Below are 142,195 nucleotides of genomic sequence, written 5' to 3'. Positions count from 1 at the left end.
CTCCTCCGTAACCTCTCAGCTCTGACAGCTCAGTACCTTTTAAACTGAGCAAATCCTAGTATTTTCAACCAGACTTGCCTAATACCTTTCAACTGTGGGCGTTTACCCTTTCCGTAGTGTCTTTTGACTGGGTACCCCCAGCCTCTTTTAACTAAGGGTGGTCCCTCCCAATATCTTTCCACTAGGGAACCAGGCACCTGTCAGATATCACCAATTAAATATTAGGATCATCAACAAACAAATGGGAGATCCAAGAGCCAGGAGAAAGTTTTACTCAAATTTGTCTGGACTCTTCATAAAAGGCAAATAAGAGCAAGAACGCTCTGCTGGTTCCAAGCTCCAGTTCCTCCTAGAGTTCAGGTGAAGGAGAGAAATCTGGTCTTAGTCCATTCGTGATCGGTCATCAAAACCGAAAAGAATGCACAACCTAAAAGTTGAGAATTATGTTTTATTTGACTGACTTCCTGAGGACTTCAAGCACAGGGGGCAGTCTCTCAGATAGATATGAGGGACTACTCGGAAGAGGTAAGGAAAGAGCCAGAATCTACAAGAGCTTTGCAACAAAAATCAGGTAGTTGAAACATCAAAAGATTACTGCCCAATCTGAAATAATTGAAAGATAGAAGAAGAAAAAAAAAAGATTACTGCCAGCTAAAAAGAACCAGATATCTCAAGCTAAAGAAGTTAGTGCTTTTCTATATATGGGAAGATGCGAGCGAGGGTCTGGGCTCGTTGATGTGATTCCTTTGCTACGCACCTTAGGTATCCACAGCCAGTATCCTGTTCTTTCCTATGCTGAGTCCCCTCAGGGACTGGGGGCGCCACTCAGGATGCTGTGGGCTTGGCTGTGGGGCAGACTGCTTGTCTCCATCCTGAGTTCCCTCAAGGCTCACCTTTGGTGGTGGCTGTGGTGGCTTGATTGCTACAACATTCTTTGTTTACTGATACGGCAGGCAACATTTTTCATTCACAGTATTAAACTTTCTCATTATCCCTCCCTGGTCCCGACTGTGCCTTTGGAAGATTCACAGATTAACAAAGTCTGAAGGAGGAGAGGATGGGCGGGCCGGGGGGGGGGGGGGACCCTAAATGCTGGAGGTCTGCACTAAGTCCTTATAACAGCTCAGTCCTAAGAGAAGACATTGACATTAATGAGCAAGAAATGGGACTTGGAGAGCGGAGAGCACTTGACTGTTTTTCTCTCTTTCTTTACAGAATATTTTTCCAAAAATTGAAATTTGTAATGTTTCAGGTATACAGCAAAGTGATTGAGTTGTATATATACACACACACACACACACACATAGTTGTTGCTGTTGTTGTTTCATTGTTAAGTTGTTTCCAACTCTTTGTGACCCCATGGACTGTAGCCCACCAGGCTCCTCTGTCCATGGAATTTCCCAAGCAAGAATACCAGAGTGGGTAGCCTGAACCCAGGTCTCCTGCATTGCAGGCTGATTCTTTACCATCTAAGACACCAGTGAAGCCCACAATGGAGTGTAGGGAGTGTTAATCCCTGCAAGATGTAATTCACAGCAAGTCAGGGAGTGTTAGAGGTTAGCTTTTGAAGAGCCCATCTAGTTCCAGACACTACAGATTAGTAACAGTTAAAACTCAGATAGATCAACTTTTTCAAGCCTGTGTATGCTGTTTCTCTAGACCAGTTAGCTGTTTCTCTAGACTATTTTCCTTGTTATCAGGAGAGGAAAAGCTTCATTTCTGATTTTGTTGCTACATTCTCATAACTATAACTTTATACAGCCTCTCACAGGGGCAGTCAGAGCTCCACTGAGGGAGGCTGTGTCCCTGAAGGAAGAGTTGTATGTCTAGATCTCTTGGGCATAAAATATGGGTTGTGAGGCCTTGGCCTGGACCTTCCATTTCTTGTTTGGTACTGTGGGGAAAAGCGTGTCTCCTCTCTGAGCCTCAGTTGCCCCATCTGTAAAATGGGTCCAGTGAGTTCTGTGGTCATCCTGGACCCAAGCTCTGGAGAGATTCTCTCAGACAACCCTCTCTGCCCTGCTTACCCACAGGTGCCCATTCCAAGATGCTGAAGGTCTCCAGCCTCTTCATTCTCCTCTGTGGCCTGCTTGCTTTATCCTCTGCTCAAGAGATCCTGTCTGAAGTTTCTTCCCAGATCAACGACGGTGAGACTGTCCAGCCTTGGGTCACATCTGGTTGTGTCAGGCCCAAAGGCCTCTTCTAGAGATCCAGGTCATTAACTAATATCAGTTATGTTCTGATTAGCCTAGTTCTTGGGACATATTTAACTCCAATAATCATTAACAGCTCTGATCATTGCATTCCTCTAGTTAACCCTCTTCTCACAAAGTTCCTCCCTTTCCTGTCTCCTTGCTTCATCTATTAAAACCTCTGCCCACCTCTCCTACCACTGCATGCTCATTCCCTCCTTTCTGCCACAGTAGCCTCCTCAGCACATTAAGCACACCCCAGGACCTTTGCACATGCTATTCCTTCTAACCCTTAACTATCAGCACAGTTCTCTCCCTTTCTTCAGGTCTCTGCTAAAATTTTGAATTTGCGAGAAGACCTTCCTCCATCTCTCTGCATATATTAGCACCCTCACCCAGGACTCTCAATTCCTCACTCTGCCTTTTATTTTCCCTCATAGACAGAAATAGCATTCAGAGGAACTGAGTATATTGAAAAAATGTTCTATCCTCCCTGGGAAATAATCCCTGTTCAGAGACTCCCAGCAGCTCTCGCTCATCACCTGAACCATCCCAGCTTCACACCTCCCCCGCCTCCAGAACTCCAGGCTCCTCACCAACCAAAAATCTGACAAGTTAAACACAGGAGCCCCAGGACCGTGCCTCAGCTCCAGCTGATGTTCTTTCTGACCAGCCGGTGCCATGCCAAACTGCTTGCTAAATATTTTGAAATCAACCCCCTTACAGCACTTATTTGCCCCCACCTCCTACATGTCTCTTCATTCATGGCTCTGCCGTCTCTCCCCTAACTTTCCCTGAAATGCCAGCTCCACTGGGGCAGAGAGTTCTGCCTATTCTCACTGTTGCAGCCCCATCCCTGACAGAGCCGTGGCTCCAATAAATGTTTGCTGAGTAACGGTGTCTGGAATTTGGCCCAGCACTGAGCAGACCAGAAAGACTAGTTGAACAAAGGGGAAGCACCTCATGTGGGACTTACTCAGAGGTCAAGGTTGCACCTGAGACACTTTGACCTCTAAATGTCTAATTGGGGTGGGACTGGGGGTGGGGGCATGTTTTTCAGTCTTGGTTCAAGAACTCCTCAGCGAGGGCTTTCTTCCAAGCCTGCAGAAAATCTACCTTAAAGAGTCACTGCAGAGTGTCTTCAGACAACCAGCAGACCTGCCAGACATCAACAGTGACAGCAATGTTGTGTGAGTGTGCTCCAATTACCACCCCCAGCTCCAGGCTCTCCTGGCTTCTCAGTTTGTTAGAGCTCACCCCACGTTCCTTGACTTCACAGAGGCCTTCCCTTCAGTTAGCAGCCCTTAAAGCACCTATGGCCTTAGATCCACTACAGTAAGTCCCCTACATAAAAGGAGCTCCTTTCAGAGAGCATGTTCATAAGTCCAATGTGTCTGTAAGTCCAACAAATTTAGCCTTGGTAACTAACACTATTGGCTTTATAGTACTGTACTATATCAGGTTTATAATATTTTCACACAAATAATGCATTAAAAATACAAAAAAAATAAAGAAAACATTTTAAGTCTTATAGCACAGTACCTTGAAAAGTACAGTCATACAGTACAACAGCTGGCACACCGGGGTTGGCACTGAGTGAACAGGGCAAGGAGAACTGCTGACTGGAGGAGGTGGGAGACGGTAGAGCTGAAGGGTGGTCAGCAACGGGTCAGCCTGCAGGGCAAGCTTGCAGGGCAAGCTGCCGTTTCCCTCACACCTTGTGTGATTGGACACGCAAACGCATGTTGCTTCCTTGAAAGTTCACAACTTAAAGATTCGTACATAGGGGATGTACTATAGTTGGAAGAAATTCCCACAGTGGGGTTTTCGAGGGGGCTGCAGGAGTTGAGGAGGTCCTGCAGACAGGGTTCAGTCTCTCCATCTGCCAGAAGGGCAACAGTTCTCTTCCCTTCTCCCTTCCTCTTCCCTTCCCTCTTCTTCTTCCCTTCCCTTCTCAACTCTTGTTCCCTGTTAAATAGGGAATGACAGCATTTATCCCTAGAGAACTTCTGTGAGTATTACATGAAATAATACATGTAAAATGCTTGCACAGTTCCCCATCCTTAGTAAGACCCTGATTGGCAGTAACAATAGCAACCTCTACAATAATGGGTTTCCCTTGTTGCTCAGATAGTAAAGAATCTGCCTGCAATGCAGGAGACCTCCATTCAATCCCTGGGTTGGGAAGATACCCTGGAGAAAAGGAATGGCAACCCACTCCAGTATTCCTACCTGGAAAATCCCATGGACAAAGGAAACTGGCAGGCTACAGCCCATGGGGTCGCAAAGAGTTGGACACGACTGAGCGACTAACACTTTCTCTTTCACTTTTTCTACAATAATAATGTGGTAACATGATAATCAATGTTATCTGACCACCAGAGTGAAAAAGACCCAGCTCCTTTTCCTAACACATCCAACATAACTGCTGATTCCCACCCACATTCATCCCACCTGACCTGGTCCTTCCGCGACCCAGCTCATCTTAGTTAATGACAACTCTACTCATGAAGTTTGCTCTGGCCAAAGCTCCTAATGTGGTCCTAGCCTCCTCTCTTTCCCTCAGAGCCACGTCCTGTCAGCAAATCTGGGCAGCCCTACCTTCAAAACACATCCAGGCATCTGCCCATTTTGCCTACCTCCTCTGATCTGAGAGACCCTCTTCTTCCACTTTAAGCCCCTCCCCTCCATTCTGTTCCACCAGTATCCAGAAAAATCTAAGGAGTAAGACAGACTCTGTAACTCCCTTACTGAGACCCTCCAGCGTCTTCTCTTTGCTCTCAAAACCAAACCCAAAGTCCTTATCACTGGCCCACAAGGCTCTATGATGCCTGGCCCTGACTCTCTCACTTCTCCTATAATTCTCCCCTCACCCACCGCCCACCAGCCACACTGGCTGTTGCTGTTCCTCAAATATGCCAGCCAAGTTTTAGCCTCAGGGCCTTTGCACTTACTCTGTCTTCAGCCTACCTGTTTCTTCCCCTGGTTATCCTTGTTTACTTGTTTATTCCCAGGCACGAATACTGGAGTGGGTAGCCATTTCCTTCTCCAGAGTATCTTTCAGACCCAGGGATCAAACCCAAGTCTCCTGCATTGGCAGGCGACTTTTTTACTCCCGAGCCACCAGGGAAACCTCCTCCTCATGACCTGTATCCTTACTGTATTCGTGATTCTGGCCAAATGTCACTGCCAATGAAATGGTTTCCCTGACTACCCTATCTAAAACTCCATTCTTCCCAATGTCATCCTTTTTTGCCTGGGTTTATTTACTGGGTGTATTGCTTTACACATACACACCCTCTCTAGGCATATGTGCTACATATGGCTTTCAGTCTTTTCCTTACGAGTTATCCACTCTTTTATTCCAGCCTGCTTGCATGTGTGTGTGCGGGCTAAGTTGCTCAGTCATGTCTGGCTCTTTGCGACTTAGCATGCACACACACACACTGTAGCCCACCAGGCTCCTCTGTCCATGGGATTCTCTTGGCAAGAATACTGGAGTGGGTTGCCATGCCCTCCTCCAGGGGATCTTCCCAACCCAGGGATCGAGCCCACGTCTTTTTACATCTCCTGCATTGGCAGGTAGGTTCTTTACCACTAGCGCCATCTGGGAAGCCCTCCAAACTGCTTAGTGCTGACCAAAGGACTGGACCGGATCATCCTGAGATGCATTAAGACAAGAGTTTCTTTCTGCTCAGGGCTATATTCCCAGTGCTCATAACTTGCAATAGCTATGCAATTCCGTGATTAATGAGTGAGCAACCATATTTGCATACCTTCAGCTTCTGCTCTACAGGGGACCTGCCTTCACACAAGGTGCGGCCCACCCACAGCTAAAGCCCACAACATTCCCCTGTTGTGCTATTTCTTCACCCAGGGTAGAACTAGAAGACCCCCTCCTCCTTCAGGTCTTCCTCCAGGACTCCGACAACAAGGAAGCCGAATTACTGATAGGATTGGCATTTTCTGTACATACAAAGTAAGTAACAGCTGCGAATCACATGTGCAGCTCTGTTCACTTTTGCACAGTGTGAAGCAGGGGGAGGTGGGAGGGCGTCCAGCACAGTCTCAGAAACTCATTGTGTGGTTGAGATAAAACACCCCTCCCCTCCAGGCCTCGGTCACCCTATGTGTAGAATCAGGAGCCTACAGAATACTCGAATGCTTCCATCCTGGGGCCCCTCTAAGGAAAGGAGGAAGGTTGAGTGAGTTTCTTTTTCCCTGCTTCATTCAAAGGCCCCCATTCATTGATTTGGACTTCATGAGCCAACTCAGTTCTGACTGAATAGGATTTAAGGTGAGAACTCAGGAATCTGCTCTAGACCCCTACACTCCTTGGCACTAACACTTACAGATGCCTAGGGATATGTTTTATTAGTCTGCATGGTATATTTTTAGAGAGGATGGGCGTTCTTCAGTTCATCACAGCCTTCACTCATCTCCCTACAAAGCCAAGCCCTGGTCTATTTCATTCATTTCCATTTCAAGCCTGACCCTCGAGGCAATAGATTTTGAGACCTCTAAAAGAGTACTTTTCAAGGTCACGGTTTCTTGGTTTGATAGGATGCCATACTCAGAATCAATGTTTTTCTTTCTAACTGTTCCCTGAGCCAGAGGTAGTATCAGTCATGTGTTCTGGATGCTGCTGGCTGGAAACATGACTTCAAGAAAGCCATTCTTGTTCTCCAGTCCTGAGTCACATCTTTTGAAAAATGAGGAAAGGGTTGTAATAAGGTGATTTTTAGGATCTTGTGCAAAAATGGGGACTCTCATTCTAGAAATAAATGGGAATGTAGAAAGCTCTGAAATTCTCACCCACCATCCTTAACTTTTCCCTCCCACAGGCTTCCAGGTCTTAATCCTCTCATATTTCAAGTGAGGACAAATATGAAAGTCCAGCTTCACTTGGAGAAGGATGTAAACGGCATATACCAGCTCACTTTTGGGCATTGCAGGCTCGTTCCTGAGAGTGTTCAGATCCAATCTGGAAGTCTGTGAGTTTTTCATCTTTTTCCAGCCAGATGTGACAAAGCCCACCATGAGGCTTCAACTGAAAGATGTCACCAGCAACTGTACCCTCCAAAATCAGCCTTTTGTGTAAATCAGTTCATTTCAGTCACTCAGTCGTGTCCGACTCTTTGTGACCCCATGGACTACATTTTATAAATAGAACTTCACAGTAATTTACAACTGTGTAGTTTGTAAAATTAGTAATTTTATTTACATGAAAATGGTTCCCTGAATAGTACTAAGGACAAAGAAAACAGAATCACTTGATCATTGTTTGACATTTAGGTTATTTCTGAATTTTTTACTATCATAAATAGTCCTGAGATTTTGGGGAAATTTTTTCCAAAAATAGAATTACAAATGGGATCATTTCCTTATTGTAAGTAGCTAAAAATATTGAAAAAGTATAAACATTTTTATGACTTTAAAATCTGAAGGCATATAATAAAGACATTCCAAATAACTTAGCAAATACTTCACCACTAGAACTAAATTAAGTGATTTGTTTCTATTCAAACAATACCAATTATTATATTCCGTTTTCACAACTTTTCTATTCAATAGCTAGAAAATACCATAGATGCAATTCTCTTCTTTTTTGTTTTCTTCCTTTCCTTTTTATTTGGAGATGGAGGGGGCAGGCTATCAGTAGGGCCAGGATTGCATCAATCTCTTATTAATCTGTGACATTTCCTCTTCTGAGTAACCATCTTCAGAGGTTTGCTCTTTTATTAACCAGAGTTTTAGTGTTTTCCTATACATTTATAATCTCTTTTTTACAATCTTCTTTAGTAAGATTTTTAAAAATTTAGGCCGACATCCACAATTAACTGAATCCAACGATCATCCCCAATCTATTTTATACCCTGTCTTTTTCACTCCTGTGTTCTTTATTTTGATTCATCTCCCAGTTTTCTCACTGTTTCCAGAGAGAACTGAGTGTGGAATCCTTTCTGAGCCCATACAGATCTGATAATGTTCTCTGGTCATGTTCAAACACAAATGAGAACCAAGCTAAACACAGCCTCCCTGGCTCTCAGTCACCTCCCCTTCATTTCAGTTCAGTTCAGTCGTTCAATTTTGTCCAACTCTTTGCAATCCCATGGACCGCAGCATGCCAGGCCTCCCTGTCCAACTCCCGGAATTGACTCAAACTCATGTCCATTGAGTTGGTGATGCCATCCAACCATCTCATCCTCTGTCATCCCCTTTCCTCCTGCCTTCAATCTTTCCCAGCATCAGGATCTTTTTAAATGAGTTAGTTCTTCGCATTAGGTGGCCAAAGTATTGGAGTTTCAGCTTCAGCATCAGTCCTTCCAATGAATATTCAGGACTGATTTCCTTTAGGACGGACTGGTTGGATCTCCTTGTAGTCCAAGGGACTCTCAAGAGTCTTTTCCAACACCGCAGTTCCAAAGCATCAATTCTTCAGTGCTCATCTTTCTTTATAGTCCAACTCTCACAAGCATACATGACTACTGGAAAAATCATAGCTTTTACTAGCCGGACCTTTGTTGGCAAAGTAATGTCTCTGCTTTTCTCTGAAGATGGCTCCCATGTCTTTTGATGTGTTGAAGAAAAGAAGTCCCTTCTCTTTGGGAAATCTAAGATGTCAGGCTGGCAGGGGTAGATCAATTGATTTATATGCAAGATTTATATAGAATAAAGACACAAGGAATTTATATTTACATGTAATTATATATGGGCTTCCCAAGTGGTTCAGTGGTAAAGAAACTGCCTGACAATGCAGGAAACACAGGAAACTTTGGTTCAATCCCTGGATCAGGAAGTTCCCCTGGAAAAGGAAATGGCAACCCACTCCAGTATTCTTGCCTGAAAAATCCCATGGACAGAGCAGCCTGGTGGGCTGCAGTCCATCAGGTTGAAAAGAGTCAGACTCGATTGAGCACGCAAGCGTGCCATCTCCCCTTGATTATATATGTTTACATATATATAAATTTATATATAATTTATAGAATACAGGCACAAACCTGTTGCCTGAGAATTAGACAGATTTTCCCTCACCTGTAAGGATTAAAGACTGAGTCAGAAACACAAAGATACCTTGTCACTGTTATTTCCTGTTTCTTTCTCATCTCTCCCAACTGAAGACTACTGGAGTGTTAGATAATCAGAGAAATAGGAAATACGAGTTTGTCAGAGCAAACTCAGAGTTGGCTGGAAAACTTCGGAAGGGCTTTCTGGAGGAAATGGCTGGACCTAAAAGGGTGATAGGAGTTGAAGAAGGCATCTCAGGAGAGAAAAATAAAATAATCACAGCGAGGGGGATGAAGGGCAGCAATGATGAGGTCAGGGTGATTTAAATGGGGAGATTCATTTTGAGGATCCCTAAGAAGTAGGTCAAGGCAGAAGGGCAAGGCTGCGTTATGAAGTTCTCTGTGTGTGTGTGTGTGTGTTAGCCACTCAGTCATGTCCAACTTTTTGCAACTCCATGGACTACAGCCCGCCAGGCTCCTCTGTCCGTGGAATTTTCCAGGCAAGGATACAGGAGTGGGTTGCCATTTCCTTCTCCAGGGGATCTTCCTGACCCAGGGATCAAACCTGGGTCTACTGCCTTGCAGGCAGATGCTTTACTATCTGAGCTACTAGGGAAGGCCCATAAAGTTCTGTGGAAACAAGCAATAGACTTGAAGCAATTTGGGGTCCATTGAGCAAAGAAGTGACATGAAAAAAGGAGAGTTTGGGAGAAATTAATCCATTCTACCCACTTTTTTCATTCTTCATTTAGAACCAGTCGGATACCAAATTTTTTTTGGGAATATGTGGAGATAACTATAAAAAACCTGATCATCAATAATTTGGGAGCAAAAGTAAGTCTACAAAATCCAATTGCTTCAGTACAGCATGTAGGATCTTCGTTCTCCAACCAGAAATTAAACTTTGCCTGTATTGGAAGTGCTTCCCAGGTGACGATAGTGGTAAAGAACCTGCCTGCCAATGCAGGAGACATAAAAGACACAGGTCGGATCCCTGGGTTGGGAAGATCCCCTGGAGAAGAGCACAGTGACCCACTCCAGTATTCTTGCCTGGAGAATCCCACGGACAGAAGAGACTGGCAGGCTGCGGTCCACAGGGTCGCAAAGAGTCGGACAGGACTGAAGCGACTTAGCGCGCACGCACGTATCGGAAGTGCAGTCTTAGCTGCTAGACACCAGGGAAGTCCAGGATTAGCTATTCTTAAACTGGAAGGAAATCTCCCAGGAAAGAAAGTTAGAGAAAGAGGAAATGGGAGAAAAAAGCCTCCATTCTGCATCCAGGCATGGAGAAGGTGCTTTACAAACATTTAATTCTTCAGGGTAGAACCAGCTTCTGTGTGACTCGAGGTGAATTGATAAGCCTCTCCAAGACTCAATTTCCTTATCAGTAAAATCAGTAGAAGGTAATTATAAAATTGAGAGCTAGTGTTCATTAAGGTCACAGAAACTGTGCTAAGTATCTTACGTGAATTTTCTTATCCCATCCTTCAAACAATCTCATACTTTAGGTAACAATATAATTTCCATTTTCCAAATTAAAAAAAAGTCCCAGAGAAGAATGACTTACCCAAGTCATAGGCTGCCAAATGGCTCAGCTGATATATGACGCCAGGGCAGTCTGTCCCCCAAAGCCCTTTACCTGATTTTTCCCTCGGATGGGCTGGCTTAGAAGATTACTTGCCTTGATTACTCCCATTCAAGCTCCAGTGGGTAGTGCCTTCCTTCTGACTCTTGCATATTTCCTTATCTTTCAGGTATGCCCCTTCATCAATTCATGGCTCTATAACCTGAACCCACAGGTGGCTAATGAGCTGATGAGTAAGTGATGGCGATGGGAAGGGACAGGAATATTCCAGAAGAAAGTTCCAACCCTCCTTCACACTTCATCTCCTCTGTCCTTACCTCACCTTATGCTTCTCTCAGATTGAAACTCCCTTCATCTTTTGAACCAGAATGGCCCCTAATAATAACAATTCTAATGACCTCAACTGCCATTAATTGAGGGAGTCCTGTGCACACCAAGCCCACGGGTAATCACCCTGCTTGCCCTAGCCATTAACTCTCCACCACTAGCTAAGTCATGCTGATTTCAATTCTATTCTGGTCCCAAAAGCCTAGAGAAGCTGACATATGAATGGAGGCTTCTGTGGGAGACAAAAGCTGTCCAATTCCTCCTAAATTTTAGATGTTGCTTTATAAGCAAAAAATAGTTTCAGCCCAGTCAAAACCTGCCTCCTTCCAACAGTCTCTATCTCTAAGCCGCCAAAGTTCTCACATCTGCAAGAACCCAAAGCAATAAATTCAAGATTGAATCTCAGCAGCTGAGGCCTCAGTGGGAATCTGAAAACCAATCGACTTGCTGGGTTGAAAAGACTCTTCCTTCCTTCACTGAATATTCACTAGTTCTACCAAGTGATAGATGCTGCAGTTTCTCTCCCAGTAAGCAATTTTCTGGCTGCTGCTCACATCCCTCTATTAACAGGGTACACCCAGATTATGCAATAGGAAGCTCAAGGCAGTTAAATCTGGTTGAGCTTTAAGGCAGAAGTCCCCAGCTTCTATCAGTCTGTAGCCTGTTAGGAACTGGCCCACAAAGCAGCTTCATCTTCCACTCACCATACCTCCCCATCACTCCCATGACTGCCTGAACCATCTTCTCCCAACCCCCATCTATGGAAAAATTGTCTTCCACAAAACCAGTCCCTAGTGCCAAGAAAGTTGGGGACCCCTGCTTTAAAGTTCCCAAAGCTTAGTCCCCAGTTTCTCAAGGTAAATGTGAGAGGAGGAGCTCAATCTCACCCTGATGATGCTGGGCCACCACAGTGGGGAGATGTCCAGGCAAATGGAGACTCTTGCTGCTATAATGCCGGCTTCCTCTACTGTCTCACTCTTCAGTGATTCGCTTGGGAAGGATCATTGTTCCCAATATATAGAGGAGGAAAAGAAGGCCCAGAACTGTCAGTGAAGTGGTCAGAGACAGCTAGTGACCAATAGTGACAGCTCCAGCCTCCTGTCTTCAAGCCTTTGGCTCACTCCCCAACCCTGCCCACCCCCAGTTAAAGCAGAGGGAATTCCCTGTGGTCTCTCTGATCTGCCTTCACTCCCACTGCTCTGAGCTATCTGTTTTGCATTCCAGATTGGCTGCTGCAGCAGAATGGGTACCAAGCCACCATTGAAATAACTTCAAAGTGAAGAAGCCATGTTTGTACCAGTCTGGTAAGATATCAGAGCATATTCCACTCCTTAGTGATGATGCTTGGCCTCTAGAGCCATTATGTCATTCATTCATAAAATTTCAATATAAGGTTCTACTATGTGCTAGATGGGGCTTTCCTAGTAGCTCAGATGGTAAAGCATCTGCCTGCAATGCAGGAGACCCAGGTTCAATCCCTAGGTCAGGAAGATCCTCTGGAGAAGGAAATGGCAACCCACTCCAGTATTCTTACCTGGAGAATTTCATAGACAGAGGATCCTGGTCGGCTGCCATTCATGGCGTTGCAGAGCTGGACATGACTGAGTGACTAACACACACGCACATGGACTAGATATGAGGGATACAGCCATGAACAACACAAGACTCTTCTCTCCTGACCTTGTATCTTAGTTGAGTGCACTAACAATGAACTAGGAAATAAATACACAGTCAACTGAATTCCAGAGAATGGTGAGTATGGTGAAGAAAACCAAATAGGAGGAGAGTGACTGGAGTGGATTCAGGGAGGAACACATCAAATTAAGAGAACATAAGCAGGCAGAAGCCCCTTTGAGGAGATCTTTCGGCTGAGCCCGGAATTATAAAGCAGGAGTTGTGCCAAACCCTGGGAAAGAACATCACTGGCAGGAGGATGAACATGTGCAAAAGTCCTGAGGCAGGAAGATTTCCTTTTTGAAGCCAAGAAAGAAGAGCAATGTGACTGCAGGGTGGAAAGGGCTCAGCTATTGGAAGCATCTTTATAAGGGGGATGTTTGATGGGGGAAAGAGGGAGGTTTCTGTAAAAGGAGATGCCATTATTCATGTGTCACGTACTTTTTGCAATTATTCTGTGCTGATACACTCTGCTCAAGTATCACAATCTCAGGTCTCTCAAAAAGAGACATATTTTCCACTCTCTTCCTTACTTTACTTTCCATCATAACATTCTTTACTATCTGATTTCCTACTGTACTACCTGTTTATTTTCTGTCTTCTCCACTAGAATGTAGACTTCTTGAAGACAAGGACTTTATCTTTTTCCCCATTTTATCCCAGGTGCCAGATTACATAGACTCACACATGGCTTATAACCTCAAGAGCCCCCAGCCTACTGAAGGATAAGACAAATAAATAGAAAATTCTATGTGCAGTAAAGTGTTCTGCGGAAGTAGAGAGGCAAGGTCATGGGAGACTTCACAGAGGAGGCAGGATTTAAACTGGGTGATGAAGGATGATTAAGAGTTTTCTTGTGGTAAAAGACATTAAAAGCAAAGGATAGGTACTTTCCTGGTGGTCCAGTGGTTAAGAATCCACCTGCCAATGCAGGGGACACAGATTCAATCCCTGGTCCAGGAAGATCCTACATGCCATGGGGCAACTAAACCTGTGTGCCCCAACTACTGAAGCCTGAGTGCTCTACAGCCCGTGCTCTGCAAAAAGAGAAGTCACCCCAATGAGAAGCCTGTGCACCACAACTAGAGAGCAGCCCCCACTTGCTGCGACTAAAGAAGGCCTTTGCACAGCCGTGAAGAGCCTGTGTGCTGCAATGAAGACCCAGCACAGCCAAAAATAGACAGATAAATAAATTAATAATAATAAAGCAAAGGATACACAGCAGGTGCAAACACACAGGGGTAGGAAAGCATCTGATGCTTTCCCCAGTGGGGAGAACTTTTGGGTGCATGGACATAGGACTCATGGGGGATGGAGGCATCCTTCTCTGAGGGGTAATCATAAGTTTGTAATGAACCGTACACATGTTTTCTGGAGATAAGGTGTATGTGGTGAATTGAGCCACCAAGTAGTAGATGCCGTCCATGACAGGAGACTTAAGAAACTAAATAGTGAACATCACAATTGGATCTATGTCCTTGGGTTGATTAGCTTAGTTACATAGTAGTCTATTAATAAACCAGTGTGGTTCAACAGAAATGTAACACACAAAGCACATGCATAATTTTGAGTGCCTTAGTAATGCCATTTTCAAAGGAAAAAGAAATAAATTATATTAATTTTAGTAATAAATTTTATTTAGCCAGTATATCTAAAATATTACCATGTCAACATACAATCAATATAAAATATTAATGAAATGTTTTACATTCTATATTTTGTACCAGATCTTTGATAACTATTGTGTATTTTATACTTACAGCACATTTCAATATTAAGTGCTTAATATGCACGTGTGGCTAGCGGCTGCCATATTAAACAGTGCAGCTCTAACGAAGCTAGTTTGCTGAGAGTTGCAAACTTTTGAAAGGCCTATAGCATGTCATTTTATCCCCATCAATATATCTAGGCATCCCATTCTGTTTGGGACAGGAGTCCCAAACTTTGTCCCCTATATTTTATTCAGTCCACTGACATAGAAAGCATTGGGTTAGCCAAAAAGTTCATTCAGGCTTCTCTATAACACTTGCAGAAAAACCCAAGCCAACTTTTTAGCCAACCCAGTGTTTTTAAAATGTGAGTGAGTTGCCAATATTAAAAGTAAGAAATATGTTTTTTGGTCAACCAAAACATCTGGCAATTCTTTACATCTTTCCGTCATGAAGTAGGCCAAGGTGAGGAGCAAGATTCACCTTAGTTGATGAGAGTCTAGAAAACAGCAAGAATTTGTTCTTCAGTGATAGGCAGAGCATGCGTGTCAGGATAGAAATATAGTTCAGCACCATGGATAGCGGACAGTCATACCAATGTGAAGGAAGGTGGGAGAAGGGGAAAGGCTCAGCACTGGCTTACGACCTCCTTAGAAAGCGTATGAAGTTAACTAATATCTTGATTATTTCATGCAGAGTCAGGTTCTGGCTGGTCTCCCTGGAATGTCCTCCAAGCTCCAGGCCAACACCTGTGTAGATGTTCATGTTGATTATTCAGCTGCTGCCTGGAATTTCATTACCTGCCCTGGACCCAAAGACTCACTACTACTCTTGGTATAGAGACTCTTTCCCTATAAATCTCACCAGAACCCATATATTGATTCACTATAATTTTCCCAGAATAAATTTTTTGCATCTCTGACCTGTGGTCTGTCCACCTTCCATAGTACCGTGTCAGCAGGGATAACAATAACCAGAGATGGCAGTGGGTCTGGGTATGACAACGAAAGTTCACAAGATAGAAGGTGCCTGGGTTGATTTAGCCTTTATCTCAGAAATATCAGAACACTTCGATACAGAGTTTCCCAAAAGCTAAGCACCAAGTCTTCCTGTCTGATCCGAAGTGTTTTCTAAACTGATTCTGTGACCTTGGGGAGCTCCCTGCTCTGGGCCATAGTCTCCTCACTGTGAAGTGAGAGGTTCGATCTCATCCTCTAAGTGCTCTCAGGCTAGAATAGTCTACAAGTTTTGTCCTTTATGGAAGAAAAATTGTCTGTTCCAGTATCCTCATTTTTATTCCATCCATCACCAGACTCAAAAGACATACAGCTATTCACTACCTCTACTTCTTCACCTTCTTCCACTCTTCAGTTCTGAATAACCTGGTTTCTTCCCCTAACTCCTCCAAATAACTTGCCCTAGGCCGTCTATGAACTTCTTTGTGTCCAGTGCCAAAGAACCCTTATCCAGTGTTCATGTTTCTCAATTCATCAGCAGTTAGCACCACGGATGACAACCCAACCTACCCCCTACCTGCTCTGCCCCCTTTTTTTCTTCCTCATCACTACCTTGATTCATGCCCGGCACTCTTCTGGGCATTTTACAATACTGCATCACTTACTCTTCTAAATAAACCATGTTGGTTATTAAGATTTTGCCTCTTGCTTCCAAATCTATCATTCTGTACTCTGCTTTGCCTTCTGGTCTGGGACCCTGCAAGTCACATGTTTTCCTTGCTGGTTTGCTCCTTGTTAGGGTCTGCTGACAGAGGCTACTGGAGAGAGATTGCAAAGCTGGAGGAAGAGAAAAGAAAACTCCTGTTTATTTCTATTCCTTTGAGCATCACCTGGCAATGGTTCTTCACTCAGCTAGGGGAAGTCAGAATGAGTTTACAGGTTTTATTTAATGTTCCTAAAACCAGCTTTATCAAAACCCTTTTCTGACTACTTCACCAGCCAATAGGAGTCCCTTCCTCAGAAGTTTGCTTCCAAGTTCTACAGGGTTACTCCTCAAAGATCCTCAAAATTCATCCTGCCACCTTCTACTGCCAGTAAACCCACAACTAGGTTCAGATCCCAGCATGCTCTAGGGGGACAAAAATGAAAGATAAAACAACTTTCACACTTAATTGCAATTTTTGACAATTTATTTAAGCAGATTTGGAGAATATTGTAGCAAGTAACTCTAAATACATTAGTCCAAGGAAGATAGAATATAGCAATGGGTTGTATTTAATTAATCAATGGGTACATTTATGATAAGTTATGAATTTAGTACTAGTACCAGACAATTGAAAATGGGTTTAATAGTTTATTATGTTGGTTACTGGAAATTGAACTCAATAATGGCCTTCATCCAATGTGGTTGAAATGCTAGAACTTCCCAGGCTTTAAAGTTTTACTTAATTAAGGCTTTACTTAAACTAAGTCTCCCAAAGGTTTGGGAGATAGGACTGTTGGAGTGGATTTGTCTTTTGCAAATACGTGAACCTCCCCCAACACCATTATCTCCTGAGGGGGCCCAAAGAGCATCTCTTCACTAAAAACTTGAGAAATAGTTGAGAAATAGTTTACATTAGGAGAAGAGCATCAGTATCCTTGAAGAGCTCTATGATGGCTTTCTGTTTCTTGGAAAATGTGGCCATTGAGAAGGCCTCCATAAAAAAATGGGTAATGGGACTTTGCTGGTGGTCCAGTGGTTAAGACTCCATGCTTCCACTGCAGGGGGCACAGATTTGATCCCTGGTTGGAGAATTAAAATCCCTTATGCCATGTGGTGCTGCCAAAAGAGAGAGAGAGAAGGACTCCTTTATTTCAATTGGGATGATAAGATATAAAAAAAACAGAGAGCAAGGGCAGAGCTTAATTGGCAGAAACAAGATGGCAAGCTCATTTTAATGAATAGCAAGAATAAATTGGTAATTCGACTACTTGGCAGTTGCTAATTGATCAGTCTCCCTAAAAAAGAACTAGTCCATCTACTAAATGTTAATTGATCAGGGGACTCTTCAAGTTTGGTATCCAGAAACCTGACTCAGGTTGCCAAAAGGGAGAATCAGAGACTCTCATCCAGTTTCCAGTAATAAGCTAGTTCAGAATCAGGAAGACACTGATGAAAGGAAGGCAAAGGATCCTGCAGTGTGGCCACAGTGTATACTGTAAATCTTCCTTCAAGTCTCTCCCAGATTGGCCCATTGATGTTTATCACAGTCATGGTGTACTATGAAAAAAATACCCCAAACTTTTGGGAATGTGAAATACTGGCTGCGAAATTATGTAATTTTCTGGGAACCCAATTTTCCAGTTAAAATGGGCTTCTGTTTTTCAAGTGATGAATGGGAGTTTGGTACAAGTTTGATTCAGAGTGGGCCTGATAATTATGGGGACCCATTCTGTGATTATTTCCCCAGTTCATTCATGTATAATTGGAAGAGATACAATTAGCAACTGACAGAATCCCCAGATGGCTCTCTGATCTATAGAGTGAGAATTGTTTTAGGAGACAATGGCAAGCAGAAACTCCTGGAGTTTTCTCTTGTCACAGGATAATAAACCAAAAGCAGTTGGAGGAGTTGAAGAGACAAAGGTTATAATTTAGATTTGAGAGACAAAAGGATGCTGATACTTGTAACATTTAGGATCAATTTACAGAAGAGGGAGGAGAGAGAGAGTGCAAGCTCGAGCTCTTGAGAAACTGGCTTATGTGATTATGGAGGTTGGTTAAGCAAGACCAAAACCAGTAGGTAAAGCTACCAGGAAGGGAAAAGCCAGAACTGAAGCTGCATCCCACAAGAAATCTTTCTTCTCTTTTTCCTTCTGTTCTTCTTATTCTCTGTCTCCTTCTCTCTCTCTCCCTCCCCCTCAGCATTGCTTTAAAGGTCTTCCAACTGATTGAATTTGTCCTACCTAAATCATCCAAGATAACCTCATTTACATAAAGTCATCTCATTATGGACTTTAATTACATCTGGAAGCTCCCTTCAAAGTAACACTTAGATTTATACCTGATTAAATAACTGTGGTGCTGGAGAAGACTCTTGAGAGTCCCTTGGACTGCAAGGAGATCCAACCAGTCCATTCTAAGGGAGATTGATCCTGGGTGTTCATTGGAAGGACTGATGCTAAAGCTGAAACTGCAATACTTTGGCCACCGATGCGACGAGTTGACTCACTGGAAAAGACTCTGATGCTGGGAAAGGTTGGGGGCGGGAGGAGAAGGGGACGACAGAGAATGAGATGGCTGGATGGCATCACCGACTCTGTGGACATGAGTTTGAGTGAACTCCGGGAGTTGGTGATGGACAGGGAGGCCTGGCGTGCTGTGATTCATGGGGTCGCGGAGAGTCAGACACGACTGAGCGACTGAACTGAACTGAACTGAACTGAAATAACTGGAGGCTGTAGCCTAGCCAAATTGACACACTGAAAAAGAAAATCATATTATTATCCCATCCCCACCTAACATGACTGCTCACTGCCCTCAGCCTCTGGCACCTGGGATCCACTATTGCCCTGGGAAACATTTTTTGACCATATACCAAGCTGTAGGAACCATCAGAATCAGCTTGCTTTTACTTGTCAATGCTATCAACACACCTTCACAGTTTTGCTTTGGGTCAGTGAGTATCTTGCCCTCTACCATAATATAGTTTGCAGGACTTCCCTGGTGGTCCAGTGGTTAAGAATCTGCCTGTCAATGGAGGGGACATGGGTTCAATCCCTGGTCCAGGAAGATTTCACATGCTACAGGGAAACTAATCCCATGCACCACAACTACTAAAGGCCACTTGCTCTAGAGTGTTTGCTCTGCAACAAGAGAAGCTAACACAATGAGAAGCCCATGCGCCATGGCTAAAGAACAGCCCCCGATCGATGCAATTAGAGAAAGGCCACACACAGCTACCAAGACCCAGCACAGCCAAAAATAAATAAATGATAAAAGTGTACAGTTTTAAAATAATAATAATATGGCTTGCAAAAATATTGATTATCTTGACATCAAAGAACATTTCATATGTCCGATACACTGTTAACATTATGCTTGTTAGATGTGGTGAGCAGAAATTAGCAAGAAATTTAAATGCATTATCAAAATACACGAGAGCAAAAAGATGAGACAAAATTTCATGAAAACCCAGGACCCTACCACTGTAATGAAACTTTTGAAAGGACAATGGTTTGGAGCATGTCAGGGTGTCCCTCCAAGGTAAATAAAAACTTGTTGTGCCCTTGCAATGCCTATTCTTACAAAAAGGCACAAAGCTTCATGAGCCATTTTGATTTTTAAGACAATATGTAATACAACTAAAGCTTCGTAGGTGGTGCCAGTGGTAAAGAACCTGCCAATGCAGGAGACACAAGAGACTCAGGTTCAATCCCTAGGTTGGGAAAATCCTCTGGAGAATGAAATGGCAACCCACTTCAGTATTCCTGCATGGAAAATCCTATTGACAGAGGAGCCTCGTGGACACAAAGAATTGGGGTCACAAAGAATTGGACATGACTGAGCACCTACACACATGCATACATACCACAGTTAAAAATGCTTTTCTGATTGCATGTACTAACTCTTAAGGTACCAAATTTGAGTAGGAATCAGAGCAAGAAAAGTCTCTCCACCAAGCAGTTCAAGCTTCTCTACCACTTTGTCCTTATGACCAAGGCAGAGCCAGTTATACTTTTAAAGTATCGTTAGCAAACAAGGATGTTGTATTGATGTTCTGGCAAATTTTAATAAGAGAAACATAGCACAGAATTTTGGAGAAGAGGACGATCCTATTGTGCAGATAACTGTTTTGATTTTGAAGGACAGCTCCTGTCTTGAAACTGAGTCCTGGTAGAGATGACCATCTAACTGCTGCTGCTGAGTCACTTCAGTCGTGTCCGACTCTGTGTGACCCCTTAGACGGAAGCCCAACAGGCTCCCCCGTCCCTGGGATTCTCCAGGCAAGAACACAGGAGTGGGTTGCCATTTCCTTCTCCAATGTGTGAAAGTGAAAAGTGAAAGTGAAGTCGCTCAGTCGCGTCCGACCCCTAGCGATCCCACGGACTGCAGCCTACCAGGCTCCCCCATCCATGGGACCCTCCAGGCAAGAGCACTGGAGTGGCCTGCCATCGCCCCCTCCGAATTTAGGTGGTTAGGGTGAGCCTAATCTGTTATCCTTATAAGAGGAAACTAAACAAAGAAACACCAAGGCTGCACATGAACAGAAGAAAGGGCATTTGAGGACAAAGAAAGAGATGGCAACCTGCAAGCCAAGCCGAGAGGCTTCAGGAGAAAGCACACCTGCTAACTAATGCCTCCATCCTGGACTTCAGCCACAACTGTGAGAGTAAATTTCTGCGTTTAAACCACCAGATCTGTGACAGCCCTAGAAAACTAATACACCTGTGTAACTACCACCAGAATCAAGATACAGGATATATCCATGACCCCATGGAGTTCCCTTGTATTCCTTTGCAATAATTCTCCACTCCACTTCGGGTCCCAGGCAACACAACCTGCTTTCAGTTACTATAATTTTACTTTTTCAAGAATTCTATATAATATACAAAGCTAATATACTTATGTCGGGATTCTTTTACTCAACATAATTTTGAGATAGACCCATATTGCTGAAGTAACACTAACTGGTTCCTTTTTAATGCTGAATAATATTCCATTATATGGATATGTCACATTTGTTCACTCATCCATTGATGAACATTTGAACTGCAGTTTTGGACTATCAATAAAGCTACAAAGAAGAGTTGCATCAGGGATTTATGTGGACCAAAGCTTTCATTTCTCTTAAGTATATATTGAGGGTAGTACTGTTGACCATCTAACTATGAGATATCAAATGACCGTGCAACCTGAGATGCCCTTCCTAGAGTACGTGTAGTCTTATCTACCAGGTTTTAATATTGGGCATGCACAGCAACAATCCTTGTCCAATTGGAAGCAGTGTATAAGAGACTGAGCCTGAGCAGGTCCTAAAGTCACAAGTTAGCTTATATGTTTGACTCCTTGCAAAGAGAAAAACATGCTATTATTCTCACTTGCATTATGCCCAATACTCTCTGAATATTAAACACTAATTCTGATAAACCCTTAAGGTACCACCATTCCAGGGGGAAAGAAGAACACCATCCAGCCAGGTTATGGCAGGTTGAGAAGAATCAGTCGTTTTTACTCACTGTAATAAGCACATCTTCTTGAAATGGGTTTGCCTTTCTGTCCCTAGTGATTCAGCCATCATCACTATCTGTGGTCTGACAGAATGCCTATTTACCCCTATGGTATCCCAAACAACATTGGTTCTTTTTTTTTTTTTTAATGTTACAGAAAAAGCTTTCCACTTTGGTTAGGACAGAGAAGTGAAAGACCGTTGTTCCAACAATAAAACAACAGTTGCGTGAAATCCACACTTTTTCTTAAAGTCATTGAAATGAACTAAATTCAAAATGGACAAACCCTACATAGATGATCAAAGAACAGTGGCCTCCATAATATCTGGGGTCAATTGTCTAGTTTAGATAAATATTTGGGTTGAGTGAAGCGCAAGTGTGCCCTAGGTGGAGATACGTTGCTAAGAAGACAGACCAGCACTCAGTGGCCGAGGACAGAGGCTGGCTGGCATCTACCCTCCGAGTCATCTCAGCCAGTTGGTTGGTTGTGACTCTTGTGCAATGAATGCTCTCTGGTGGGCACTGGTGCAACACAAAGATTCACACCTGTTAGTGATCCTCCTACATTGTTGGAGGGACTGTAAATTAGTGCAACCTCTATAGAAAATAGCATGGAGCTTCCTTTAAAAAAGAATTGCCATATGATCCAGCAATCCCACACTTGGGTGTATATCCAGAGAAAATTCTAATTCAGAAAGATACAAGCACAACAATGTTCATAGCCGCACTATTAACAATAGCCAAAACATGGAAGCAATCTCTGTCCATCAACAGATGAACATCTAAAGAAGATGTGGTATATATATATATACACACACAATGGAAGAGTAGTCAGCTGTATAAAGAAAAATGAAGTAATGCCATTTGCAGTAACATGGACAGAAGTGGAGATTATCATACTAAGTGAAATAAGTCAAACAGACAAATATCATATGACATCACTTATATGTGGAATCTAAAATACCATACAAATGAACTTGTTTACAAAACAGAAACAGACTCACAACACAGAAAACAAATGTTTGTTTACCAAAGGGGAAAGGGGCGTGGGGAGAAATAAATTAGGAGTTTGGGATTAGCATATACAAACTACTATATATAAAATAGATGAACAACATGGTCCTGCTATAGAGCACAGGGAACTATATTCAACATCCTGTAATAAACAATAATGGAAAAAATATGAAAAAGAATATAAGACTTCCTCAGCGGTCAAGTGGTTAAGAGTCAGCCTGCAAATGCAGGGGACACAGGTTATATCTCTGGTCCTGGAAGGTTATGCATGCCACGGAGCAGCTAAGCCCGTGCTCCACAGCAAGAGAAGCCACCATCTGAGAAGCCCACGCACCACAACTAGAGAAAGACCATGTGCAGCAATAAAGATCCAGCACAGCAAAAAATCATAAATAAATGTTTATCAAAAAGAAAACATACGTGTTAACGATCTATATATGTATAACTGAATCACTTTGCTATCTACCAGAAACTAACACAACATTGTAAATCAACTCTACTTCAATTTTTAAAAATAATAAAAGGGGAACTGATCACACACACGCACACGCGCACACACACACATAGTCACACTCTTTGTATTGCCTCAGTCCATTCGGGCTACTATAACAAGACACTTTAGCCTGAATGGCTTATAAATAACAAATTTATTTCTATAGTTCTGCCTGGGAAGCCTAAGATTAAAGAAATGACAGATTCTGTGTCTGGTGAACCTTCACTTCCTGGTTCATAGATGGCCAACTTTTGCTGTCAGAAGGGGCAAGGGAGCTCTTTGGGGCCTCTTTATTAGGACACTCATCCTGAAAACTTCATGATCTAATCACCTGCCAATGACCCCCATCTCTAAATACAATCACACTGGGTGTTAGGTTTCAACATATGAATTTCAGGGGGACAAAAACTTTCATTTATAGTGATATTCATTTCCATTGTCCATACATGTGCCTCTTCCCCAGACCTGTCCAATATCCTCGATCATCCAGTATTGTTCCTTCCAGTCCTTTGACCAATGAGCTCTTCATCACAGACCACAAGTCCATGTCTAGCCTTAGCTCAGGCCACTCTCTCTGCACGGAGTAGGTGACAGGCCTACCTACTCAGTAGGTACGCAGCCTAAAGCTCTGTCCAAAGATATGGTCTGGGCTCCTCGTGAGAGAAGCTGTAGTGCTAAACGGATCTTTTTCATGTCATATCAGCATACCAAGCTGATCCATTCATGAATCAAATTTCAAAAATTTTTCTCCTCTGTCAGTTGGTTGTAGAAAACTTCTATAAGGTCATAGATATCAAGGAAAAGATGCCAGTGCAACAGTGAGAGGTGACATGGGATCTGGGTCACCTGCTTATGTACTTTATTTGTACCCTCTGAACTGCTCAGGACTAATCCTGGATAGGACACTTCCAATGTATGATGGACTGATCCTGGGCCAACCTGACTTTTTGGCTTATTGCTGGTTCGGGCTGTACCAAGCTCATGAGGAGTAGTTCTGGCCACATGGTTATTTGAGAGCTCACGGTCAGACACAGTTGTCTACTAGGGGCTGGTATCAAGCTAGGTGCTATTTTCCAAATGATATATAGTTCTCTGCAGCAGATGGTGTGGCCTTCTTCTAGAACTCCAAGGGGTATGCACTATGATTTTCTATTGGCACTTGACAGTCTCCACCTGGTATTATTTCCTATCACAAAAGCTTCTTGTACCTAGTTTGCTCTTGCTTTGTTTCAGTTATTTTAGCTATTCTAACTCCTTAACATCTCCATGTGAATTTTAAGAATAAATTTATCAATTTTCTACACAATCTTGCAGGGATTTTTAATGGAATTTCATTGAGTCTGAAATCAAACCGGAGGAGAAAACTTAACAATATTGAGTCTTCCAACAGAACATCTCTCTCCATTCATTTAGATCTTTTAAAATGTTTCTTATATTTTGTAGTTTTCAGTGAACAGATCTTACATACCTTTTGCCATATTATTCCAAAGTATTTAATATTTTTAATGTTAACAAAATAGTACTGTTTTAATGTCAGTTTCCAATCGTTCGCGGCTAGTATGTAGAAATGTAGTTGGTTTTGTTTCTTGATCTTATATTCTATAACTCTGCTAAGCTCATACATTAGTTCTAGTGACTTTTCTGTAGAGTCCATCAAATTTTGTGCTGATGGTCATTAAAGCTAGTTGATGTCTCTCTTTCTGATCCAGATGTTTAGTTTCCTTTCCTGTCTAGGTAGAATATCCAGAACAACATTGAACGGAAGTGGTGAGAGCAGACATCCTTGTCTGGTTCCTGCAATTAGTGGGGAAGCATTTAGTCTTTCACCATTAACTGTAATGTTAGTTACAGGTTTCGTGTAGATGCCCTTTATCAGACTGAGAAAGTGCCCTTCAATTCCTAGCAAGATGAAAGCTTTGATCAAATCTGGATGTTGGAGATCTGTGAAATGCTTTTTCAGTATCTACTGAGTGGTGTGTGTGATTTTTCTTCTTTAGTTTGTTAATGTGGTGATTTTCAAATGCCAAAAGAATATTTCATTCTTGAGATAAGCCCCTACATAGTCAAGATATGTTACCCTTTTTGTACATTGCCATATTTAAATCACTGAAATTTGGGGGTGTCTGTCTCTGTGTTCACAATGGACACTGGCCTGTATTCGTCTGGCTTTGGTATTAGGGTAAGGCTGGCCTCATAGAAGAACTTGGTAAGTCTTCCTCCCTCTTCAGTTTTCTGGAATAGCCTGGATATAATGTCGTGTTTGGTGATGACATGATCTTAGCCTAGTGCTTTCTGTGTGCTAAGGCTTTTTCTACAAATTCAATTTCTGTGATAGATATAGAGCTTTTCAGGTCATCTATTTCCTCTAGAGAAGTTTTGGTAGTTTGTGTCTTTCAAGGACTATTTTTGTCTAAGTTGTAGATTTTATTGTCACAGAATTCTTCATAATATTTCTTTATTAACCTTTTAATACCTGTGAAGTCTGTAATACTGCCACCCCTTTCATTCCCAATATTGGTCACTTATGTCCTCTCTCTTTCCTAATCTCTCTGCCGAGATTTTTTCCAATTTTATTCATCTTCTAAGGGAAAAGCTTTTGATTTTATTGATTTCTTCTACTATTTTTCTGTATTTATTTCATTAGTTTCTACTTTGATTTTTATTACTTCCTTGTTTCTGCTCCCTTTGGGTTTCAGTTCAATTCAGTTCAGTCGCTCAGTCGTGACTGACTCTTTGCGATCCCATGAATCACAGCATGCCAGGCCTCCCTGCTGGGTTTAGCTGACTCTTTTTCCAACTTCTTACAATGGATGCTGAGGTCTGAGGTGGGAAGGGCTCAAGCACATTCCCTCCCCACCGGCTGACATTTAAGGCCAACATTGTGGCCCTGAATGGCTGGTGCTCCTGGATGACCCGCCTTCCCCCGTCCTCCTGAGAACACCCCCGCTGTGCAGGCCCCTGGGCTGGATGGAGTCAGCTTCCGCCCCCTTGTGGTCCAGAGTGTGCACGGTTGTGGTAAGACCTGCAGTCTTCACTCCCCTGGTGCACCAGCAACTCCGGCTCATTGAAAATCTTTGATATTAGCCATGCAGGTCCCACGGACTCTTTAGTGGTCTCTGTAGAATACGAGAGGAAATGCCACTGGACAAGGTAGGCTCATAGAGCCCAGAATGAAGGGTGAGGACTGTGAGTGAATTTATCCAGAGACAAACTAGCGCCTACTATAATCAGACAGCTTCACACTCATGGGTGCATGTCCCTGGGCAAGTGCCCCCATTTCTCTATGTCTCAGGCTTTGCATCTGTGAAATGGGGCACCAACAAAGCAAGCCTCAAGAGTTATTGGGAGGAGTCAGCAAACTAATCTACAAAGAATTAGAGCAGAGCCTAGCCCTGATTCGGGGTTCAGTGAGTCTGCTCTTGTTACTTTTCCTGCTCTCCTTGTACTGCCTGTGGGGGCCACAGATGGTGTTGGGGGGCATAGAGGAGTGTAGGGTGGGGAGCTTGGTGGGAAATGAGTGACAGCTCCCCTGATCTCCCTCCTGTGGGTCTGGCTGCCTGGTTCCTGCCCCAACCCCACCTCCCACAGCTGGGTGACTTTGGGAATTTTACTTAACCTCTCTGTGCCTCTGCAAAGGGAGGCCAATAACAACAGTATCCACCTCAGGGGGTGGCGTGGAGGACTAACTAAGCAACTACAAGTAAAGCACTTAGATGGCCCCTCATGCACAGTCAGCACTCAACAGATCTTGACTAGTATCACTCTTATTTCAGCTAAATGGACCTCCTGCACCCTGTACAGCAGGCTGGCCCAGAAGCTCGTTCCCAGGTCCCACTTGCAAGGAGACTGACTCCATTGCTCAGGGATGGCCTAGAAATCTGCATTTTCACAAGGACCACCTATCCCTCCAAAAGTACTGCAATGCCCCCAGAAACCCCAGCTCTTCTGTTTTCTCTTCCCCTTCTCCAGGCCATGGTAGAACCCACCATCATCACTTTTTGTTAAATTCCAATATGCCATTCAGAAAGGCCCCCACCTCCATTTTTAGGGAAATCTATATATGGGTTAAAGTTCTAATCTTGTATGATAAATAGCATATCAATGAATAATGGATCCCATTCCTTAGACAAGTGATTCTCAATGAGGGGACCAAGCCAGCCTGTCCCAGACCCTGCTGATTCAGGTGCAGGAGGCTGCCTGTTATCCACTTGCTCTGCTGCTCTCTGAAGTTTGAAGACCTCTGCCCTGGGGGACCTTAAGCTGTCTTACAGCACAAGGAGATGGGAGAAGCCACTCCCAATGGCCACAGGAGGGCACTCATACATAGCACTTGCGCAGCCATCATTCTGCCAGGGGTGCCTGTCCCCTTTCATGGCTGGATGCCCCTCCCTGGAGCCATGGATGTGAGCCGGGGCCTTTTCTGGGCACATGGCCGCTAACTTCTTACCTGAAGGTCCCAGCCACACCCAGTTCTTTTGTTCCTCTGACCTACTGAGCCTTTTCCCCTCCACAGGGCCTTTAGCCTATGGTTCCACCTGCTGGTACCTCTTACATAAGTACCCAACGCCAGCTCCATCTCCTTCTCCTGGATCCAGTTCAGAGGCCTCTTTCTCCAGAGAACCTCCCTAAACCCTTGTCTAAAGTGACCTCCCTGCAATTCCCAGTCTCACCTCACTTTACCCCCTCAATACAATTTGTAATTATTTCATGTATTGTTCATCTTTTGTCCTGATTCTCTCACCAGACTATAAGCTGCAAGAGAAGCAGGGATCCTGTTATTGCCCAAGACAAGTGCAGTACCTGGCACACAGTGGGCCCACAGGAAATAGTGGTTGAGTGGACAAATCAATGTTCCTCCAAGTCAAACTCTTGGAAAGCCAACTGTTGTTGTTCAGTCGCTCAGGTGTGTCTGACTCTTTGCGACCCCATGGGCTGCAGCATGACAGTCTTCCCTGTCCATCACCATTTCCCCGAATTTGCTCAAACTCATGTCCATTGAGTCAGTGATGCCATCCAACCATCTCATTCTCTGTCGCCCCTTCTTCTCCTGCCTTCAATCTTTCCCAGCATCAGGGTCTTTTCCAATGAGTCAGCTCTTCGCATCAGGTGGCCAAAGGATTGGAGTTTCAGCTTCAGCATCAGTCCTTCTAATGAATATTCAGGATTGATTTCCTTTAGGATTGACTGGTTTGATCTCCTTGCAGTCCAAGGGACTCTCAAGAGTCTTCTCCAACACCATAATTTGAAAGCCAATTGCCTACATGCCTTAGGAAGACCACAGAAATTCTGCTACTGTGAGCAACATTTTTAAACCAGGTACATATATGCTTTTCATCACAAACCCAAGTTTTCATCACATTTCCAAATGTCTCCCCAAAACTTAAAGAAGCCTGTTCTAAGGAAAGTTATTTGAAATAGTATTGTGGATGGCTAATGGGTGAAGTTTGGGGTGTCCAGCAGCTCCATCTTTCAAAGGGAAACAGCGTCTCACTGCTCTGGGAAGGCAGGCTGCTGGGTTTCTCTGGGTCCCCGTCCCCTCATGTATGGCAGGAGGGTAGAATGAGATCGCGCATGGAGCAGGCTTAGCACAGTGAATGAGGCCATCAGATAAATATCATCACCATCCTCATAAGTAGCTGCTTACAGAGGAGCTGAGCATTCCTCCAGCACCCCCTTCTATGCGAGCACCAGCAGGGGCAGAGGTGGGACAGCACTCAGCTAGCTGTAGTCTTTCCCTTATATGTCAACTCTACCTTCTCGGGCAGGTCTTTTCTCTGAATACCCGCTCCCCACCAGCCAGGTCTCCCCTCACTGTGCCCTGGCTTAGCTCCTCCCACCTCCACTCCACAGCAGAGCCAAGCTTCATAACCACACGCTCACTGAAGGCTGTCTGTCTCCCCATGGGTATGTGAGCACCAAGAGAATGAGGAACCTGCCTGGATGCTCGGAGCCATGGTGCCTGACACATAGCATTCAACACTTCGGTGCTTTGTCTGTTGAATGAATGAGAGCGAAGCCCACCATCTGATTGGACATCTGCAAACTCCCTCCAGGCACTGGAGGCACACAGCCCTGCCTTGTAATTGCTGGTAGAATTGCCCAAACAGCCACGTGCTCATTTGCAGACGCGCTCAGGAAAGGTGGCTCCCTAACATGTTGCGCATTTTCAGTGTCCTGGGCACCATCTCCAGGCTAGTCGTACGTGGTGTCACTCACTCCACCAGCTTCTCCAGTTTACAGGTGAGGAAACTGAGACTCAGAGAGGCGAGGGTGAGGGTGATCGCAATCATAGCTACAAGCATTTTGAGCGTCGCCCTGAGCATGATTCCCCTTCATCCTCACTATAGCCCTGTGCGCTGCTCCTCCTCCTTTTACAGGTCTGGAAACTGAGTCTGCCAGGAGGGAAAGCCAGGATTTGCATCCTGGTCCATGCGACTGAGAAGCCCATGCTCTTAACCACATGTGATTATGCATTAAGCTGACTCCAAACCCAGGGCTCACCCCTGAGCAGTGCTTCCCGTTCCCAAATCATGCCCCAGACCTGGAAAGTCTACACCTTCCATGTCATCATTTCTTTGCACCCAGTGGCCCTGAGAACCACAGCCCGTGATGAGGTGGGACTGACAGTCCCTACCCTCACCCCCAGTTCACACCTCCAAAGAGCCAAGGACAACAATGCCCGCTCTTCTCCAATTTTCTTAACAAAATAATAACAAAATCCCTGCTGGTTACACAAGACCAGGAAGACTAGAAAAGTACATTTCAAAGTAATTGATATTCTACAAACATCCTCAAGGGGATCATGAACCCTGAGAGAGAACCTCAAATCGGGAAAGTTTTCACCCTGAACTGATGCTTTTGATTTACGAAACCAGAAGTGAAGTGTCCAAGAATCGCCCAGGGCTTCAGAGAAATTCACACAGGACCTACACTTCCCCCCTTGCGGGGGGATCATGGGAAGGGAAAAGTGCCTTTGTCTCAGAGCTCACGGCAGCTGATTGTTGGGGCCCAGACCCCCAAGGTCTTTGCAGCTGCAGGGGAGTAGAGGAGAGACAGAGTGGTAGGGGTTGCAGTCAGAGAGGCCACAGGGCCCCTGCAGGCTCTGGGAGGCTTTGCATAGAGTTCAGCTTTTTCTGTGGGAAACTTTGGAGGGTTTTGAGCAGAGGAGTGCATGGTCTGATTTAGGTCTAAAAACAATTACTCAGGCAGCTGTATGCAAAAGAGATTGTAAATGGGCCATGAAGGAAGCTGAGACACCAGGTAGGACACACCTGTAATAACTCAGGCCAAGATGATGGCGACTGAGGAAGAGCTGTTAAATGTGGTCAGATTTGGGAGTGTTGACAGGACTTCTGGACAGATAGGTTGTGGGAGATGAGGAAAGAGAAGTCAAGGGGGACTCCAAGGGCTGCAGCTGGAGCCACTGGATAGATTGGGATGCCATTTCTTAAGAAGGTGAGGACAGGGGATTTGAGCTGAATTCTCTATGACCCTCAAACCCAGAGCAACAAGGTAAACTTATACTTTGCAGTGCTTTGACTTCAAGGCTCTCTCTCCCCTCCCTGTAAATCTTAACCAGAAACCACCCATCCAATGATCCAGTCATTCATGTCAATTAACAAACATTGCTAGTAACTGCCACATGGTAAACAGGGGAAGCACTAGACACATGAGGATGGATTAAACTCACACCCCGCCCTCAGAAACACTTACTTTAGTGGGGGATTTAGAGACCAACCAAAGATGCAGCCAAAGATGGAGAAGCTCTGTACAGTCAGCAAAAACAAGACCGGGAGTTGACTGTGGCTCAGATCATAAACTCCTTATAGCCAAATTCAGACTTAAACTGAAGAAAGTAGGGAAAACCACTAGACCATTCAGATATGACCTAAATCAAATAACTTATGATTATACAGTGGAAGTGAGAAATAGATTCACAGGATTGGATCTGATAGACAGAGTACCTGAAGAACTATGGATGGAGGTTCGTGACTTTGTACAGGAGGCAGTGATAAAGACCATCCCCAAGAAAAAGAAATGTAAAAAGGCAAAATGGTTGTCTGAGGAGGCCTTACAAATAGCTTTGAAAAAAAGAGAAGTGAAAGGCAAAGGAGAAAAGGAAAGACATACCCACTTGAATGCAGCGTTCCAAAGAATACCAAGGAGAGATAAGAAAGCCTTCCTCAGTGATCAGTGCAAAGAAATAGAGAAAAACAACAGAATGGGAAAGACTAGAGATCTCTTCAAGAAAATTAGAGATCCCAAGGGAACATTTCATGCAAAGATGGGCTCAATAAAGGACAGAAATGGTATGGACTGACGGAGCAGAAGTTATTAAGAAGAGGGCGAAAGAATACACAGAAGAACTATACAAAAAAGATCATCATGAGAGAAGGTGCTGCCTTCAGTTCGGAGTAGGTTGCTTGGACTAGGCCTGCTGGAGGATTTCGATTCCGGTTTAGGCGTCTGCGCAGGCGCAGACTTGGCACAGGCGGTCTCAAGCTGATCGCCGACCCAGCACCGCCTCCGGATAACTTTTCCCAGGATCAGTTGTATCTCATTTAAAAAAAAAAAAAAAAAGATCATCATGACCCAGATAATCACAGTGGTGTGATCACTCACATAGAGCCAGACATCCTGGAGTGTGAAGTCAAGTGGGACTTAGGAAACATCGCTATGAACAAAGCTAGTGGAGGTGATGGAATACCAGTTGAGCTGTTTCAAATCCTAAAAGATGATGCTGTGAAAGTGCTACACTCAATATGCCAGCAAATTTGGAAGACTCAGCAGTGGCCACAGGACTGGAAAAAGTCAGTTTTCATTCCAATCCCAAAGAAAGGCAATGCCAAAGAATGCTCATACTACCTCAAAATTGCATTCATCTCACATGCTAGCAAAGTAATGCTCAAAATTTTCCAAGCTAGGCTTTAACAGTACATGAACTGTGAACTTCCAGATGTTCAAGCTAGATTTAGAAAAGGCAAAAGAACCAGAGATCAAATTGCCAACATCTGTTGGACCATTGAAAAAGCAAGAGAGTTCCAGAAAAACATCTACTTCTTTATTGATTATGTCAAAGCCTTTGGCTGTGTGTATCACAACAAACTCTGGAAAATTCTTCAAGAAATGGGAATACCAGACCACCTGACCTGCCTCCTGAGAAATCTGTATGCAGGTCAAGAAGCAACAGTTAGAACTGGACATGCAACAACAGACTGGTTCTAAATTAGGAAAGGAGTACATCAAGGCTGCATATTGTCACCCTTTTCATTTAACTTATATGCAGAGTACATCATGCAAAATGCTGGACTGGATGAAGCACAAGCTGGAATCAAGATTGCCAGGAGAAATATCAATAACCTCAGATATGCAGATGACACCACCCATATGGCAGAAAGTGAAGAGGAACTAAAAAGCCTCTTGAAAGTGAAAGAGGAGAGTGAAAAAGTTGGCTTAAAGCTCAACATTCAGAAAACTAAGATCATGGCATCTGGTCCCATCACTTCATAGCAAATAAATGGGGAAACAATGGAAACAGTGAGAAACTTTATTTGGGGATCTTCAAAATCACTGCAGATGATGACTGCAGCCATGAAATTAAAAGACACTCACTCCTTGGAAGAAAAGCTATGACCAACCTAGACAGCATATTAAAAAGTAGACATTACTTTAGCAATAAACGTCCGTCTAGTCAAAGCTGTGGTTTTTAGAATAGTCATGTATGGATATGAGAGTTGGACTATAAAGAGAGCTGAGAGCTGAAGAATTGGTGCTTTTGAAGACTCTTGAGAGTCCCTTGGACTGCAAGGAGATCCAACCAGTCCATCCTAAAGGAAATCAGTCCTGAATATTCATTGGAAGGATTGATGCTGAAGCTGAAATTCCAATACTTTGGCCACCTGATGCGAAGATCTAACTCACTGGAAAAGGCCCTGATGCTGGGAAAGATTGAAGGCAGGAGGAGAAGGGGATGACAGAGGATGAGATGGTTGGATGGCATCACCGACTCAATAGACATGAGTTTGATTAAGCTCCGGGAGTTGGTGATGAACAGGGAATCTTGGCTTGCTGCAGTCCCTGGGGTTGCAAAGAGTCATATACAACTGAGTGATTGAACTGAGCTGAACAGAGACCAACCATTCTCACTATTTCACGTATTCAGTCATTCAGTCATCGATAAACAATCACCAGCACTTAATTTCTAGCAAGCAAGCATGGTGGTAGACATTACAGATGATCCTGCCCTTAGGAAAATCCTAGTCCAATCGGGAAGCCTGAGATTAGCATCCTCACCCACTCATTCATTCATTTATTCACTGAAGAGTCACCAACACCCAGCCTGTGCAGAGTCTGGGAGAGGACCCCTGCTGGATGACCCAACAGTGGCTCTACTGCGTGTCTCCAAGCAACCATGCTTCCCTCTGGATCCCTGGCCTCACCCCAGTGTTCCACCTGCTGCCCTCACCATATGAGCAAGCCCCAGTGGCAGCTGCCAGAGCCCATCGCAACACCTCCCCACAGCACGCTGGGGGGCTAACTCTGGTGTCATCTTCCTACCAAAAACCATGAGTCCATTCATCCTGGTGGCCACCCTTGCAGGCATCCATCTGTGTATCAACTGATCTTTCTTGATACCCACAGGTCCCAGAACCCAGGATGCATTCTGTCTGGAGGCTCCTGGTCCTCCTCGGCTTGCTGGCCTTGCCCTCAGCCCTACACAAGCCACACCAGCCTGGCCTGGCCAAGACTCACAAAGACAGAAAATCGGCTCTGGCAAGAAGTAAGCTAACCTCATGCTCTGCCCGCTATCACAGGGAGGGTGGGAAAGCGTTACCCAGCTAGATGAGCTGGGATCAGTGACTTACCCTCTTTTCTTTCTCTTTTTCATAGACCCGAAGTACAAAAAAATGAGGTTGAGTTGATCATATTCATAGCACATCGTCATTATCAGGCACCATGGCAAGGCCCCTCTTGTGTTTTATTTTATATTTTCCCTTTCAACCTCTTATTATTCCCCTCTTCCTTGGCAGGTAATGCAGTGTGTTTAATATATGTGTTTTAAAATGCCCATATCCTTGTAAAACATAGGTTGGCCATAATGGTTGCTCAGGTTCTTCCATGACATCTTAATGATGTCAATAAATAAGTTGATGCCAACCCAATAAATAAGATTTCATATACAAGACTTCATTTTTTTTTTACTGTTTTTTCTGGACATTATGCTGTTGACATCTGTTGCTTCATATTAGTGCAGAAAAGTCCATGAAATTCGTCCACTTCACCACCACTTGTCCCTAGGGATGAATACTTGAGTTGTCTCTAACTCCCTGCTATTATAAACTGCACGGTGATGAACATTCATTCTCACGTGTTCCTTTTAGAACCTGTGGGAGAATTTCTCTGGGGTATATCCTAAAGGGAGATGGCTGGGCTCTAAGGCAGATGCAAACTGAATTTAACTAAAGACTGCTAGGTTGCACTCTAGAATGATTACACCCATTCCAGTAACAAACAAGCATGCCTCTGTCCCCATGTTTCCCAACACTGGAGAGAACCCACCTGTATCCGTCTCCTTGGGCTGCCATAGCAAGATACTACAGACCAGGGTGCTTGAACAAAAGACATTTATTGTCTCACACCTCTGGAGGCTGGAAGTTCAAGTTGCCAGGGTTGGTTTCTGGTGAAACCTCTCTTCCTGGCTTGCAGACAGCCACCTTCTCACTGTATCCTCACGGAGCCTTTCCTCTGGGTGCAGACAGAGAGTGAGTGAGTGAGTGTACTCTGCTGTCTCTTCTTCTTATAAGGACACCAATCCCATTGGATTAAGGCCCCACCCTTATGACCTGGTTTAAGCTTAACTCCTCCCTCAAGGCTTCATCTCCAAATACAGTCAAATTGGAGTCTGAGGCTTTAATATGTTCATTTGGGGAGGGATAGCACAATTCAGTACATAATGTCATCTTTCTAAATGTCTGCTAGTCTGTTTTGTTGTGAGCAATATCTAGTTGTTTTAGCTTGACTATCTGATTAGTGGGAACTTTGAGCATCATGTCTTTTTTTTCCATTTTATTTATTTATTTATGACTGCACTGGGTCTTTGTCGCTGTGTGTGGGCTTTCTCTAGTTTCCACAAGTAGGGGCTACTCTTCATTGCAGTGCACAGGCTTCTCATTGCCTTGGCTTCTCCTGTTGCGGAGCACAGGCTCTAGGCACACAGGCTTCAGGAGCTGCAGCACGTCAGCTCACTGGGTGCAGCTCATGGGCTCTAGAGCATGGACTCGGTAGTTGCGGTGCACGGGCTTAGTTGCCCTGCAGTATATGGGTCCTCAGGCAATGAATTCTTAACCGCCGGACCACCAGGGAGGTCCTGAGCATCACATCTTAAATATTTAGCCATTTTGACTTCCTTGAATTCCCTGTTCTCACCCTTTGCCCATTTTTCTATTTGCTTTCCATTTTTTAAATAAGGACTTGTTAATTTATTTGATGTTAGTCCCTTGTCAGTCTAAGCACTGCTAACATTTCCCCCAAACTATCTGTTAACTTTGTTTGTAGATGCTTCATTGAACAGGAATATTTTCAAACCTACATGTAAGATTTTAATCCATTTGGAAGCCGTCTTTATGTATATTTATATACGTAAGTTAGAGATTCAACTTCACTTCTCTCCGTATGAGTCCATTTTCTCAACTCATCTACTAAATGATTAAGTTTCCAAACATGTGGATTCCCTTTTGAGTTCTGTGTTCTGTTTCTGTGTAACTGTTTCTGTACCAAGAACATAGTATTATAAATACTACATCTTTGTAAAATGCCATTTCATCTGATAGAACTTTCTTCTTCAAATGAATTTTAGACTGGGTTTAGTTCATTGAAAAAGAAAAAGTAATCTTCTGGAAGTTTGATTAGGATTTCATTGAATTTGTTTATTAATTTAATGATATTTTTGCAGTATTACATTATCTAATTGCAAACTTAGTATACCTTTTCATTTATTCAGATTTTATTTTATAACCCTTAAGAAAATTTTAAAGTTCAGTAAATGCCTTGAGCATGCTTTGTAAAATTGATTCCTAGAGATTTTGTGAGTTTTGTTGCCTCAGTAAATACTGCCTGATTCTATGTTTTCTAGTTGGTATTGCTGGTACATATGAGAGGAAAGTTGTTGATTTTTGAAAATTAATCTGCTACCCCAAAATCGTATGGTTTATTAGTTCTAATAATTTGTCTTATTTATTCTGTTCAATCTTCCGTCTAGAGTATTACATCATCTGCAAATAGTGACAGTCTTTTCTATTTTCTTCTAAACCTTATCGCTCTTGTGCCTTTTTCTTATTTTGCAGTATAGCCAAGGTCTCCTAGAGGGATGGGAATATATCTAGAATTCTTCACTAAGTACATTTTCTGTAGGTTTTTGGAATATAGTTTTCATTTTGTTAAAGAACTCCCCTTATATTCCTAGTTTTCTAAATTTTCTTAATCATAAATCCATATTAGCCTTTAACAAGTGCTTTTCTGCATCTAAAAATTACCATTTTTACATCTGTTAATATGATAAATTATATTAGCAGATTTTCTTATGTTAAACCCATCCTAGCATTTCTGAAATAAATATTATATTTTATAATGTCCTATAATTATATCTTTACAAGCTATATTTTATAATATATTTTTGTAGTCTACTATAATGTATCTATAATGTATCAAACCAAAATTTATAGTTTGTAATGTCATGTGATATTTTTATAATGCACTATTCAGTTGGTTAGCTAGTCGTTTATTTAGGATCTTAGCAAATTTTTCACATATAAAATTGATACATAACTTTCCTTGTACTGTTTTTTCTAATTTTTGTTTTTAATTGGAGGATAATTGCTTTGCAGTGTCGTGTTGGTCTCTGCTGTACGACAACATGAATCAGCCATAAGCATATGTGTGTTCCTTCTCTCTTGAGCCTCCTTCACACCACTCCATCCACCCCTCTAGGTCATCAGTCTTGTACTGTTCTTGAAGCAAATTGTACTAGCCTCATAAAATGAATTTTGCATCTTTTTTTTTCCATTTACTTTCATAATTACCTTTTTATAAAGTTGGGTAAGAGTCTTGCATGAAACCAGGGACTCTTTACAACCCATGGACTGTAGCCCACCAGGCTCCTCTGTCCATGGAATTCTCAGGGCAAGAGTACTGGATACTGGAATGGGTTGCATTTCCTACTCCAGGGGATCTTCCTCCAGGAATCAAACCTGGGTCTCCTGCATTGCAGGTAGATTTCTTTACCATCTGGGCCATCAGGGGAGCCCCCCAGTAGATCACTCGGCAAGAAGTCGGTACTGCCGCCTGCAACTTGGGCCTCCAGGCTCCAACACCCGCCCCCCTACCTTTGCCAGGACCTCGTGCAATGTCACTAGTCCCATGTCCATTTCCAGTTATTGCCCAGGGCCTCATGAAGCACGATACAGAGGGCCGAATCCAGAACATTCACCTCCTGGACAGTCTGAATGCCTCTGGGCAGATGGCCCCGGGGATGGTGGGCTGGCTAATCGGCAGCATGAGCCTTCATCACCATCAAGAAAGCAGGTGAGATCCTGAACACCATCCCTGGCCCTGGGATTCCTTAAAAGGCTCTGGGTCAGAGGGCAGAGTTGAGGCCTGCAAACCCTGTGAAGAAGGAAGGAGGGAAGATGAGTTGGGGGGTCACTGGGGAAGGCAGCACAGCATAGTCATTAAAGGCAGAGGTTTCAGGAGCAAAAGTGTCCTCATTTACATCCTGGCACTGCCACCAACTTTGGGGAAATTGTTGGACCACTCTGGTCTCATCTATGCATAGGTACCCAGAGCACAGCCCAGATAACATATGGGATGCCATAGGAACCCAGGGCTAGAGTCAGACATTTGACCCCACTTTATTGCTTGAAAAGCTATGTGACCCTGGGCAAGGCATTTGAGCTCCCCGAGGTTCAGCCTTGAGTCGCATCAGTGAAATGGGCATAATGACCCTCACATCCTGGAGTTGTTAGGGGCTTTCCCCATTGCACTCAGCCACTGCATAGCCACTAATTATACAACTGCATAGCCCTTGGTACAATTAGTCTCGCAGAACTGGGCCTGTCCTCCACCATCACTTTCCCTCCTTCCTCTCAGTGGATGCAGGTCTCAAAGCTACTCAACTGTAACACCTGCCCTTGACCTGCCTTCTCTGTGCTCTGAATCCCTCATTCCTCCATTTTAATGAGCGCCAGTGCTCATCACCTTGATGTATGAGGCCACACTCACTTCCCTTCATTCATTCCTTTAACAGTCATCCTCTGAGAGTATTAGGCTGGTTCTGAAAACAAGCCCAGTGGCTGGGTCTGCAGTTGGCTGTGGGTTTCACGAGACAGCTGTATGGAGCTATTAGGGGCGCTTGGGGTCAGCTTGCAGCCCAGGACTCCTACCAGGAGCTATTGCCCGCAGAACATCTGTAAAAGGATCTGACTCCAAACCCAACTGCCAGCCTTGTCTGTCAACCCAAGGTCTTGAGGTCTAAGGTCCTTCAGCATTGGTGGGGACCTTTTTCTCCTTCCTTGTGTAGTGCCAACATTACCAAGGCTCAGCTGGACTATGGTGGGATCCAGATGTCTTTCCATAAGGAGTGGTTCACAGCAAACATCTCACTTGGATTTGACATTGACTTGAGACTGTGAGTCATACAGAAGCAGGGCCTAAAGGGCACTGTTCCTCTTCATTGGGAAGCTGGGAGTGGGGGCAGGCAGATTTTGGCCATTTGGGGAACCCAGATCTTTCTGCCCCAACTTGGTTTCAAATCCTGGTTTCCAAACTCACTTGCTGTGTAACCTCAGGCAAGTCACTTCACCTCTCTGAGCCTTGGTTTTTTCAGCTGAAATGTGGATGGTGATCACTGAAAAGTGGAGACAGGTCGTTTGCTCATTTAAACATATGTGAGTTCCCTACAACGATCTTTAAAAAGAGAAACACTTTAATGATCTCATCACCCTTCCCTCTGCCTGTTTAAGCTATCCTTTCATTTTTGCTGTTCCCAAGGAAATGGAGGGCTCCACTAAATGGTAAAGATTTCCAGAATAAAATTTAATCTCCATTTTTTAATTTCCAGAGGCCCCCTCCCAGAAAGTGTTAGTTACTCAGTCGTGTCTGACTCTTTGCGACCCCATAGACTGTAGCCTGCCAGGTTCCTCTGTCCATGGGATTTCCCAGGCAAGAATACTGAAGTGGGTTGCCATTCCTTTCTCCGGGGAATCTTCCCAATGCAGGAACTGAACCCGGGTCTCTTGGTTTGCAGGCAGATTATTTTACCATCTGAGCAACCAGGGAAGCCCAAAGGCCCCCTAATCTAGTCTATTTAAAGGATTTTTGGAAGCCACTCAGGCTAATAACATTTTTCTCTTTAATCACTGACAACAGAATTTAACATCCAGTCACCGTGGAGCCCCACTGGACTGATTTGGCAAAAGAGCCACTCTCTATGTTGGCTGCTTTCTCCTCCTTCTACTCTTTGTCTCCTGCCCTTCCCCCTCCTCCTCTCTCTCATCCCCAGGCCTTTCGATAACCATATCATAAAGACACACGAACGCATGAACCTCTCTGTGGAGTTCTGGCTGGAGAAAGATGAGTTTGGCCGGAGGGATCTGGTGATAGGCAAATGCCACGTGGAACCCAGGAGTGTCCACACGACCTTCCTCACTGAGTAAGATCCCAGCCACCCCTTCCCAGGGCTGGGCCCCTTCTCGACCGGCACTGGCTTTGGTCACATGTCTATACCACCTCCTGGAAAAGCCCTAGACCAATCTCACCCTTTCCCCCAGATCTCTTCCTCCTCCTGCATTCCCATCCCAGGGATGGCCCTGCCACCCTCCCAGAAGCCAGACTCTTCCTCCGCCTCCCCACAGGCCATCTTCACGAGGTCCCATCAGTGACCTCCTGGCAACCCTCACCTGCTCCTTGTCTCTCCATCCCCACACCCACTGACCGGGCTCATAGTCCACTTTCTGAACCTCCTCCGGCTTTCCCTGACTCAGACCTCACTGCCTTCACTCCGTTCTCCCCCTGCAGCAGGGACATTTTCTGGTCTTCCTTCTCCCCCAGCCCAAAAATCTGGTCTTGTCCCCATCCCGCCCCCCACCTCTGCTTCAAACCATCCAGTGGTTCTCCAACACCCTCTGGTTAGAGAGCAAACTCCTGGATGTCACTCAAGGCCCTACTTGTCCTGTCCCATGCCCCTCTCTGCAGCCCTTTGCCCTCTAGCCTCTCTGAGGACTCCCTCCCTCTGTATGAGATATTTTCATGCCACTGTGCCTTTGCACATGCTGGTCCTCAGGTCTACATGCCCCTCCCTTCTCCTTTAAAGCTCCTCCCCATCACTCAGCCAGTCGACAGATACTTGATGAGAACCTACTGTGTGCTAGGCATGGTGGGCTTAATGCTAGGGATACAGTAGTGAACAAGAAGAAAAAAAACATATCTAAATGAAGATCTGTAGGCTGGCTGACCAAGTGAGTGAATCCCAACAGACTAGTGAGTCCCTCAAGGGCCAGATCTGTGTCTGATTTCTCTCCATAATTCCAGATGGCTGAAAGCAACTAGGTCCTCAGTGTATGTCCATTCATTTATTCATCAGATATTCACTGAATGCCTAGATCATGCCAGACATCCAGGAAGAGGACTGTGGGGTGTGGCTACTGACCTGCTTCTAATCTAATCAGCGCTTAACTAGCTGTGTGACCTTGGGCCCTTTGATTATTGCTTACAGTAACACCTCTCATGCAGAGCTGGCTGAGGAGTCAATTACTGTGTGAGATGCTGTCCACACACAGCCCCTGACTTAGTGTTTCCTGTATTTATCTGTCTTGTGCAATACACCCACCTCTCTTTCTAGAGCTATCCCACCAAAGGTGAATCCTTTTCTCCGCAACTTCAGAGACAACCTGGAAAAAGTTATCCCACATCTGATAGAAAGTCAGGTAAGTTTGAGAAAAAGGGTCTTCACCTTGGGCATCCTTGAGTCTGTGGGTCAGGGCATTTCATTGAAGAAATGGGTCTTTAGAACCTGGGAAACCTCCATTAAAATGCCCAGTTTTGCCATCTACTGGCTGTATCCTTAGGCAAGTGACTTAGCCTCCCTGAACTTCAGTTTCCCCATCTGTAGCATGGGAACCATCACATTCTCTATTTCACAGAGAGTCACAGAGATTCAGGGGGACAAAGCAGAGTAGTGTGGTGCATGGCTCCTGGCAATTAGTTGGCACTCAGTACAGGGGAGCCACTCTTGCCATGACTCCTTGTTGAAATCCCATGGCTCCTAGCAACAGGCCTTCCAGTTTTCTTCTTCCAGTCCCTGGTCTGACCCTTCTTTCTGTCCTGGTGGCGCAGGTATGTCCTCTGATTGACGAGATACTCCGGCAGCTGGATGTGAAGCTGTTGAAAAGCCTCATGGGTAAGTGAGCACCTGTGTCCGTTTGGTGGGGAGGACTGAAGATGGGCAAATGGACAAGAGAGCTGCCCCTGCTTCAGCTCCTGTGGAGGCCTTCTGAGGGGTGTCTGCCTGTGCTCTGAGGACACTCGGAGGTGAATGTGTGACCATGACCATCACTGTCCCCAAGCGAGGTGGGACAGTGGAGGGCACCCCTACCAATCAGGCTGTGCCCCATCAAACTTCCAGGTCACCAGAACTTCCCCCAAGATCTCCACTCAATCCTTTAGGGAGCACTGGCCCCCCTACCTGAGCCCACCTGAGCCCAAGTTGCAGATAAACAGATGAAGTCCCTGCCTTCAGGGAACTCACTGTGAATGGAAGACATAAGAAGTGAATAATTAGATATCATTTGAAGAGTTTCAATGCACATGTTCCCAGCACTGGGCCCTGGTCAGCATGGAAGGATGAGAGAGCCCTTCAGTGTGGACCTAGGGAATGGGGGGCAGACACTTGGTGACTGATTCTGCCTCTTCTCCTTACAGAACAGGATATTGCTCACGAACTCAACCAACTTTGAGTCCAGCCAACCTTCCATGAATCAGACTTGAGCACCTTCCAGCAGCCACTGATGATTAGCAGGAAATAACACACTTGGAGACCTTAAGTCTCCCTTACAGTGGGGTTTCTGATGCCCCCAAAAACTTGTACCACAGGTTCTAAGGACATCCTGTCCTCTTCCATAATAAATTCTAGCTCTGAAGAGTGCAAAGGGCCTCCTGCCTAGGTCCTGAGGTTAGGGTTCCAGAAGTCAGACTTGGTGAAGATCCATCCTGAGACTGGATATACCTGGGTTTGCTCATCAGCCCAGAAATGACACAGAAAACATCATCTCTTATCCTGTAATTGGCAGCCAGCAGCCCCCATCCATGGATCTGCTCATCAGTGCAGGGAGGGTCCTGTTGAGATTTCCCATCCTCTCATCCATTCAACCCATGTTTATTGAGCACCTGGCTTCCCTGGTGGCTCAGATAGTAAAGAATCTGCCTGCAATGCAGAAGACCTGGATTTGATCCCTGGGTTGGGAAGATCCCCTGGAGAAGGAAACATCAACCCACTCCAGTATTTTTGCCTGGAGAATTCCATGGACAGAGGAGACTGGAGGGCTACAGTCCATGGGGTTACAAAGAGTTGGACATGACTGAGCGACTAACACTTTCACTTTATTGAGCATCTAATATGTGCCAACCACTCTGCTAGCTTCCAAGGGAGTGAAGAATGGTGACAGAGTGGTAAAGTAGAAATACTTGCACCAAACAGATCTGAGTTCAAGTTTAATTCAACCAATAAGAAGTTCCACGAGCATATGGACATGTGCATCAGGGTAGCCAGTGACCACACACCCCCCACCCACCCACAGCATAGGCCTGGCACATTTACTCGTGATTAGATGATGGGTGAGTCCTGGTCTTAGGACTCCCTGGCTGTGTCAGGGACAAGGCACTGAACCTTTTGGTCTTCCTCCCCTGCAGAAAGGGGATAGAAATCTTGCAGGACATGGAGAAACATGAGCCAGCACACTGCTGGAGGGAGGTGAGTCATAATTCCACTTTATAAAACTAGGTGGCAGCATCTCCAGAAGGGCAACATATTCCTCCCTCTGACCCCAAATCCAGCCCCTAAGCACAGAAATACGTGTCTGTGGACACCACAAGACCTGTCCAAGACTGCTCATGACAGCCATAGTCATAAGAGCCCCAAAGTGAAAACTCCCTAAATACACATCAAAAAAAAAAGATGGATAAACACAGTGGATAGATAAATATCTTGTGGGACGGTCACCAGCAGAATGCTCTACAGTAATGAGAATGACCTGCACTCACTTGACTGCATGGATGGATCTCACACACCTAATAAATCCAGGCTCCGAAACACAGATCTCCCATCTAGGTGAAGCTCAAACACAGCAGATCTAATCCATGCAGTCAGCAGTCAATATGGTGCTATCCTTGGGGAGATGCTTAGTGACTGGAAGTAGAGGGAGGGGCTCTGCAGGGCTGATGCCATTCTGTTTCTTGATCTGGGTGCTGATTACAGGGAAGGTGTCCAGTTTGTGAAAGTTCATTGAGTTATTCACTTATGTGCATTTTTCCCATTTATGTTATACTTTAACCAAAAATTTGTATTTTGAAAATAAAACTATTTACCCTGCAGGATATTTGCAGGAATACACAAAAGCATTTGCAGTATGATTAATATGTGCTAGGTCCATGGGAAGTTCTTATTAAAAGTCATTTAATTCATTGTTGATAAGTTGATTAATGACATTCAATTCCTTTTTTTTTTTTTAGTTGCAGTGTGAGAACTCTTAGTTGCAGCATGTGGGACCTAGTTCCTTAATCAGGGATCGAACGTGGGGCCCCTGCATTGGGAGCTCAGAATCTTAGCCACTGGGACCACCAGAGAAGTCCCTCAGTTCTTAAATATAGATTCCTGTCCTCCTCCACCCAAGGCAAGGAAGAGCATACTGAGAAATAAAGAGGAAATAACACACACACACACACAATTAATAGCAATAATGCACACATTTAAGGACTCAGCATATGCCAAGCTTGGTGCTCAGAGATTGCATCCAGCATCTCATCAAATCCTCCCAGAAACCCCATGAAGTTCAAAACTGCTATCCTATTCAAAACTGCTATCCTAACACAACCAGGAAATGACCAAGCCAACTGCACTCAAGCAGCCAGACTTCAGAGCCCACAACTTTGACCACTGTGAATCCCCCACTTCAGTCTTCCGTCCCAACATCCCTGCACCCATCTACACACACCCTACACTTAGGGGGAAATGATGAAATATTCATTCAGCTTGACTGACAAGCTCAAACAAAGAGGTGTCAACAGCTCAGAGATGAGAATGGGGCAAGCGACACTCATGTCTCCATCTTTCAACCCAGACTCCCTAATCCAAAATGCTTCACCGGGGATTTGCAACCCTAAACGCCCACATTCACACAAAAGATTCCCCTTGACAGCCTTGAGTTTACAGGATTTTCCTGCTCATGATTCAAAGAGCAAACACGGGAGGGCTGGACTTCAACCTCCGGCAATGTTGCCTGGTCCCTCGGTGAAAGCAGCTTTTGTCCGCCTTTCTTCTGACCCCTGCCGGGAGTGCCTTTCTCAAAAGCCCTCCTCGGGTTTCTTGAATTCTGTTGTTTTTTTTTTTCCTTTCTTTCTTTCATTTTAAGGTTCACAGAGCTGTGGACTCATCATGTTTTCTTCTGGAGGAACTTGGTTCACAATGGACCTCTCATATGATACTGGGGTAGGGGGTAATTGAAGCAGAAATTCAGCCCCAAATACTAAGATGCTTGCTCCAGACCCTGCCCGCCTATGCGTGTAACAACTTCCTCTCGCTTCCACAGAGTTCTGGCTCCCAGGGGACAGAGCTAGCATCCCACTCCCAAGTTCTGGAGAGCAGACCTTGCACAATTGAAAAATAAAATGAACTCTGCCCTTTAAAAAGGGATCGCTTGATTCACAAAACAATGCCAGTAAAGACTCCCCAACACAATCACAGTCTGATGTGTAGGATGAAAAGGGCACAACCTCCAGTTTGTGAGAAACACAATGAGGAGGTGCTGACATCCCCAACGCGGAAAATACTGTCTTGAAATGTTAGCTGGGTGTCCGTCCACACTTCTTGATGCCTCATGACCCTTGTCCTGCTCGGGGAAGGGAAACCAGCCACACCGGTGCTTCCAGGAAGGGCAACTTCAGCAGAAGCTGAGAGAAGGCTTTTGAGTCTCCGAAGCCTGGGTCTCTGACAAAACATCAGTGACAAAGAACAGATGAGTGGTTGCCAGTTGCAGGGGCGGGAGGGAATCAGGAGAAGGGAAGGAGTGACTCTGAAAGGGCAGCATGAGAGCATTTTGGGGGTGATGGAAATGTTCTGTAGTAACCATATTATTATTGTGACTACATAAAACTATTCATGTGTTAAAGCTCATTGAATTATACACCCCCCCAAAAGTCAATTTTACTGTAGCTTAATTATTTTTTAAGCCTGAGTTTTTCAATTTCAAAATGTGGGACATAGGAGAATAGCATGTATATGACTGTGCTATAGAATAGTCTAGTGTATAATCTAATACTCTACATTAAGAATAGCATGCATACGGCTAACTGAAGCAACGTTTCCTGCTCCCAGGACTAGAAAATCTCCCCTGTTGGTGGAGTGTGTGAGTCCAAGAGAAACTGAAGAGAACATAGCTGTTGTGGGTTCTGAGGAGTGTCTCCTGCTTCTCCCCAGGCAAACCTTGGTGTGACAGGAGGGCCAGCAGAAACCCCAGGTCAATGTGGGAGATTCCAGAATGGGCAGGGTCTGTGCCCCTGTTCCCTTCCAGAGCCAGGAAAGATGGCAGGACCCCAAGGAGAGAAGGTCAACTGGAAGGTCATAGTCCAGACAGATGAGCTAAGGTAGCCGCCCAGGGTCCTGCTTAAGGCCCAAGGAATTGAGACACAGAACATTTTTGGGTGTCCAGCAAGAGAGTAAAAAGGCTAAATTTGAAGGGATGGAATTTCCCTGATGTTCCAGGGGTTAAGAATCCACCTGCTAATGTAGGGAATGCAGGTTTGACCCTTAGTCAGGGAACTAAGATCCCACATACCACGGAGCAACTAAGCCTGCCTGCAGCAACGACTGAGCCCATACCTGGCAATGAAAGATCCCACAGGCTTCAACCAAGACCCAGTGCAGACAAATGAGAGGGAAGGAATGGGGTGGGGTGGGAGGGAGGTTCAAGAGGGAGGGGACGTTAAGTATACCAGCGGTTGATTCATGTCGTTTTATGACAGAAACTAGCACAATACTGTAAAGCGATTATCCTCCAATTAAAAATAAAAGAGAAAATATAATTTAAAAAGTCAATTCGAAGGGGCTTTTAGGATGGAAGGAAAGCACAGCATCTAGGCATCAAGGGACTAAATGGGGTGTGGCTGTCTCTACATTTCCAGTCAAAACAAGGACAGGCCAGCCTTCTTCAGATGCCCTGGCACAAATAAAGCCCCTAGAACAGAAATAAAATGCCAGGGGGAGATGGAGAAGGTTCTGTTATTCAGCAAAATGATACTTGAAATACTAAACTCTACATACATTAGGGGGGAAAAAAAAACATGTAGGGAAGTTCCGTGGTGGCCTAGTAGTTAGGATTCAATGCTGCCATTATGGAGGCCTGGGTTCAATCCCTGGTCAGGGAACCATCCCACATGCCATGTGGCAAGAGGCAACCAAAATACAATAAATGAATAAATAAAGGGATTATGTATTTAAAAAGAAAACCATGTAGGTACTTAATAATCCACCTTCCAATGAAGGAGAGACTGGTTTGATCCCTGGTCTTGAGAGTCCCTTGTACTACAAGGAGATCCAACCAGTCCATTCTAAAGGAGATCAATCCTGGGTGTTCATTGGAAGGACTGATGCTAAAGCTGAAACTGCAATACTTTGGCCACCTCATGCGACGGGTTGACTCACTGGAAAAGACTCTGATGCTGGGAAGGATTGGGGGCGGGAGGAGACGGGGACGACAGAGAATGAGATGGCTGGATGGCATCACCAACTCTGTGGACATGAGTTTGAGTGAACTCTGGGAGTTGGTGATGGACAGGGAGGCCTGGTGTGCTGTGATTCATGGGGTCGCGGAGAGTCGGACACGACTGAGCGACTGAACTGAACTGAACTGAACTGAACTAAGGAACCAAGATCCCACACGCCACACAGCAACTAAGCTCAAGAGCTGCAACTACCGAGCCTGCGCACTCTGGAGCCTGTGTGACACGACTAGAGTCCACACACCGCAACAAAAGATCCCACATGATGCAGTTAAGACTCCACACAGCCAAATAAAGAAGGAAACGTTTAAAACTGTTTTAACCTTTTTTTTTAAAGAAAACCATGTAGACACATGAGCTTATGAACTGAACATAAACCCCCTCCTTAGACATTATCCCCCACAGCCCTGTGAGGTAGATACGAACTTCCCATTTTACAGATGAGGAAACTGAGGTTCAAAGGATTGGAGGGACTTGCCCAGGGTCATAGGATGTGAACCAGGGCAATATGTGCCCAAAGCCATTCCCTTTCTGCCATAACACAAATGTAACTTCCTAGCTTGGCTGTTAGCTGTCCAATAACAAACCTGAATCCATTCCTTGACTTCAGTTCAGTTCAGTCCAGTCCCTCAGTCGTGTCTGACTCTTTGCGACCCCATGAATCACAGCACACCAGGCCCCCCTGTCCATCACCAATTCCCGGAGTTCACTCAAACTCATGTCCATCGAGTCGGTGATGCCATCCAGCCATCTCATTCTCTGTCGTCCCCTTCTCCTCCTGCTCCCAATCCCTCCCAGCATCAGAGTCTGCCTCTATTTCCCCAAAAGATAGTAACAATGTGACCCGATCCAGAAAAGCTGTACCAAAATAACAAAAAAAGGGGACCCCTCTGAGAGTGACTGTCAACACCCAGGCTGTGGGAACAGCCTGGTATGTGCTTGAATGGATAACTGAGTTCAAAGCCACAGCCTCCTAGAGGCATCAGGCAGACTCCCAGGAAGCAAGAGCAGCTCCTGTGACGGTCTGAAATGAAGGGAGGGCAGCATGGCTCACTGTTTACCGGGACATCAGACACGGGGGGGAATTCTGATTCCACGACTCACTCACTGTGTGTTCCTTGGCAATAATCACCCTCTCTGAACCTTAGTCTCCTCTGACATTTGAGGTACAAAAATATCAGCCAATCATATCAAAGATGAAGTTCATGTATGGAAAGCATCTGGCACACAGTAGGTACTCAATTAATGTGCATTTCCTCCTTCACTCTGATTTTGCTTATAAGGTGTTTGGTTCCACAAGACAAGAGCTGCTCTCACTGGACTAAGACCCGGAACTCCCTGTGCCTCATTTTTTTCATCTGTAAAACAGACTCCAAAGACCCAAGGGGTGGGAACAAATTCCTCATGCCTTCATTTGGGGAAGGGAAGAAAAAAAGGTAAGGGTAGAGATCAGGATGCCACACAATCCCTCAGGCCTGGGAGACTGGGTAGCCTTTTTCAGGTTATACAAGTGGGAGCATGACATTCACAGATGGAGGGAGGCATAATGGTCAGAGCACACCCAAGGCACCCTCATCTCAGCCCAGTGTTCGAGAGAAAGGACTAGAGTATGGATGCCTGGGCCCCAGGCCCACCGTGAGACTCTGGACTTGTCGCCTCCCACTCCAAGCCTCAGTTTCCCCCTTTGTAAAATGGATGTATTCATTCCCACCCTACACAGGGCTATGAGGATTCGTGAAGGGCTGGATGTGAAACATAGCAATGCTGGGCCTGATATTTAGGCAGAGCTCGGCAAGCCTTACCTGTTGACACTGTTTTTATTGTGATTATTATCCAGTAGCTTGAGTCCTAATGACACTGACCAGGGTTCTTGGCCTTCCTTAGTCAATAGAAATTGACTAGAGGCCAGACAATAAATTCAGGGAAGACTACAGGGGACCCTGCTAACAGCAGGGGCAAGTGAAAGTAAGTTAACAGGCTCCCTTGCTCCCTCCCCAAGGCGGGTCACGCTGGTTCCTTCTATGCGGTGAGGGTAGGGGGTGTGTCCAGGGGTTGGGCTGGAGTGGGGCTTAAGTGGTCTGCCCACCCTTTTGGTGGTGCTGGGTGCAAGGGGTATGTGCAGTACCCTGCTTTTGCTCCCTACCATCACCCACCTCCCCGGTTTTGGTCCTCAGCCGTTCAGAAGTGGCAGTTGGGTTTTTGGTCTCTTTATATCTTGTTGTCCATAATTTGCCCCAACTGCAGATGCATGCAGTTATTTTTAGTCCCTCATAGTTTCTTTGTATTTTGTTACTCAAAGAGACATTTGTCCAGGAGTAAGCACTGCAGCAACTAACTCTGCCCTCATCTTCCCTGTGTCCTTGGGCACCTGTCCCCACTGGGCCTCAGTTTCCACCTCTGCAAAGGAGGGGCAGCAACCCCTCCCTCCAGGGTTCTGTGAAGATGTCTAGCTCCCAGCATGTGACTGTCATGCAATTGGGATTCAGAGGGGCGCCCCAGATGTAGGGAAATCAGAGACAATTTGATTCTTTTTCCATATTGGATATGAGACTTTGGCCACCTGATGTGAAGAGCTGACTCATTGGATAAGACCCTGATGCTGGGAAAGACTGAAAGCAGGAGAAGGGGACAACAGAGGATGAGATGTCAGATGGCATCACTGATTCGATGGACATGAGTTTGAGCAAACCCTGAGAGATGGTGAAGGACGGGGAAGCCTGGTGTGCTGCAGACCATGGAGCTGCAAAGAGCTGGACACGTCTGAGGGACTGAACAACGACGACAATGAGACTGGTGGCGCTGGTGGTTCAGAACCCCCCTGCCAAGGAGAGGTAAGAAAGGTGGGTTTGATACCTGCATCAGCAAGATTCCCCTGGAGAAGGAAATAGCAACCCTCTCCAGTATTCTTGCCTGGAGAATCCCATGGACAGAGAAGCCTGGAGGGCTGTAGTCCATGGGGTCTCAAAGAGCCGAACATGACTTAGCGAGTTAAACAACAGTGAGACTGCGGTCCCTTCCAGGGCTTCAACAGCTGCCTCTCCCGGTGTTCCAAACGTAATCTTCAGGCCACCTTGGAGCGAGGGTTCCCAGCCTCAGCCCCGCTCACGAAACCATGAAATCTTGAGTAACATCCGCATCTCATTTTTCTGTTTAACTTGTCGATCAAACAGCTTAACGGTCCCACCTACTAATGTGACTGGCAATTATTTACTTTGGAGAGTCCTGAAAGACACCAACAGATTGCCGAATTCTGAATTATCTATAAATCCATCTCTCGATCACTCATTTCCTGATTTCCACACTATAAAAAAGGCTGCCTGCTCGGCAAAGCAAGGAGAACACGACAGCTGCCAGGACCTCTGAGAAGCCAGGTGAGACTTGTGCATTCCACTCTCCCCCACCACCACTACTGCCTCGGAGGGCAGAGGTGCTAGCCTCCACGCTGTGGCATCACTGGCTGGTTGCACTTCAGATCACTCTTTGGGGGTCTTCCAAGAGAACCAAGGCTTGCCATTTGGGGGGCAAGGTGATAACCGTCCACTCTGCCTCCCTAAGAGACCATTGACATCAGTGTAGAGACTGTGGCAGCAGGCTATTTGGTGGTGATAGGGAGCACGTGGCTGTAGGTGCACTGCTCAGATTCCACGTGAGCTAGGGATCTCCCATGGGCGTGCTCCTCCTGCCCTGAATCCCAGTCTCTACAGAGTCTTATTGTGAGTTTACCATTGTGCATTGCTCAGTGTGCACCCTCGCTCCTTTGTGCATCCAGACCACCGTCCAGCAACCTCCTACAATCCACCCAATTTTGTACATTTTGGTGCATTTTTCTGGGACCAAGAGTCCTTAGCTTCCATTGGAGTCATAAAAGATCTGTTGCTGAAAGGAGATTCAGAGGCCCCAAGCCAAGCTTACCTCCCAGGGAGGCCACAACTGGCTCTTCGAACCAAAAAGCCCTTTCAGTTCCTGTGGCAGCAACAACGATGGCTCTTTGGCCAAATCGGCCAGTTGATGGGATTTTGCCCAAAGCAGCCGAGTGTCTCCAGAGTGTGGGAGCCAGCTCCAGCTCTCGACACCTTTACTGACCTCCAAAAAGGCCCTGGAGAAGGATGGTGGCATCTGGGAAGGGGACTGGTGCAAAAGGGAGGCAGATGTCAGAGGTTGCTCAGGAAGATCGTCCAGATCATCTTGAGGGAAAAGAGAAAGAAATGGAAGAGATAGTGTGTATATTGGTGGGGGTGGAGAGTTGGGGTTGGAGGGACACCTTCCTCCAACCACAGTTCTGCCATTAGTTTGCTGAATGACCTTGGGAAAATCACTACCCCTCTCTGGTCCTCTTGTCCTTGTGGAATGAGGACTTTGGATGGTTCCCAGGATTTCCCAGCACTGGTATGAATGAGATGGTAGCTATAGCCCCGCCACCTTTGATAGTCTTGTGACTTGCAAGGGCTTCCACAAAGCGTCACGGGCTACACACAGACCAGAGGACTTAAGGAGGATGGTGACAAAGCAGTCGAGTTCCTCAGCCACTAGCGCGTTTAAGCCTTTTAATTTGCTTTGTCTCATTCAATACATTGTAAGCAAGCCCAACTGGGAAGTAAATCTGATGGTCACTTAATTTAAGCAGAGGCCCCCAGGGCAGAGAGAGAGCTATCTTTAAATCCTCTCCCCAGTGTGTACTTGTGACCTTGGGGAAAGTTACCTAAACTCACTAGACCCCCGTTTCCTCACTGGTGCAATGCAGGTGCTAAGTGTCCACATCTCAAGGGTAAAGATGAAATCATTCACCAAATGTGGAGCATCAGCCTGATACCTGGCTCAGAGCAAGTGCCCAAGCTGTTGCCAGTCCCACCCTGGTGTGCTGGGGCGGGGCAGGCAGCGGATGGGCTTCTCTCTAGTATCTGTCATTTCCACAGACACTGAGTAGGAGGATGTTTCAAATCGGGAGCCTCGCTGTCCTCTGTGGGCTTTTGGCCCAGACCACGGCCCTGCTGGAAGCCCTGCCCGTGCCCTTGGACCAGACTCTGCCCTTGGCTGTGACTCCAGCCCTGGCCCCGAGTCCCACAGATCTTGCTGGAAGCTTGACAGGTGGTAAGTAAGAGTCTGTGACAACTTCTTCCAGGGGTGTGTGTGTGTGTGTGTGCGCGCGCGCGTACGCGCAATCATCTAATGGTTGGGAAGGGGGCTAAAGGGGGGCAAGGACTGAGGAGCCATAATTGTCAGATCTAACCCCCAAGGACCCCACACCCATTTCCAGCTCTCAGCAATGGCCTGCTCTCTGAGGGTCTGTTGGGCATTCTCGAAAACCTTCCGCTCTTGGACATCCTGAAGAACAGAGGGAACGCTCCCAGTGGCCTGCTGGGGGGCCTGCTTGGGAAAGTGACTTCACTCACCCCTCTCCTGAACAACATCATTGAGTGAGTAGCCCTGAAGCAGGGCCTTGGGCCCCACCAGAGATCTCCCACTGGAGACCAGCCAGTCCAAGTAGTGGCCCTGGAGGAGGGAACGGGGTCATCAGAATGCGAGGCCAGGACTCAGGCTGAGAGCCGCTCACAGTCCGCAGGAAGCAGCAGCTCTCCTGAACCAGCAATTGCCCCCAGTCCTGAAGCACAGCTTGGATCTCCAGCATCTTATAACCCTCACCATAATCCTCTGAGGTCGATTTAATGATCCCTAGTTTTATAGGAAAGTGGAGGCACAGAAAGGGGCCTGCGCCCTCACCACCAGAGTGACGCAGAATGAGGGCTCTAACTCGGACTGACTTAGGTCCAAGGCCAAGGCTCCTTCCACTCTACCATGATAACTTTGCTCTCTTCATTGGTGAAATCTGTTCTTAAGTTGCTCTCCTCACTAGTGAACACGGTGGCTTTTGATGGAAGCAAGAAAGTGTAAGCTATTCTCCTCAGTGCCATCGTCATGCAATGTCCGTGGAACAATCCAATTAACAAACAGCAAGAGTGGAAAGTGAGCTGGCAAGACTGGTCCTTTACGGAACTGGATCAAATCCATTCCCAGGATTCCCACCTGGCCCCCCGCCCCCCGCCGCCCAGATGCTTGCCTCTGGCTTGAAGACAGACAGATAGCCTTGAGTCTGATTTCTGTATCCATCGTATACTTGCTGGGTGACCTGGGGCAAGGCACTCAGCCTCTCCGGGCTTGGTTTCTCCATCTGTAAAATGAAGAATATGGTACCCACAGAGAAGAATTGTCAGGAGGACTGGAGAAGATGTAAATCATCTGACACAGAAGCTAGCTCAGGAAAGAGGCTTACTTCCACCCTCTCTCAGCTCTCCCCAGCTTCCTGCTCCTCTGTCTTCATGATAAACCTTATTGATTGACCTGCCATTGAAGGACTCAGCAAGATTCATGATCCCTCTTAAGTGTGAAGGACTTACTTCAGTTGCCCCAAAATCATCCACTCATCCACTTACCCACCAATGCATCCACTTGACCATCTGCCCTCATCTGACCACTTTCTCTTCCATGCATCTACCCACATATTCATCCACCCACCTGCTCATCAGTCCACAAACAGCCAATATAAAGTAGCCCCTTTCTTAGTAAGGCTCTGAGCTGGTGTACAGGATGCAAATATAACCCAGACACAGTTTCTTATCTTGGAAAACCTCATAGACCTGAGGTGAGCAGAGGGACCTGACCCAGTGCAGAGGATGGGAAAAACTGATGTGAGACTCAAAACTCATGTGGCTATTGTTGCAAGACTCCCCTCATATCTCCTCCATCCCACCTCATGGGTAACTCCACCTCTGAGATGCTCATGGTGGGATTAGATGTGGTTTCTAAGTTTAGGACTAGAGGAGTTAATGTTTCTCACACCAGTGTTTCTCCCTGGGCAGTCTGAAGATCACTAACCCTCAGCTGCTGGAACTTGGCCTTGTGCAGAGCCCTGATGGCCATCGTCTCTATGTCACCATCCCTCTGGGCATGATCCTCAGCGTGAAAACGTGAGTGGACTCCAAGGGGGGATGGGAGGATGGCTCACCAAAGGAGACCCTGATGATCATGAGTGGTAAGAAAGAAAAAAGCTGTTGGAGTCTATCCAAAAGACCTGAGCCTCCAACTTCAGCTCATTTGCTGCTATTCTGAGTGACCTCGAGTCCCTTGGGAGACTCATTTGGCCTCTCTGAGCCTACTGGGAATTGAGATGAGTACAGTCGTGGGCAAGATGGAATGAGGCGAGACTGGCATTTCTGTCCAGAAGAAAACCTCCTCTGCCTTGGGACATGGAAGCTCAGCTACAGCGGACTGTCTCCTCTGCAGGCCCTTGGCGGGGAGTCTGTTGAAGCTGGCTGTGAAGCTAAACATCACCGTGGAACTCTTAGCTGTGACAGATGAGCAGAAGCATGTCCACCTGGTTGTTGGCGACTGCACTCACTCCCCTGGCAGCCTGAAAATCTCCCTGCTTGATGGGTGAGGCCCGAGGGGTGGCTGCTCCTGTTGCGACACTAGGATAGAATGATGGGTGAATGCTTGGAAAGATGGAACAATGGGAGAATGGGTGAATGGGAGGGTGGAAGGGTGAGATGATGGATGGATGGATGGATGGACAGATGGATGGATGAATAAGTAAATGGTCACTATCCCTTCTTAGGCCAGGCTGACCAATTTTATGCCGATTCTTTGTGACCCGGTGGACTGTAGCCTACCAGGCTCCTCCGTCCATGGGATTCTCTAGGCAAGAATTCTGGAGTGGGTTGCCATTTCTTTCTCCAGGGGATTATGCTGGATCAGGCAACAAGAAATCTGAGTTCAAGCCCCATCTAGCTGAGGGGTATGCAAGAGATGGAGGGCATCCTGTGTGAACTTGAACAGTTCTTACCCAACTTGAGCCTCAGCTTACTCAGATAATTGTAATATGGAGCTATACTGGCATTATTGAGAGAATCCTCAAAAATAAATGTGAACGTGCTTTGTCCCAGTAAAGAGTAAAATAGCTATGAAGCCCACATGGGTAATTATTTCAGTTACTCTTGAAAGGGAGAGGGAGGCAGGTATAAAATACAGGAGTCACCCCCACCATGACTAACATTTACTGAACACACATATATGTGTCACATGTATCGTCTCATTGAATCCTCATGACAACTGCATACTAAGCACTGTTCATTCCTATATGGATTCCACAAAGCCTGATTGAACACCTACTGTGTGCTGTCACTATGTGTTCTTCTATATGTACCTAGTGTGTGCACTGCTGTGCAGGGTGTCACTCCCTTCGGATGGGCGCCTTGTTGTGGATGTACGTGGGTGTGGAGGCACAAGGCCAGGTTCCCTTATCAGTACTGAGACTAAAGTGGGCACACACCCATGCTTCTCCATACCAGCCCCAGGCCCCTGCACTCCCCATGCTTTTCTCTTTCAGATTGGCCCCCCTCCCCATTCAAAGCTTTGTTGACAAGCTCACTGGCATCTTGAATGATGTCCTTCCTGGGCTGGTGCAGGGCAAGGTAAGTAGAATCAGAGTGTAGCCTCCTGGTCCTTGATCTTGGAGCTTCTCAGGCCAAAAGAAGCCCCTGGAGTGAGCTTCTTTCTTCTGGGTCACTCAGTTTGATAAGTAAATTCCATCTATCAGTCTGTCTGTCCACTGATCCATCTGTCCATGTTTCTTCTTCCCACCCTTCAAAATGTACTGATCGGTTTCTGCTCTGGGCCAGGCACCTATGTGTCTACACTACAGCTGAAACAGATTGGTTCCTGCCCCAAGAAGCTCCCAGTCCACCCCGCTATGGCTACAGACAAGGCTCACCCAGCCTATGCTCAGGATCTCCTATGACTAGAAACCCACCCCTCCCAGAGCCGTCCACCCTGTTCAGAAACAGACGCCAGATCACCACTCGCTCTGTGATTGGACACCTCATCCCGGCCTTCAGCAGCTCCATCTGCCTAGTGTGGACATGGGAGGGTTCATCTGGGGGACTGCTTAGAATCAGACACTCTCAGACACAGACAAACGATAGAAGATCTCCCCAAAGAACCCACACTCGGGGTGCGGTTGCTGCCAGTGTCTCCCAAGGTGCCTAATGCTTCTCTCCGCCCCTGGCTCAGGTGTGCCCCCTGGTCAATGCAGTTCTCAGCCGCTTGGACGTCACTCTGGTACATTCCATTGTCAGTAAGTACCCGCCCTGGGTCGGGAAAATCCCCTGGAGGAGGAAATGTCTACCTGCTCTGGTGTTCTTGTCTGGGAAATCCCATGGACAGAGGAGCCTATTGGGCTACAATCCAGGGGGTCACAGAAGAGTTAGACATGACCCGCTTCCAAGTCCTCTCTCCCTTCTGCAGGAGCAGGGCTTTTTCCCGGGGAGCTCTGTCCCCGCACACATGGGACAGTTAGGGCCCTCCAGCCTCAGCTCTCCCCATTTTAGAGTTCTTTTTTGCCTTGAATTATCAGGATCACCTTGAGACATAGACCCTGTCTCCCCACATCAGCCATAACTTAAGAATAGCTGGGCTGGTTGATGAAGGAGGCACAGTCCCCTTCAAGCCCTGCCTGAGCATGGTTGAATCTCAGAGTTCCCATTTCCCAGGCCCCTGGGGACCACGAAGATCCCTGGGCTCCTTCCCTGTGGTCTGCGGTTATTGTTTTTTGTTTTTTTTTTTCGTTTTCCAGACGCACTGATCCACGGGCTAGAATTTGTCATCAAGGTCTAAGACTTCCAGGAACGGACCTGGCCTCTGCTGAGCCGGTGAGTATTGCTCCACACTCCACAGGATTTGGGGGATGGTCGGCTGTTCTCCTCCTGGTGTGGGCAGCAGGGGGCTTGGGACAGTGCCATCCAAAGGGAAAGACAAACAGCCGTATAGACAAACACCAAGATGCAGAGAGAAGTCCGCAGAAAGGCTGACAGTGGTGGAGAGACACAAGTGGCACCCCAACACGGATACAAAGGGAAGCACACACGGCCATGGATACACACACACACACACACACAGTGCCCAGACACACGATGGTTACTCAGATAGACGTACAGATGCACACAATCTCAGCGCACATACACCTTTATACTCACATGTGCAAACACGCCACACACAAATACACGTGGACACACAGACACACACTCACTCAAGCACACGCACGAGGAGCCCCCTGACTCTGGGTCTGGGCTCCCCTGGTGGCTGAGACAAGGACCCCAGCTCCAGGGTCTCAGCCTCCTCCCCACCCTCTGGAGGGCAGGTTTGATCATGGGCCAATACCATCTAGACTCAGCGGCCTTGAGTCTCCATTCTGTCTGGGGTCTTCTCCCAACAGAACCATTTCCTGAGGCTGGATGCACTCCCTGCCCAGCTCCCGAGGGCTCACAGAAGGCTGGCCCACGTCCTGGACAACGACACAGCCATGTTTGGAGACCAGAGCAGGCGTCTCACTGGGAAAACTTCTCCCCCTGCTTTCCCACCAAGCATGTGTCGTTCCTTGTTCATCACCAAATAAAGCTTCCCTTTCTCTGCACAAGCTGTTGTCATTCTTCACCATCACTGGAGGGCTCACAGATGGGAAAGAGCTCTGGCCTGAGTGACTGGAGCCGTAGAACAGAGTTTGAACCTTACATTGAAGATCTTAATGGTCTTAGGTGAGACAGAAGGATGTTCGGACGAGCGTGGACTTCAGAACGACTTTTCTTAGGATGTGTCACCGGGGGTTGGATAAATGTAACTCTTCAGGCCAAGGTGATGATACACAAGACAACATTTCACAAGAAATAAAAATGACAGATTAGAGAGATGTTCAGGAAGTGGACCTAGAAGGGTGGAGGTGGGGGAGCAGGTGAGATTCCTGTCTGTGTCTCAGGTGGGGGATCCCAAAGGTAACCAGAAATATGGGGGGATGAGTTGATTCCGGCAGGAAGATCATGCCTTTAGCTGTGGCCACACTGCATGAAAGTGCCTAGGAGACCCCAAGGAAGCCATCCAGGAAGCTGATGGATACTGCTCATTTTCCTATTTGCCTCCAGTCAATACTAGCCTCTTCTCTGCTCTTTCAACAAAAGGATGATAAAGATGACAGGAAGGAAGTAGGACGAAGGACAAACTAGAGCAAAATGTTCACTGCTGAAAGGCTTGGGGAAGTCAAGCACAGAGAAGGGTCAGAGGAACTGCATATGAAAAGATCATTGATGCCCTGAGTGAGAATCATATTTTTAGAGGAAGAAACCTGATTTTAAGGAACCGAGAAGAGAATGGGATATAAGGAAGTTGAGACTGTGAATCCAGGTAAGATTTATGAAAAACTGGAAGCAAGAAGGAAGAAGAAGGGCTACCTAGGCTGAAGAACATCGTCCTCTCAAATACAAAATAAACATGCTCTCATTCTTTGAGGTCCTTAGAGGAGCAGCCCCACCTTTTCACTCCACAGAGGAGGCCTTGGGTTGTTGTATATGAATGACTTGTACAAGGTCACAGAATGACAAAAAGGCAAATCAAGGGCTGAAACATCACAGATATTGGGAGACCCCACTAACTTTGTGAGAATTAGAAGATGCAGGCTGGTGTTTCTCAAGCCCTGCCAAACGTCTGCCATCATGTCTGGACCCACCACGATCACTTTCTGTTGCCACCAACCAATATGGCATCAGAGAAGGACAGTCCAGTGGTTCAGAACTGAAAGAAGGTTTATTATAGGAAACCAATATGTCTTCTGATGAGGATTTAAGAGGGGAAGTATTTTCCACACTCACAGAAGTAGAAGATCTTCGAGCTCAGGATGAATAGTTAAATTCTGTAAGCAGCTGAATAGATTGTTATGACTATGAATGACCTGAAATACAGAAAGGACCTTCCAGACTGGAAACCATCAATCAGGACGTGACTTGGAGAGAACCCAGGCATGTCTTTCCTGGTCAGGACTGAGAGTCTCCCAGGGCTGAAGCCCCAAAAATCAAGGTGGATAAAGATGAGCATGCACACACACACACACACACCCTGTGGGGGACCATCAGCACTGATCCTGCTGCCCTCTGACCTGGCACCAAACTGTATTCCTGCCTGGACACACATTCACTGCCTATCTCTGGTTACTCTTTTCTTCCCACTGCTCCCTAGACTTCTTCCTATAGCTCAGTAGTGGGTCTTTTCTCTCCCCTAACAATTTCAATTTCTAATTAACCAGTCTAACCTTCCCCTGGATACAAGATAGTCTGCCAAGTGACCTGGTTAGCCAGAGCACATTTATGACTTTTAACAGTGACATTTTCACATTTTTAAAAACCCTCCACAAGGATGTCAGTGGCAATGGCAATGGCAGGTTAAAGACTTCCAAAATTGTGTCCTATCTAAAGCAATCAGAAAACTGGCAAAAATTGTCAGAACCAATTTTTTCAGAACTCTTAAAATTAATAAAAGACTTGCAGCATCTGGGTGGGGAGGAGGTGTTTAGTCAATAAAAATTGCTGAATCTTTGGACATTTTATCAAGCTTTGTGACATTTTATCTTATCTGTCTCCCACTTTTCAGTTCCACAGTAGACTTGAAAACTAAAATCCCATTATCTTGGTGAAAACCAATAGCCTGGCAACCACTAGAGGCCAGCAGAGGGGGTTTGATGAACAACTTCAAAGCCTCATTCCCAGAGAACTGTCATTATTCGACCGGTCCATTAGTTCCCTGGATGAGCCCATTCCCAAGGCTGTCTTGACATGACCCGACTCAGAGTTCAGCCAGTCAATGTGAACTGTCTTTTCCCTAAGGACATTTGTCAAAATGGTACACAGGCCTTAAGACTGGATCCCCAGGAATCTTGTGGACTCTCAAGCTAGTTCACATTCAAGTTTTCAGGAACTTGTCATAATTACATTTTAAGTGTTCCTACAAGTTACCAGCTCCAGCAGCCTCTGCTTCAGGTGAGCTGTTCTTGACTATAACTCTATGTATTCATCTGTCTCTCCAGATTTCGAGATGGCAGTTTGTCCTATGACCTCCACCTGCCAAGACAGGAGACATGGGTTTGATCCCTGGCCTGGGAAGAGTCTACATGCCACAGAACAACTAGTCCCGCGCACCACAACTACGGAGCCTGCGCTCTAGAGCCCAAGAGCCCAACTACTGAGCCTGCGCACCACAACTACTGAAGCCCACATGCCTTAGAGCCATGCTCTGCAACAAAGAGAAGCCACCACAGTGAGAAGCCCACCCACCCCAACTAGAGAGTAGACCCCATCTGCCACAACTAGACAAAGGCCCTCGCAGCCCCAAAGACCCAAAACAGCCAAAAATAAACAAATGAATATTTTTTTTAAAAGATGCAAGGGTGCAGGGAGGGTTCCTGCTCCTCTTAGGGACACAGTTGAGAACCCGGGCAGTTCATAAGCAATGGAGCAAGAGCCAGAGATGGAATGCTGGTTCAGACCCCACCCCTACGTGCATGTGACCCTGAATGCAAAGTAGCCAAGACCAGTCACAATCCCATAGCCCTCTTGAGCTTTAGCTGCAATGCAGCGGAGCAAAATTCACTGCATGGCATCCTCCTCTTTGGGAATCGGCCTTCTAAGCTATGAAATGGGAGACTTTAACATTTGAGTCCTTGTTTCAGAAGAAATCTCTCTCCCCAAGAAGGGCAATGTTTTATTTTTCTGCAGCTAAATACCTGGCTCCCTTAGTTTCCCCTTGTATTAGTTATCTATTGCTGTATAATAAATTACCCCAAAACTTTTTGGCTTAACACCATAAACATTTATTCTATCACAGTTTCTGTGGGTCAGGAATATAGAAACATCTAGAGGGTTCTGGCTCAGAGTCTCCCATGAAGTTGCAATTAGAATGTTTTCCAGGACTGCATCTTCCAAAGACTTAACCAGGGCTGGAGAATCTACCCTCAGTACTTTGCCTCTCAGATCTCTCCATTGGTCTGCTTGAGTATCCTCTCAACATGGCAGTTGGCCTCTTCCGGAGCAAGCAATCTGAGAAAAAGAAAGAGGGAAACTGCAGAATCTTTTATGATCTCATTCTAAAAATCACACATCACCACCTTCTACTATCTTCTCTTCATTAGAAGTGTGTCAGTAAATCCATTCCACCCCCAAAGAGAGAATTAGTCCCCTCTTTGAAGGGCACATCAAAGGATTTGTGGACATGTTTTAAAACCACTGTCCCCCTCTCCTGGGCATTGCACTCAATGGCCAAAGGCTCAGAAGCACATTTTCCTAAGCAAACGAGACTTTGCTCCCTAGTTAAAATCTTGAGCCTCCCAATGAGGTGGAAGTAGCTGCAATCCAGTTTGGATTTTGCGTTATTGTTATTTTGACTGTTTGTCTAAAAGCAGTTTTTTCTTCCCACCACATTTAAATCAGATAAAAGTAGAAATACCCTGATTGAAGTGGAGATAAAGGGCATGGTTTCAACATTTCTGCCCTCTCTCTGTTCTCCTCCAGCCCTGATGGTACTCCCCTCGGTTTGTGAGATGACTTCAGACAGAGCATGAAATCCCAACGGGAAAACATTTTTGTGCTGTTTCTTCTTTTTCCCTTCTTGCGACTGCAGCATGAAGAAAGTCTCACTTGGGAGCTAGTCTGTCTTTACTACTTTGGGTGAATTGGCTACAATCGAGAGAGAGAGAAAGTGAGATCCTCCAATTCTCACCACGTTATCCCATAAAATTTCACATTTTTCTGTTTCACTTATATCTCCTTTGTGGTTACATTCTATTTCTGAAAGTTGATGATGCTGGGACTTTTAACTGAAAATTGTGAAGTTTCCTATTACGATAGATTTTCTTTAAAAATAGACAATTGAAAGGAGGAATACTGAGTAATAAGGTAATGGTGGTTGGTTTGGGGCAGAAATCATGGAGGTGACATGTGAATGACTGGAATCTGGGGATCAGATCCTCAGATCCTCTAATGGGGGACCAGTATCTTGATGCCTGGAAAGACTGGCTTCTGGATAGCCAGAAACCAAGTAGACCTCCAGGGCCCTAGCCAGCACTTTCGCATAGCCCTGTGACCGCTAGAGAGAGCTGTTGCATGGCAACCCAGCAGTTACCTTGAAAATGAACATTTATTTGGCAGTAATGGTGAGCCTCGGAGAAGGCAATGGCAAGCCACTCCAGTACTATTGCCTAGAAAATCCCATGGATGGAGGAGCCTGGTAGGCTGCAGTCTGTGGAGTCGCTAAGGGTCGGACACGACTGAGCGACTTCACTTTCACTTTTCACTTTCACACATTGGAGAAGGAAATGGCAACCCACTCCAGTGTTCTTGCCTGGAGAATCCCAGGGATGGGGGAGCCTGGTGGGCTTCCTCTATGGGGTCACACAGAGTCGGACACGACTGAAGTGACTTAGCAGCAGCAATGGTGAGCCTAGCACCTTGCTAAACCCTTTAAAGGCAGAATATTACTTAATCCTCACCCAGAGATGAGGACTCCATGACCTAAGGTCATCCAGACTGTGAGCAGTGGATTCCGGTTTCAGATTCCAAAAGTCAAACTCAAGAGCCCAAGCTCTTTGCCAGGGAAATTAAAAGACGCTTGCTCCTTGGAAGGAAAGTTATGACCAACCTTGACAGTATATTAAAAAGCAGAGACATTACTTTGCCAACAAAGGTCCGTCTAGTCAAGGCTATGGTTTTTCCCGTGGTCATGTATGGATGTGAGAGTTAGACTGTGAAGAAAGCTGATCGCCGAAGAATCGATGCTTTTGAACTGTGGTGTTGGAGAAGACTCTTGAGAGTCCCTTATACTGCAAGGAGATCCAACCAGTCCATTCTAAAGGAGATCAATCCTGGATGTTCATTGGAGGGACTGATGCTGAAGCTGAAACTGCAATACTTTGGCCACCTCATGCAGCGAGTTGACTCACTGGAAAAGACTCTGATGCTGGGAAAGGTTGGGGGCGGGAGGAGAAGGGGACGACAGAGAATGAGATGGCTGGATGGCATCACCGACTCTGTGGACATGAGTTTGAGTGTACTCCGGGAATTGGTGATGGACAGGGAGGCCTGGCGTGCTGTGATTCATGGGGTCGCGGAGAGTCGGACACGACTGAGCGACTGAACTGAACTGAACAGACTCACTATCCTCCAGTCAAATCGGCACTTTTTCATTTTTACTGATCATTTTCCTGTTGGGTACTGATTGAAAATGCATTCACCTATTCCCCCACCTCCAGCATACCAAACTGTTTCATGCTATTAGATGCCTGACCCTAAAAGTGGGGTGCCTGATCTACCAATAAAAATACAGGACACCTAGTTGAGTTTGAATTTCAGATAAACAATGAATATTTTGTGTGTATGCCCCCAATATTGAATGAAACATACTTAAACTATGAATTATTCATTTGTGAGCTGAAGTCCAAATTTAACTAGGCTTTCTATTTTTTTTTTTTCTGGAAAATTTACCCTAGTGACATTTGCATTTGTATCTCCTCCCCTGTACTCCATTCCCTCAGAGAGGGGAATATTTATTGAGCATCTACTCTGTGCTAGTTTTGAGTTGAGCCCAGAGCAGTCGAGGGCTCTGCAGAAGCTTCAGGCTGCAGTTCAAGCAGCACTTGTTTGAGCCATGTGATGAGACAGAACCCATGGTACTAGAAGTATCTGTGATAGATAAAGATGCCATGTGGAGTGTTTGACAAACCCCATGCCATCTTCAGCAGAGAACTGTACACCATTGGAAAAAACAGCTCCTCACTGGGTCATCAAGTGACCGGGAGGCCAGAGCTTCCCATCGTGCACTAGGCACAGTTATCCAGCAAGTCGTAAGGTCAGGCAGGACCTATAGCCATCCAACATCAGGTAGAAGTAGTTCATCTAGCTATAGTTTCAGGTCCAGGGGGCATAAGTAAGCTGCAAGAATAAGTTGAGCATGAGGCCAGACATCCCTCTCCCGTGTCACATGTGTCACCTACTGGTGCTGTTGCCCTTCTACTTCTCTCCCACTTCACACCTGTGGCTACGTGACCAGTTGATGGAGGAGAAAGAAACCTGAGCATGGTCCTTTAAGAGGCTGGTGTAAACTAAACAGATGCTGTTTCACTCTAGCTCTGCTCACTCAGGAGTGACCCTGAAAGATGAGGATGAGAAGGAATCCTGAAGTGGGCAAACCTCAGACTGCACATGTGGTCATCCAATTGGGAAAAGAGAGAAATGGCCAGATAGTCACAGTTTTGTGGGCTGAGGGAAATGCCTTAATAATTTCATCATGGACCTGGAAGAAATAAGATTTAGAGACTGGGAATGCCAAAGCAGCTTCAGTAACTGCCACCGAAGGTGTGTATGACCTGCCACCCACAAGGACCAGCACTGCCTGCCTGCCGTGGCACCAGCCATTCAGGCAACCGACCAGCCTCTTGGCCCAGCAGAAGGGCTGAGGGTTAGGACAACTGAGAACAGACAGCATTTTGAGTATCGGCTGAGGCCCCATGGTCCGCTACAATACCATCAGTTCAGTTCAGTTCAGTTCAGTCACTCAGTCGTGTCCGACTCTTCGCGACCCCATGAATCACAGCATGCCAGGCCTCCCTGTCCATCACCAACTCCCGGAGTTCACTCAAACTCATGTCCATCGAGTCGGTGATGCCATCCAACCATCTCATTCTCTGTCGTCCCCTTCTCCTCCCACCCCCAACCCTTCCCAGCATCAGAGTCTTTTCCAGTGAGTCAACTCGCCACATGAGGTGGCCAAAGTATTGGAGTTTCAGCTTTAGCATCAGTCCTTCCAATGAACACCCAGGATTGATTTCCTTTAGAATGGACTGGTTGGATCTCCTTGCAGTCCAAGGGACTCTCAAGAGTCTTCTCCAACACCACAGTTCAAAAGCATCAATTCTTCGGCGATCAGCTTTCTTCACAGTCCAACTTTCACATCCATACATGACCACGGGAAAAACCATAGCCTTGACTAGAAGGAACTTTGTTGGCAAAGTAATGTCTCTGCTTTTTAATATACTATCAAGGTTGGTCATAACTTTCCTTCCAAGGAGTAAGCATCTTTTAATTTCATGGCTGCAATCAGCATCTGCAGTGATTTTGGAGCCCAAAAATTTAAAGCCTGACACTGTTTCCACTGTTTTTCCATCTATTTCCCATGACAATACCATGGACTCCAGTTATTAATAGTTTGGAAACGTCCCATGAGTTATGACTGCATCAGTTTCGTAGGGCAGCCGTAACAAAATACTACAGAAATGTATTTTCTCACAGTCTGGAGGCTGGACAGCTAAGATCAGGGTCCCGGCAGGGCAGGTTTCGTCTGAGGCTGTCTCCACAGGTGCCCTGCCTCCGGTTGCTTCTTCACATGGTGGCTCCTCCATGCAGCCTCGCCTCTGGTGTGATCTCCTCTTCTTATTAGGATACCAGCCAGCTGGAGTAGGGCCCATCCTAATGACTTCATTTTAACTTGATCACCTCGGTGAAGGCCCTGTCTCCAAATATAGTCACAGTCTGAGGCACTGGGGGGTTAGGGCTACAACATATGAATTTAGGGGGACACAGTTCAGTCCATATCACCTAGAATTCTGGAGTGGCTGAGCCTGCAGAGAGCAAAACTAAAATGAATAGCAAGTCGGCCCAAGCAGTGAAAGGAGTGGACTACAGATGCTGGCACTCTCTCCCCACCCCTCCTCAACAGGGCAGAGCCTCACAGCTCCCTCTTCTCCAGAGAACAGCTTTTAGCCAACAGGATGGGTCCCACTCCCTTGAGGGACAACCCACCACAGATGATGGACTAATACGAGCTTGGGAAAGGCCAGTCCCTGTGGCTGAAAGTGGAACAACTCTGTGCTGTGCTTTTCCACTCCATTTCATAGCAGATGATCAGAGCTGTGGGAGGACCGGCTCAAGGTACCATCTGGCACTGAAAAGCGTGTGAATTCATGTGCGTGAGATGCTCACTATTGGAGACAAGGGGGAAAGTTTATGGTACAATACAACCTGTGAAATGAGAGACTCAAACTCTATGTGCTGAAGTGGGGAAAACTTCCAAGACACATTAATGATGGGTGAGGGAACAAGGTGCAAAACACAGAGTAGGTTGATCCTTCTATGACTGTTGCAAAAGGATAAGTCCCTTCTGGAAAGACAGACCAGGAAGTATCTACAGTGAATGAAACTCCAAGGGAGTCGAGTGGTTGGAATGAGGAAACTGCGCACCTGGGCTTCACTCAACAGCCTTCTGTATCAGTGAAAGTTTTATCCTATACGTGTATGACTTTCCCCCGACATTCTACTATAAACATATTTACACATACAGGAAAGTGAAAATAATTACAGTAAACCCCCATATACCTATACCTAGATTCTATAATGAACAATCTTCCATGCTTGCCCTATCACATAAAGGTCTATCCATCCTTCCATCTTATTTTTTATGCATTTCAAAGTAAATTGCAGATAGCAGTTCACTATGTCTTTAAACACTCCAGGAGACATTTTATTGACTAAAGTTCAGTAGTTGTGCATGTTTTTTAACTTTAATTTAAAATGTATATAAAATGAAATGCACAAATCTTTATGTATGTATGTATCATTTTTAAATTATTTTGTTAAAAACCTTTACCCTAGAATATACCTCTTTTTTCCTTTTTTATAAAGCCATTTTTAATTTTTTTTTTTTTGGCTGCACTGTGCAGCATGCAAGATCTTAGTTCCCCAACCAGGGATTGAACCCACACCCCCTGCACTGGAACCATGGAATCAACCCTTGGACCATCAGGGAAGTCCCCTCTGTGTATCAGTTTTATATTTGACTTTCTTACAGACATTTTTTAAAATAAAAGTGCAGGCACTGGCAACCACTGCTGCACTTTCAACCAGCACGCACTGAGCCCCTACCCTGTACCACATAGCGTGGCAACGTGCTGGGGGTGATTCAGTGGACAGGACCAAGTTGCAGTTCTCATGAGCTCCTTGTCCAGTGACAGGGGGAGGAGAGCAAACAATAAGCACATAAAAGAATAAGCAAATAAGATCATTGTATATTGAGTGAAAGAAGCCAGGTGCAGCCGGGTACGTACAGCGTGTTCTATTTATATGAACACCAAGAACAGACAAAACCAATTTACGGCAGGAAAAAAATGAGAACCCACTCCCGCTACAGGGACAAAGGGTGTGGAATTGACTGGAAAGGGGCATAAGGGAACTTTCTAAGGGGATGGCGAAATTCTGTATTGTGATACGGGTTTGGGTTACACGGGTGTACATATTTGTCAAATCTCAGCAAATGAACACTTAAGATCTATACTTCTCATTGTGTGCTGAAAGTGTTTCCACTGCAACCCACTGACTGGACAGCCCCCAGGATCACTTCAATGGTTCCAGAGAGTTCTCTAGATAAAGACCAGTGCACATCTATCAGGCAATATCAACAGCCTTATCAAAAGTGATATTCCCAAGGAACTTAATGTTTTTCTGCTCCTTTCTGTCCCTGCATGGTTCCTTGAGGGCTGTGATGTTCAAGCCTGTGTGTTCCGAACAGTCAGTTCCACTGTAAGCCTCAGAACCTTTTGGTCACCAGTTGCCTTGACAATGTCATCACCAAACTTTTTTGGAGAGAGACCCAGGGAGCCAATCTGGGAGGCCAGGGCAGACGTGGCTCCAACTTTCTCACGGGCACATGACTTTGATCTCATTGGGGTGAACTCAAACATCACGGAGGAGGCAGCCTGTGTTGGATCCCAGGTGCCAGATGACTGGAAACAAGTACACCTTGGCCTCCTTCAAACCGAGAGCCCAGTTGCAAGCAAGGTTGAATTCCAGGTCACCACACATGTGCTGAGGACTTGGTGGGAAGGGTACTCACATCTGCAACTTAGCCTGAAATGCATCAAACAAATATGAGGTTCAGAAAGGCTGCAGAATTTAGGCGGTAACATGTAGTGTTATCTGTAAAACTAACTGCTCTGTGTTTTAAACTTTCTTAAGAAAATATTAGGTCTCTGGCTACACTGCAGAGAGGAGATATGAGGGGGCCAGACCAGACTGACTGCAGTTGCCCCAGGGAAGAAATGATGAGGTCTGAGTTGAGGCCTGGCAGTGGCATGGAGAGGAGGGAGGCCAGAGACGCCATATCCAGAGGCAACCGGGGAGGTGAGAAATGACTGAAAACAGGTCAGAAGTCAGGGCCCCATGAAAGCCCAGAATGACCTCTCCCAGGAGCTGCAGATGCTGAAAGAGCAAAGACGACGGGCAGGAGGGTGTCCTGAGCGACCCTTCCCAACACAAAGGGGAATGTTGAAAAGAGGCCCTGTGATGCCCCCCACTCCCAGGTGGGTCTCCTGTCACCCTCTAATTCCCTCTTTCTCCTCTCCTGGAGGACCGGGTGACCGAGTGAACACGGGAACCTCCGTGGGGTGACTTTGAGGGAGGTGCCAGATGGGTCCCTGTGCCCTCCTTCCAGCCTCCAGGAAGTCGAGATAAGCCCAGAGCAAGACATTCACAGGCCAGCAGGAAGTTCCCAATTTCAGAAAAGGTGCAAAGAGATTTGAGAACTCACTCGGTCTGGGTTTCAGAACCTCCGCCGGTGCCAGGGGACATAGCCGCCCACACGGTAAGAGATTTGTCCTCCAGGTCAGTTACACTCAGAAAAAGCTCCTCGCCTTTCTTGGTGCGTGACAGCGAGCTTGGTGCAGGTTTTCCAGAAGCTAGGCTGCCTCCCACACCATCGCTGGGAGAAAGGGACTCCTCTTCTGCTCTTTCTTAGTCCTCCGCAGAATTTGGGTACGTCTTGAACGCCTCTCCAACCACTGCCTGTTCTCCCCGCCAGGTGCCTTGAGCAGGCGACATTCCCAGCTAGAGCTCCACAACTCATGCTGTGGTTCACTGTGGCTTTAGAAAAAGTATGTCACCTCTCTGAAGGGGGATCATCCACAAAATGAGGATAAAATAGTGCCCAACTCCAGGCACTGGAGTGGGCTTAAATGGGTTAACTCAAACAAGGGTGCATAAGCACTCACGAAGCTTAATTATAGACTTTATCTTAATTATAGCCATTATCTCATCACCATAATCCTGCTGTCACCTTTTTTTCTGAGAAGTGATATTGTTCTTTCACTTTGGGTAGTGTTATACAATTTTCTGTTAGAAGTGGAAAATCAAATGTATTTAAGTTTGAAATTGATTCCATTTACCAAAATGCATGCTGAGTAAATAGTAATCTCAGGGATGAGCAGATATTGCAAAATGTAAATGCAGCTGTGGCAGGCAAGGGAAGGTGGTCCACAAAGCACAGGAGATGGTGGCTGAAAGGTTGAGAGCACAAGTTCCGGAGTCAGATGAACCAGAGTTCAAATCCTGCCGTCTTGTCCCTGAAGCTGTGTGAACTTGAGCCAATCTTCCCACCTTTGTGTACCTCTGTTTCCTTATGTACAATGGGGAGAGCTTCCCTGGTGGCTCCATGGTAAAGAACCCACCTGCCAACGCAGGAGACTAGGGTTTGATCCCTGGGTTGGCAAGATCCCCTGGAGAAGGAAATGGCAACCCACTCCAGTATGGTTGCCTGGGAACCCCCGTGAACAGAGGAGTCTGATGGGCTACAGTCCATGGGGTCACAAAGAGTCAGACACGATTTAGTTACTAAACAACAACAATGGGGGGAATAGCAATGAACTTGAAGGTGGAGACTCTAACTGGCAGGCGGCGAGCCCTCAGAGACGGCAGAGCTGTTCCTAGACTATAAAAGTCAAACAAGGAGAGATTTATACAAGGAGTGTGTGTGTGGTGTGTGGATGGAGGGCATCCAGTTCCCAGGCTGGCTGAAACCATTAAAACCTCATGATACTCTGGTGGTAGACTTCCAGCATCCCAAGTTTGCCTTTATTTTTGGTCTCTGTTCTCCAGAGGCCCACAGAGTCCTGCTCAGTTTCAATTCAGGGAACTGGTGACAGCATCTCTGGCCACTTCTGCCAAAATGGGCATAGTCCTGCCTCAGTTTGGAGAATAGGCACTGAATTGGACATATTTCTGAGTTCCAGGCCCTGGATCTGAGTCTCATATGATTAAAATCTCAATCCCTTGGTTCTCTGTTTCGGTGTAACAAACTCAATTAGAAGTAGTTGGAGGAGAGGTGATAACTAGAACATATATCTAAGTAGATTTTAACTTCCAATGTGGTATTGATACATACATAACTTCAGCCATTGGCCACTACACGTCTCCTTTTTCTACTAATATCTGATCAAAAGCAATTTCATTTTCTAAAAATTTAATAGTTATAAGAGGATACCTTGAAACCATAATTACAGCTACCAACTTCCAGCAGACATTGTTTTGAGAGTGACTGGTGGCATCCCAAGTCTGCCACAGCTCTGAAAACTCAAGTTCTTCCCAATTCAAGGACTTGTCTAAAGTCGGGTCTATACTGCCACCTAGTATTACCTTGGACGTCTGAACCACAGCTACTCCATTTTTACTTTCAACTGCATTTCTCTCCTTAATGGCCAAAGCAGATGTCACCCACAATTAATGATTTTGGTGCTTTTTCTATATATGAAAAGATACAAGAGTTTGGGCTCTTAAAAATCTTTTTCTGAAAGTGCCTAACTATCTAGAGGCCTGTTCTGCCAGTTTTTCCCAGAGCACAAATTGCTTCAATCCTGATCTCCACCCTGAACTCCTTTCAAGGTATGCTGAAGGTCAGTGACCATTGACCTAATTCTTGCACAGACTGACAGCAAGTGCCAGTTTTCAGTTGGCAGGGCCCCTTCGGGGTCATGCATACAACCATGGTTTGAGGGGCAGTTCATGACCATTTCATCCCATGATGCTGCTGCTGCTGCTGCTGCTACTAAGTCGCTTCAGTCGTGTCCGACTCTGTGACCCCATAGACGGCAGCCCACCAGGCTCCCCCGTCCCTGGGATTCTCCAGGCAAGAACACTGGAGTGGGTTGCCATTTCCTTCTCCAATGAGTGAAAGTGAAAAGTGAAAGTGAGGTCGCTCAGTCGTGTCCGACTGAGTGACCCCATGGACTGCAGCCTACCAGGCTCCTCCATCCATGGGATTTTCTAGGCAAGAGTACTGGAGTGGCTTACCATTGCCTTCTCCACCCATGATGCTAGGAATGTTCATTCCCAGGTCTGGAAGAAGTTTCAGTAATAGGCCACTCAACGTGCTAGGTCTTATCAACAGCGGCCAAAAATCTGGACTCGGTCTTATTAGCAGCAGCCAAAGGTCTCTGGACCCTCTGTCTTACTAGTCTCCTATGTCCAGGAAAATATTCCCCCTGTTGTCTCTTCCCGTATCTAGAGTTACCCTATTACAATCATTAATCTCATACGGGACTATCTCATCATTTTATCAGAGGTTTGGTCATACATTTGGTAATGAAAGAAACAATTTCATAAAACAGGCAATATAAAAAAATAATATAGCAAGCAGTATTAGTAAGGTCATAAGTAAGAATATAAATCAAGAACTTCCATTAGGTGCAACCCAGTATATCTCAGGTCTCTGACTTAGTCTGTTCTGTACTATCTTTACCTTTAAGGGAAATTATATATTGGCACTGTCCATAAGGCAGCCAGACCAGTTTTCTAGTTTACTAGACTGATTATCCTTAGTATGACTTAATTGTTTCCAATATAGAGAAGCCTTTAAACTTAAATTACTATACTGTACATAAACCCATCCCATAATTATGGGAGGTTTTATTCCTTTTATTCCAAGCTCAATTAATTTTGCCTGTTGCTCTGATTGAGCTTGAGTAATAGAGGAAAATTCATGTTTATGGCCAGGATCAGAGCAGGCATTATTAATTTGCCAGGTGAGGGAGTTCTGCTGCTGCTGCTGCTAAGGCACTTCAGTCGTGTCCGACTCTGTGTGACCCCACAGACGGCAGTGCACCAGGCGCCCCCGTCCCTGGGATTCTCCAGGCAAGAACACTGGAGTGGGTTGCCATTTCCCTCTCCAATGTGTGAAAGTGAAAGTGAAGTCGCTCAGTAATGTCTGACTTGTAGCGACTCCATGGACTGCAGCCCACCAGGCTCCTCCGTCCATGGGATCTTCTAGGCAAGAGTACTAGAGTGGCTTGCCATTGCCTTCTCCGGAGGGAGTTCTACCTAGTAATATAAATAGTGGCTTGAAGAGGACTGTAACTTTTTCTTTTAAAATATATTTCCTAAAAGCCAACCAATTAGAGCCTTAGAGTGGAGAAATCCACCAAGGTAACCCAAAAGTGCTGTAAATGGTCACAAACCTAAAATTGGATTGATTTTTAAACATAGCATTGGATTGTGCCCATGGTAGAAAAACATTTGATTCATATGCAAAGTTCAAGAAGTCAAGAAAACATTACAAATAATGATACGAGTCAGGTCGAGGATCTTGAGCTAGCTATCTACTTCTGATGTTGTCTTCTTCTTATGCTAGTAGGAGTGTAGTTTCTCCTCTGAGCATTGTTTTAAGGTGAGTCTTAGTAAATACAGACCTCCATTAACAGGAACTGGAATTTAATATCCACTGAAACATAATCTTTTTTATCTCTATAATTAGCCTCATTTTTACCAAAGTACCAGGCTTCCCTGATGGCTCAGATGCCTACAATGCAGGAAACCAGGGTTTGATCCCTGGGTCAGGAAGACCCCCTGGAGAAGGAACTGGTAACCCACTCCAGTATTCTTGCCTGGGAAATCCCATGGACAGAGGAGCCTGGCAGGCTACAGCTCATGAGGTCACAAAGAGTCAGACATGACTGAGCAACTAACAGTTTCAGTTTTCAGTTTTACCAAATATAGCCAAATTAAGACTAATCTGTTTGCAAAATAAGCCTGGTCTCAATAAACTTGGCCTGATGATTTATATAAACTGTAATTGATGATATAGACCTTTTTGCTTTGCTGAAACTTTTTTTAACTTTTATTGGAGGCTAATTATTTCACAATATTATATTGGTTGGTTTTGCCATACATTGACATGAATCCGCCCCGGGTGTACACGAGTTCCCCCTCCCGAACCTCTCCCCCGCCACCTTCCTCCTCCCCTTATCCTCCCTCTGGGTCATCCCCGCATACCAGTCCCGAGCATCCTGTAACATGCATCGACCCTGAACTGGCAATTCGTTTCACATATGATAATATACATTTTTCAATGCCATTCTCCCAAACCATCCCACCCTCACCCTCTCCCACAGAGTCCAAAAGACTGTTTAATACATCTGTGTCTCTTTTGCTGTCTCGTATACAGGGTTATCATTTGCATCATTCTAAATTCCATGCTGAAACTTTTATAGAGTCTCAGACTGAACTTTTACAAGACTTCTCAAGAGCTTGTCATGCCAAGAGCTTGTCACAGATATCACCTGACAGATCAAGGTGAATTTCTTCCCTTTCAAGGTCGCCAACATATCTTGAGATTTCTGTACCTGTTAGTGAGTTAGTCTTCCTAATTTATCCTATAAAACTGTTGGGAACCTAAAAGTTTCCAATATCTGTAGGTATCAGACAGAGAGAAAAGGTAAGTGTTTCAATTCTGTTTTCAGAGGTATAATTTACCAAGTGACTTAAAGTCATAATGAGTTTAAGGGAAAGGTTTTCCTTACACCTGGAAAACACAGATCAAATCAATAATTTTTCAGATGGAAACCATAAAAATTATAACTATATTCACCAGTTCACTCAGTCCTATGTAACTAGTCCTTTTTGTTAACAGTTTTATGAAGCCATCAGGTTTCCCATCAGGGCTTCCTAGGTGGCGCTAGCAGTAAAGAACCTGTCTGCCAATGTAGGAGACATAAAAGATGCAGGTTCAATCCCTGGGTTGGGAAGATCACCTGGAGGAGGGCATGGCAACCCACTCCAGTATTCTTGCCTGGAGAATCCCATGGACAGAGGAGCCTGGCAGGCTGCAGTCCACAGAGTTGCAAAGAGTGGGACATGACAGAATCAACTTAGCACGCATGCACACAGGTTTCCCATTAGAATTCTTCAAATTCTTACCCAGTTCAGCTTTATGGTGGGGTTCCCTTGTGGTTCAGCTGGTAAAGAATCCACCTGCAATACAGCAGACCCCAGTTCAATCCCTGGGTTGGGAATCCCCTGGAGAAGGGAAAGGTTACCCACTCCAGTATTCTGGCCTGAAGAGTTCCATGGACTATAGTCCAGGGGTAGCAAAGAGCGGGACACGACTAAGCAACTTTCACTTTCTTTCTTTTTCTCAGCATTATGGTATGATAGTCAGAAACTCGTATTTTCCAAAAACTCTTTCTACAAATCCTCTTGAGGAGGGAGCATTTTTGCAAAAAGTTTAGAGTGAAACTGTGTCTGTGAATGACAAAAAGACTTAAAACCCACAGTAAAAAAAAAAAGATTACAATTCAATTGACAAACAAACTTGGTTACTGCTGTAACATACAACACTTGCAGATAATAATTAGAATCATAATTGATAATATTTTACCAGGACATTTCAGAATTTTAAAAATTCCATATAATTTCTAGAATATCTATATTAACAACACTTACCAAACAATAAAACTTAAGATTTACTACTCATCAGACAATACTTCCCATGTAATTTAACACACCACGTGAACCTAATTTGTTTAATATCTCTCCTTGGGATGTTTCAGGAGCCCTTTGAAGAATCTTGAAGTTAGCTAGAAGTCAAAAGGACTTCATTAGAATTTTCAAAATGAAACCCCTTCGATATTTTCCTTGACAAAACTCAGTCAGACAGAATCAAAAGTGACTGTGAAACAATAGTTATTCACTTAGCCAAAGAAACAATAAAAGATGTGAAAGACAAATACAGACCAGACGACTTAAAAGGTCCCAACACTGGAATTTCAAGTTACCAAAATCTAAAGAGACTATTTTGAGATAGGTATTCTTAAAACATAATTATTCCTATAGAGTTTACCTAAAATCTCTCATCTCATTTGCATTTAATTCACTTATAAAATTTCATCATACCAAGTTATTTTTCTTGCTGACAAATTTGCAACAGATATAATAAAACCTTATTTAAGTTTTATTAAACCTAGGTGCAATAAAGGTATTAAACTTGATGACTGTAAAAGCATGTCTATTTTCATTAGATCAACAAGTTTATACATTAATTCCAGATATTAATGTAATACTAAATATTTCCCAGTTTACATGAATCTGAAACAAATTCTAGCCAATTACCTTCTGTACTTCGCAGAATGTATATAAGCACTTGATTTCTTTAAGCCAATTAAATAGAGCTCATTGACAAATTAGCTTTGATAATGCCATCCAAAAGTAAAGTCAAAGATAATGCACACATAAAGATGGACACAATGTGAGATCTCATAGCTTCACTTTCTAAACTTACTCATGAATCAGAAATTATAATATAAAGCTCACTAGATTATAAGTAACAGTTGGAATACATAAACTGTTAAAAGGCTTCTTCCTTGTTATATTTTTTTCCCCTCAGTCTTAGGACTTAGAGATGGTCTACATAAGTGTTCCTAAGAGCCCTGGTTTCAAGACCTCAGTCATGTCCATCTCTGCAGCCCCATGGACTGTAGCCCACGAGGCTCCTCCATCCATGGAACTTTCCAGGCAAGAATACTGCAGTGGGTTGCCATTTCCATCTCCAGGTCTCAAGGTACAGGGAGAGAAAATCAAGTTCTCCCAGTAGGACTTGTTCCAAGGGCAGAATTCTGAAAAGACATTTTTATCAAGCTTGATTTTTATCGGCAAAAAGAACTAGTTTGGGAATTTTCAAGAGTTTTACCTAAGCCAGTTTTCTCTGGAATCTAAACACTATCATGGCCACATAATGTTGCAATAAAATATCATCTCTTTCTTCGTCATAGGTTCACGGCTAAAATATTTCCAGTCAGACAGAATTCACTGAAGACGGCTTTGCCGTGGAACAGAACCAGAATTTCCCATTTCACAAGGCAAAATGGCCATCACAAATCACAACACATAACACAAAGTATTAACATGAGACACAAATAGGCAAGACCATCTTCATCAGAGACTCCCTTAAATACAAAATTAGAATCTCTCAGAAAACCTCCTACAGATACAGAACTTCAGATCTGAGCACTGAGGGTAAATGGAAATAGTTCAGATCTTCAAAGATTTCAAAGAGAGGGAAGAAAGCCAGGTTGAAAGAAGTGGGGAAGAAGAAGGGATGAAAGAGATGACCTTATAGACACCTCCTGCCACCTGCAGTCCTCAGATATTACAGGACTTTCCCTTGGGTTTCCAGGAAGGAAGGTCAGGAACTCGACCCCAGCAGACATCAGAAACCAGATATGAGATCAGAATTTGAGTTCTCTGCCCACCAGAGTGATCAGGCTCCAACCCTCAGATCAGGCTGAGACCCCTCAACGAGACTCCTGCATTCAGGATAAAGGCAGAAGAAAAAACGGTAGGATAAGGAGGAGCTGAAAAGAGGGAAGGGACAGAGGTCAACAGAGCCTCTTGTTCCTTACCTGGTCAGTGTCAGAGCACTCTGACCGACCATCTGCCTCAGGAGGAGTCCAGGGACAAAGGGTCCCAGGTAGGGACCACTGGGTCTGGTCCATCAGCAGGCAAGTTTGTTCCCAAGTACCCCAAGTGATCGGGATGTCAGTCATGGCAAAGAAGAGATCCCACCAGAGTTGCCATTTGTTGGAGGAAGAGGGCCTCCTTTAGGGCCTGAGAGTGGGCTCTTATCTCATACGCAACAGTGAATTGTCCGAGGAGATGCACATGCTGACAAGGCATGAGATTTTATTGGGAAGAGGGCAGGAGGGTAAGGGAACCCAGAACAACTGCTCTACCACGTGGCTCATGTCTCAGGCTTTATGGTAATGAGACGATTTACGACTTGTCTCTGGCCGGTCATTCTGGTTCAGGGTCTTTCCTGGCCATGCGCATCACTCAGCTAAGATGGATTCCAGTGAGAAGGATGCTGAAAGGAGGCTGGTCGGACCTATGGACTGGCATCTCCTTTCTCCTTTTGACATTTCCCAAATTCTTCTGGTTGGTGTTGTTTGTTCCATACTCCTTACCAGGACCTCCTGTTGTATGATAGCTCATGGTTACTACTATGGTTAGTGATAGTAAACCTCCTGTGCCTGGCCAGGAGGTGTGGGGGTGGGCAGCGGTTCTCCTAACATTTTGAGGGTTAAGTGGGTTAATAGGTGCTTAGAACAGGCCTGGGAAGGGCTTATGTGTCTGTGTGGTTCCATTCCCCCATCCACAGCTGAGCCAAAGTCAGCCACTGCTGAGTGACCTCAGGGACGAGGGCAGGGCAGGGCCCAAGCCCTTTCTGACAGCGGAGGGTCATCTGTGCTCTCCACAGGGCTCACGTAGCTCCCTCCGGGGCCTCTAATGTGGCCCCCAAGAGATGGAAAGAGAGACAGAAGGAGACAGGAAGAAAGAGATGAAGACATAGAGAAACCAGTCTGTGTGAGAGATACGGACAGAGGCCCTGGGAGAACCGGGGTCACAGTGTTCAGACAATCAGCATTCCACAGGCCTGGTTTAGGAGGTCAGACCACACTCTCCTTCTGCCTGAAGGAAGCTCCATTGCAGCCTGCGGCTTTCTGGGATGAGCCAAGGGGCTACTAGGATTCCAGCCCTGCTAGTGCTCAGTTCCCATCGTCCACCTCCAACCCTGGGTCTTGTTTCCAATGGAAACGGCCCAAGCCCACTCCCCTGCCATCCATTCTGTTTCATCGCAGGGCTCAGATGTTACCCAAAAACTGATTATAACTCTTGGTGGGTGTTGAGCCAAAAGACACAACCTAGCCAAAAATCAGAAGTAAGGACTTGCTACTTGCAGCCAGTAAAAACACCGGGCTTCTTTCCCAAAACAGCATCTCCCTGAACAGCAAAATTGGGGAAATTTAAAGCTAAGTGTACATGTATATTCGTGAAGGGCTTGAGCAGAGGAGAATTCAGCATGGGCTTGGGGCCAAGGTCTTCAGAGTCCAAGCTCTAGTTGATTGAAGACAGGAGGGCCAACATCATCATTCCATCCATGCCTGAGTTCCTGCAGAACTCAAAGACTATATCAGATTGTTAGGTATATCCCACAAGGAGGAAATTGGACTCTGTTTTGTCACTGAGCTATTGTTTCTTGACAGCTTTTCCTTTGTTCCTGCATTCACTTACTTCCCTTGAAATCATTGACTACTGAGACCTGTTCAAGGGCAAGCACTGTGGCCAAGTTTAGATCATAAAATGGCTTAAGCCAACATGGCTTCTCTTATGTCAAGAAAGCCTTCTTTGTCCTCTTTCTCCAGAGGAAGAGACAGACAAGCCTCAGATTCACTCTTTCCAAAACCCACCTCCTTTCTTTGTCCTCCCACCTGGAAGGTGCTCTTCTCTTAACTCTCCGTGTCAGCTTCTCCAACTCACCAGCCCAGATGAAAAGTCACCTCTTCCATGAAGCCTTCTCAACTATTACTCTCCCCAAACAAGCAGGGCACCCTCTCCAGGCTGTTGGCAACTGTCATACTCAAGACAGGTGTGGACCAAGCTACATGCTCTATCATCTTACACCTTTTGTCTGAGTCCCACACTCTGGCCTTTGTATTGCTTGTCTGGCCCTGCTAACACCCCTGTGCCAACCTCCATCATAGCACTTCCAGGAGAGCGGAGGTTTATTGCAGTTTCAGCCCGGTAGCTCTGTCTGGATTTCCCTTTCTTAGAGCATTTGCTTACCAAGGCCAAGCTGACCACCACCTAATCCCATGCTACCTCATTAATGAGAAATCACATTCTTTAGCTCTCTCCCTGCTTTGACCTTCATGTGACCTGTCCTTTCTGTCCCTGTAAGACCCCCACACACACATACACCCTTGACTGTGAGTCCTACAAGGGTAAGGTATACCTGACCTTCCTGCAATGTCCCTCTTAGATCTAGGAGTCTGGTTTAGCCAAGTTTTGTTTGCATTGAATCTTAATCTATTCCTGCCCCACAAAAGAGGGATTGTACCCATGAGGTTCCAATACAGATTTCTCTTTTTCCTTTCTTGGTGGTTCCGGGACAAGAGTAAAGGGACTTTTGTTCCAGCTATCAACCTTGTCCCTGACAGAGCTTCCCAGGAATCCTGAGTTGGTGGGGGCTTGTAGGCCAGCTCTGGGGGCGAAAATGAGCTTTCCTCCACCTCCTTGTCCTCTACCCAATCTTTATTTACTCATTTTCAAGTCATTTCACGGGATTGTTTGTTGATCCAAAATATAAATTCAGCGTAACCTTTGTTTAATTCTGAAAACAGACAACGGTAAAGGTCACCAATGATGACCCAACCAAGAAATAAGCATTGTTACGGTTTGGGTGTATTTCCTTCCAGTAATTTTTCTAGATGGAAAAAAAAATTATACAAAACAGAAGAAACTATTTCCTTTTTCACCTGCTGCTGCTGCTGCTGCTAAGTCACTTCAGTCGTATCCGACTCTGTGTGACCCCATAGACGGAAGCCCACCAGGCTCCCCCGTCCCTGGGATTCTCCAGGCAAGAACACTGGAGTGGGGTGCCATTTCCTTCTCCAATGTGTGAAAGTGAAAAGTGAAAGTGAAGTCGCTCAGTCGTGTCTGACCCTTAGCGACCCCATGGACTGCAGCCTACCAGGCTCCTCCATCCATGGGATTTTCTAGGCAATAGTACTGGAGTGGCTTGCCATTGCCTTCTCCGTTTCACCTGCTAAGAGTCTTTAATTAGTTTCTCCATATTGCTTTGTGACTGCTGCCTGGTGGCCCACAATTTATTTGACAAATCCCCTGTCGATAGACATTTAAACTGGCACCACTTGATACATAATGTTGCAGTGTGCATCCAAACGGTTCATTTGTCAACATCATCAACCTCCTGGTTCCAACTGGTCTAGGGTCTACATGCTTGTGGGCAGCATATAGTTAACTTCTTCCACCTGGTAGGGGTCTCAGTACCTGTGACATAGATCAAACGACATGGCTCCGGATATTATCTATAGGTCTAGAGGAGGAACTAAAGGAACTTGACCATATAATGGCTAAACTAATCTTATTTGGTCTTGCTTCACCGTTTTCCTTTATTTCTGCATTTTCTTGCTATTCTGATTAATTTTATTCTTAAGAACACAAAGAAGGAGGCTAAAGTTTTTCTACAGAGAGGAGGCAGGGGTGGGAGAGGGGAGAGTTTGCCCCAGAAAGCCCCATAGGATGCTGCTCAGTTACACTAACGGTTCATTTTGCGCACATCGCTGGGCAATTCCCTCGGACAGAACTTATGCACACCCTGGGTCATGGATATGAGCCCTCCTAAGAACAAACTTGCTCTCTAGAAAAGGTCATTCCACACTGCATATTTACCAAGCTCCCACTGTTATAAGCAAAGGTTATCAGAGCCAGCCTGACCCACAGCATCAAAGAGTCCAACATCCTTATCTAACAGTTGGGGAGCCTAAGGCCCAGAGATAAGAACTGATTTATCTGAAGGCCTTAGCAAACTCTATGTTGTCTAGAGATTTTCTCCCTACTCAGTTATCTCTCTGACATTTTGCAAGGGAATGCAAAATCTTCAGCAAGGATGCAGGTAGGATGGAGAAAGGATATAACATCTATATTGCTCACAGCAGACATTGCTAACCAATCATCATAATTTCTTCTAACACTTGAGGACATCTCCAACAGTCATTACCATGCAACAGGACTTGGCACAAAAGGTGAAATGTTTCTGGTGGCATTTTTGGTGCCAACAAAGAGCCTTTTCAAATTGCGGACTCGAGCCCATTCAAGTGAGCTTCTCATGTGGCTTCCTTCTTGCCCTCTGAGACAGAAAAAGCCCACAAATTCTCCTGATTTCCATCTGTCTAACCCTGCCATGTTCTCAGAGACACTTTCTGGTTTTCCACAGATTTCCGAGAAAAGGGTGCCCCTCATCCCACTTGGGGTGATGGGGTGGGCTGGGACAGAGAGGCAGAATAGGCTGCCTGAGTCAAACAGATCTGAGTCCAGATCCTGGCTCCACAGTTATAGCTGTAAGGCTGTGGGCAAGTCACTGTTCTCCAAGAACCTTCCTCGTCTGGGAAATAGGGTTGTTAAAACTGCTATTCTGTCCCTTCTGGCCCTTACTTTTGGTGATGTGGAGAAGACAAATGGTCATTTTCACTCTGCACTTTGCTGTGTTGGAGTGAACAGCAAACTCTCTCCCCACGCTTAACCCAGGTTTCTGTGTATCGGCTTGGCAGGGGAAAGGAGTTCTCTCTCTCTGCCTCCCTCTCTATCACACACACACAGACAGGAACACACACTCACCTTTTCTTCCTCTCTGACTCCACCTGGATGGATCACAGGCAGGGAGAAGAGGGAAGGAAGCAGGAGGGAGTTACCTGAATTGGTACTGTTGCAAGATGGCTTCTGGAGAGCCAGAAACTCTTTAGAGTTGAGTCTCATGGGTACCTTCATGGGGGGTTTCACACCTTCGTGCCGGGCCTCTCAAGCCACAGCACCAGAGGAGGGCAGAGCTTCTCCAATCGCTGACTCCCCTACATGCCACCCCAGCTTCTGGTTCTCTGGCACCCCTTCCTCACTGCCCAGGGGATGATAATGGGAAGGACTGAAAGCAGCCCCAGACCAGATCGCTCTCCTGCAGGGTCCACACCAGGCCTTTGGAAAAGCACACACACAGAGACACACACACACTCTGACCACAAGCTTAGCAAGCAGAGAGCAGTAATTTTTCCCTCTCAAAAGCCACTCTGCCCACGTGAGCAGTTGGCGTCAGCTCCTCAGCCTGTTTCTCTCAGGAATGAGACAGGATCCTATCCATCGCAGGTCCAGGGTTGCACTCCTCTAGGCCTGGACTAGGGCACACACCCCTGCTCGCCTCACTGAGCCAGTGGGGGAGGGGACCACAGCTGTCTGCTGAGAAGCATCTTCACAGATCTGCCTCCTTTGCCCTCTTGACTCCTTTCTCACCTTAGTCTGGGCCAGGAGCCCCCATAGGAGGGACCCAAGAGCAGTGCCACTGCCTCCTGGCCACCTGCTCACACTGTGGTCTGGCTCCTCATCTTGCTTTATAGCTTCTGTGGAAGTGTGGAGCTTGGGGACTTGAGGAAGCGCTGGGGAGGACACTCATCCACGGACAGCAGTCAGGCAGCTTGAAGCAGATACTGCCTCTGAATTGGGCCTTGAAGGTCAATGATGTTAATATTTCAATAATAATAATAGCCTTTCCCTGATGGCTCAGACGGCAAAGAATCTGCCTGCAATGCAGGAGACCTGGTTCAATCCCTGAGTCAGGAAGATCCCCTGAAGAAGGGAATGGCTACCTACTCTGGTATTCTTGCCTGGAGAATCCCATGGACAGAAGAGTCTGGCAGGATATAGGTCATGGGGTTGCAAAGAGTCAGACAAGACTGAACGCTTAACACTTTCACTGAAGGTCTAAGCATTTCACATTTTGTTATGTGACCCTCAAAACAGCCCCATCTTACAACCGAGGAAGTGGCAGCTCCCAGAGAGGAGCCTTTTTTACCCAGTCACACAGCTGATGAGCCTGGAACAGGGCTGGGTCCACAGCCGGTGGACTCCAGACGATTCCCCTGCCTGCAGCAGACAGGGCAAGATGGAGTTCTCGGGGGCTGGGCAAAGCATTCTGGGAAGGGACACAGCACAAAGACCTGAGAGCTGAAAAGAGGAAAGGCTGGGACAAAGAGGCCCTGAGCAGTTGGGGTTGGGGGGAGGGAGCTGAGTGGCATTGAGGGCAGGGCTGTGGTGCCCTGTGGCTTCCAAGGTGTGCCAGGACTTAGAGGCACCGTCACACCTGCTGACCCCAGTGAGTGTGTTTGGACCGAGAGGCAGGAAGCAGGAGCTGGTTGAGGCCTAGGCCCTGTCACTGGGCTCAGGCCTCCCACAGAGGCGCATTGTCCATGGGCGGCAGCAGGGCCAGCAGGAGCGCCCAGGAGGAGGCCTCTGCCCTCTGGAGATGTGCCCGGGGGAATGGCAGGCTCCCTCCAGGAAGTCTCTCTGGTCCCAGAAGCTTCTCACCATTAGGTGTTTGGAGCCGTGAGCCCATTTCAGACATGGCAGGAGGGCAAACACTCCTGCCTTCCTCTTCTCGACATCTCCAGGGAGGGAAGCCCCACCAGGCCTTGGCCATGTACTGTGTGTCCCCACAGCCCTCGCCGCCCCGCTCTTGTCCCCCCTGCACAAGGACTCAGGATTCAGTACCAGGGCGCCCAGCTCTGAACCACATCCCCAGCCTCTAGACTGAAGCCGGGCAGCAAGGATTCCCCGGGGCCTGTTTGAGTCCTACCTCCCAACACTAACTCACTGGGGACAGATGGCACAGTGGTGAAGAGCGTATGGTCTGGACAAAACAATACACTCAAGTCCCAGCTCCGGAAGCCCTGGGCGTGGACCTGGAGCAGGTCACTCACTCCTCAGGGTCTCAGACTCGCTGTGTACACTCAGGGCTGCGGACACCCGCCTCTGGGTGTCTGTGAAGGTCAAGGGAGCCAATCCCAGGTGGTGGGCCAGAGGGGTCCTGCGGAGCAGTTCATTTGTCCCCTTGGTTCAAGAAAAAGCCTCATTCGTTCAATCCACGAATATTCACTGAGATTCCTGAGGCCACAGGCAAGGCAAAGACAGTGCTCACTGCTGCAGAATAACTCAGCCTGGGCTGAGTGCTGGGTGAGTGCACAGCTCAGTTCACACTCTCAGCAGCCTGGGCTACCATTATTCCCATTTTACAGATGAGGACACTGAGATCCAGGGAGGTGAAGTTCCTTGCCCACAGTTACACAACAAAGTGGCAAAAGTGAGATTCAAACCTGCTCTCGTGGGTGAATTAATTCATGGATATGTGTATTCCTAAATCCTAAGATGTGTTTAGGAATAAGGGATGGGCAAGGCTCTTCCTTCCATCCTCCCAGTTAATATGATTGCAACCTCTCTGCAAAGGCTTATTCTATTGTAAGCAATAATATTAAAACAAAAGCAAAAAGTGCACATTTATTGAGCACTTACTCTGTGCCGGGATGTATGACCCATGGGCTGACATTATTCCCATTTCACAGATGAGAAACAGAGACTCAGAGAGGTTAGGAATGTGCTCTGAGTCACACAACATGGAAATAGTGGAGCCCGAACCTGAACTCAGTCTCTCCCAGGGCTCCCTGTCTCCACCAGGACATCCCTAGATAGGTTTTGAAGTCAGAGTTCTGGTTTGAATATGGCTCTGCCATTTACTGGCTGGTGAGGCTGGTGCCTTTGTGGAAAGTCAGGATAGCCATGCTGACCTTGGTGGGAATGAGACTCCATTGATAGGACTGATGTGAAGCCTGGGGTGGAAACTTCTGTGTTGCAGGTGCTTAATACATCATACCTGCCCCTGGTCTCATCACCAGTCCTGTTCTCATCACTGGTCCTGTTCTTATCCCCTGGTTTCATCCCTGCCCCTGGTCTCATCCCTGCCCCTGTTCCCATCCCTGTTTGTTCTCATCCCTGCTTCTGTTCACGGCAGAGGCTGCCCGGGAGGCAGGGCACCCTTACACAGGCCACACTCTGGCTGGTCCCACTCCCCTGTCATATGCCCCAGTGCCCCACCCACATCCCTCACGTCAGGAGGATCCTTGTTTCTCCAAACCTCAGGAAACTGGAGTCCCGAGTCTGCCTCCCAGCAGCTCTGTGGTTTACCAGATGCCACAAATATTTACTTTGGAGACCTCAGTCCAAATACAGAGTGTGTGCAGGATATAAGGCTGGGCTTCCAGACCCAGTGCCCAGGTGAGGAGAGCAGCAGGCCGAGGCATCCGTGTATCCAGGTAAATGTGTAGGGAAGGGGCGAAGGGCCTATGTCACCAGGAAGGGCCTGAGCTAGAGACACTTGTTGGGGTCAGGTCAGGAGCAGGAGAGAGGCCTAACCCTGGGTAAGGACCCTCTCAGTCCACTAGGACCCTGTTAGGGTCAGGGCCGGGGGTAGAGGGGAGTCCAACTTTCTCACCCAGAAGACAAAACAGCAATGGGGAGGAAACTGGACCGGCCCCATCTCATGGGGCCTATCACCTCATCCCAGTGACATTAACCCACTCCACGCACACCAGCTGCTCTATGGCCAGCCCTGGGCTGGGGTGATTCTGAAGACAAAACTATCAGACTGTCCTGGACCCCAAGAAACTCCCAGGATGGACCAACATGTTATGCTTGAGGAGAACCCAGGGTCATGGTGGTAGAGGACAGTCAGGGAAGGCTTCCTGAAGGAGGTGACATATTGGTGGAAAAGCTGAGTAGAAATTGGCTGGACAAAGGAAGAGAGAACAGTATTTCGTGCAAAGGGGACGGCATAGTCAAAGAGCCAAAAGCCAGGAGGCAAGATGCAATGTGGCAGATGGGTGTATGGTGCTTGGATTTGTAGAGAAGACAATTTTCCACAGGAGGAAAGGCAACCATCCACTTGCTCCCCTGAGAGCCTCTGATCAGAGAACAGAGCAGTGTGAGTTAATAATGAAGGGAAAACAGGGTCAAGATACTTGAAACAGAAAGACTATGGAGTGGGGATGGGGGCTTCCTGGGCAAAAGAGCAGGTGCAGGGAAGGCGTCCCCTCTGTCTTCTGGCTTTGACTGCAAGGTGGCTCCTTCTGACCCCAGGATTACCGACAATAACTGTCATTATCAGAATAACAGCTAACCCTCAGCGGGCAATTGTGGCATAAGAGGCCACAAAGGGATGGTCCCACTGAATCCTCCCAACAACTCTGCGAGGTAAGTCTCATTATTATTACCCCTTATTTCAGAGATGAGGAAACAGACAGAGAGGACAAGTCCCTTGCTTAAGAACACACAGCAGGTTGTAGAGGCAGCCCTCCCACTCTGGTCCGTCTGACTCCCAAGCCCACAACACTTCTCTTCCTCCTTCAGGCATCCAAGACGCAGGAACGAGGGTCCTGTGAATCGACAGCAGCTCCCAATGCCCAGACCTCCTCAGTTTAAGAAACTCACGCTCCCCCATTCTTCCAGGGCTCCCAGGGCCATTCATTCATCCAGCAACCACTTATTAAAGCACCGTGTGCTATGCTGAGTGCTCAGGACTCAGAGGGGAGCAGGAAGACCTAATCTGTCCTCCTGGAGCTCGCAGTCTGGTCGGGGGGACCCTGCGAATTAACCAAACAGCTTTCCTACCACTTTGCCTCCTACCTGAATGCTCATCTCCTTCCAGCCTGTACTTCCTGTCCTGGACACACACTAGCCCCCAGGGCGACCTTTCTCCAAGTGTGGTCCAGGCTCTCAGGTTACAGGAGAAGGAAATCTCTGCAGAGAGAGGGACACGTGAGTGGATTTTTCAAGAATGAACAGGAGTTCAGCAGGCAGATAAGGAAGGGGGACAGCATTGCAGGAAGCAGGAAGAGCAGGGCGAAGACACAGATGGGAGAGAACAGGGTTTGTTCTGGGAACTTCAAGCAGCTTGGAATGACTGGAACTTCGTAGAGCAAGAGGGGAAACCCAGGGAGGGAAGTTGGCTGAGGCTGAGGGCTTTAAGTGCCACAGTGATGGGTGGGGAAAGAAAAACAGAAGCAGAAATGTTTTGTCCTGAGCACTGAAGGTGGATGTCCTGTAAGATAACTAATATTTACCAAGTGCTCACCTTGCAAAAGCATGCTTGCATGCTAAGTTGCTTCTGTCGTGTTCAACTCTTTGTGACCCTATGGACTGTAGCCCACCAGGCTCCTCTGTCCATGGGATTCTCCAGACAAGAATACTGCAACGGGTTGCCATACTCTCCTTCAGGGTTTCTTCCCGACCCAGGGATCAAACCCAAATCTCTTACATCAAGCAGGTTCTTTACCACTAGCACCACCTGGGAATCCCACCATGCAAAAGGCACGGTGCTAGGTGCTTTCTAGATATTATCTCATTTAATCTCGACTCTATGAAGAAGCAGTCATGATGCCTATTTTCCAGATGAGAAAACTGAGGCACAGAGAGTTTAAGTTGATTGTCAAAGGACACAGAGACCCAGTCAGGTTCCAGAGCCTACTCTCTTAACCATCTCACTAAACAGCCTCTCCTGGACTCTATGATCCCAAGTCACCATGTGTGGCAGGCCTGGCCTGGGTCTCCTCTGCTCAGCTAATGGAGCCCTCTGTGCTCATCCCAGATTCTGCCACGTGTCACACCTGCCAACCCCGAAGAAGATGGCCTACCCGTGGACCTTCACCTTCCTCTGCGGTTTGCTGGCAGCCAACCTGGTAGGAGCCACCTTAAGCCCCCCTGTGGTTCTCAGTCTCAGTGCAGAAGTCATCAAGCAAAGTAAGTTTTGGCCGCCCAGGCCTTGTCACCGTAAGGCAAGGGGGCAGGTGGAGCAGCCCTCCAAGGGAGGGAGGGAGTTCCCCATCACTAGGGGTATACAAGGCATGGTTGGATCCCAAGTCTTGAGTGAGACTTGACAGGGTGAGTTACAAAGTTTGAGAGGGTCTACGATCTCAAGTATTTATGATGCCGAGATCCCTTTCTTAAATTCCATGATTCTAAAACCTACTACTCTGAGGTCCACAGCCCTCAGAGGAGTATGTGGGCACCACAGGCGACGATGCAAATACCTCTCCAGCTGCTCTTGCTTAAACCCCATTGCCCGAGCCCCTCCTCTGGGTTAGACCTAGTACGCTGCTAGTCTCCAAAGTAAGCACCTTCGGCTGGGAGTCTGGCTGCCTGCACCCCAGGCACAGCTTTATCAAGCTCCAGCTCTGTGGCCCTGGCAGTTCCCTGAGCTTTGGTTTCCTCCTCTGCAAGAGGGCCTCCCCCCTCCCCAGGTTGTCAGGATCATCCAATAAGGCAGAAAGTGACAACTACTTAATGATCTCTACAGCTGAACTTCTCAGTCTCAGCACTGCTGACTTTGGGGACCGAATACTTCTTTGTTATAGGGGGAATGCTGTCCTGGGCCTTCTAGTTGTTTAGCAGCATCCTTGGCCCAGATGTGACACCAAAAATGGTCCAACTGGAGCACACAGAGACCAGCCTTCTGTGTACAGTGGGCCTGGGCTTGGCCCTGTGCATGGGTCAGGTCCTACACAGCTGAAAGGCACTATAGCCCGTGGATATAGGATAGATACATATCCACTAGAGAGGACGGATCCCCTAGGATGGAAGGGGAGCTGAGAACTTCAGGCACTCCTGGGAGAGGCACATATGCTCTGGGCCCACACTGAGTTGCAAGCACATGGAATTTCAGCCAGAAGGAGCTTGGAGACAGGCAGCCGTTTAGGTTCCCCAGCAACAAAGTCTGAGTCGAGGAGCTGTGTGCAAGGGGGTGGTTTTGGAGGTGATCCCAGGCAACAGGTGCAGGAGAGCGGGAAGTAAGTCAGGTAAAGGCAAGCCAATTATCACTGGGAACTGGGGCTCAGTCCCACTGGGCAACTGCATTAGTCAGGGCCAGTCAGAAGGCAGAAACCACACTGTAAGCCCAACAGATGGGTTTGTATCAGATATTATCGGCAAGAATTGAAACACTGGGAAACCAGCTAAGAAGGGAAAAAGAGAGACTGCCAAAGAATCCCCTAGGGGTTGGGACACAGCAGGGAGCTCAAATCCAAGTACAGAAAAAACCTGGTGGGGAGAACCCTCCCCCAGAACTCATGCGGGGAGTAGGTTGAAGCCCCAAGAATGGTGGGGAAATTCCCCAAACTGTCCCAGGTCAGAGTCAGTCCTTGGTTGACAGACTGAGGCCAGATGGCAGAAAACTGCCTGCCAGGGAGCCAATGGAATTCTCTGCAGGAGGGACTACCATTGATTCACTGGGAAGCTGTCTCTGGCAACTACCTAGAAGGGAGCCGGGGGTCACAGGCTGCCGGAGGAAATCCACTCCACTCCCAGCCCGAAGTCCTGGGAGCTGACACCACTGGAGACGGGCAAGAGGAGCATGCCAGAGCCAAGCTTCTTATTCCTCCTCCATGTCCTTCCAGAACCTCAACAGACAGTACTGAACAGTGTGCTGGCTGGCAAAGGAGGCTTATTTATGGGGGCCATCTCCATTGTCACAGTGCAGGCAAAAAGGCTGGCTTGGTCTCTGCAAGGCACTAACTCACAGGGATTCTGGGACACAGTGGGGGACACACACTCCAGTCATCCTGCCCAGGGGTGGAGGGAGGGAGGCAGGGTCTTTACACACCAGTTCCCACCAGTCATTCATTGGCTGAGGGCTGCTCTCCAATGCTGCTCTCAGCATCAGCTCTCCAGCACTCTGACCTGCTCTGCACACAAGCCAAATGGGCTCCAGTCGTCAGGGGACATGTCCAGCGGGGACCAGAACCCAGGGCTCAAGGCTCTTCCTTTCTCTGTACAGCACATGGGGCTCTTTGGGCAACAGACCCATGGAATGTGGATCTGTTCCATAGACCCAGGGAATCATTAGCAAGTTCGTTTCAGCAGCAAAATGGCCCCAAATAGGCCTTAGGAGCTCCCTGCCTCTTGGAGTGTTTGCCAGTGGATAGTGAGAGACATGTAGGTCCATGTTCCAGGTGTCCTGGCCAACACTCCTGGAGGAGGCTGGCAATGTTCAAGGGTGGGAATGGTCCCACCCATGACCAGTCACAGTTTCCATGTGAAAGCGATCCATCTGGACCATCGTCCTCAGAATGAAGCCATCCCTACCCTCACCTTATGTGCCAGTCCAAGTAGCCCTGAGTGATGTCCCCTCCCAGCCTGGAGCCCCCACCAAGACATCCTCCTTGCCCCTCCTGCTGGACCCTAATCCCTGGGATCTGTCTCCAGTGCTGACACAGCAACTGAAGAACCGCGATGTTACCAACACCCTGCAGCAGCTGCCACTGCTCAGTGCCATGGAGAAGGAGTCGTCCGGGGGCATTTCTGGCGACCTGGTGAAATCCATCCTGAAGCATATCCTCTGGTAAGTGGAGCAGAACCAAGCTGGGAGCTGGCTCTTTGCCCACTCCTCTGCCCAGGACATGCTTTGCATGATCAATGGACCAGTCAACAAGCATCGGTTGGTGTCAGCTCTGTGCCTGACCGTGAAGGATGGATCAAAAACAGCCTCTCCTTCAGAGGCTCCCAGAGGAGTTACCAAAAACCATAAGAGGGACTCAGCAACCCTAAGAGGGAAGACCCCAGAGGAAGATCCCCTGGGGTGGGAGAATGAAGAGAGAAGGCGATGCTTCTCAGTGGTGGGGACAGGTGAGCCAATGACTCCATGCTCACCGGAAGACAAGAAGAAATGGCATTTGGGGCAGAGAGACTGGCCTGGGCAGAGGCAAAGGGTAGGGGAGAGTCAGAATGGCTGGTGCTCAGACCCCAAGGCCAAGAGGGAGAGGTCAAAGGGGCCAGGGCACAGAGGGTCTTACAGGTCAGCCCCAGAAGCTCAGGTTCATCTCCTGAGTAAGGAGGGGAGCCATGGGAAATGTTCCAGACAGTGGGGAGGGGGAAGGGAGCAAGACCATGCCGAGGGGAGTCAGCGGACAGGGCTTGGGTCCAGCTGCCACCTGGACACTTTGGGGGACAACTAAGATGGGGACCAGTCTGGGGATGACGCTCAGTCGAATACGAAGCATGAATCTCAACCCTCCCGTGTCCCGTCCAGGCTGAAAGTCACCTCAGCCAGCATCCGTCAGCTGCAGGTGCAACCCCTGGCCAACGGCCGGCAGCTGATGGTCAAGGCCCCTCTGGACATGGTGGCGGGATTCAACACGTGAGTGTCCCCTGAGCCAGGCACCGCAAGCCGGACAGTTTCTTCCACTCATTCTCCCCACCCCCACCCTCCATGCAAGAAAAGAGAGTTTCAAGCAGAGGGGAGAGTAAGGGCAAAGGTCCTCAGGCAAGAATGCAGTGGCCTGGTTCAGAGAGTGGCCTATGGAAAGAGGGGACGGAACAGCCTGGTGGGAGGTCAGGCCGGCTGGGGCCAGATCGCACAGGGCCTCTGGGCCAAGGTGAGGACTTGGTTTTACCAAGGAAGACAGGAGCCATGCAGGGCTCTGAGCAGAGGAGGGACATGACCTGATTTCACATTTTTCAAGAAGCCTCCTGGCTGCTGTGGGGAGGCAAGGGTGGAGGCAGGGAGGTTATCCAGAAGCTACTGGAATAATTCAGGAAGAGACAATAAGAGTGTGGACCAGGGTTTAGGAGCAGGAAGGTAGTGAGAAGAAGCTGGATTCAAAATATGTCTGGGAGGACACAAGAGGATTTGCTGACGGATTCAATTAGGGCTCGGGGTGGGGCTAGCGTAGTGGGGAGGTTGAAGGTCAAGACAGTATGGAGTGGGCAGAAAACAAGGCAGGGAAGATCAAGAGAGGAGAGGGATTGGGGAAGGATCTGTAGTTCAGTTTGTGTGTATTCGTTGCTCAGTCGTGTCCAACTCGTTGCGACCCTATGGACTGTAGCCCGCCAGGCTCCTCTGTCCACATACACGTTAAATCTGAGACACGGAAGCTGGCATGTGTAGAGGATTTAAATCAGAAGAGGAATCCAAACACTGAGGTATACGCATGAGGGGATGAGGGGAACCCAGCATGGAGCCTGAGAAGGCAGGAGCAAGAGGCAGGAGACAGAGGTGGACAGCAATTGCGGTTTGATCCAGCCTCAGGCTGGGCTAGAGCTCACAGCATGGGGCTCCTCCACTCCCAGGCCCATTTTCCAGACCACTGTGGAGCTGCACATGGAGGTGGAGGCCCAAGCCATCATCCACGTGGAGACTAGCGAGAAGGACCACGCCCACCTGGCCCTCAGCGAGTGCTCCAGCACCGGCGGGAGCCTGCGCATCAGCCTGTTGCACAAGTGAGAGCCGCCACCTCTCACCGGGCCCCTTGCACACCTGGGAGGGAAGCCAGGTGGTTCCCTGGCCCCATTTTACAGATGGAGAACACTGAGGCCCACAGAAAGAAAGGGACTTTTCCCTCCTGATTCCTGGTCTGGGGCTCCTTTCAGGAAATCTGTGACACCAAAGAGAGCTCAAGGGTGAAGCAATAATGATGGGATTTCAGGCATCATGCCAGAAATTGGAACAAACATTGGAAAGTGGAGAGGAGGCTCTTTTCTGGGCCCCAAACCACCACTGGCAGGCTTGGGTGCAGCCATGGGTCTAAACTATGGAGTCAGGCGAGCATAAAGCAACTCTCGCATTTACTGTCCAGCCAACATTCTGGACAAGTCACCTCCCCGTGCCTCATGTCCATAGTGAGAGGATGAGATCGGGCAGTGTCCTCAGGTACCCAGCTGAGTGCAAGGCACACAACACCTGCTCAAAGACACGATGCTTCCCTCCATCCCTCCTTAGCAGGAGAATGGGGGAAATGCCCACTGCCTTCATTCCAGTGTCCAGACAATGTTCCTAAAGACAATCCCCAGCCTGTGTCCCTGAGAACCATCTGTCACCGTCTTCACCAGGCTCAGGGGCTACACCCAGCCCTGTCTCTAACAGGCCCTGTGCCGTGGGCAGGCTCCTTCCTTCCCTGGACTTGGTCTCGCCTTCTATAACACAAGGGACAGGTGACCACCCCTGACCCACCTCACCTCTCTCTTCTCCTGCAAAGGCTCTCCTTCCTGCTCAACTGCTTAGCCGACACGGTCATAAGCCTTCTGACGCCAGCGCTCCCCAAACTGGTGAAAAGCGAGGTAAGTAGAGTCAGGGTCTCTCTGGTCTGTGAAGCCTGTCCCCTGTGGGTCAGAGGTGGAACTGCAGGCTGGTGCTAAGGGACCTGTGTCTCCTTTGAGTGGGAAGTTTCTGGGCTTGGATCATTCTTTCAGCAGTGGATCCTTGTGGTCAAGGCAATGAAACTGCCAAAAGACAGCTGAGGGACCTTGAACAGTGATGTGCTGATAAATTACTTGTTAACAATCGACTCAGGAGGGGTTGGAGGAAGGGAGCCCTGATTTGTAGCATTCACTGACTTCCCTGATGTAAACACCTCTTCTGTTTTGCCAATTTCAAGCTACTAGTGTGAATTCACTGAACAGAAATTGGGACAAACATTTGAGCAGGGTCAGGAAGAGATGCTTGGTTGCACATTATTGGATGGTGTTTCCACCATGCAGATACAATAGACATATAAAATTTCAAGAGCAACAGATAATGGTAAAATAGAACAGAATAATTAGGAAGTAATGAGTTTTGAGTTGACTTTGCTCTTAGCATAACTTATTTAATTGTATGCGTATACAACTTGATTTTTAATAATGTCAGGTTTAGCACCAAGCTTAGAAATTCCTGAAAATTTAACAGTTGGTTCTCAAAAATTGATCCAAGCTGGCTCTAGCACACCAGGGTCCCACACTATACTGGTTGTGTCATCAGGGGGTTGTTACCCAGCAGGTCTTGTTGGATTTATTTTTCTGAGTCAGTGAACACGAGTCCATCTCCCTTTACATGTCCCTTATATGTCACAGATAAGCTAAAACTCAATAAGTTGGATTTATCTGCCGTTATGACCATTGATTTTCACTGTGAATTCCAAGATGTGTTCACAGCAGTGGTTCTCCTGGGTTTAAAAATACCTTGTCAGATAACTAATATATTTTTATAGTAAAATTTTTTTACTGAAAAACACAATATAATAACCAAAACATTGGGAGAAAAATACCCATAATCCTCCTGTCTTAACTTAGCAGCTATTTTTTCTTCTGTATATTGTTTTCCAAATCTCCATCCATCTGCACTCATATTTTTATGTGGCTGCACTCAGCATCAGTATTATTTGATATCCTCTAAGTTATATCTATTTCCTATACCACTGTATGATAGTCATAACTATTTTAATAGCTGCACCATATTTAATACTTTCTTTAAATTTTTATTTATTTGTTTGCTTTATTTTTTGGCTGCTCTGGGTCTTCATTGCCGTGTGAAGGCTTTCTCTAGTTGCAATGAGTGGGGGCCACTATCTAGTTGCAGCTCATGGACTTCTCATTGTGGTGGCTTCTCTTGTTGCAGAGCACAGGCTCCAGGCACATGGGCTCTAGTAGTTATGGCATATGAGCTCAGTGGTTACAGCTCACAAGCTCTAGAGTGCAGGCTCAATAGCTGTGGTGCACAGGCTAATATGCTTCCAGCATGTGGAATTTTCCCAGACCAGGGATTGAACCTGTGTCTCCTGCATTGACAAGCAGATTCTTATCCACTGTATCACCAGGGAAGTCCTATTTAATACTTTCTAAAACCTTTCTAGAGAGCCTTCTGAAAGGAATAATTTTGTAAAACTTAGCTTTACTTATGTGAGATTTTTTTTTTTAAGAAATTTTTCTTCTACTTAAAGGTGACAGTTTCTTAAAGTAGGGCTCAGCTAGAAATTTTTTGCCAGCCTCCAGCAAAATCACATTTTAACTGGCATTATACTTTACTAGCTAAAAATATATCTTCCACTAGAAAAGATAGCAAGAACCTGGGATTATAAAATGTTCTTTGCATAATAGCCTGTTTTTAAGAGTGAAAAGCCGAATACAGTGAGCAATTTGAAAAACTGAGAAACAATTTGAGAAAATATCTGCTTTTAAGGGTGAAAAGCCAAATCCAGTGAACAATTTGAGAAAACTGGCCTTCCATCAATTATCATGATTTCCCACCATGAATCACTGGATTTGAAACTACCTCCTATGAATATTTCACGTGGCATAAAAGGAAAAAGGGCAGCATGTTTAAATCTGGCAGGAGCCCACCTAGAAAATGCTAAAGCCCCTTTCAGTGTGGGTCCCAATGCCAGCTGCCCGTCAGAACTTCCTGGGAGGGCTTTTTAAAAATACTGATATCAGGGCTCAACCTCAGAAATTCAGATTTAACTGGTCTGGTGGGGCCCTGGTATCTCAGAGGATTCTAGCTCCCCCAGAGGAGGATTTTAGCATGTCACCATGGTTGAGACTCAGGGGTGGAACTAAAGGGAGGGGAATTATGGGAGGGGGTGCAGAGGGGGCCAGGGGCACCTTTCCCACAAGGAACAGGCAGAGAATGTTGGGAGTCCCTGAGCCCAACTGTTCCATCCTCCCTGGGTTTAGAGTTGGCAAAACAGCTGGAGAAGGGAACTGGCTTTTCATAGGAAAAATTAACATTTATCAAAGTGCGCAGTCATTTCTCAAAAGTAGCAATAGGTGGTCAACCAGAAGGTTCTTCACTGGGGAACTTTAACCTAAGACAAAATGACAGCATCTCAGAGCACTGCCTTGGAAAACAGGCTGCTTAGAGCAAGGAGCAAGGCCTCTGGGGCCCAGGAGCAAGTGAGTTGAATGTTTAACTTCCTTCCTAAGCAGAGCAGCTGAGGCTGGGGTTGTCACTGTGACATTTGGTCCCCATAATTCTTCATTTCAGGGGTTGTCCCTTGTTCTGAGAGATGTTTAGTATCATCCTTGGCCTCCACCCACTAGATGCTAGTAATACTACCCAGTAAACCGCTACAATTGAAATGTCTTCAGAAATTTGCAAATGTCTCTTGGGAGACAAAATCCCCCCTGCTGAGAACTGCTGGAATTTGACTGAAGAAGTGAATGAAGGAACGCAGTCTGCATTTCCATCTTTTGGAAACGTGGGCTCTTGTGAATACGATGAGCCTCATGGGGAGGACAGCTGACAGGTCAGGCACGCCTGGACACAGGGCAAGGGACAAAGCATTGCAAAAGATCCCAGGTGACACCAGAAGCTGTGGTGATCTCTGAGCAGTGGTGATGGTTGGGGGAGTAGACGCAGCACTGAGTCCTCAAGCACATGGGTGAACATTTGGCTGGCTGTGGGTATGGGGGGGACTCAGCCCAGGTGAGCTGGGACGGGTCACTGGGGCTCTGTGCTGACCCTGGCCCTGCACGTGTGCTGCCGCAGCTGTGTCCTGTGCTCAAGGCGGCCTTTGAGGACATGCGTGGGGAGCTCCTGAACCTGACGACAGGTAGGTGCACCACTCTCTCTCTCTCTCCTTCTTCCCTGACTGCTGAGCTGACCTCCACGCACTGCCTCTAAGGCAAGCCTCCCCTGGTCAGGCCTGAGCAGCAACTCAGCCCAGTAGCAAATGAGACAAGCATCATCTGATCTCTGCCAAGGATGAACAGACAGGAAATCACCACAGCTGTGATTTCATGAGTACACAGCACACGCAAGTTTCTATGTGAGCCAGTGGGTGCCCCAGATAAACCCAAGATCAAATGCCACTGATTTGTTCCATGGCTTTGAAAAAGCGGGCTTATACATCCCTACCTTCAGGATTGTTAGTGAGGATTAAATTTTTATGGGAGAGTGCCTGGTACATGGCAGGTGCTCTGCCTGGCACAGAGACGCGCTTACAGATGTGTGCTGGATGGATGGATAGATGGATGGTTGGATGGATGGATGGATGATACAGAGACTACTGGGCTATCAGAGAAGAGGGATCAAGGGAAGAAACAAATTGTATCCTCAGACCCTTCACAGTGAAAGTCTGAATTCTTGGACCCCACAGAGTGGGGATTGGTGGGGAGAAGAAACCCCTATTATCTATTCTTTGGGGATCTGAAGAGGCTCATTCACAGAGCCACCAGAGAGGAATGGGAAGAGAAGAATGGAATCAATAGGTTTTTAGCATCTATAGAGCACCCACTTTGGGCCAAGTCCTTGGGCTATTTTATTTATCCTGCTTCACTGACCCCTCAGACAACTCCATGAGGTAGCGATCATTATCCCACTTAACAGATAAGGAAACTGAGGCTCAGAAATGAAATCATTTGTCCAAGTTCACAGGAGAAATTAGTGATCGGGGAAGGCTTAAACTCAGCTCTGCACGTTTCAAGTCTGGTTTATTCAGATCTGAGTGAGCTAATTTTACTGTCAGTCCTGCAATCTACAAGGCAAGTATACTACTGCCTCCCCATTTTTGGCCTGGAGAATTCCAGAGACTATATAGTCCATGGGATCACAAAGAGTCCGGCATGACTGAGCGACTTTCACTTTCACTTTGCCCATTTTAAGATGAGGAAACTGAGGTTCAGAGGTGGGAAGAGGCTAGTCAAAGCTACTAGAGTGAGAACACCAAGCCTATCCAGCTACTTTTACCCCCAGGGGCAGGGCAGGAGGGTTCCCCAGGCTCCTCAGGCTCTCCCAGTAGTAGGCAGACCAAGGGACAGACTTCCCCCATCCCTCCCTGGTCTCTCTTCTCCACCCAACAGCCAGGGCAGATGAGACGCCACTGCCACCTGGTGGCCAAGTGGGGAATCCCGAGGAGGACGCAAGGGATCCCTAGGACAGACCCAGACCCTGCCAGGGTGGAGGGTACAGGGGAGGTGGAGAGGTATAAACAATAGGTCAGTTTTGTTCCAAACCAAAATGTTGACATAGGACCAACTGGGTTCAGATCCTTTTACAGTATGCCCTTAAGCAAGTCATGTCACTTTTCTGAGCCTTGGTTTCTCTATCTGTGAAATGAGGGTAATAGCAGGACCTAAGGTTATTGTGGCCAAATCCCTGGCGTGCTGTGATTCACGGGGTTGCAAAGAGTCGGACACGACTGGGCGACTGAACTTAACTGAACTGAACTGAAGGTTATTGTGAGGATTCCATGAGCTAACATGTGTACAATTTAACGCATTACCAGCTGCTTGATAAATGTCAGCCAGTATCTCATCATATTTATCATTGTCCTTATCAACATCATCATGACTCCTGCTCCTACCCCTACACCCCTCCCCATGCAAAAATGGTGCTTCAGCCAAAAGCAACTTCCCACCAAGCCATCCAATACTGCCCTTCACCCTCACAGAATTTTCTTCTCCCTGAGCAGTGCCCATGTCTCTCAACTCTGAGCACCTGAAGCTTGATTTTATTTCTCCTGTCATCGACCACAGTGTTGTCCATCTCATACTGGGGGTAAGTGTCATGGGACCTCCCGGGGAAAGTGGGGACATTCCTTCCCTTCTCTGACTACCAGTAGTCAGAGACCATTGGTCTGCTTCAGGTGAGAAAACACGGGTCACAGTACACACAGGCAGACTTAGAAAAGTCTCAACAAGCTGACCATGTCCCATGTAAACCATTCTGGCAAGGAAAAGTCAGCAACTGGAATGTACGGGCCACACACAGAATATCGACCCCAATGACCCAATCTCCTCCAACCTTGATTTCCGCCATCAGGGACCAGAGTGAGAGGGACTCAGTCTTTCTCTCAGGCAAGCCCCTGACAATCCTCAAATATCTGGTGATTCTGAACAAGAGCCCAGGATGCAGACACATTATGGAGGATCACACAGATCCAAATTTCTCTTCCAGTCCCAAAACTCTCTGGCTGTGTGACTTGGGATAAGTTTCTTCACCTCTCTGATCCTAACTCCTCATTTGTAAAATGTAATGACACAGTCACTAAGGAGAGGAGGAAACGATGCCACGTGGGGCCTGGCAGGCAGGAGGCGCCCAGCAACCATCAGTTCTTTCTAAAATATGGAGCCACCCACCACACGGGGGCTGGACACCCTCTGGGACCAGGCCAAGCAAGGCAGCGTGAACCTCAGACCCGTTTTCATGGACCCCTGGAAAACTGCAGCATCAAACATTTCCATCCATTCTGATGTAGTCTTGAATTTTCTCTTCATCTAAAGGGTTTCTGGGGTGTCTGAGAAGTTGAAACCTAAGCACCAAACAAGAAGTCTAGATCTTTTTTAAACCGGAGATTACCTGAGGGGGTGCAGATGGAGTAGGTGTTGCTAAGTAGCTGAGATAGCTCTTCGTCTATAACAGCAAGGCACTGACTGCCAGGCTAAGCTTCCTGGCAGCAACTGCAAAAAGAGAAACAGGCTGGAGGGTGTCATTTCCTTCTAGGTTATTACTAGATACACTATGGAGCTTAAATTCTCTCTGCTCTGTGTCTCTGCAGGCCAGGTTGTTCAACTCAGAAGGAAAGGTGACTAAGCTGTTCAGCGTTGCTGGGGGTTCCCTGAATCTGCCCACCCTGAACCAGACCCCTTTCAGGCTCTCCGTGAGGAAGGATGTGGTGACCACTATCATAGCTGCCTTGATCCATTCGGGAAAACTCACAGTCCTGTTGGACTCTGTGGTAAGTCTCAGCATGGAACAGAGCCTGAAGCCAACTCTGCTGCATCATGGGGATTTCCTGAATCAAAGAGGGCGTGAGGACACCCACCCCAAGCAGGAACCTCCTTTCAGGATCTATTTACATATTTCCAGCCATGGAGAGCTCACTCCTTCCTTGAACAGAGCCTGCCTCTGACATATATATAACTAGAAAGCTGAAAACCTCCTGGAACAGCCAGCACCAGTCCTACTTCTGCCTTCCTGGAACCTGAAACACCTGCTTCCTCTATCAGATGACAGTCCCGTCCAAAGGGCATCTTAGATATTGACTGGCCCAGGGATGGCCACTGCTGCCATCCACTGCAGGGCCCACGGCAGACATCGCTCATCTCCCAGGGCCCTTCTGTCTGTTGAGCCTGGATTCTGTCACAGCCTCGGAATCCTTATTAATCCAACACAACAGAAAACTACCACCAGTTCACTGGGGTGTGCCATCTCTTCCAGGTGACTGATGGGGCCCAGAAGGGGACAGGGTAGGCCCAAAGATATGGGAATGTGTCAGGACTTTAAGTCAGCTGACAGATCACCAGGCTCTCAGGGATTACAAGTCAGGGTGAGGGGCTGGAATGACAGGGAAAGGGGCGTGGTCATCAGCAACCACATTCATGACTCTAGTAAGAATGGGGTTGCTTCTCTGTGTCCTCTGAGAACAGAAAGCTGCCCACAGACCCACAGGCACCACCAATCCACAGTTAACGTCCAGGCTGGCTGGGACTTCATTCCCCACAGCCACTGACATGGAAGCTGTTTCCCACCAGGGGCAGACACGTGCACTGGGACACCAGACTCTCCCAGCTTCTCTGGGGTTTGAGGGATCCCAGCAGCAGGACTGCTTGGAGGTGTGTCTCCCCTCTCCCCACCAGCTGACCAGCTCTGACCTCCTCTCTTCCTCAGCTTCCTGAGGTAGCCCGCCAGCTGAGGTCAAGCATCAAGGTGATCGACGAAACGGTTGGTCCATTTGCCATCTGCAGCCTGGAGGGTGTTTGCTGTGGTCTGTCCGCTGGCCTCTGGGGAGGGCGGGAGGTGCAGGACCACTCTGTCCCCCCAGCACTGTTCTGATGGGCAGAATAACAATTTATTCCAGGATCTGAGGAAGCACAGAGAGGAATGGGGGAGGCCAGGAAGGTGGGCAGCGGCCAAGTCTCATGGGACCACATGGGGCTCGTGGACTAAGGGGAGGCACTTGGGAGGCCTCATATGGGTCTCATGTCCTTCCAGGCAGCAGAGCAGCTGGGGCCCACACAGATCGTGAAGATCCTGAGTCAGGCGACCCCAGTGCTCATTCTCGACCAGGGCAATGCCAAGGTGGCCCAACTGATCGTGCTGGAAATATTCGCCACCGATAAAGACAGCCGCCCCCTCTTCACCCTGGGCATCGTGAGTTCAGTCATCTGAGACGCTGGCAAGCAACCTTGGGAATCCCCCTGCTCACTGTTCTTGTTCACCCCCTCTTGCTTTGCTAAACCTTTCCACCACTTTTGTGGAGCTGGGGGAAGGGAACTTTGAACCAAGAATCAGGGGCTTTGAGGGCTCAGCTCTTAATTAGTCAGAATCTTTGGGCAGACATTTAATTCACATGCACAAAAGGAATTGCATTAGCTCATATACCTGAAAAGTCCACGTCAGTCCTGGTTTCCAGAATGGCTATGTCAGGTGTTCAAACAATGTCATCTTCATTCTTCTCTCTTCCCATCTGGCAGCCTTGTTTTTCTTTGCGCTGCCTTCATCCTCAGGCAGTTTGTCCCTTCTTGGAAGTGCCCCTAAGCTGCAACAGGCTTATAACCTATCAGCTTGGCAACCTCAGTGGAAAAGCTTCTCTTTCCCACTAGTTCCAGCAAAAGTTCCAAAGCTGACTCTCATTGGATGAGTTAGGGTCAAATGCTCATTCATGAACCAATCAGCATGAGCAGAAAAATGAAATATGTGAATTTTCTGAGCTGGGACACACACACACATAGACACATCCCACACTGGGAGACTGGGGTTGGCTCTATCCAAACCACAGGCCTAGAAGGAAAGGGAATAATTCCTCTTCCTCTTCCAAAGGATAAACAGAACTAAGTTATCTCCGAATAAGTTCTGAATTGCTTTTCTCAGTAACCAAAGCAGGTCAGATCTCAGAGCTTCCATTTAGAAGGACCCTGTGGATAAAGATCTGGGGGTGGGCTCATCAAAGGACAAGCCCAGTAGAAGATATTTTAGGTAGGGCCCTTAGAAACGGGTCCAAGATAAAGACCCTTAGAAAAGTGCTGTACTGGGGGAGAGCTCCCAGGAGAAGGACCGAGCAAGGATGTGGTCTCAGCTGGAAGCTGGCTTCTGCTTCATCACACAGTGAGCTCTGGAGCATGGTGGCACCACGGGGTTGAGCCCAGGCTGAAACAGGAAGGCCGGCCTCTTGTACGGCCTTGTCCGTCAGTTATTGGTTACTAACTGCCCCCAAGGTAGGAAGAACATAACCTCCCAGCAAGGTCGATCCAGCAAAGATAGGTCCCCAGACTAGGGAGTGGCCGGGAACTGTTAGCAGCAGTGACACTCAGCAGCTGAGGAACGGGTTTCCCACCCAAAACGGGGGGATCTGAGTGGGACACTAACTGCATTTTACAGAAGACAAGGAGAAGGAAGAGACGAGGCAAGCTCCATGGCTGGGCCCTGGATAAGCGAGGCCTTCCATGCCTAGCCAAGGAGTCTGGACAGCACCTGGTTGTCGGAGGCCAAAGTTACCCTCTCCTTACAGAAGGGTGGCTGCAGGCCCTGTGAAAGCTGTCCACACGCCTTGTCAGTGGGCACCGTTCACACAACTACAGGGTGCATGGAGCCCTGGCTTCCTATGGGGGTGTGGGGATACCCTGATTCCCCGACAACCAGGGACAAGGGACCGACCCCAACCAGCCTCACTCCCTGGGGACTTCCCCTCCGTGGCCAATAGCAGGCACTTTTCAAAGGCCACCATCCTGGGTCAGGGAACTAAGACCCACATTCCACATTTGTTGTTTAGTCGCTCAGTTGTGTCCGACTCTTTGCCACCCCATGGACTACAGCGTGCCAGGCTTCCCTATCCTTCACTACCTCCCAGAGTTTGTTCAGACTCATGTCCTTTGAGTCAATGGTGCCATCCAACCATCTCATCCTCTGCCACCCCCTTCTCCTCCTGCCCTCAATCTTTCCCAGCATCAGGGCCTTTTCCAGTGAGTCGGCTCTTCACATCAAGGGGCCAAAGTGTTGGAACTTCAGCTTCAGAATCAGTCAGGGTTGATTTTCTTTAGGATTGACTAGCTTGATCTCCTTGCTGTCTAAGGGACTCCCAAGATCTATTCAAAAGCATTCCACCCGGCATAGCCTAAAAAGAATTAAAAATTAAGAAAAGACCTCCAAACCCAGGCTTGCCGGAGAAGTCTGTTCTCTGGGTGCAGCTGCCCTGGAGCCTGGTACTCAGCTCACCTGAGTCTAAGGGTCAAGATGCTGGATGTATCTACCTATGTTTGAGGCTGGCTTAGCTTCTGACTTTTGCAATAATAATAACCAGTTAACAGTCACCATCCTGCCTGTCCCTCAGTTTACACACCTCTACAATGGAATAATAATGGGATTTATTTCACAGTCAGGAGGATCAAAGGAGATAATCAGATAAAGCTCATAAAATACCATCTGACACACAAGGAGGGCTCCCGTGGATATTGGCTACTGTCATCACTGTCGTCATCAGCAGTCCTATGTGCAACGTTTTCACTGGGGCATGGGTACAGGTACCAGCCCTGTACCCATAGAGAAGGAATCTGAGGCCCACAGAGGTCAGACCCTTTCTCAAGGTCACAGCCAACAGCTGAGATTCAGACCATGTCAGCTTGACCCCAGAGCTTCCGTGCAGAACCCCACACCCAACCCCTGACAAAAGTCCTCTAAATAAATGGGTCCTGGGTTTCTCTTGTTGCAGGAAGCCTCCTCGGACGTTAAGTTTTACACCGAAGATAACCTACTTGTGCTCAGCTTTAATGGAATCAGGTAAATACAAAAATCACTGAGAAGGCTCTGGAGATGGAAATGGGTCTGCCTGGTGACCACTGCTTTCTCTAAACACCCAGTGTTTTGAACCTCTGGGGTGTGAGTGTCGAGTGAAGGCTGCTTGGGGATGGGCAGAAAGGGAAAGGCCAACTTGCCTGGATGGCCTCCATTCACCACGGTCCTCACTCCTGGGAGTGATCTTTCTGACTGCTTTTTGGCAACCATGTGTTTGCTGTCTCCCCCGCTTCTCCCGCACATTGCAATGTAAGCTCATTCCAGTGTATGAGAGCATTACAATGTAAGCTCATGAAGCAAGGGTTTTATGTGGGTCCCTGCTGCATCCAGAGTCTGTGCCGTGTCTGGTACACAGTAGGTGCTCAGTAAATAGTTGTTGAATGAATGGATGTGACTCCAAGGGACCAACCTCATGGGCATCTTCTCTTGCAGAGCTGATCGGATCCATCTGATGAACTCAGACATCGGCGTGTTCAACGTGAGTATGAACAGATTTTCCCTGGGGATGCAGGAGATTGCCCAGGATGATCCATCTCAAAAGGAGACATTGCCTAGGAATGGCTTTGAATAAGGTCCCCACAGGCAGCTCCATGGTGAGCAGGCCAGCCTTCCCGATCTTAGCCACAAAGTCCAACTTCCAGGCTCAAGTGTTTACTGAGTACCTACTGTATGCCAGATACAGCTGAGAGTTTACACATTTGCAAACACACAGATACACACAGACTTACCTTCTGTAAAGTTCTGACCATAAATTAGAAAACAAATCTATTTTATAACACATTTTGCTCATATAGACTCATCTCAGTGACCCTGGGCAGCCCCTTCCCCTGAATCCTCAGTTTCCCTGAAGAGTTAAAATGAATCAGAGATCTCAAATTGGCTGAATCCTCTCTTCTGCCGTGGTAGGGTATTTGTTTCTTTGTTTGGGTGGGGGAGGCATATTTTTCCACCCTTTTGTTTTGACTCTTAATTCTTTTTTAAATATTTTTAATGGGCTGGTTTCTACATGAAAATCGGGATTTCTGGCTTCCTTTGAGAAGTCAAAAACTCAGGAAACAGGATGAAATTCCTTTGGAGAATTCTGCTGGAACAGAGCAGTGGAACCCTACAGATTGGGGGCCAGAATGCACCCCAATCTCCCCACCTGCTTGATCTAGGGCCAGCTGGTTTGTTGCCCCCACAGCATGTCTGATCCTTGAGCCCTTGCAACTCTGACCAGCAGGGAACCTGAGATTCAGCATCTTCACCTGCTGCCCTCACCACAGGGCAGGGCCATGCCCATCTGAGGAATGGCTGAGAGGACCAGGGTGATGGGGCCATTTCTCTTTTACAGCCTAAACTTCTGAACAACATCGCCACCGAGATCCTAACCTCCATCCTGCTGCCAAACGAAAATGGTGCGTCCCTTTGCTGTCTGATTCCCTGCTCCCCAGGACACTGAGGGCAGGCACTTTACCTCTCCTGCCTGTGTCTCCATGTGGGGCCCCTTTCACTTATCTTCCACCTATCCTCAGAGCCTTGTTCGAATTCTGCCTCCTCCAGGAAGCCTTCTGGGTCATCCAGCTGGAAATGAGCTCTCCCATCTCCAACACCCCAGCCCAGTTTGCTCACTCACGCCAGAACTTAGGCATCCACAGAGGGTGCGGGCAATGTCCCAGGCTCACAGGCTAACAGCAGGAGAGAGACAGAAGTGGCAACAGACAACCAGAGCATGCTCAATGGACTTCTGATACACCTGGGCTCTGGTGCTGATTCTTCTTCTGCTGGCTGCCTGGCCTTGAACAAACTACCTTATCATCCTCAGCCTCAGTTTCTCCGTCTGTAAAATGGGGAAATAGCAACACCTTCCTCAGAGGCATAAAGAAGAGCTTTTTACAGAGAAGTGAGGGGGCGCCTAACACAGCCAGTGCTCAACAATTCTTGCTGTTGTTGGCTGTAGCTGGCATTGCTATTTGTGTCAGTAGTGAAGGAAGCCAAGAGAAAAGGGGGAATTATTCTTATTGAACCTCAGGTCACAGGGGTGGGTGAACTGGTAACCTATGTCCACCCTGCTTTTTTCGTGTCTTTGTCTTATTAGAGTGAGAAATCTCAAAATATAAGCCCCTCTGCTGTGGATGATGGGAGCCCCTGATGGTTCTTGAGCAGCAATGTGAGAGGATGTGAGGGTGCCCTTTGGAAAAGCCAGAAGCTGGGGCTGGAGGCAAAGAATGGGGAGACGAGGCAGGGTGGATGCCAGGGCCAGAGAACAGGAAGCAGAGGCAGAAGTCTGAACCAGGCGTGCCAGGTGCGGGACCTGGGAGCCCCCTGACAGCTGCCCAACCCCACCACCAGCTCACAAGCCTCTGACCACGTTTGTGATTTCAGGCAAATTAAGATCTGGGATCCCAGTGTCAATGGTGAAAGACTTCGGATTTAAGTCGGTTTCGTTGTCTCTGACCAAGGTGAGTGGAGTTAAACACCTCCCCCAGGGAAGGCACAGTCAGAGGGGGAGTCCTGGGATGGGAGATAGGGGCTGATTCGATCCTAACTCCTCTGGTCACTTATGGGGGATGTTAGGCGAGTCCCTTCCCCTCTCAGGGCCTTGTGTCCTAATCTGTAAGTGGAAGAGGGTGACTGTCCTAGTCTGGGGTCATGTGCCTCCAGCCTTTTCCATCCTACCTGTCATTCAGGCAGGGGGAAGGGAAAGAGGCTTTGTTAACTGGCTCCAAAGACATGTTGACACTGGACTCATTTTCAGCTGCCCACCCTCACAATCTGTCTGTCCTTCAGCTGGCTTTGATGGAGAATTATGACCACATACTGTGCATGATAACAAGAGAGGCCTAGTCTAGACTCAGGGCCCAAAGAACTGGTTCAAATCCAGCTCTGCCTGTTTCTAGCCAGGGATGTCTGAATACACAGGTCATGCACTAGTGAACTGTTACATAAAATGATTTCAATTATCACATAAGCAGTTTATCTAAGACACACGCTGCACTTAATTCATGTTGGATGGACAACCAGTGTCCATATAACTGGGTGGCTAGAGCTTAGTGTATTTCATGTATCTCTTATTAGGGGGCATGTAGCAACTTTCTCTTCTTTTTTTTAATCAAGTTGCAAACCATAATTCATCATTGGCAGTTTGGGTTGGAAAGGTATCATTTCACTCTTTTTTTTTTTTTTTATGTTTTCTCCAAATTTCCTGTTTTGATCTATTCCTTTGTTTTGGACTAGCAGCACACTAGTTTATAGTCTTATGTTTTAAAATCTAGTCAAAGGAATGAATGAGTGGATAGATCTGAGATAAAACAAGTATGGTTTGAAAAAAGTTAATGGTAGAACCTAGGTGATGAGTATACAAATATTCACCATAATATTTTTTCAACTTTGCTACATATTTGAAAATTATCATAGTAGAAATTCTGGGGAGAATCTAATAGGTTCCATTCCTCGTATCACACTTAGTTTCCCCAAAAAAATCAGAGTGTTCTTAAAAATGTTAGCTGCCTAGGACCCAATGGATACAGTCAGGAATCTACACTTGATGAAACTTCTTGTGAGATTTGGTGATCTGCTGGGGTGGAGACATTTGTCCTGTATAATCCCGGACTGTGCACCCGGGTACTTCATCCATGCCCCAGACCCCTGCGTGGTGTCACTGGTCACACACAGACCCTCCTACTCTGACCTTTCCAAGAAGCCTTTATAAGTTCAGGGTCCTGACTCCCAATGTTAGCGGTCACCTGGTGGAGGACAAACCACCATAAGCCACAACAGGGCAGGATGTTAAAAATGTTTTGAGGGGACTTCCCTGGCTATTCAGTGGCTAGGACTCCACGCTCCCAATGCAGGGGACACAGGTTCAATCCCTGGTCAGGGAACTAGATCCCACAAACTGAGACCCACTGCAGTCAAATTTTTTTTTAACTTTTTTGACTTTTCTCCTCCAATTCCAGGAAGCCCTTGTGGTCACCCCAGCCTCCTCTTAGAACCTCAGCCCACTTTCCTCTCTCCCAGTGAAGACTTGCACTGTGACCCTCCAGGCAAGGCTGTGTCTCAGTGCGAGTGTGGGAGCCAGCGCTATAGTCTGTCCCCCATACAATAAATAAACTGTTTGTGAATCCTGCAGTCCAGAGTGTGTGTCTTTGTCCCAACTCAGGGTCATTTTGCCCCCGGTGAGTTTGAGTGTACTCCGGGAGTTGGTGATGGACAGGGAGGCCTGGCGTGCTGTAATTCATGGGGTCGCGGAGAGTCGGACACAACTGAGCGACTGAACTGAACTGAACTGATCTGAACTGAAGCTTAGGGACTAGACATCCGAGCCACATCTAGGTCATGTTCAAGCACATTTGAGTCAATCAGGGCCACGTCCAAGCCAAGTCTGCTGCTGCTGCTAAATCACTTCAGTCGTGTCCGACTCTGTGTGACCCCATAGATGGAAGCCCACCAGGCTCCCCCGTCCCTGGGATTCTCCAGGCAAGAACACTGGAATGGGTTGCCATTTCCTTCTCCAATGTGTGAAAGTGAAAAGTGAAAGTGCAGTCGCTCAGTGTCCCTTAGCGACCCCATGGACTGCAGCCTACCAGGCTCCTCCATCCATGGGATTTTCCAGGCAAGAGTACTGGAGTGGCTTGCCATTGCCTTCTCCTAGGTGACATCAAAATACATGTGGACAAGGCCCAAGATTTTGACCACCTCCCTGAGCTTCAGGAATGGGAAACCCAGTCCCGCCTCCTGCCCTCCATGTCGGTTCCTAGACCACCAATGGCAGGACAACCTCTCTGTCAGGGACACACGTTGAGTTGACCTTGGTGATGTGGCAGGTCGAGCGCTCACTGAACAGCGTGACTCTTGGAGGCAGGCTTTGAGCTCTGATCTGGACCCCTCGATGTCGTTTGACCCTGAGATGTGGCTCCCCTTCTCTGGGCCTCAGTTTCCTTCTCTGTAAAATGGGGAGAATTGTAGTCCCTAGCTTAGAAAGCTGTGGTGAGGATGAAATGAGAGAAAATGGTTCCTGGCACATGGAAAGTGCTCAAACAATGTCACCCGTTGATGATATCATTGTCATTCTTGTTACCTGAGCTCCAGGATGTTGGGTCTTATCACTGAAGTCCCTTCCAGCTGAGACAGTGCGTGACTGCCATTGTCTCCCTGGCTTCCCTGATGTCTGTAGGTTGGGGACAGACAATAAGTCCTCTGTTCTCCAGACTTCGGGCCCATCCCAGCACACAGAGCTCATGTCCCATGCGGGCCTGGCAGGAAGGGGCGGGCGGGTGTTTCAAGAAAAGACGCTACCCAACTTCACAGTAAAAACAGCTGTAAGAACACCTCGAAACATAGAAAGGCAGCCAGAAAGGAATTTCTCTGACAGGACATGGCTAGGCCCACACAGGGTGCTAACAGCGGGGTCAGCAAACACTCACTGGGCAACTCTGAGTGCCAGGCCCTGTGCTGCAGTTCCCCGCACACCCTCGACCCCCAACCATGCTTTGTAGTCTTCATCCTACACGCCACATTCCATTGTTTTTCTAAGTCATGTTCAATCTGGGATTTTGAGCCCCCATTCATAAGGGAGATGAGACAGTCCATCTCCATCTTGTCTGGGGTGGGGCTCCTCTGGCTCCCTAAGGTCCTACAAGGTTCAGTTGTGAGGTTTCTGTGGAGTCTGGAGAATGGGGCTGACCTCTGGTCTTTGGTAACATCTGGTCCTGATGAACAGATGGCCACCCTGCCCTCAAGATCCTATGTCAGAGGTGAGCAGTGTGGACCTCTGGCCACACTGGGGCACTTGTCCAAAACAGCCATAGCCATGGCTCCCGGGTTCCGACCACACACGATCTCTTGGCTTCCTGGAGTTTGGTGGATAAGTAACCCTGCTATCTTACCCCATGGGAGCAGGGAACCTCTCCACACTGGCTCCCACAGCACCCCAGAGGGACTGAGCCCCAGGTGTCCATGGGTCGCTTGCTTGATACACACTTTTATGGGCTGTCTCCCTCCCTGCCCCACTTCCCCCCTCTCCTACCAGTGTCTTCTGGCACCACCTCCCAATTTGACTACCCACTCTCAATCCTGGTCTCAAGCTCTGCTTCTGGGGAACCCAAACCAAAATGAGCATTTGTTCTGCAGAAGCAAGGATCTTCCAGACCTTCACTCCCACAGCCTTCTCTAAAGCCTATGGTGCTTCCACCTGACAAGTGAGGACACTGAGGCTCTGAGAGCTCAGCCCGACTACCAAGCAGCCCCTAACCATTACACCATAGCTGCCTCAGCACTCTGCAGGGTCTCTGGCCCCCATAAAGAAGAAGAGAGGTGGTCTTCCGTGCCAATTCCCTTCCAATGTGCACCCTGAAGCACGAGCAGCATCTGTACACCTCCAAGGCAGGAGCCCCAGATCCGAAGCTCCAAGATTTCAGCCCCTTCTTGGACTGCGGGAGGGAAAAGTCCTTGGCTTCCTTCTGAGCCTTAGCAGCAAACAACAAACACCAGGTGATGTCACAGTAACTCTTCTTGCCTCGAAGGAATCATTGCATTTGTCTTACAGATGAGAATTCAAGTGACCACAGAGTTGTTGAAATGGTGGGCACCCAAGCCTCACCCACTTGCCCCACCCTCCCATCTGAATCCACAGCACGACAATGACCCAGTTTTCTTGTTCCTCAAAATAACAGGACAACTAATAGCCTCTGTTCCCTTAGAGTTACTCAGTTCCCAGCACAGGGCTAAACACTTCCTGTGGGTTAATGTTCCCATTTTACAGATGAATAGACTGAGGCTCAGAAACAAGAGTAAAGATGTTTTTTACCTCTCTGTGTACAAGCTCTTCCCAGAGCTTCCCTTTCACGGAGGAGATACTCAGGAAATCTCCCATCTCTTAGCAGAGATTAGTCAATAAGGTAAACAGAATCCATGGCACTTCAGCCAAAATATTCCCTCCTAGAAAATCCCATGGATGGAGGAGCCTGGTAGGCTGCAGTCCGTGGGGTCGCTAAGGGTCGGACACGACTGAGCGATTTCACTTTCACTTTTCACTTTCACACATTGGAGAAGGAAATGGCAACCCACTCCAGTGTTCTTGCCTGGAGAATCCCAGGGACGGGGAAGCCTGGTGGGCTGCCGTCTATGGGGTCGCACAGAGTTGGACACGACTGAAGTGACTTAGCAGCAGCAGCAGCATTCCATTTAGAGAAGCCAGACATTGAAAGGGAAGGGAGACCTTGTGCAATCTCTGTACTTCTACCAACATCCTGCACCAGCCCTCAGTGGCTCAGATGAAGAAATTTACCCTAGAGCCTTTCTCTGCCAGAGGCAGGAGGATAGCAATTGACAGTAATGCTGAGGTCCAATCAACAGAAATAAGGAGGACCTCCCAAATTTTAAAGCATCTTCCAACCAAAAAGTCCATGATTTTACGAGATCCTAGGAAAAGTACATCCCATCTGAAATATTGTCCCCAACCATATTAACATTAGCCATAGTTTTGACATTAGCTAATATTATCCTTTGGAGAAGGCAATGGCAACCCACTCTAGTACTCTTGCCTGGAAAATCCCATGGACAGAGGAGCCTGATAGGCTGCAGTCCATGGGGTCGCTGAGTCCAACATAACTGAGCGACTTCACTTTCACTTTTCACTTTCATGCATTGGAGAAGGCAATGGCAACCCACTCCAGTGTTCATGGCTGGAGAGTCCCGGGGACGGCGGAGCCTGGTGGGCTGCCGTGTATGGGATCGCATAGAGTTGGACATGACTGATGCAACTTAGCAGCAGCAGCAGCAACATTATCCTAGCATTTCCTGTGCAGCTGCTGCCTTCCAGAACCAGCCCTTCCACCCTTGCCCCTCTGCCCCAGGCATCCAGCTCAAGAATGGAGTTTAACATCTGCCCTGACTGCATCCCTGATGGTGAAAGGGAAAGGAATTATCCACAAGGAGAATCCTAAGGAAAAATCTAAAACACTCCTAGAGGTGAGTCCTGCCCACCATTGGGATGGCTGCACCGGCTGGGGATGTTGATGCAGCCGGTTACACGCATTTACCATGTGGTACCAGTACCCAAGAGAGAGGACCTTCACAGAGCAGTTTGGTTGGAAGTGAGGACTCGAGGTCTTGGAGCTGCGTACATAGTAGCATTGAATTTCCCTTTCACTGGGTAGCCAGTTTCCTCTCTGAGCATTAATTTCAAATCCCAGTTTTGTCACATACATGCTGTGTAACCTTGAGCAGATCACTTAGCCTCTCTGGGTCTTCATTTTCTCATCTGTAAAATCAAAATTAAAATAAGCAACTTTGGGACTTCCCTGATGGTCCAGTGATTAAGAATCTGCCTCCCAATGCAAGGGAAGTGGGTTCAATCCTTGGTTGAGGAGCTAAGATCCCACATGCCACAGGGCAACCAAGTCCGTGCAGCACATCTACTGAGCTCATGCACTCTAAATCCTCTTCTCTGTTATAAGAGAAGCCATGAGACTTAACAAAGACCCAGGACAGCCAAAAATTAATTAATTAATTATTAACTAAGCAACATTTTGGGAACCCTTCCTAGGCACCAGGCTCTGACATCCACATGAATTGCCCCACTGAATCTTCACAATACCCAAAAGACACAGACAGATTTATTATTCCCATTTTGCAGACATGAAAAGTGAGGCTCAGGAGGGAAAGTAACTGGCCCACACTTACACAGCTACTGAGTGACAGTGGGGAATTGAACCCAGACCTGTCTGGCTGCAGAGGCATGGCATGGGTGACATACATGGAAAGGTCATGGGGAGCAGCCACGGGTGGTCACTGGGCCCTTCCCAGGCCTGCCTCCACCCCTCACCTGCTCTCCTCTACACATACCCCAACATCCATCCTTGCTCCCTTGGGTTCTGTGACCGCTGCATCCTGCAATAGCAGCCTCCTTGGGCCCCTCCTGAGAGCTGGAGGCTCTGCCCCAGGCTCCATAGCTCTGATGAGGCTCCAAAGGGAAAGGACCCACCCCCCAAATCACAGGGCCCCCACCGACTTCCTCCCTGGGGTCTGTTAACCCAGGACTAGAGTCAGCTGCTGGGACCCCAGCGAGTGGCCCTACCAGTTTTAGTCAGAAGTCCCTAACAGTCTGGTGCCAAGAGGACCCCTCCCTCCAGTGAAGGGCTCTGCTGAGCGCAAACCCCGCCAGGAGGCTGGACTTCCTGCCATGCTCCTTTCCACCCGAATTTCAGAGCTCAGGTTATAAAAGTCTCGTCTTTCTGAGAAGTTGGTGACCGAGGCCAGGCAGAGATTCTGGACAGCCCTATTCTTGGAGAGGTAAGGACAGGGAGGCTAACTTGGGCATTTCTCAAATATTTCTTGAGCACCCTCAATAATGTGGTGATGTGGTACAGAGATCTATTTCCCAGTTTCTCAACCAAACTGGGCTTGAATCCAGGGTCCACAGCTACTAACTCTGTGACTTTGGGTGAGCCACCTCTCCTCTCTTTTGCTGATTTCTGTAAAATGCGCCTGCTTCAGTGATCCCAGACCATCATAGTAAGGATTCAACAGTGCAACAAAGCTCGTAAAGCTCTCGGCATGGAACCTGCTACACAGAAAGACTCAAGTAGAAGTCTCAGCCAGTATGATTCAAGACCGGTGTGATATGGAGAGGGCTGGTGAAGCGTACTAAGGGCAAGAAGGGAGGAGAGACGCGACTTGGGTGAACTGATTCAGAAAAGTGCCCGACATGGGCACTGGCTGAACACTGGCTGGATGGGGAGTGAATGAGTTTCAAACCACCCTAGTAGCTCAACATATATAGTTTATGCTGTGAATACAAATTTCCCAGTCCAAACTTCACAGCTGCAAGCAAACAAGAAAGTCTCTTTCTCTAGGACCCAATTTAATCACTAGTTTGAGCTCCGGCCATCAAGCAACAAAAACCTGGATGTTGCTGATTCGAGGCAATGCCAGGATGCTCTCTGGCACTCCAGAGGAGGCTCAACCACTTTGGGGGCATCCTGTCCTTGCTCAGGGCCAGCATCTACCCTCTGGGTGGCTTCTTCTTGGGCACTAGGGTGGAGGTGTGATGGTTCTTTAATGGGTCCTGATTACCTTGGCATGTGCCCTGGAGGGGTCTTCACCCGGCTGGTCTCTGCCTTGCAGATCCAAAGGCTGAATCTCCTGGCAGCACAGCCTTGTCCACCTGGAGAGCCCCTTGCCACAGGCTCTGGGGTCCCAACTATACCTCCTTGGCTGCCTGAGCAGGGCTGAGGTTCAGCAGGCAGGAACCAGTAACCAGTACGAACCTACTGTTTGAAATATTGACGTTTTCTTCCTACTAGTTGGTAAAAAGCCCTAACTTCAAGCCCGCCAAGTGCCTACCCTGGCCACAGCGGTGCTTCTTCCAGGACCCCTACCCCGTGTCCTCTCCTCAAGATTCAGAAACCTCCATGGTTAAACGGGAGGACTACTTCTTTTAATGTCTCACAATATCACATAGCTGCATTAACAGCTGTTGGGCACACTACTTGCTAAGTGCTTCCCACATATTACTGAGTGCATTCCCCACAACAATCTATGATTGTCTCCCATTTTATAGATGAGAAAACTGAGGCACAGAGAGGCCAAATAATCTGCTCAGGGTCACACAGTCAGGAAGTGGCAAAGTCCAGATTGGAAGCCAGCCCACTTAAGGGGAAAGGACATTTCAGGCAGAAGGAATGGAAAGCACTGGTGTGAGAAGGTGGGAGGTACAGGTTGTGTTCAAGGACTGGTAGCTCTAGAGCAAGGGGGAGAAGTGAGGGAAGGAAAGCTGGAGAGATGGCTCTAGAAGAGGCAGAGCTGGGAGAAGCTGGGCAGTGGGTCCCCGCTGAGGACATGGAGGTGGCCAGTGGGGTTCCCAGCCCTGTGTCCCCAGATCCTGGACAGGAGGATGCTGCTGTTCTGGGGGTCAGTGCTCTGCTGGGGGCTGCTGCCCGAGGTCCAAGGCGAAGCCCAGCACTTCATCTTCATGCGCATCAGCAAGGATCAGCTGGAGACAGGTAAATTTTAAGGGGTGGGTGGTGGGAGGCACGAATTTCAGGAAGAGCAGGGAGGGAAAGTGGCACCACCTCCCTGCTCAGGGCTTTTCCTCTTCTGGCCTCCCCACCAACCAGCAGCAGAATTTGCCTTCCTTCACCCAGAGCTGACCCCCGCATCCCCTGCTCTAACACTTGCTGTGACTCCCTAGCGCCTTCAGGAGATCCTCCACGCTGCTCTTCCTGGTTTCCAAGGCCCTGCTTCTCCAGCCTCTTTCACCACTTGCCCTGACCAGCCCTAGAGGCTTCCCAGGCTCCTTCCTTGCTTGTGCTGTTCTTCACCCTGTTCTCAATACCCCAGCACAACGGATTCTGATACACACCTCAAGGCCAAGGTCTAAGAGTCCCAATTCCCCAGCAGAAGCAGGTTTCTTCCACTGGGTTCCCACAGCCCTTTGATGAAGCCTCGTCTATGGCCTTATCCAAGCGTATTATACTTGTGATCCTGTCTGTCTGTCTGTCTCTCTCCCTAACTCTGCTGTGAGGTCCTTCTTACCCATTCACCTCCTACCCCATTCAGCATGATCCAACCTCACTGGCCTTTCTGCTTCATACACCCACCAGGCTCACCACCACCTCAGGGCCTTTGCATGTCCTGTTGCCTCTGTCTACATTGCTCTCTCCCAATGTCTTGCAATAGTGGGTTTCTCCACTTCATTCAGGTCTCAGCTCAAATGCCTCCTGCATCAAACAGGCTCTCCCCGACCATCATATCTAAAAAAAACTTCCCCCCATCATGCCCCAACTCAACTCCATTTTCAAAAATTGCTTTGCGTGCTTATGTAAGGGCTCAGTCGTTGTTGTAACCACCATGGGGGCACAAGCCACAGGGCTCCTGGTCCCTGAGCCCAGAAGAGAGTAAGCGCTTCCTAAGTACTTGTTGCTAAATGACTAAATCGCTGGCCGGGGGCAGGTGCTGGTGGGCATCTGTTGAATGACTGAATGAAGGGTGCGCCCCGCCCTGAGGAGGGCCTTGTCCTCAGACATTTCAGACCTGTTCTTTAAACACCGTGTCCTGGACCGTGTGACCAGGATCCCTGTGAGGGGGGCCGCAGGTGAAGGCATTGCCATCTTGGACCACATGCCCTTCATAAGAAAAGGCCTCTCCAAGAAGAGCAGTGGGCTTGACCTGCCGCTGGTCAGGGGTCTGCTCTCGGGACAGAGCCTTTCGCCGCTGGAGGAGCTGCTCCAGCTGGGGGGGTGAGTTCTTCTGGCTTTTCTCCCTGCTCAGACTCAGTTCTCCTCTGTCAAGCAGAACACTGGGTGGGTGGTGGGAGCCCCAGTGTCTTTGGAGCTTTTCTCCATCTGGAACGCCCTCAGCAAATGCATTTTTGTTGTCCCTCAACCTCTCAAAAGGAAGCTTCCCTGGAGGCTCAGATGGTAAAGAATCCACCTGTAATGCAGGAAACCTGGGTTCAATCGCTGGGTTGGGAAGATTCCCTGGAGAAAGTCTTGGCAACCCACTCTCATATTCTTGCCTGGAGAACCCCCCTGGACAGAGGAGTCTAGTGGGCTACAGTCTATGGGGTCACAAAGAGTCAGACACGACCAAGCAACTATGCACACAAAACTCTCAAAGCCACTTGAAATCCTCCAGGGAACAAGGCAGAATCCCAACCAGGGATCTTGGCCTGGCAGCCCTCCAACCCTCCACATTCAGCCTACACCTGGGTATTGCAAACTTGCATAGTGTTGTTGTTGTTTTTAATAAATCTGGAGGGTTTTAATAAAAGTCCAGGTTTTCTGATTGTATTAGTTTGCCAGGACTTCTGTGACAAAGTCCAACAAACTGAGTCACTTAAACAAGGAGACTGAAAGTCTGAAATCAGGCATTTTCCATATCTCTCCCCTAGCTTCTGGAGACTTGCTGGCAATCTTTTGTTTCCCTTGGCTTGTAGAATCATCACCTGATCTCTGCCTTCATCTTCACTTGGCAATCTCCCCGGGTGTGTGTCTATGTCTGTGTCCAAATTCCCCCTTTTGACAAGAACCCCAGTCACATTAGACAAGAGCCCCACCCTACTCCAGTATGACCTCATCTTAACTCTATCTGCAACAACCCTATTTCTAAATCAGTTCACATTATAAGGTATTGGGGGTTAGGAACTCAATAATATATGAACTGGGGGGGGGGGGGGGGGTTGGGAAACAGACACAGATCAATCCATAATAGCAATTTTCTCTATAACCAAGATCTGGCCCACCTGGCCTGATCTTCCCCCATGACAGTCATGAATGTGGGGTCCTTAGTCACAACTTCACAACCAGCATAAATGAATGCTGCTTATGTAGGTTGGCGCATGGGTTCCTCCAAGGTCAACCTCAGTAGTCACAGGTATGCCTCCAAATCCATCTCTCAGTGTGAGCAGGGAGAGCCAGAGAGGCCCTACAATGAGAGTCCAGAAGTTTTCTGATGGGGGTGAAATGGAATGAAAAATCAGAAAGGCCTGGAGGGGGTTCTGGGCCCATACCTGCCCCAGTGAGTGGTAGGACTGGCCACCATTCACCCCTGCCCATGCATTGGCACCATCTCTGTCCACCCAGCCTGGCACAGGCTTGGAAAGGCCATAGGAAAAAACACACAAGGTCCAAGTCATACTTCAAAGCTTTTTGGAAGTTTCCACGCTAGAGGCAGGCATACAGCCCTTGGGGAGTCTGACCCACCCAGGTCTTCCTCCAGCACTGGAACTTGTTGCTGCCCACCTCCAGTAGGCATCAGATGAGTCACCAGCTTGTATCTAATATTTAAAAAGAATTCTGAGTTCCCCTTAGCTCCTAGAGATGCAGGGACCTGAGATCATCGCGGGGAGCAGAAGGCTCATGTCCTCCCTCCTGGATGCTCAGCTGGGCAGGCGGTCCCTGGGCAGAAGGCAGTGGGATCACCAGCCATCTTGCTTTCTCTGACTCCTGCTTGCTCTCGTCTTTTTTTGCAGAATGCTTTTATCTGAATTCAGACCTGTTAGATGGGCACAGATAACCCCTCTACTGTATTCTCATTTTGTGCAGGGAGACACAGCCAGAGACAGGAAGGGACTTGCCCAAGTCTTCAGGGCCTAGAGACTGCAGCGAGAGCCCACTGTTCTGTAGCTGGGCTGGAGGTCATGGGAGTGAAAAGTGAAAGTATTAGTTGCTCAGTCATGTCCGACTCCTTGCAACCCCATAGACTCTAGTCCACCAGGCTCCTCTGGCCATGGGATTCTCCAGACAAGAATACTGGGGTGGGTTGCCATTCCCTTCTCCAGGGGATCTTCCCGACCCAGGGATGGAACCTGGGTCTCCTGCATTTCAGGCGATTCTTTACCGTCTGAGCCACCAAGGAAGCCCTGAGGGTCATGGTAGGGGTTGTCCCAAAGCTGCCCCTGCCTTTCCTGGTGTCTGCCCCTATTCTAGCCAATACAGAAACACACACTACACAGAGTCACAGGGGGCTTACCGGGCAACACAAAAACATCCCCACGCACACTGCTCACAGGTTGGTCATAGAAGATTCCGAAGGACCCGAGGTCACCTTGCAAGTCCTGAGTGACAGCCTGCTGCAGGTCACGTTGCGAAGCAAACTGTACCTCTCACTCCAGAGGTGGGTGTGTGCTTTCTCCCCACCTCTCTCGGTTCCAGGCAGCCGGGCAAGGCTAGCAAAAGCCTGCTGCCTGTGTCCCCGTAAGGGTCACAGTAATCCTTGAAACTTGGGCATGTTTCAAAGTCCATTTTTTCTTTTTTCTAAATATTTATTTATTTGGCTGCATCAGGCCTTAGTCCCTGCACGTGGGATCTTCATTGTGGTGCCCAGGCTTCTTTAGTTGTGGCACAAGGGCTCAGAAGTTGCAGCGTGTAGTCTTAGTTGCCCCGGGGCATGTGGGATCTTAGTTCGCTCACCAGGGATTGAACCCACGTCCCCTGCATTGGAAGGCAGATTCTTAACCACTGGACCACCAGGGAAGTCCCCAGTTTTTCTGATGGAAAAACTGTAGGAGAGGGACCCGGCTACACAGCGACTCACTCAGTGAATCTGAAGCAGAGGCTGAGATAAACCCTCTGACTTCCATGTCAAGGGACATGTGTCATCTGGAGTAAAAGGTGGATGCTTTCACAGGATGATCCAAGGAGGGTCTGGTTCAAGTTCTCCCTGAGGCCCAGCACACTGGAACTCGGCTTGAGCAAGGCCATCCGTCGTCCTCTTGGCTCATCCACAAGTCCTCTGCTGCCCTTGCCCATTGTGAGAGTTGATTGCCAGTCTGAGAGCTCAGACTACTCACTAAGCGGTGGATGATATGCCATCCTGGGGTTGTAAACACAGCAGACAACAGAGGAAGTGATATGGGCAACCTTGGCACATGAAACAGGAAATCTCCTTGCATGGCCCTTGCTGCTGCTGCTGCTGCTGCTAAGTCACTTCAGTCATGTCCGACTCTGTGTGACCCCATAGACAGAAGCCCACCAGGCTCCCCCATCCCTGGGATTCTCCAGGCAAGAACACTGGAGTGGGTTGCCATTTCCTTCTCCAGTGTATGGCCCTTAGGAACATCCAATCTCACCAATAAACAAAATTTTTTTTGTAAAATATGGCATTTTTTTGTTTAGATTCCCTTTCTAATTGAAAAGTGAGTAACAAGAAATATTTCTTTGATAGGGATGTGGACACAGAGAAATATATCTCTGTTATATGAGAAAAATATCATCACCCTTATAATGAAGCACAGTAAAAATGCACTTGACCCTCAGCCTGGTGGGGACTGTAGTAAACCGAAGCACACATGGCCCATTTCCAGCTCACATCAGCCACCCTGTGAGGATGCAGGCCCAGAGCTGCCAGATCTTTTAGGTTTTTCTAGAGTTGGAATTCCATGTTTTTAATGACATCTCCTAGTTTTTCCCTTGAGCCCTCCAGACAACAGCAGGGCCTCACCTGCCGCTGAGTTCTGGACTCTGTCTTGGGCTGTGACTTGGAGCCTGCCCAGACACGCTGTGCCTATAGGATCCTGCGGCTCAGAGTCATCAAGAACATCCGCATCGGGGCTCGGCTGGAGCAGACGGGGAATAAGACCCACGTGGCCTTTGAGGAGTGCCACACCCCACCAGGGTACCTGAGCATCGAGGTTCTGGAGCAGTGAGTACCTACCCCCTTCCTGTGCTCAGCCCTTCACCAAGACTCCAGGATGGGGCTGCCTCTCCCCAGCCCAGGTTGTCAGGGATAGGGTCATCTCCAAGGCCACCAGCTGTACACACCGCCTATCAGCATCTCCTGCCCCTGTGTTGAGTGTTATGGTCAAAGTGTGCATCCATGCAGGTCAAATCTTGGCTCAGCTGCTTCCTAACACTGGAAGCCCTGGCCAAGCTATTTGACTTCCAGAAGCCTCAGTTTTCTCACCAATAAACAGTATCACTCAGAGAACCCTGGCCACCCAGGGTGGTTGTCAGGGAGAGATGAGCTAACCTATGTGAGCTGCTGAGCATAGAACATGCGACATAAAGTGGCCACTGCCTGTGACTCTTTTTTAAAAACTATGTATGTGTGTATGTATGTCTTTTTGGCTGTGTTGAGTCTTAGTTGCAGTACACAGGCTCTAGAGAGCATGGGCTTAGTTGCCCAATGGAATGTGGAATCCTAGTTTCCTAATCAGGGATCAAACTCAGGTCCCCTGCCTTGGAAAGTGGGTTCTCAACCACTGGGCCACCAAGGAAGTCCCCTACCTATGATTCTGAGTATACCTAACACAAAAGCCACCTCCTCCAGGAAGCCTTCCATTGACCTCCACTGCCAGCTGTGATCTCTCCCTCTTTGAAAATCCCAGAGAACTTTATCAGAGAGAGAAATAGTGACAGAGGCAGAGAGGGAGTCTCATGAAGAAATAAAGTTGAGGAGGGCAAAGTCTGGGAGAGAGAAAGCAAGAAGGGGAGAAAACAGAAAAGGAAAGTGGGGAAAGAGGGGAGAGGTGAGGAGAGGGACACCAAGCTGGGAAGGAAGCAGCCATCCTGAGCCTCCTCGTTACACAGATCCACTGGGGTTTCCTCTGCCCTGTTTGGACTACCCCCTCTGGCCTCAGTCTCCCCTTCCATGGTGTCTGAGGGCCCATCTGCTCTCCACGCCCCTAGGATGAACCCCCTCCTGGTGAACAAAGCTCTGCAGTTGGTGACAGATGTCCTGGATGAGTCATTGCCTTTTCTTCTGCAGAAGATAGTAAGTTGCTCATTGTTCCTGCCCCCTGAAAGAGGGGTATGACTCCTAGGTCAGCCCCTTGACCTCACCCCAACCTCAATGATGACCCACTCATGCCTTTGCTCCAGGTGTGCCCCACTGCCACAACCCTGCTCAACTTGCTGATGGAAGACCTGTTACACATCACTCTGCGTTCGTAGCTCCTTGTCAAGGGGAAGTGGGACTTATCTGCTGTCCCTCAACTGCATGCCAGGAACGCATCTAGGCTCTGGGAATATGGTGGGAAATAAAACAGACAAAGCTTTCACATGGGGAGCCTACTTCCTGTGGATAGAGGGAAGGGGCATTATGTCTTATCACCTTGGTAACTCATTTCCCACTCTGAGCCTCAGTTTCCCAATCTGTAAAATGGGATTAACCACAACCTCACAGAATGGACCATTGTGATAACACATATAACCTGGCTCAGAGTTATGGTTCATTAAATGTTCATTGTTATAAGATGCTCAGGCCATCCCACAATGAACATAAAGCTAAGCAGAGAAGGAAAAGGAATGTTTACTGCTTTGCAGCCTCCCCACACCCTTCCATCCATCCCCCCGGGAAGCTGGGGCCCAGCCTCCATTTCCTCATTGCAGCTGCAGCCAGCTCGGGCCCAGAAGACTTCCAGTACTATGTCACGACCACAGAATTCACGGAAGAGGCCATCCTGATGAAAGTCCAGGTGAGCCAGCCCCTGGCCAGGGCAGACCCTCTGGGGACATCCACAGGTCTGGGGGAGGATGGGCACAGAGGAGAATGAGGAGCAGGTGGGTCAGGAGAATTTGAGTGAATAGAAAGGAGGCGCTGTTAACAGTCGCAGAGAAAGGACTGGAGTTAACATGAGCGATAAGCAAGGAAGCAAAGCTCATAGGTTCAAAACCCAGCTCCACCTCTTACCACATGTAGGATGTTAAGAAAGTCACTTCAGCCCTCTGGGCCTCATTTTCTTACCTATCAAATGGTTTCCACCTCCCGGTGCTATTGTGAGCTTGAAATGTACCTGTAAGTGTTCAGCACTGTGTCTGGGACATAGTGAATCCTCTACATATTACCTGTAACCAGTTTTTGGCCGGGGAAGTCATACTCACTGAATTTCTCCTTCCTTCTTAATTTTTCTGAAGCTTGTGACCCCCTGCAGTCCAGGCCAGAGAGTCCCAAGGCCTGACCACCTGGCCCCCAAGCCCCTCCCAAAATTAGCCCAGGGCAGCCTGGCAGACCTGGTCTTTTCACTGGAAACCTACAATGACATCCTGTCCTGCCTGTACACCAGCAAGGAGATCCATGTGAACCCCCAGGACCCCATGGTGAGTGCTTGAAGAAGAAGAGTACATTACTTTATTGCGCTATTTTTCACATGAAGAAACTGAAGCCCAGCTGGCAGAAGTACCTTTCTGGTGGATCCAGATGAGTCACTTCCTCTCTCTGGACCTCACCTGGAGAACTCCTATTCATCCTTCAAAACATAGTATAGAAGTTCCCTCCTCTAGAAAGACTTCCTTGAACACCCAGGCCCCTTTGTTTTTCCTCTCTTCATAACATTTATTCTGCAAATATGTATTGTAGGCCTACTTTGTACCATGCCCTGTACACACGGGGTCTCTGCCCTTGAAGAGGTCAAAGTCTATTGGGGGAATAGAAACTAAACAAGGAAACAGTCAGATAAATAAAATAACGTATCTATTTATAATGAGCAGAGCAGTGGATAAGCAAGTGACTGGTGGAGGTGAGAGGGCTGCCCTGGACACTGAGGTCAGTAAAGACATCTCTGAGGAAGTGGCCTGAATGGTAGGAAAGAGGCACACACACACACACAAGTCCACAGGAAGAGCAAGTTCCCAGGGTCAACAAGGGGGTCAAATGAGGGAGAAACCCAGATCGATTACTGCTCAACAGCCCCCAGCGTCTCCCCATCACACCTGAATGAAATCCAGTCTCCTCTCCGCAGCCCTGGAGCCTTGTGTGGTCTAGCCCCGCCCACCTCTCTAGCTCTGCCTCCTCACCCACTAGACTCCAGCCACACAGGCTGGACTGGTGCTCACCTCAGGGCCTTTGCACACACTCTCTCCCTTCCTGGAACAATCTTCCCTCCACTGGTGTTCTCAGTGCAAATGTCATCACCTCAGAGAGCCATTCCCTGGCCACCACATCTAAATATCTAAAGAAAGATTTTCTCTCTCCACCCTGTCTCTATTTTTTTCTCTTCAAAATATAGATCAAACTGTGTATATGTGTATGAGTAAAGTTATATGTGCAAAGTCATATATATATATACATATGTAATATAGACACATAAACACACATATGGATATTTGTGTGTTAATTTCCTTAGCTTTGCATGTCCACTGTCTCCCTCATTTTGAGGTTGGAGACTGTGAACAGTATGCTCTGTGAATACTCTGTATACTCTGTACACAGTGAGTGCTCAGTAAATATTGAAATACGGAATCCCAAGATCCATATCTGGAAGAAATCTAGTGTTATTGCTCCATTTTTAACATGAAGAAACCAAGGACCAGACAGGGAAAATGACCGCCCCAAGTCACCCAGCAGGTAGGATCAGGGCTAGAGTTAAGACCCCTGCTTCCCCGCACTGTTCCCTCCTTTCCACACAAGTGACAGCTCTAAGTCTAGATATGAACCCTGTGATTCCATGTCCACAGAAATTCTTACACCCGTGGGTGAGGGTACATATGCAAGGGTGATCTCTGCAGCTTCACTTGTTGCAGGGTGAAAAATAAACTAGGAGTCCATCACGGAGAAGGCAATGTCAAGCCACTCCAGTACTATTGCCTAGAAAATCCCATGGATGGTGGAGCCTGGTAGGCTGCAGTCCATGGGGTCGCTAAGGGTCGGACACGACTGAGCGACTTCACTTTCACTTTTCACTTTCACACATTGGAGAAGGAAATGGCAACCCACTCCAGTGTTCTTGCCTGGAGAATCCCAGGGACGGGGGAGCCTGGTGGGCTTCCATCTATGGGGTCACACAGCGTCAGACACGACTGAAGTGACTTAGCAGCAGCAGGAGTCTATCAATAGGAACTGGTAAAAAAATAAGTCACGTTATGGTCGTATACGGTGGAATACTAGGCAGCTGTTTGAAAGAATGGGGTTGTTCTATAGGTACTGATGTTGAGAGGAATAAACAACGTGCAGGACCATGTGGTTAGAATGTTCCCATCTATTCATTCTTCTGTGTGTGTAGAAAACTGTCTGTCAGGATACACGCCAAAATATCAATAGTGGCTACCCTTGAGAATGGGATTTAGGGGAAAAGGGGAAAAAGTGTTCGGATGGACTTTTAATTTTTACTGTATACATTTTATAGTGTTTGCTCTGGTGACTTATGATTTTCAAAAATCAACAGAGTACAGATAGTTAAATACAATCATGATAAAGCAAGTGCAGGAAAATGTTAATAGAAGAATCTAGGTAATAAGTATACAAATATTCTCTATAAAATTCTTTCAACTTTGCGGCATGTGTGAAAACTTTCATATGGTACTTGCCTGGTGGTCCAGTGGCTGGGAGTCCAAGCTCCCAAAGCAAGGGGCCCAGGTTTGATACCTGGTCAGGGAACTAGATCCTTTATGCTGCAACTAAGAGTTTGCATACTGTAACTAAAGATCCTGTGTGCCACAACTAAAACCTGGTATAGCCAAATAAATAGTAATGATTATTTTTTAAAGGAAAGAAAATTTTCACAATAAAATGTTGGCCAGGGGTGGGGTGGGGAAATCATTGGTACAATAATGTTAACCTTTCCAGGTAAATCATGGTGCGAAGCCAAATGAATGGCTCCTCCTATGCTGAGACTGAGTGGTGTGTCAGTGGTACTTTCAGTTGGGGACAATTACATCTCACTGAACCCCACTGACACCCCTCCCAACCCATGAACCTGCTCAGAAAGGATCTGCAGGATTCTAAAGGCCAACGCATATCTTGCCCGTTTTCCAGGCTGCCAACCTCATCCAGCTATTGTCACTGAGCACACTGGAGCCTGAGCCCAAGGTGGGTGTGTTGCCTGCTTCTCCCCCAGCACCTCGGCCAGGATCTCAGGAAAGATTCTGGAACAGAGGACAGGATTGGGCCACCCAGGCATGCTGCATTTGGCCAGACTTTCTTACTGTGGACTCTGGAAATCACTGTACCTTCTTCACAAGTGATTAAAAGGAACGGTTCACTTAGCTCGTTGTCCCACCCAGGTGACATGGCCATGTGGCTGTCATTATTCACTACTGAACAAAACCCCAACCCTGCTAAGGCATACCCAAGCACACGGCAGATAGCAGTGAGCAGAGACTGTGGCCAGACCGCTCCACCTACATCAACATAATCCTTGAAAAGCCTGCCCCCTCACCCCCTTTTGACACTTGTGCAAACTGAGGCTGAGCAGAGTGACTTCACTTGCCCACGCTCACACTGCTCTGTAAGAGGCAAAACCAGGATTTGTTCTGGCCCCAGGCTCCAAGATCCATGCTCAGCATCCTCTCTCCAAGGCTCTGAGAACAGGGAACCTGATGGACACAGAATAATGACAATAACCACAGGAGACAGGGCTTCCTTGGTGACTCAGACGGTCAAGCATCTTCCTGCCATGCAGGAGACCTGGGTTCGATCCCTGGGTCAGGAAGATATCCTGGAGAAGGGAATGGCAACCCACTCCAGTTTTCTTGCCTGGAGAATCCCATGGACAGAGGAGTTCATGGGATCACAAACAGTCGGACACAACTGAGCGACTAACACACACACACACACAATGGATAACAATAGTGCTGCTAGGTGCAAAGTTCCTTTCTAAGCACTTTACATTAATTTATTCATTTAATCACCACAACAACCTGATGAGGTAGGTATGATTATTATCCCCATTTTATTGGGTTGGCCAAAAAGTTCATTCATTCCAAAAGCCATTATGGAAAAATCCCAAATGAACTTTTTGGCCAACCCAATGCAAGCATGAAAGTTGAGGCACAGAGAAATTAAGAGAGTTGTCTCAGGCCACACAGTTTAGAAGCAGCAGGACTAGACTCTGGCTCCAAAATCTATATTCTTATCTGCTTTGCACGCCCAGAAAAAGGGGGATATCATTTCACATCAGAGGAGCTCAGGGAGGGTAAGTGACCTTCCCAAGGTCATACAGCAAGTTGCTACCGAACTAGAGTAAAAACTCAGACACCCTGACTCCTAAGATGGCCTTGTTCCCGTCCTTCCCAGCTGGGGGCTAAGGAACACCGTCTTCTGTCCCAGCCGGCACCTTCTCTGCTTTCACCTTATTTAGACTTCTGATTAGTCCAGAGGGAACGTGGGACTGACCATCAGCATCCCTGATCCTCCCATCGTCCACCTTGACGGCCACACAGCCTCCGTCATCCAGCCGGGCTCCCTGGTGCTGCTGGGGTCCAGCAACACCTCCCCCGTCTCAGTTTCTTGGGTGAGTAAGCCTCAAAGTTCTTTGTTCCTCAAGGAGCTTGGAGCCACTTGCGGGCCCCTCCAGGGCCAGCTGACTGAGACAGTGTGACAGAGGGCAGTGGCAAACCTCGCCGCCATGACAGCTGCTAACATTCCGTAGCCGTGCCTGTTGTGAGAAAATTAAAATACTTTCACACCTGTTCCCCTAAGTCCAACCCCCGTGCTCCCCAGAGGTCTCTTCAGCAACTAAAGAGTTTTGCCTCTGATACCCTCTTGACTCTCTCTTCTCGACAGGGCTGCACTGAAACCCTTGTCCACAAAACCAGGAGAAAACTCAGAAAAAGAGAATTCATGGAGGGCTAAATGTGATTGTATTCTCTGTTCCCCAAGAGAGAGGTGACCCAAGCTAGAGAGGGCTGGGCCCTGGGAGGAATTCTGGGGAAAGACAGCTCCATCGAAGTTTCAACCCCTCTATCCCGAGCCCCGCTGGGATTCCTACTTCCCACTCCACAGACCTCGAAATTGGGAAGGCACTGTGGGACACGACTTAGCAGCTAAACAACAACTGTGAGGCAGAAAGGTCGCCTCACTATAGGTGAGCTTAGGAGCATCTGGTGTGTGCAGCTGGATCCTGGGAACTTAGCTGGCATGATTCTCTGGACCAGACATCAGTCATCTCTAGCTGGCAGTGAAAATTCTGGTTTCCGGTTTAGGAGGTAACCGTGTGAATTATGGAGGCCCAGGGACAACCCCCTCAAAACCAAGGGGCCCTCTGGCTTCCAGCTGGTGATTCCACCACAAAATGACTCATTGCAAAAGACCTTCCCTCCATTGAGCTGAGCTTCCCCCTCCCCTCGTATCCAGCCGTGGCCTCCAGGAGCACCCAGCACCCCCACAGTGCTCTCTCCCATGGCAACACCCACACATTCGTGGTCTGAACTCACAGAAGCCAGCAGCTGGGGCTGGGGAAAGGATGGGGTGAGGGGGGCTGGCTCTGGACAATGTAGGGTGTTCAGTTCAGTTCAGTCGCTCAGTTGTGTCTGACTCTCTACGACCCCATGGACTGCAGCACGCCAGGCCTCCCTGTCCATCACCAACTCCCAGAGTTCACTCAAACTCATGTCCATTGAGTCAATGATGCCATCCAAACATCTCATCCTCTGTCGTCCCCTTCTCCTCCCGCCTTCAATCTTTCCCAGCATCAGGGTCTTTTCAAATGTAGGGTGGGGGTGCAGGAAATCCCTCCAGTCTGAAATATGAATTCCTCTCCTGTTCTGACCTAATAATCTCCACTCCCCATAGAAACTCCGTTCAAATGCTGTGTTTTCCTCGAAAAATCAGGAATTGAAACTCCAGTTCACTCCAAACAGGTAAACATTTTTGTTTGGGATGGTCAGGAAAAAATGAGGGGGTTGACAGGGAGTGTGGAAGGAGAGAGTGTGGTTTTGGGGTGCAAGTCTCTCAGCTCACTGTCCGCTGAATGGAGCCGTTGACAGGAGGTGTGAAGGAAAGGGACGGGGAGAGGTGTGTTGTGACTTGAAGTCACTGAACTTTGCACCCTACTTCCACCCCAAGAACTGCCATGACCTGAATGGTCCTCTCTTTTCTCTGGTAGCATTACAGTCATCCTTGGCCCTTACCCCGCAGGCCTTGAAATGCAGGTGAGTCTCTTTCCTTATCCTTAGCCTCTCATGGTTCTGAAGGACCCACCCGCAGGCCTGAAAGAAGGCCCTGAGGCAATGATGTGGGGGTGGGAAGCCTCACTCGCTTTCTGGGTGATTCATCCTGCCCACGGGGATGGGGAGAACTCTCAGAATGTCAACTTGTCCGTTTCATTCTTTCATCCACTTAACAAGTTGGTCCCCCTGAAGCTCTGGCCCTGGGGTTTTCTCTGGCCCAACCGGTTTCCTGGACTGCCCTACAGAGAAACAAAGAATCTTACTGTGACCTGGGGTGAGGCGACCCTTTTTCAGGGCCTCCAATGTTCCCCAGTCCCTTCATGAGTCCGGTCGTCTGGCTCCAATGCCCTTTAATAGTGAAGTTCCCAGGACTACTCCTGGTCTCCTGTGGGCACCTGGACACTGGAGTCCCCCCATTCCCATGGTCGGAATCCGCCAAGCCAGCGGAAGTGACTTTCCTGTTCCTCTTTCATTCCTTGTAGAAAGAACGTCTGGAGGCCTTTCTGTTCGATTTTCTCAACTGGAGGGTCCTGCCCCATCACAACAGTGAGCGCCACTGTGTTTCTGCTCAGGCCCACATACCACGCAGCTCGGAGCCACATCAGCCATGCCTGCAGCCCCGTGCAGACCGCTGGCTTCTGCCTTGTCCCTGGGGCTCGCTTGAGAATTGCAGAGACCCTGAAGTCTGGGGAGGGGGGGCGGGTGGCAGATGAGGGGTGGGAGAGGGGCCACCTGTGCCCTCCGTTCAGGCCGCTAGTGGTAACAAGAGCTCAGAGTGGGCGAGGAAGGGCTTCTTAGGGAGGCGGGGGTAACATGACGGAAAGGAAGAAAAGGAGAGGCCCTCAGAGGTGGTGGAGCCCACAGCTCAGCGTTCCTACACCTGCAGGGGCCACGTAGGTAACACACCCAAAGGAAGCAGCCCAGATCGGGCCTATGGAGAACACGTCCCACCTTTAGTGGGCAGCTGGCACTCGGCTGGGGCTTCCCAGGTGGCTCAGTGGTAAAAGAACCCACCTGCCGATGCAGGAGACAGAAGAGACTCAGGTTCAATCCCTGGGTCAGGAAGATCTTCTGGAGGAGGACCTGGCAACCCACTCCAATATTCTTGCCTGGAGAATTCCATGGACAGAGGAGCCTGGCGGGCTGCAGTCCAGGGGGTCCCAGAGTCAGATGTGACTGAGCATGCATCAGCACTCAGCTCAGATGAGAGCGGGGAAGATATTTTTTACCGTTGAGAGACGCCAGAAAGCTGAACTTTTTGAGACATCGCCTCCGTCTTAGATAACAGCAACAAAATCAAACTTTCCCAAAACACCCTTGTCTTAGTTTGGGTTTCCTGGGAAGCAGACCCTGAGGTAACAGAGTGCAGGCAGCAGGGAGTGGTCCCGGGAAGATGGAGGGGTGTGGGAAGTGAGTCTTCCAGAAATGCAGAGCGCAGTCAGGCTCTTCTGCCCCGTGGCACTCACGGCTTCCCTCTCCTTCCTCCTCCCCTCATGCGGTCTGTCTACCCACCACTGTCTGCCCAACACCTGCTGCCCATCACCTGTCTACCCACGTGATTATTTAGCCATTGCCTATGACCCAGCCAGAGGGTGAGCTGCCGGAGTGCAGGGACCCCTGGTCTTTGTTTTCTGTGTTCCTACACCTTGTCCAGTGCCTCCCACCCAGGAGACCCTCAGGAAGTATTAATACATGTAGGATAAAGAGTTCAGACCTCACTCACCTCTGAGGAATCACCAGGCTCAGCCTCCTCCTCTTTCAGAGAGACCCAGAGATGTCCCCCATGGAAGTACCCAAGGTCACTCTGCAAGTCTCTGGCAGATCTGAGCCCAGAACCCTGGCTCCTTGTTTCCCTGACATGAGCTTGCCTCTGTGCTCCAACTCCAGGACTTGAGTTCAGTTCAGTTCAGTTCAGTCGCTCAGTCGTGTCCGACTCTCCGCGACCCCATGAATCACAGCACGCCAGGCCTCCCTGTCCATCACCAAACCCGGAGTTCACTCAAACTCATGTCCACAGAGTCGGTGATGCCATCCAGCCATCTCATTCTCTCTCGTCCCCTTCTCCTCCCGCCCCCAACCTTTCCCAGCATCAGAGTCTTTTCCAGTGAGTCAACTCATCGCATGGAGGACTCGAGTTAGGACTGCAGAATAAAGCCAGAGAAGCAGAGAGGGGCTCAAATGCTGGGCAGGCTGAAGAGTTTACCATCTGTTCTGTGGCCCATGGTAGCCAGGGAAGGTTCTGGGCATGAAGTGAGTCAATTCTTTTTCAAGAAGGGGAACCAATTGGAGGTGAAGGATGGTAGTTACAGACAGTCCAACAAGGCAGCCAGAGTCCAGGTGGGTAAGTGTTAGTCGTGTTTGACTCTTTGCGACCCCATGGACTATAGCCTGTCAGACTCCTCTGTCCATGGAATTCTCCAGGCAAGAATACTGGAGTGGGGTGCCATGCCCTTCTCCAGGGGGTCTGCCTGACCCAGGGATGGAACCCAGGTCTCCCACATTGCAGGAAGTTTCTTTACCATCTGAGCCACCAGGGAAGCCCCCAGGTGGTCAAGGATGCAACTTTATTTGGGAGAGCAGAGAGGAGGACACACCCAGCCCCACAGACACCTGTCCACAGCACACTGAGCTCCCCCGCCCTCTCCTCTTCCAGACCTGCTCAGAGAACAAGGCCTGCTGCTGCCCAACATCAAGGGCATCTCCTTCGACCAGGCGCGAATGGAGCCCTCCAAGGTAAATGCTTGGAAAAGGAGCTTCCCGGGGCCCATGTAGAAGGTCAGAGCTACAGGAACCACAGGGTCCTTGTCCCCATCCTGCAGAGGGGGACGCTGAGGCTTGGGCAGAGGAGGCGCTCCCTTGACTTTCCTCTTCTCACTGCCTCCTCACAGCCATACTGGGTGGGCTGCCCCATTTACAGATGAGGAAGCTGAGGCTCTGGGAGCGGGGGGGGGGCGGGGGGGGCTCCATGAATCCCTCCAGGAGCCATACCCCTGGCTCTCGGAGAGCTTCTAAGCCTTACACAGGTGATCTTAACAATTAGCTCCATGAAGTTGACGCTATTACTTCTCCCATTTTACAAAAGAAAGGTAGAGAAACTTGCCCAAGGGCAGCAGAGCCAAGATTCCAACTGGGTTTCATCTGACTTCAAAGCCTGTACCCTTAGCCTGAACCACCCACCATGCTAGAATTGGGTATCCTGACCCCCCAAAACAGGGCTGCTGCCTCTTGCATCTGCTATCTGAGTGCCAGGAAGGGAAGATGCTGCCAGAGACCAGAGGGCAGGGAAAACCAGCAGAGGAAGCACGGAGGTGATTCCATTGGCATTTGCCAGCTCTGAATCTGCCCCCAGAGTCGCCTCTGCCCTTCCCTCTGTGGGTAAACCTGAGAAGAGGCTGATAGGAAGGACAGAGCTTAGAGATGCCCTTCATTTCTTTGTTCCTGCCTTAAGAAGACCCCCACTCTTAAACAGCAGCACAGGAAGGGATGTTTGGTGCAAGGCAGAGAGGGAATCCCAGAACCTCCCAGCTGCACAGCCTCAGGCAGCCATTAGTGGTCTCTCAGCCCGTTGTTTCTATTGCATGATGGAGAGAAAGAGAGTTCTCCCCTAGGCCAAAGTGAGGGCTCCCCTCACAAACAAGAGCAACCATTAAGGCCAACATTTGACAGAATGTGACCCACCACCCCGGGCATACAGTTCGAGCTTCAGGACCGCCAGTTATGCCCAGTCCTGGACCCAGCACTCCCCCAGTTCCCAATTCTGACATTCAGGAAACACTAGGAATCTGCTTTCAAGGACCAGAAGTTACTGAGCAGAAGGAGGCAGGAGGGGACAACAGCAGTTCCTATCACAAAACCCCAGCTCCTCGCCTGTGCTGCTCCCCACCCCCAACCTCAGACTCTGCCCGAGATTCAACCCAGGGTGGCCCTAGTTGGGAAGGGTCAGCTCCAGGTGACTCAAGCAGGTCAGGGCTGGAAGGGCTACTAGAAGTAACATAGGGGCCCGCCTGCTCAAAAATGATGTCACAAATCCTGGCTGTTGGGGCCAGTACCTGGAAGAATAATCAGGGCATAGCCCCTGCAGCTACTACATAACCAGACCTCTAGAGGCAGGCGGACTTCCTAGTGGCTTAGTGGTGAAGAATCTGCCTGCCAATGCAGGAGATGCGGGTTTTATCCTTGGGCAGGTAGATCCCTTGGAGAGGAAATAGCAGCCCATTCCAGTATTTTTGCCTGGAAAATCCCGTGGACAGAGGAGTTTGGCGGGGCTATATTCCACGGAGTTGCAAACAGTTGGACATGACTTATCAACTAAACAACCATAACAACACCCGAGAGGCAAGGGGAGAAAGTGAGGGTGGGCTCAGTGGCTCACTCATGAATTCACGTCTAGCCTGTCCCACGCTGTCAAGCTGATGACATACGGTGCAGCTCTAGAACACACCACCTATGCTGTAGGGTACATGCATGACACCACCAAGACTTGCACAGTACGCAACCTGCACATCCTTTCACAGCTGCCCTCGTCACTCACCCATCAATCAGTCAATAAATGTGACTGGCTGCTCTGTGCCTGGCCCTGTGCTGAGAGATGCTGAGACACAGATGAGTTAGACCCAGGGCCTAAACCTTCCAGGAGCTCCTATTCTTGTGGGGAAAAAGGGTGCAAGAATGGATGGATTCCAGCAACATGGTCAGGTCTGGCAGAGGTGTGAGCATTGTGGGTGGGAACAAGTGAAAGGCTCCAATCCACCTCAGGGTGACCCAAGCAAGACAAACCCCAGTGCTACAAAAATATGAGAGTCACCTTGATACACAGGCTTTCAGAACAAGCCCCAAAGACTGGTCTGCCCCTTCACTCACGACCCTCTGCCCCTTCCACTCTATCCCCCTGTCCAGTCGGTTCCTGACTCTGTCCTCTGGCGACCAGGGGAAGGCATGTCCTCAGGGCACACAGTCCCTCTCAAGCGTGGCAGGAGCAGCCTCGGGGAGAGCTGGCTTTGTGCGCTGTGTGGCCTGAGGGACGCATCTCCCTGCTTCTATCCACAGGACTACCTGCTGCTGACCGTTCGGAAGGAATAACCAGTTCTCTCTGACAGCCAGTCCCTCCCCTCAGCCACAAGTGCTCCAGGCCCTTGAGAGTCCAAGAACGGCTACAGTCACAGTGGAAAATCACAGTTGCAGTAAAGATGATTCTTGCTTGAGGAGTCTAGTTCTGAATTTGTTAAGGGGTTCTGGGAAGTGGCCAGGCTGTTCTGGAATGTTTCAATGAAGGGATGACAATCCCTGGCCATTCCTGTTTTCTGTTAGCCCCTCAGAGGGGTATTCTGAATTCTGTATTCAGTGTCTTAGATGGTGGAAGTGCCTCAGAAAACGGAAAAGGGGTTTGAACTCCGAAAGCCTAGCCCCTGAGAGGATGGGGTGTGGAAAGGATGGGAGGAACCTGCGCACACAGGAAAGTTTCCCTGCTCGAGAGGGAGGAAGAGAAAGGAAGCAGGAAAAAGAGTCCCTAAGAAGAGAGGGACCACAGGAGACAGAGGTTTGGGAGGCCCTGAGCAGAGAGGGAAGCAGGCAGACCCCCAAGCAGGTGAGTGCTTATGAGACGGCCACACCTCAGAGCTCCCCTGGCCCCAAAGGCGTGGTGAGCAGCAGAGTGATTTTCATGTGCCCAAGAGCAGGGCCTTCGAGGGAGAGAGCCAGAAGCGTCCTCCCCACCAACCTGCCAGCCCCATGTGGCCCAGGCAGAGCAAAGCAGCGAGCAGAGAAAAGCCAGGCACCAGAAGGCTTTGCAGTCGAAAATGTAAACAGCACCATGGTTGCCAAGGGTGAAGAGATGGCCAAACAGAGGGACGTCCCCTCCCAAAGCCCTCAGCAGGTCGACCCCATTCCTGAAATAGGCAGATGAGGGAACCTTCAGACTCTTATAGAGACTCATAGCAGGCTCTGTCTTGAGAACCTTCTGTGTCAGGTAGTCAGCCACCCAGGAACCCCAGCTGGCCTGTGAAACTGGAGAAATTGCTGGGGAGGCCATCCTGGGGGCTGATTCTCTATCGTGCAGCCCAAATTATAGGGGGAACTCATGGGTTTGCTACAGGGTCCCTAACAGTAGGAGGAGGTGGGAGCCCAGAGCAGACCACTTGTGAGTTCTTTACCTGACTCCTCAACCTGTTTTACAAGCCTCACCTTGGAGGGAAAAAGTCCCCCACAGGAGCCCCCAGTGCAGGAGCCATCAGGAGGACTTCGGGCAGGAGGGCAGGACTGTCCTGCTCTTGGACCTCACCCTTGATGTGTCTATGACACACCTAAGATAAGGAGGAGGCTGGAACACGCTTTCCCAGAGGAGATGCGAATCTTTATCCCCAGCCCCTAAACCACATCGCCTGGCACAAGGTAGATACTAAGCACAAAATGATTGAATGGCGACTTCCTCAGGACCCTGACTTGCTCGTCAGCAGGAATGACCTGTCCAAGCAGGACAGAGCCTCTCCCTCCAGCCTTAGAAGATCCTCATTCCTCTGCTAGGGCCTTATCAGATACATGTCACTCTGCAGTCTGCAGACACTGTTATCCCATTAAACTTCATGATAACACTGGGTGCTCCCTGATAGGGTGTGAGATCACTCCCATCTGCCAGCAGGGCAACACCACTTCTGATGCTAGAAGTCAAGACAGGGGCTCCAGAGACCACCCTCCTGCTCCCTCCACCCCATATGGTCCCTCCCTGCTGCCACCCCCATCCCAGGCCTCGAAGCTCAGCTAAGGAGAAAACAGCCCAAAACACCTCCCCCGCTCACCTGCTCTGGTGATCTCAGGTCTTCCCCAGAAAGATCCCCCCAAAGGTCTCCTTAAGAAATATATCTTTTTAAGAAGTGATTTTCAATTTTTCAAGGCTCATGATCCATGTCTTCAAATAAAAGCTTACAAAGAAATCTGATACATAAAACCGACAAGGGAGTTGCTCTGATAGAATGAGATGGGGGCTGGATCTCTGCCCTCTCGCGTTCCACTTTCTAATCCCCAAAGTGGGCACCTCTGAGGAGTCTCTATGCTCCATGGAGTGAAGTCACTGCAAGGAGTCACTCCATGAAGTGAAGTCACCCAGGAGGGAGGCCATCAAGAACCAAGAGTGTTGAGGGACATGAACACAGGATGGATGTGTTTTGACCAACTGGGATAATAGCCTAAAGAATGGGGAGAGATTTATTGGAAGAAAGAAAGGGGCCCAGAAGGAAGAACATGGAAGGCACTCACTCTTCCCCACCCAGACCACAACTCCCCAGTTAAGGGCTCTGATTCCTCCACACCCAGTCCAACACCTGGTCCAATCCTGTGGTCCTACTTTCTAAATAGTTCTCAGATCCACCAGCAGTACCACACTGAACAAGGCCTCCACCATCTCTCACCTGGATTATTCCAGCTGCCTTTCCCCTGGACTCCAAGTAGCAGCCAGAATAGACTTTTCAAAACATAAACCGAATCATGTCACTTCCTGATTAAAACCCCCTAATGGCTTCCAACTCAGAAGAAAACCCATGGTCTTCTCCACGGCCCACAAGGCTCTTCCTGACTGGCCCCAGGTCAGCCCTCCATCCTCCTGTTTCATTGGCCTGTGAGTTGCTCAAACACGCCAGATCTTCCCTACAGCAGGCTGACCCAAGCTGTTCCCTGTCCCTCAGCCCCTCTCCCTGTCTTGGGTGCTTTCTTCTCATCCTTTAAATCAACTTAGGAACCATCTCCTCTGAGAGGCCCTCAACTACTATCATCTCAGGCTTCATTTCTTTCAACACTCTTAATACAACTTGTCCTTTATTTCACTGAATTTTACTGGTCTGTTTACTTGGTCAGTGTCTGTCTCTCTGACTATAAGTCATGAGGGGAGAGACCATGGCTCATTAATGCGTTCATGGTGCCTGGTACATCAGTCAGTCAGTCAGTTCAGTCACTCAGTCATGTCCGACTCTTTGCAACCCCATGAATCACAGCACGCCAGGCCTCCCTGTCCATCACCAACTCCTGGAGTTCACTCAAACTCATGTCCGTCGAGTCGGTGATGCCATCCAGCCATCTCATTCTCTGTCGTCCCCGTCTCCTCCCAGCCCCAATCCTTCCCAGCATCAGAGTCTTTTCCAGTGAGTCAACTCTTCACATGAGGTGGCCAAAGTATTGCAGTTTCAGCTTTAGCATCAGTCCCTCCAATGAACACCCAGGATTGACCTCCTTTAGAATGGACTGGTTGGATCTCCTTGCAATCCAAGGGACTCTCGAGTCTTCTCCAGCACCACAGTTCAAAAGTATCCATTCTTCGGTGATCAGCTTTCTTTACAGTCCGACTCTCACATCCATACACGACCATGGGAAAAACCATAGCCTTGACTAGACGGACCTTGGTTGGCAAAGTAATGTCTCTGCTTTTTAATATGCTTTCTAGGTTGGTCAAAACTTTCCTTCCAAGGAGTAACTGTCTTTTAATTTCATGGCTGCAATCAGCATCTGCAGTGATTTTGGAGCCCAAAAAAATAAAGTCTGACACTGCTTCCACTGTTTCCCCATCTATTTCCCATGAAGTGATGGGAACATAGCTGGTGCTTAATAAATGTCTGCTGCTGCTGCTGCTAAGTCACTTCAGTCGTGTCCGACTCTGTGCAACCCCATAGACGGCAGCCCACCAGGCTCCACCGTCCCTGGGATTCTCCAGGCAAGAACACTGGAGTGGGTTGCCATTTCATTCTCCAAATAAATGTCTGAGGAATGCATAAATAGATGAACTGATGGATGGATGAGTGATGGATGGATAGATGGATTGCTGAACTCTCCCTGCCTCACATATGGCTGTCACTTTACACACTCAGAGCCACCGTGTTATCTGACTCCCATAATCCCCCATAAGAGAAGCAGGCAAGGAACTGGTAGCCGATTTGACAGTCAGGGAGAGAAAGTGAGGCTCTAGAAGCTGATCCATTCATTTGTTCAAGCATTCCTTCATATGTTCCATGTTTACTGCACACTGAGTGCAGACAGGGATGTACAAGATAAGTGAGACACGCCCCAGCCCTCAAGAATCTCACAGACCAGTGGCACGAGAAGACAAACGGCACGCCCTAGGTCAAGGCTTTGGCTTCAGGCACATCTGTGCTTGAATCCCAGCCCTGCCCCTTTTGTAGAGGAATAGCAGCTTCTCTGAGCCCCAGTCTCTTCATCTCTAAATGGGGATGTGGGTGATGGTAATGTGCTGCTGCTGCTGCTCAATGCAGGTTGTTGTAAGGATGGAAAGCTTTTTTTGAGTGCTTATTAACAGGGGTTTGGTGGTTGTGGTCACAGTCTTGTATCTTTTCAGTGTGATTTCCATGACATGATCCTCTCTCCATCTCAGGCAAAGCGAGATCCATCCACTCCCCAACCCCTTCCCCAATAAAACCCAAGCTGGCTGATATGTAAAATGCCATCAGAGCAACACCTATAGCTATATATGGAGCCAACCTGTTGCACTTTCAAGCAGGAAAATGTAGCCCATGGATGGTAAAGTCACTCAGTGAGAAAGCAGCAAAAACAATGTGTAGACCCTTAGGGAATGAATGAAAAGCTCCTCTAGGCATAGATATATTCAGCTTTGACCTATAAACAAAGCAGAGACCACAGGCCTAACACATTGACATCTGTGGGGCAACTGGGTGGAAAAGAAACAGTCAAAACAAAGACATATGCAAACATGTCTTAAATACTTAACCTTTTGAAACCACTCATGCATTTGTGAAAAGATACATTCACATGTATCATTGTAGTAGGATGTGTCAACAAAACTCTGTTCTCCCATTGAAAGTAAAAACTCTAGTGACATTAAAATGTCTCTATGCCTGCCTTAATTCTGGTAAAAGCATTATAAAGAATCCAATATTTCAGTAAAAAAAAAACCCAAATCCATATTTTATTATAGCAAACAAAGTATAAATAGTTGCCAAAGTCTAGGAAAATGGTATAAAACCTCAGAGAAAGGTAGATCAAAAAAAAAAAAAAATTCTGAAAAAACTGATGCAAAATTACATCATGATGATGACGATAGTAAATTATGGAATACTCATATATGCCAAGGGGCATCCCTGTTAGCTCAGATGGTAAAGAATCCACCTGCAATGCAGGAGACTCAGGTTAGACTCAGTCTTCCTGGGTCGGGAAGATCCTCCAGAGAAGGGCATGGCAACCCACTTCAGTATTCTTGCCATGGAAATCCCATGGACAGAGGAGCCTGGTGTGCTATGGTCCATAGGGTCAGAGTCAGACACGACTGAAGCAATTTAGCACGCCCACATGCATATATGCCAAGCATGGTGCTAATTGTTTGACATATTCACCTCATTTGATCCACAAGGCAACCCTGTGATAGGTACAATATTATCCCTACTTTATGGATGAGGAAACTAAGGCACAAAAATGTTGGATGACAGCCCAAGGCCACACAAGAGTAAGTAGCTGAAAAAGGATGCACAGACAGGTCTGTCTGGCCCCAAAGCCTGTGCACAGAAATTTTGCCTCTTCCTAAAACACTAACCTTTCACCTTTGACAAATCACAAAGCTCACTGAAAATCTCATGAAAAATATGTACCCGAAAAATGAAAATTAACCCAAATTTTACAAGCAACTGAAGAGCTCAGGGAGGTAAGTTCCCTACAGGAGGCCTCTGTGAATTCCCGTTGCTGGCAAAGATCTGAGAGCAAGTACATGAGAGAAGGAAACTGAGGAAGGAAAGCCACACGTGACCGACAAGTCCAGGGGATTAGATGACATAGACAAGCATATGCAGACAAACATCTAAGTATGCACGCAGCTGTATGCATGTCACTAAAAAACTATGGGCCTTCAGTAGTTAAGAATCTCCCTGCCAACGCAGGGGACACGGCTTCAATCCCTGTCCGGGAAAATAGCACATGCTGCAAGGTAATTAAGCCAGTGCACAACTACGGAGCCTGCGAGCCACAACCACGGGAAGCCCGTGTGCCCTCGTGCCCCTGCTGTGCAACGAGAGAAACCCTGCAGTGAGACGCCCTCACCCCGCGACTAGAGAGCAGCCCCGCTTGCCACAACTAGAGAAAGGCCACGCACAGCAACGAAGGCACAGCACAGCCATGAATAAATGAATACATATGTGTTTTAAAAATACCCATGAAAGGTCAAAAGCCTGATGCCAACCATGGCTCAGCCAGTCCTGTTAAGACATCTTCACACAAAGGTCATTAAGAATTGGTCCCTGCCTTATCTTCTGGAACTGTGATCCAGCCAAGACTTGGCCAGACTTGAAAGGGCCCTACCCTTCGAGAATCAGCAGGTCAAATCACTTAGAGCTTGGGAACAAAGATGTCCTTGTGTCCAGCCTGATAAACTATACCTGCCTGAAACACCTTCCCATGAATCCTGGATTAGCAGAATTCAAAGGCTGCCCCACCTCCGAAAGTTCAAGGAGGGAGAGAGACAAAGACCTGGGAGGCCCCCAGGGCCTTCAGAGACTGCATTCCGGATATGCCCCTTCCAGACCATGGAGTTGGGATCATTCTTTGGCACCAAAGAATCAATGGAAGCACCGATATCAAAGTTCACACCCACCAACAGGCAGGACAAATTTCACCTAAAAGATGATTCTGTTTCCCTCAAAGGTCCAAGAAAAATAAGAGCCAGGACAGTCGGTTTTGTCTTCTGCTATCATCAGGTACACGTTCTGCCCTCTGAGAAAAGGTCAGCTGTCACTTGTTCTAGGCATCCGACATTTCAGCAAAGACGAAAACGGGAACTTTGGCAACTGGAACTGGAGCTGAGGTTCACAGTATGAGAACAGTGAGGTTGGAGGGCCCCTGCAGCAAAATGCTGAGCCTGCCTGAAGGCAGGGACCCAGCCCAATCCCCATCCCAGCTCCCACTCCCCACTTAAGACATTAACCATCCCATGAGTCCAAATCACCCCCTCTCCCCCACTCTTACATTGTAAAGCTGTGGGAACACCACAGCATGATCATGTCAGGACGGCACCCCATCACAGAACACGGAGTGCTAGGAACCTAACAGATGACTGGGGATAGGCTTTAGAATTGAGGGAGCCATTAAATGAGATAATAAGTGAGAAGTTTGGGCTAGAGACTGGAAAATCCTGGATACAGATGAGCACTACAGCAGGCTCCTGACACCCTTCAAGCCTCATTCGTGCATGCCAAGTCACTCAGTTGTGTCTGACTCGTTGCCACCTCCAGGCTCCTCTGTCCATGGGATTCTCCAGACAAGAATACTGGAGTGTATCGCCATGTCCTCCTCCAGGTATCTTCCCGACCCATGGATCAAACCCACATCTCTTAGGTCTCTTGCATTAGCAGGTGGATTCTTTACCACTAGCGCCACCTGGGAAGCCCTCAAGCCTCATTCTGGGGCAATTAGGGAAAGGAAAGGGGGCTGAGCAAATCATGTAACAAGCATGTTTGAAGTCCCCCAGGCCTGCATTCATGCTCTTGCCCACTTAAGACACAATGTACTTTCATCCTGCACGCATTACTTCTCTCCCAAATCTGTGCATATGTGGATCCTTCATGTCACACATTTCTGATACAATAATGTCATGTGACATGGAGGCCGTCCCTGAATACCTTGTCCAAAGGGGCCCCACACCCTCTCCCTCAGATCCCCCACTGCAGTGAAGGTCACTCAATGCTGAGTGCCAACTATGACGGCATGGCACTGGCACCAGGGAGTGAATCTCCCAGACTTCAACCACAACTCCTAAAAGCCTGCCAGGGGTCGATGATGTACTCATTTCCATTAAGTCTAATGTACAATCTCTGTGAGTCATTACGACAATGATAACCGTTTCCTGACCAGCAGGGCATGCCCAGCACATGTCCAGACACTCAACAGACAATACATAAGAAAAGAAAAAGCACTGACTCATCCACCCACCCATCTTAACCACCCAGGGAATGCAAACCTAGACCATGAGGAGTACTGAAGAGAGGCAAGGTTTTGGGCCCACTTCTGAGAATCCATCTGTCCTAATCATCCTAAGAATAGACACATTAAAGCACGCAATGAAATACAGATACTACTGAAGTGGAAAGAAAAAAAAAAACTAGAAAAGAATAAAAAGGAAATATTCGAGCCAAGTATGAGATCATTAGGGGTTTCCCCAGTGGCTCAGTGGTAAAGAATCTGTCTGCAATACAGGAGACTCGGATTCAGTCCCTGGGTTGGGAAGATCCCTGGAGGACGGCATGGCAACCCACTCCAGTATTCTTGCCTGGAGAATCCTATGGACAGAGGAGCCTGGCGGGCTACAGTCCACGGGGTCACAACGAATCAAACACGACTGAAGCAACTTAGCACACGCACTCATGAGATCATTAGAAACTTTTCAAAAATTGTAACGATATACAAAAAATGCTTTTGATGGTACTGCTAATTTTTCAGAAGCAAAACAAAAATTATATTCAGTACGCGAAAAAAAAATACAAATGCTGTCACTCAGAATCTCTTTTCCCTTCTTCATATTTCTCTGAACTTTCAAATTTCCTGCCATGTGCTATTTGCATCTTATAAATAGAGAACACAATGCATATGATAGGAAGAGGAGTTATTCAATGGAGGCCAGAATAAATAACTAGTGGGGAGTTGCTGTAATAGCACAGGGAGCTCAGCCCTGTGCTCTGTGATGACCTAGAGGAGTGGATGGGGGTGGAAGGGAGGGAGGCTTAAGAGGCAGGGGATATGTACAGTTATGACTGATTCACGTTGTTATATGGCAGTAACCAGCACAACCATGTAAAGCAATTATCCTCCAATTAAACATAAATAAAATTTAAAAAAGAGAGAACATCACAGGGTTGTTTTTCGCCTGCAGAATTTTGAGAGTTCTTTACATGTCCTGGACACAAGCCCAACTTCAGATTCTCTCCCAACCTGTGCCCATTCCCATGCCACCCCCATGTTCTATTCTTTTGCCAAATGAAACTTTGTTGTTCTTTTTGAGAATTGTTCCCGGTTATTCTACTGCTTTGGGTTTTCAATATTAATGATAGAATCAGACTGTCAATTTCTAAGAAAAAGTCTACTGGAATTTTTCTTGGGATTGTAATTTGTAAGGAATGCATTTCTTAACAATATTGCACCTTCCACCCCATAAACACGTGTTTCTCCATTTTTTTTTTTTTTAGGTCTGCTTTATTTCATCAACTCTGTAGTTTTTGACACAAAGACTGTTCAGGAACAGGTTTTGAGGGATTTATACCTCAGTAGTTTCTTTTTTGTGCTACTGCAAAATATAGTCTTCATTTTAATATGCAGCTCTTAATTGTCAATATACAAATGCAATTGATGTTTGTATCTTCACCTTCTATACTGTTGTCGACTTAAAAAAAATGCACAACATGATAGTTGCAAGTTAAGTTTTATTTGGGGCAATATGAGAACTGCAGCCCAGGAGACAGCACCTCAGATAACTCTGAGAGACTATTCCAAAGAGGGTAGGGGGGCAGGACAGTATATATGTGATTTGGTAAAGGGGGACTACATGCAGTCAAGCACATCTATTTCTTAGAAAGTTTCTTGTGGCCACCTGGTGCAAAGAGCCAACTCTTTGGAGAAGACCCTTATGCTGGGAAAGACTGAGAGCAGGAAGAGAAGGGGGCGACAGAGGATGAGACGACTGGATGGTGTCACCTACTCAATGGACATGAGTTTGAGCAAACTCTGATAGACAGTGAAGGACAAGGCAGCCTGGCATGCTGTAGTCCATGGGGCCACAAAGAGTCAGACACGACTTAGCAAATGAACAACAACA

The 142,195-nt window shown here is 47.6% G+C and overlaps 5 protein-coding genes across 7 annotated transcripts; all 5 read left to right on the top strand.

Moving 5' to 3' along the window:
• Nucleotides 1–2,033: 2,033 nt before the first annotated feature.
• On the top strand, nucleotides 2,034–15,390 carry LOC129555734 (latherin-like). Its single transcript, XM_088844369.1, has 8 exons — nucleotides 2,034–2,147; nucleotides 3,253–3,382; nucleotides 6,070–6,171; nucleotides 7,037–7,186; nucleotides 9,952–10,033; nucleotides 10,954–11,017; nucleotides 12,336–12,415; nucleotides 15,191–15,390. Exons 1-7 carry the CDS (start codon nucleotides 2,048–2,050, stop codon nucleotides 12,389–12,391), a joined length of 684 nt encoding a protein of 227 aa, XP_088700495.1. The 5' UTR covers nucleotides 2,034–2,047; the 3' UTR covers nucleotides 12,392–12,415; nucleotides 15,191–15,390.
• Nucleotides 15,391–33,826: 18,436 nt separating this feature from the next.
• Nucleotides 33,827–42,177, top strand: BPIFA3 (BPI fold containing family A member 3). The gene is made up of 7 exons (XM_055425520.2): nucleotides 33,827–33,950; nucleotides 37,600–37,750; nucleotides 38,745–38,852; nucleotides 39,726–39,875; nucleotides 41,064–41,148; nucleotides 41,558–41,621; nucleotides 42,143–42,177. Exons 1-7 carry the CDS (start codon nucleotides 33,827–33,829, stop codon nucleotides 42,175–42,177), a joined length of 717 nt encoding a protein of 238 aa, XP_055281495.1.
• Nucleotides 42,178–52,140: 9,963 nt separating this feature from the next.
• LOC129555747 (BPI fold-containing family A member 1) lies at nucleotides 52,141–57,610 on the top strand. Its single transcript, XM_055425531.2, has 8 exons — nucleotides 52,141–52,300; nucleotides 52,467–52,626; nucleotides 54,067–54,174; nucleotides 54,491–54,640; nucleotides 55,593–55,677; nucleotides 56,276–56,339; nucleotides 56,838–56,913; nucleotides 57,477–57,610. Exons 1-7 carry the CDS (start codon nucleotides 52,141–52,143, stop codon nucleotides 56,876–56,878), a joined length of 768 nt encoding a protein of 255 aa, XP_055281506.2. The 3' UTR covers nucleotides 56,879–56,913; nucleotides 57,477–57,610.
• Nucleotides 57,611–68,580: 10,970 nt separating this feature from the next.
• On the top strand, nucleotides 68,581–107,191 carry BPIFB1 (BPI fold containing family B member 1). 3 transcript variants are annotated; one of them, XM_055435507.2, is made up of 16 exons: nucleotides 68,581–68,701; nucleotides 87,200–87,351; nucleotides 89,812–89,947; nucleotides 90,635–90,742; nucleotides 91,675–91,824; nucleotides 92,580–92,661; nucleotides 95,846–95,909; nucleotides 97,770–97,855; nucleotides 98,856–99,035; nucleotides 99,968–100,021; nucleotides 100,292–100,450; nucleotides 103,005–103,072; nucleotides 103,520–103,565; nucleotides 104,421–104,484; nucleotides 105,452–105,528; nucleotides 107,026–107,191. In XM_055435507.2, the coding sequence occupies exons 2-16, from the start codon at nucleotides 87,237–87,239 to the stop codon at nucleotides 107,056–107,058; spliced, it is 1,422 nt and encodes a 473-aa protein (XP_055291482.2). In that variant the 5' UTR covers nucleotides 68,581–68,701; nucleotides 87,200–87,236; the 3' UTR covers nucleotides 107,059–107,191. The 3 variants fall into 3 exon arrangements, with proteins under 3 accessions (XP_055291482.2, XP_055291473.2, XP_055291465.2); XM_055435498.2 differs by lacking the exon at nucleotides 68,581–68,701 and adding an exon at nucleotides 84,755–84,869; XM_055435490.2 differs by lacking the exon at nucleotides 68,581–68,701 and adding an exon at nucleotides 85,784–85,806.
• Nucleotides 107,192–113,963: 6,772 nt separating this feature from the next.
• Nucleotides 113,964–132,474, top strand: LOC129555751 (uncharacterized). The gene is given in 15 exon segments (XM_088844367.1): nucleotides 113,964–114,072; nucleotides 115,092–115,308; nucleotides 117,581–117,685; nucleotides 119,081–119,212; nucleotides 120,199–120,283; nucleotides 120,391–120,454; nucleotides 120,901–120,986; nucleotides 121,426–121,608; nucleotides 124,262–124,315; nucleotides 125,586–125,738; nucleotides 127,019–127,086; nucleotides 127,332–127,377; nucleotides 127,878–127,941; nucleotides 130,049–130,128; nucleotides 132,442–132,474. Coding segments are annotated over 15 exon segments (1,479 nt in total).
• The last annotated feature ends 9,721 nt before the right edge of the window (nucleotides 132,475–142,195 follow it).

This window comes from Moschus berezovskii, chromosome 15 (assembly GCF_049115385.1).
Source record: "Moschus berezovskii isolate FMDL1 chromosome 15, NW_MosBer_1.0, whole genome shotgun sequence".
NCBI classification, from domain to species: domain Eukaryota; kingdom Metazoa; phylum Chordata; class Mammalia; order Artiodactyla; family Moschidae; genus Moschus; species Moschus berezovskii.
Note: the sequence above shows the minus strand (reverse complement) of the source record. Positions and strands in the feature narration are given on the sequence as shown.

Excerpts from the sequence above, each read along its gene's own strand:
- BPIFA3 (XM_055425520.2), top strand. The coding sequence starts at position 33,827 with ATGCATTCTGTCTGGAGGCTCCTGGTCCTCCTCGGCTTGCTGGCCTTG. Across the intron at positions 41,149-41,557 it reads CACATCTGATAGAAAGTCAG|GTATGTCCTCTGATTGACGA; the intron begins GTAAGTTTGAGA and ends CTGGTGGCGCAG. Across the intron at positions 41,622-42,142 it reads GCTGTTGAAAAGCCTCATGG|AACAGGATATTGCTCACGAA; the intron begins GTAAGTGAGCAC and ends TTCTCCTTACAG.
- BPIFB1 (XM_055435507.2), top strand. The coding sequence starts at position 87,237 with ATGGCCTACCCGTGGACCTTCACCTTCCTCTGCGGTTTGCTGGCAGCC. Across the intron at positions 91,825-92,579 it reads CGCATCAGCCTGTTGCACAA|GCTCTCCTTCCTGCTCAACT; the intron begins GTGAGAGCCGCC and ends TCTCCTGCAAAG. Across the intron at positions 103,073-103,519 it reads CTCAGCTTTAATGGAATCAG|AGCTGATCGGATCCATCTGA; the intron begins GTAAATACAAAA and ends CTTCTCTTGCAG.
- LOC129555734 (XM_088844369.1), top strand. The coding sequence starts at position 2,048 with ATGCTGAAGGTCTCCAGCCTCTTCATTCTCCTCTGTGGCCTGCTTGCT. Across the intron at positions 3,383-6,069 it reads AACAGTGACAGCAATGTTGT|GGTAGAACTAGAAGACCCCC; the intron begins GTGAGTGTGCTC and ends TTCTTCACCCAG. Across the intron at positions 6,172-7,036 it reads GCATTTTCTGTACATACAAA|GCTTCCAGGTCTTAATCCTC; the intron begins GTAAGTAACAGC and ends TCCCTCCCACAG.
- LOC129555747 (XM_055425531.2), top strand. The coding sequence starts at position 52,141 with ATGTTTCAAATCGGGAGCCTCGCTGTCCTCTGTGGGCTTTTGGCCCAG. Across the intron at positions 52,301-52,466 it reads TGCTGGAAGCTTGACAGGTG|CTCTCAGCAATGGCCTGCTC; the intron begins GTAAGTAAGAGT and ends ACCCATTTCCAG. Across the intron at positions 54,641-55,592 it reads AAAATCTCCCTGCTTGATGG|ATTGGCCCCCCTCCCCATTC; the intron begins GTGAGGCCCGAG and ends TTTCTCTTTCAG.